The sequence below is a fragment of the Megascapheus bottae genome, chromosome 6 (genome assembly GCF_031878675.1).
Source record: "Megascapheus bottae isolate mThoBot1 chromosome 6, mThoBot2.hap1, whole genome shotgun sequence".
In the NCBI taxonomy this organism is placed as follows: domain Eukaryota; kingdom Metazoa; phylum Chordata; class Mammalia; order Rodentia; family Geomyidae; genus Megascapheus; species Megascapheus bottae.
Window position 1 is genome coordinate 25,701,944 of NC_143514.1, and position 144,179 is coordinate 25,846,122.

The 144,179-nt window shown below is 38.1% G+C and overlaps 4 protein-coding genes, 1 long non-coding RNA gene and 1 pseudogene across 13 annotated transcripts; 3 read left to right on the forward strand and 3 right to left on the reverse strand.

Moving 5' to 3' along the window:
* Nucleotides 1-4,985: 4,985 nt before the first annotated feature.
* Nucleotides 4,986-19,360, reverse strand: LOC150061575 (uncharacterized). Its single transcript, XR_016535834.1, has 2 exons — nt 19,260-19,360; nt 4,986-5,402 (listed from the first exon to the last, which is right to left on the reverse strand). It is a non-coding gene; the product is annotated as an uncharacterized LOC150061575 (long non-coding RNA).
* Nucleotides 19,361-19,541: 181 nt separating this feature from the next.
* On the forward strand, nt 19,542-35,067 carry Ctbs (chitobiase). The gene is made up of 7 exons (XM_090334517.1): nt 19,542-19,741; nt 22,814-22,952; nt 23,660-23,868; nt 27,368-27,539; nt 29,686-29,783; nt 30,347-30,508; nt 33,782-35,067. Exons 1-7 carry the CDS (start codon nt 19,619-19,621, stop codon nt 33,971-33,973), a joined length of 1,095 nt encoding a protein of 364 aa, XP_090190643.1. The 5' UTR covers nt 19,542-19,618; the 3' UTR covers nt 33,974-35,067.
* On the reverse strand, nt 26,413-74,201 carry Spata1 (spermatogenesis associated 1). Of its 8 annotated transcripts, none has more exons than XM_090334513.1 (16): nt 74,066-74,201; nt 68,924-68,998; nt 66,661-66,825; nt 64,393-64,499; nt 61,881-61,998; nt 58,985-59,038; nt 58,494-58,698; nt 55,487-55,598; nt 54,459-54,516; nt 49,175-49,286; nt 47,481-47,606; nt 45,242-45,420; nt 43,163-43,261; nt 37,920-38,007; nt 32,959-33,022; nt 26,413-27,519 (listed from the first exon to the last, which is right to left on the reverse strand). In XM_090334513.1, the coding sequence occupies exons 3-15, from the start codon at nt 66,760-66,762 to the stop codon at nt 33,000-33,002; spliced, it is 1,383 nt and encodes a 460-aa protein (XP_090190639.1). In that variant the 5' UTR covers nt 66,763-66,825; nt 68,924-68,998; nt 74,066-74,201; the 3' UTR covers nt 26,413-27,519; nt 32,959-32,999. The 8 variants fall into 8 exon arrangements, with proteins under 8 accessions (XP_090190639.1, XP_090190640.1, XP_090190634.1 ...); XM_090334514.1 differs by having other exon boundaries at nt 26,413-27,536; XM_090334508.1 differs by lacking the exon at nt 32,959-33,022.
* Nucleotides 74,202-74,266: 65 nt separating this feature from the next.
* On the forward strand, nt 74,267-78,933 carry Gng5 (G protein subunit gamma 5). The gene is made up of 3 exons (XM_090334518.1): nt 74,267-74,465; nt 75,705-75,849; nt 78,703-78,933. The coding sequence occupies exons 1-2, from the start codon at nt 74,385-74,387 to the stop codon at nt 75,828-75,830; spliced, it is 207 nt and encodes a 68-aa protein (XP_090190644.1). The 5' UTR covers nt 74,267-74,384; the 3' UTR covers nt 75,831-75,849; nt 78,703-78,933.
* A 531-nt stretch (nt 78,934-79,464) lies between these two features.
* On the reverse strand, nt 79,465-94,271 carry Rpf1 (ribosome production factor 1 homolog). Of its 2 annotated transcripts, XM_090334520.1 has the most exons (9): nt 94,003-94,266; nt 91,953-92,009; nt 88,591-88,671; nt 86,418-86,513; nt 85,725-85,878; nt 81,388-81,470; nt 80,885-81,066; nt 80,246-80,372; nt 79,465-79,740 (listed from the first exon to the last, which is right to left on the reverse strand). In XM_090334520.1, the coding sequence occupies exons 1-9, from the start codon at nt 94,231-94,233 to the stop codon at nt 79,699-79,701; spliced, it is 1,053 nt and encodes a 350-aa protein (XP_090190646.1). In that variant the 5' UTR covers nt 94,234-94,266; the 3' UTR covers nt 79,465-79,698. The 2 variants fall into 2 exon arrangements, with proteins under 2 accessions (XP_090190646.1, XP_090190647.1); XM_090334521.1 differs by lacking the exon at nt 79,465-79,740 and having other exon boundaries at nt 80,363-80,449; nt 94,003-94,271.
* Nucleotides 94,272-99,304: 5,033 nt separating this feature from the next.
* LOC150061580 (heterogeneous nuclear ribonucleoprotein A1-like 2) lies at nt 99,305-104,274 on the forward strand (annotated as a pseudogene).
* The last annotated feature ends 39,905 nt before the right edge of the window (nt 104,275-144,179 follow it).

Below are 144,179 nucleotides of genomic sequence, written 5' to 3' on the forward strand. Positions count from 1 at the left end.
TTTAAGTGCCTAACAGCTGTGTGTTTCTCCCATAGAAGCTTACACAGATCAGTCCTCGCTAGGTATTGCATACACTTCTCCTGTTTGTGGCCATTCCATTTAAATGTCATGCTGCCAAGGAAAAGAAGCATACTTACGTCATCTGTTCCCTTACACTTGACCCAAGTTGGTCAGCTAGGGTTGAAAGGGTACCATGAAGCACATCCCATGAGGGCTTTACAGAGTCCAGTTCTAGCAGGGGCCACATTCATAGGCTCACAGAGCTACCATGTGGACATTAGTTACTACCTTCAGCTTACTCCCTTCAGCGCATGCTCATGTCTTTACTGTTTAAATGCTACCATATTCCAGAGGGAGAAATCTAGTTAGGTTATTATTATTTTTGCTCTTCAGTAATAATGTCAAAGAAAGGCAATCAAAAACATTAAAAGTGGTCAATGATGTATGTGTCACAATCCCACCTGCAGGGGGTTACTTTCTAGAAGTAAACATTTGTTTTAAATATACATTCTAGGAGGATAGTGTAGCATCTGATTCTTCTAGCTTTGTATTTCTATTTTAAAATGGGTTGCTTTTTCATATTGGAAAGGAAGATTTCTTAAGATTTACTTTGAAATTAAGATGTGAAAAACAGTATATGAACCCAGATTGATCATACTTTGGTTATTTATTTGCATTAGATCTGCTAGAAATAATCTGTTTTACCTAAGGCACTTTGGTTTGACCATTCCAATTCTAAACTGATCTCTAGCACCTAAATTTCCCAGGCATTGGAGTTTCCATGTTGAAAAACCAATCCACATACAAAATGCCTAAGATTTGTTTCTCTTCCTTTTGTAGGTTATTTGCAGTGTACAAATGTGTGCTTTATCCAGCCATGATTAGATAAGCTCAGGAGCCCTCTCTTATAATCATATTTTCATGTGTATCATTATGCAAATTGGAAATGTTTGCTTTTACATGACATCTATTTTGAATTTTCAAAGGATAAAAGAGGCAATGAAATTCTTAGATAAAAATTTCCTACTCTTAAATGTTTGCAACTTTATAATGATTGGAAACTTAATGGAAAAAAATCATTTAATACCTGGGTATTTCTTGTGATTAATTTCAGCAGACAGTCCACAGTAAACTATTCACCTTGTGGTGTAATTGAAATACTGTTGTTATTTAGAAAGAATTATGTATTTTCATTTTCATTTGAGCAGGATTGATCAAAGGCCTGTGATCAGAAAACAGATTCTATGATAGCTAAGTAGGAGAGCACTCTGAAGCAGCCCTGATCGCTACTGGGGAACCATTAGAAAGCTCCTAGCCCACTAGAGGAAGTATGTAGTATGTGTGCCTGGAGCTCTGAGTTAATAGATCTTTCCGCTGTGATCGCCCTTTGTAAAAAAAAAAAAATGTATACGTATATCCTAATGTAAATGATGTTCATATTTCTAGATCGGTTTAAACCAAGTATGGACCATGGAACTAGTAAACATACCTTTTGCTATGTCTGTGTTTGCTCTTTTTCAATCCCTGGATGATCATTTACGGAGTATTTGCTATAGATTGCAGTTGGTCATGTCTTTCCAATCAATGAGTCCAAGAAGACAAGAAGCATACCCTTTGGCACTGAGTTGATGGGAAGACCAGCAAACAAAGCTAGATGTGGGGCCCACTGCACTTGCTCATATAGCATTGGTGGATGGTTCTGTTCTAGTCACATATCCAATTCATAACGGTAATGGTGCTAGGCTTTTTTTCACTTGAGTCTTGCCATTATTTCTGGCAGGACTTACTATGTAATAATAGATTATTGTTTTACAGGGTTTTGTTTGCTGGCATACAAAGTCTAAAACATCTGTTAGGAAAAACATTTGCGAAGGTGGTGGGCCACAAAAGGAAAACGAAAGTCTTTTATTCTAGGGTGTTTTTGTGTTATTTGTTTTCTCCTCCAGGCTGGATGTAAATTAGAGTGAAATGGACTACTGATTAAATTATTTGATATAAAACCCTTTCTTTGTAATTTTTCTTAAAGATTTATTTAGAAATGGTGGGCTCAGGAGAACTCAAGGAATCTTGTAATATCAATGAGTATTAATACCTAACAATATTCTTTGGCTTAAAATCCAGAAATATTTGTACCAAGTATAACACTTAGCATACCACAAGCCTGTTTGTTATGAAATATAAAACACTGTCAGAAACAGCCCATTTCTTCATTAGGATGAGTCGATTATACAATTTGGGTTCTAAACCTCTTAAGCTGGCAGAAACCTTGTTAGAATTGCTTGCTTCCTTGCAGGGTATTAGAAAAGGATTTGTCCTGCAAGGACAATTGAGTGGTGCAGTTTAATATAAGAGTTTACCTTTGTAAATTAAATCCTGTGTGTCTTGAGTGGTCAGTTCTCCATCTTCAACTATGCTTCCCAGAACACATGGCCCCAGTATTGTAAGACAAGGTAGACTGATAGATGTGGGATATAGAGGATGGATGGATGGATGGAGAGAGATAGGGACCTTGACCTCAGGGAAGATCCATCAGCTAAACACTGAACAGTGACCAGAACATTCAAGGTCAAAGTTGAAACACCAATTGTAGTTGAGGGAAACTGCAAATGGCCAGAGTGTAAGATGCAGGAAACCAGAGGGAGAGATAGTGACCAGGCAGTCTCTTGGATACGAGGGACTTTATATTTACCCAAGATTTGACAGTGCTATTGAATGATTCACAAATGTAACCCAAACTTTGATCCTCTGTCATGATAGCATGAGCATTGATTACAAATGCTGTAATGTTTTATTGTGAAATCATAATCCTAATGGAGAAATGCTGAGAGGAAAGCAAAACAAAAGAGAGGAGGCCTCAGTAATGCAAGTGAGAAGTTATTAAGAGGGTTAGGTTGATTAGTGGACTCTGATTGAATGATGGTGCTAATTGAAACCATTTAGCTCAGTTCCTGGCTCAGGAAGATAGGTATGGTATGTTTAAGAAAGAGCAACTTTGAGGAAATGTTGAACGCAATTCTGTTAACCTGGCATGGTTGTACAATACTCAAAGTACTCAGCCCTTCTAAGTACTAGCCCTTCTGTCTGAGAAATAGCCTCTTAGCATTGGCATATTCTGCTTGAATGTTTCCACATGTCTCAGGCATTGTGACTGGGTGTGTTTATTCTAACAAAGTGATTTATAGTAAAGGGCCTGTTCGTGGCCTCGTGGGCTGATGTCAGTCACAGGGGCAGGCTCTGCATATCCTACTTGACTGAGACTGAGCCTGGCTCCATGGAAACCCCAGACACCAGTGCCAGAGACTTGAGGGACTGTCTGGAGGCTGTCAGGAAAGGAAGCATTTCAAGGAAGTCAAATGTTAGGAAGATGACATGCAGCATTCAGAATTTTAACAAGTAACATGATCAGTTAATTCTGTATTTTTGTATGCTGAGACTTAGAGCTCTTTATAGAAAGGAAATACCCAGATAACCTGCTCCACTTAAGATAGCATGCTGTCTCCTAGGACAGAGTGCAGAGGGGGATACCTCTTACTGTTCAGTGTAAGCAATAGTGTTGAGTGGCCCAAGCAATCTCCTCTTTTGAAGTTAAGAAGATTTGAACTCAGGCTTGGCTTGCTTGCTCATGGCTGGTGTTCTCTTTACCACTTGAGTTGTGTATCTACCCCAACTTTTTTTTTAAGTGTTGCTATTAATGTTTTGTACAGAGGGGCAACCATTTCTTAAGTCAGATAATGAGTACATTTCATTTTTTGGACAGTGTCACCTCTATCTTTATATCCTTGCCTCCCTCCCCTCCACTTTCCCCCTCCTACCTCTGTCCACAAGTTAATAGTTCATTTTCTACATAATTGCTGAAGCACATGATTATATTTCTGCACCATCTCTTTACCCCTCCCCAGAACAAAATAATACAAAGCAAAAACAACACCACCACTAACAACAACAGAAAAAAAAATCAGATTTCCATTTCCTGGAGTTCATTTTGCTAATTTTTTTTTCTTTTGAGTTTTTGTTTTTTGTATTTTGCCAGTCCTGGGCTTGAGCTCAGGGCCTGAGCACTGTCCTTGGACTTTCTCAAGGCTAGAGCTCTACCACTTGAGCTTCGTCATCACTTCCTTTTTCCTATGTATATGGTACCAGAAACTTACACCTTAGTGTTCTTCCCCTGACTCTGTGAATGCCTAGAATTCTGTACAGGTTTTCATGTTCAGTTATATTTTAGATGTAGTGTCCACATATGAAACAGGCCTTTTGTCTCTCTGAACATGGGTCGCCTCACTTTGCATGGTTTGTTCTAAGCCCATCCATTTCCCTGCAAACCATATAATCGTGTTCTTTCCAATGGATGAAAAAAATTCCATTGTGTATATCCACTACATTTTATTACTCCATTCATTTGTTGTAGGGCATCTTAGGTGTTTCTGTAACTTGGCTATTGTGAATAGTACAGGAGTAAACGTGGGTATGCATGTGTCTTTGCCATGCCCTGTCTTACAATGATCTGGGTAGATGTCCAAGAGTGATATGGCTTGGTCATAGGGAGGTTCCATGTTTAGATTTTTTGAGGAACTCCCAAACCTTCCAGATTTGTTGAACTAGTTTACATTCCCACCAACAGTGCATAGGGTTCCCTTTTCCCCACATCCCCACCAGCATGTGTTGTATCAAGTTCTTGATACTGGCCAATCTGACTGGTGAAATTGTATCTCAGAGCTGTTTTGATTTGCATTTCCTTTTTGGCCAGGGATGCTGAGCATTTGCCATTCCGGCTTCTGAGCAGTCTCTCACCTGTCACCCCAGCTATGACAGGAAGTCTAAAATAGGCGGATCACAGTCCATGCACATGCCTGGGCAGGAAATGAGACCCTATCTCAAAAATAACTACTGCAAAAATGGTTCAGCAGTAGAGCCCCTACCTACCAAGCATAAAGCCCTGAATTCATACCCCAGGGCTACCAATTAAAAAATGGAAAAGAAGAAAAGAATAGGAACAGTAATATTTTAATCAGATTAATCCTAGATAATAGCTGAATTATCCTGGGAGAAAAATCCAGACTTGAATCTGCACTACTTCTGGGGCAGGATCCCTCGCAGCTGATGGCAATATTCAGTAAGTTCTTGGGGTAGATGAGGTCAGAAACTTCTATGGGGCAAGCTTGGTGAGGAGGCACTGGCAGCACCCAGCTGTGTGGAAACCCCACTCTGACAGGTGTAGCTTGCAGTCAGTAGTGCAAGGCAGCAGTCAAGCACAGGACAAGTTTCTGCTGACAGCTGAAGTCCATACTTGGCTTTTGACATTGTGACTCTTAGAAGGAGATGACACTGGCTACAAGTGACCCTGCAGAAGGCGAATGCTCAGAGCATCTTCATGTCTGTTGTCTCCCCTTGAGCAGATGGGTTTTCTATATGGGATACAGTATACAAATTTAGTTACCACATCTAGGTTTTCTGTTACTTTTTAAAAATTAAAACTGCAGAAAAATGTCAAGCTGAAAATGAGAAAAAATAGATGTCACTTATCTATAGAAATGAAAAACAACGAACTTGCTTATAGTAAGAATATATATGCATATATATACATGCTTAAAATGTTCCTGTGACATGCAATGCATCAGAATAATATAATGAGGTTTATGAAAATCAGGAGCATGCTGATTTTATTTCCAGGCTGTGATCTCTACCAACACGTGGATGGCAGGGCAGGGGGAGAAGGATTTGGACAGATGTAAGCAGGCAGCTGATGCTGAACTTGTGTTGAACTGTTGCTCTGTACTTCAGAATGAGCCCCTCTAGCAGGCTGGGGACCTGAAAGGGGAAAACCTGTCACAGTGTCCCCGGTGACTGTGACTTAGCCTCCACCTTGCTGTAGATGATTCGCGTTCATGCTGTGCACTGTCACCTTTCTATGAGTCAAACTGTAAAGGGGAAAATTAAACAGATGAAGTAATTTTTAGTTAGAAATTAATGTGTTTTCTTTAATTCAACATATCTAAATGTATTTACTTCACATGAAATTGTGTGTGTGTGTGTGTGTGTGTGTGTGTGTGTGTGTGTGTGTGTGTGTGTGATTGAGTTTGAGACCTCATACTTGGTAGGCAAGCACTGTTGCTGGAAGTGGTGAGAGCCCACACAGCCCTTTTGGCACAGCAGCTAGCAGAGAGCACTAGGGATGCAGCATTGTAGTAGCAGGCAGTGCCTGCCAGTGTTGCAGCTCCACTGCCAGCACTGCTGAGCCTCTGCCGCTCAGCATCCTTGGGTTCTTGTCCCAGAAATCTGAAAATGAAGTCTAGTACAGTAGAGGAGGAGTGTAAAGGCCTGTAAGTTAGAAATATTTAGCTCAAAGGCTGCTGGCCCTGCCGCTCTGTCCATTTCATCCTGGTTTCTGCATCAGTTCTTCCTCTTCATCAGGTGGCTCTCTATGTTGCCATCGTCATCATCATTGTCGTCATTGTAGTGTCTCTTTTCCTCTCCATCCCAGGGCCCCTGACGTTGAGTCACAGCATAAGACTGTGTTGACAGTCTTATACTCAGGCTGTGCTCTCATGGATGCCTTTATTGTTTTGGAAGGTAACACTTGGTTGTCCGTGCCTACAATCTTCTGATTGGTTTGGAATTCGGAGCCAGCTCCCCTCTGAAAAGTTCAGAGTGACAAGAAGATGATCCAAACTAGAAGGGGTTAGGGAGGGACAGAGTCAAGATTTCACAAACTGTATCTCTTGATTGGTCTTGGCTTGCTAGGCCAAGATGCTGTCCCTGGATCCTAAATGACTTTCATTATCACTCCTGCCAAGCTTCCTATATGGATTTTATGCTTACAGCAAACTTCAGCTCAGACCAGTCAAGTGCTTAATAGCCACATGTAACTAGTAAATTACATATTAAGCAGGATAGCTGCCATAGCTCTTAGTGGACCGAGAAATATTGTTTAAAAGGGAAAATATTCTGAGCCACACATCACTGGCCACTCAGGAGTCTGAGATCTTAGAATCACAGTTGAAAGCTAGCCTGGGCAGTAAATTCTGAGACTTTTATCTCCAATTAACTTCCAAAAAGCCAGAAGTGGAGATGTGGCTCAAGCCATGAACAAAGTAAAGGCTATTTTCTGACAGTATTTATATGGGCATTTGTTAATATTTTCTCTTGAGCATTAAAGCCCTCAATCTATAGTTCAAGCTCCACAGAAGAAAAAAGTATGAGTATTATGAACCTAACAGGCACTAAATAGGCTAGAATGATATGACTATCCTCTGTGCACACATCTAGTACCTAAGTCAAGTATCCCAGTCTTACAAATGCTTTCTGCATCCTGTAATAGCCCAGTACTTGGTTCTGAAGTGGATGAATAAACCACAGACTGTCGAGTATGCAGGTGAGAGACAACCACCTCCCTTGTTCTGAAAAACATATAAGGATGTTTATTTGAAGTGACTCATTTAATGTAAAAGCAGCTAGTAAAGTCATGTTTTGAAATTCGCTATAAAACCTCTTTCACCTCTGTTATGACATGTAAAGAGCATTGTTAAATAAAAAATAAGGAATAATGTTCTTTTCCTCTTCCTACTGAGCACTTAAGGGTCTGAGATCTTCTAGGCCTCTGTGTTCCCTGCATGGCAAGGTGGGCATGGTGTGGGAAGCAGTAATAGCTCAGTGAGGTACAGGTACCTGACTTGGCTAAGCAGTAAGGAATGAAGAAGTAGGCTGGGACAAAGGCCTTCCTGGCAGGAAACAAAGAAAGGACATCAACCTCTTTTCTTCATCTGCCTGGAGGCAGCAGATTCCAAATCTATCACAAGTGCTTAGAACAAATGCAAAAGCAGAAGGCAAGACCTTCCACTTTCCTTCTCCAGCTCTGCAATGGGAGAGTTCCAACCAGACAGGAGCTTTAGTCCAGTCGTAAAGGCCTTTGGCAATGAGGGACCATTGTTTAACAAATCAAACCAAAGATACATCCCTCTCCCCTTGCCCCTCCCAGCCCGCCAGGGACCAGATACTAGCAGGCCAAATAAATTCCTAGGACCAAAGAAGCCTTGGATTTTTTCCTCCTGAAGTGTCTAGGAAATTCCCTCCCAACTCAGAAAGGTAGATGTCAGGAGAATGGAATGCATGGCACTCTCCTCACAATTACCTTCACACGTGGTCTTCTCTTCATCTCTCCTGTCCTCCTTAGCCTTTGCCAGTCTGCATGCGACCAGAGGAGGGCAGGAAGGAGGAAGACAAAAAGGGAAGAAGAGGAGGAAGATGTTGAGAGAGGGTGGACCAGGATGCAACATGCAAACTGAGATCTGAGGACTGCGTTCAAAGCCAACCCTGTTAAGAAGTCCATAAGACTCTTTATCTCCAATGAACCACCAAAAATAATAGAAGTAGAACTGTGGATTAAGGTGGTAGAGCACCAGCCTTAAGCTGGAAAGCTTCAGGAACAGTGCCCGGGAGTTCAGGCCCCACAACCAACTACAAAATAAAATAAAATAGAATCATTTCATCATTATTATTAAGGTGTTGTACAGAAGGATTGCCATTCCATAAACAGTAATGAGTACATTTCTCTTTTGGGATACTATCACCCCTTTACTTTCCTTCTTCCCATCCTTGCCTACAAATGACACAGGCCATTTCCAGGCGGGATAGCATGATGGTGTTTGTTTCCCCCTCCTCCTTCCCTCTCTGCAACCCCCACCCTACTATCCTCTTCTACAAGAAAAATTCCACGGCAAAAAAAGCACCATAACCACCACAAACAACAATTTAAAACACAAACATGTTTCCATTTCTGAATAATATTTTAAACGGTCAGAGAAGTTACACCCTGTGTTTCCTTAAGGACATTCTCCTTTAACCTAACTGTATGTGAATGCCTAATGAATACACTATACTCAGCTAATCTGATCTCCCAAAATGCACCTATATTTAACTCATGATTCTTCTTCTGAAGTTTTATGTCTTTAAAGTCTATTCTTGCCACATATCTTGCATCATATACTCCCCTCTGTGATACACTTTTTTTTGTGCCAGTTCTGGGGCTTGAACTCAGGGCCAGAGCACTGTCCTTGGGCTTTCTCAAGGCTAGATCTCTACCACTTAAGCCACAGCACCACTTCCGGCTTTTGCTATGTATGTGGTACCGAGGAATGGAACTAGGGCCTTCGTGCATGCTAGGCAAGCACTCTACCACTAGGCCAAATTCCTAGCCATGTGATGCACTTTGATGGTTAATTTGATAAAAGTTTTGTATGGGCGCCAGTCCTAGGACTTGAACTCAGGGCCTGGGCCCTGTTCCTGAGCTCTTTTGTTCAAGGCTGGCCCACTTTTATCACTTGAGCCACAGTTTTACTTCTAACTTTTTTTAGTAACTAATTGGAGATAAGAGTCTCACAGAGCTTCCTGCCCTGGCTTGCTTTGAACTGATTCTCAAATCTCAGCCTCCTAAGTAACTAGGATTATAGGTGTAAGCTACCAGTTCCTAGCTGAAAATTATTTTCCAAGAACTGAAGACATGTCTTAAGTGGTAGACTACCTTCCTAGCAAGTTTATTTCTCTCACCAGAGAATACAGTAACTCCAGACAGGGGAGTTAAGCCAAGCCACCTTGTACAGAACTTTTATTGGTGGTGTTCATGTGAGCATGGCTTTCTGGCCACATATCTATGCTTATTCTCCAGAAGTCTGTCCTATACCTTGTGGCACAAGGCCTTTGTCATAAATCCCATTGTTGGCAGAGGCTGTGAGGTAAACAGGTGCAATCTTATCAGACATGATGCTCAAAGAAAAGATCTTGGATTCCAGGAACTAGCCAAGTACCAAATTATTCTTTGAATAACATTGGTTGCACAGAGATTCTCAGTTGTTCATGAAGTAGTTTTTTGAGAAAATGAAAGGCTTTACATAATTTACAGCAACTTGAGGTTACAATAGCACACTTACACTGGGATAAACAGAACTCCAAAGATATGTTGGAAAGCACTCAGAGCCTTAAAAAGATAGTATTGATGGACAATTAGCAAAAAAGCAGAAGAGTTGTGGTTTACATACTATACTGCCAGCCTTGAATGAAAAGGTAGAGTAAGGCTAGAGGGCCTTACTTTAAGCACTCATCCAGGCCTACATAAATAGATAAACAACCCGTTCCCCCAAAGCCCATGATAAATAAGTAAATGTATGATGCAACACAAGATTACAAGTGCTATCTAAATAAATAGGGTGAAATAAATACAATATTGCATAAAATATTAAACCTATATTGATTGATTAAGTACCATATCATTGAAAAGAATGAATATATTGATTTCCTATAAATAATGATATACAAGGGAGATGCCTAAAGGTAAAACACTTAACTACTGTACACAAATGAGTGCTGTAAAAGGAAGGAGAGCCAAAGAAATTATCAAGAAGTTTTAATCAGGATTCAACTCATTGAAATAAAACTAACATGAATGGACACCCTTCTATGATCTACCAGACCTGTACAATTAAAAACCTGCTAGTGCTGGCCCCTAGGTCTTGATGACTTAAGACAGGTTTGATTCATTGTCCACTTCTAGGCCCCAGGTTAACTTCAACTTTCATAAGCTAGGAGATGGAAAGGAGAAATTTAAAATACATTTTGAACATTATCAAATATGCGTGTGCCCATATTTCTGGGTAACCCTAAACTAGTGAAAGGAAAATGTCCTGAAGGAATGTTTATTGAACTCTGTATTTGAAGGAAAAAATAGTTTCTGGGATTCAGTTCTACTAGAGAAAAATTGCAGTGAACTCAAAGAGCTGGTATGCATAAAACTGGAATCCACACCTGTTAGAGTCTGAGCAGTAAATCAATAAACTATAGTGGTGTTACTTATCTAATTCTCAATGTACAAATGGAAAAGTATACTAACAAATGTTCAGAAACCCTGCATTATCGTCCTGCTTTAAAAAGAACCTAAGTTGGCATTGATAGTAATTCCTTAAATTATTTTTCAGTGATGGTTTTGGAGCTGGGAATTGTAATTGTTAGGCAAGTATTTTATCACTTGAGGGACTTTTTTGCTTTTGTTATTTTTCAAATAGGTTCTTGCATTTTTTTTTCCTGAATCAGCCTGGACTGCACACATCCTATTTGTATTTAAAACACATGTGGGATAAGAATCACACACCACTGTATCAAGTTTTCTATTGACTGAGATAGTCTCATGATTTTTTTGCCCAGTTAGGCCTTGAAACATGATCTCTGCTCACCGCCTTTGAATAACTAAACATACAGACCAGAAGTTCAAGGGAACCTTAAGTACAGAGTCCAATTGACTAAGCAAAAGGGCCTTACCTCAGACACATCTAGGTCCTGGGGAGACCAGCAGGTGGCATCTGGTACTCCAGGCCTCTAAGCCAATTCCAGATGCCATCCAGATGCCAACCACTGAGCATATCCATGGGCTATGCCCACACCACTGAAAATAAACCTATCTCAAGAGCCACCATGAGTTCCAGCCCCGGTGGATGCCACAGTGAGTGTGTCTACAACCTCTCACAGAGATGGATCTCTACCTGAGCTCGCCAAAGAGCTGCTACATCCATGTACCCATAGAGGGCTCCTGCTAGACCTGCCCACATCAGCAGAGAGAGAACTACTTCCCCAGAAGCAGCAGCTGAAGAGCCACAACAATGGTTGCTAGATCCCTTGCCAATTCTATTGGCCTCATGTGTTCCCTGTATAGCAGGGCCTTCCCTCCCACTTCCTCCAGTGCTGTTCTGAGCATCCTCCCCCTAAGGACTGCACGCTGTGTAGAAGCTTGTGGCTTCAGAGCAGAGTGTGGGCTTAATGTCACTGAATTATGTAACTGAAATGAATGAACAGTAAACTTTCATTAAAAATAAATTCTTAAAACTACATACAGATGAAACATGGGAAAATAACCATCAGATAATTTCCAACAGGAGAAAGAGGACTTCCCTAAGTCCAGAGCAGGAGCTCAGGAAGATCTAAGTCTCCACCTCCACACCCAAAGTTGTACTTCTGGTCCACCTCTATAACCAAAGTTGTGCTTCTGGTCTTGGACTGGAATATGAGTTAGATACATCTGTCTGCTGGACTTAAGTTGCCCTCTGCAAGAAAAGGTGGATCACTATCAGTCAAGTGTGCAAAGATTGCTAGATCTCTAGGACAGTCACAGATTGGAGGTCCATCTGTCCTAAAAATGGCAAGGGCAAATCTGAGATCTAGGGCAGTGTAGTATGTTGTGCCTCCTCAGATGTCTACCACAGGAGGAAGTGGATTTTCTTCACTTGCAGATGTCTGAGACACTTCAAAATGCCAAATTACCCGCTGTGGCTCTTCAGCTTCTTCCCCTGGTGGAATAGCATCTGTGTCAGATACCATGAACATATCCAGATAGGTTGAACCAAGTGGTGGCTCTTCTGCTTGTGATGCAGGTGCATGAGAGTCTGTCTCACATCTCATGGATGAAGAACCCTCAAGAATCAGATCAGCCCTCCCATGTGAGCTAAATAATCCTCTTTTCTTTACAGAGTTATCCTGTCTCAAGTATCTAATCATAGTCCAGAATATGGACTAACATAGTTGCCTCAAGTGATCAGTTTCAGAGAGACTGACTCATGCAACTGAATCCAGAAATGGATGCATAATCCTTAGTACTATTTTCTGTCTTTCTTCGTCTTAACAACAAATGAAGTTAAATGAATTCTCTAGGGCCAAATAGCTGATAAAAGACATAATCTTGGAGTGGAACTCAGGTCTCTTGGTTCTGTATACAATGAAAAGCGCTCTAAGACTAAAAGCAATGAAGTCAGAATTAATATACTAAGAACAAATACACTAAGGACCACAAGTCCTATTAGGGCATGTTAGCTTTCTTTATAGAAAGAGTTAATTGTATAATTAAGCATGATTAAATGGTATCACCCTTGACTTCCATTTCTGGCTGTGGAAACAGGTGACACAAATTGGAACATGATAGTACTTTTTAGGCATCATTTATACTATCTCATGCATTATACTGAAAGGCAGCTCTTAATAAAGTTGATGCCAATGTTCCCATCCCTGTGCTGGCAAGTATCACCTCAAGCTGTCATCGCAGTCTCTGTGACAATGAAGGCAAATTTCTATCCCTTTAAACCACAACACAGGAGAGTCCCACCTTGTATCTCAAGCTCCAATCCAATACACTGACATTACATGGTAGCATCATCAAGTGGATGTTATTATTAGATTGTGTCCCTACTGGTCAAGTTATACACTGAATTCCTAAACTAATATACCAAAATGTGGCCTTATTTTGATCTTGATCAAATTAACATCAGGGAGGGCTCTATTCCACAATGACTAGTGTCCATATTAAATAATGGGAAAAATCTATACATCCACCACACAAACATGAACATGACCATCTGCCATTCAGAGAAAGAAGCCCAGAGCAATTACTTTCCTACAGCACTGCCAACATCTTGGTTCTGAACATCTGGCCTCTGAACCTGGGAGACTATATGTTGTTCACATCACTGATGTGTGTCATTTTGTTGTGGCAGCCTTGGTAAATGAATACAGACATCAAAGGCAATATTATGGGTGGTGATGAAAAGTTGTAATACAGGCTCTGTAGTTGTTTTCACCAGCTTCTCAAATCAGTGAGTCTTGGCACAATGGCAGGGAGACCTGGCCACAAGACCAGCCTGGTTTAGTTTCCACTGTTTGGCAGCTGATACACGGACTCCCTTTAGTTGTCTATGGCAATACAATCCATTATAAAGTATCAGGATTACAGACCTTTTATAAACCTCTCTCATTGGAATATATGAAGATTTGTCTCAGTCATATTCAGGATCAACTAGATCAAATAAGGTACAATTTCAAGGGACAGATGTGAAGTCCTTTCTTACTTACACACATTTACTATGTGGGTTAAGGGAGAATGAGAGCTAGATGAGCAACATTTCTGATTAGACAGGCATAGCTAGGAATTTTAATTGAGTGAGAATGAAGTGCAAAGCGATATCACTGACCAGAAAGTACCAAGGCATCTCAGCTCACAGGAGCAGCAACTGTTCTTTATACTACATAGGTCAGGCCATGCTTTCCGTGGAATGTACACCATCCTCTGAGTTCATCAAAAAAGGACTGTGAAACTCTGTTAGCTCAGGAATAGTTGACGGCAATGCATGTGTTTAGTCTAGAAATATCAGAGCTGGGAAGCAGAAAAGGAGCAAATATCAGGCATCCATCTTCAAACCTGTTTGAAAAGAGATCCTGGAGTCCCTAAGAGAAATAACCAGATCCAGTAGGGGTTACTGTAGAAAAATTCCAGCTTAAGGGTAGGAAGCTATTTGTAAACCAGGTACCAGAGCCTAACACTTGTAATTCTTACCTATGCAGAAGGAAGAGATCTGAAGACTGAGGTTTGAAACTACCTGAACAGGAAATTCCATGACACTCTTGCCTCCAATTAACTATTAAAAAGACAGAAATTAGAGCTGTGGTTCATGTGGTAGAGTGTCAGCCTTGAGTATTAAAATCTAGGGGGATGGGAGTTTGGTCTAGTGGTAGAGTGCTTGCCTAACATGCTTGAAGGCCTGGGTTTGATTCCTTGATACCACATACATAGGAAAAGCCAGAAGTGGTACTGTGGCTCAAGTGGTAGAGTCTTAGATTTGAGAAAGCTCAAAGACAGTGCCCAGGTCCTGAGTTCAACTTCTAGTACACACACACACACTCACACACATGGACTCTCTCTCTCTCTCTCTCTCTCTCTCTCTCTCTCTCTCTCTCTCTCTCTCTCTCACACACACACACACACACACACACACTCACACTATTTGTAATTATTGGCTTCTGTAAAAGGGGGGGAGATATAGCCTGGGAAAAATAGCAAGATGTCCATTAAAAAATAAAAGGGACTTATACATTCAGGTGGCTGACTGGAGTACAAGGTATAAAGCGCCTTTAGATACTATTACAAAACATCCCAGTAGATGGGCTACTGCAGATATTCTTTTGGAGACAAGAGATGCCCACGAGGACTACAGAAAGGTGTGGACACTCAGAAGTCTCCTCCCAAGGCACTCGCAGGAGCCTTTCTTTCTGGATCCTGGAATGTGCTGTTTGCTTGTGAAAGAGAGGCCTCTTGTGATAATAGTTCTAGACCTCATATCTGTCTTCATACAGCCACAGTCTCCACACCTTCCTTGGCTGTCAACACCTTACACAGGGTCACAGGCTGAGCCTTGATTTAATCACTTGGGTTCAGGGATAAGGAATCTTGATAGTTTGCGGAACTTTTTAATGAGACAGCACTCTTCTGTAATGATCTGGTAAGAAGAGTCGGTCTTGTTTGACTTCAGGAATGGTGGGGCTCAGGTAAGCTGCATCAGTCATCCTCCACCCTGACCTTCAGAAGTACAAAATATCTGGCTCTACTCCAGACCTACTAAATCAAAGACCTTAAGAGCAGGACTTAGCTATCTAAGCAAGCACTGGTTGATTTTGATGCGTATTCAAGTTTGAGAGAGTTCTTGAGGCCGTAGATCTGAGACAAGGCTCATGATTGCTTAGGTAAAGGTGATGCTTCAGTGTTGGGGACCGAGTATGGGGTCAGTGACCTTGGACAATTGAGCACAGAAGGAAGTAAGCTGTTATGATTTTGGGCTGTATCAATTGCTTCTCATTTGACCTATTTGAGACTTGATCACTGTTTTGTACGAATGTAACTCCTGGCAGTGTCCTGGTTTTAAGAAAGGTATTTAAGGTTGGAACTTGAAATAAACTAGGCTACAGTCTTAAAAGCTCACGGCCTTAGGACACAGTCTTAAGCTCGTCTTAGACTGGAGTCTTGGGCTGCTGACAGGCTGTAGTCCTCCTGATCCCATCTTTTTTGTCTTCTTTTCCCAGTCTTCACCCCCAAGGTCAGGAATCCCGGTTCGCTGCCGGCTGGCTCCGGCACTTCAGGTCTGGACTTACACTTTGAAAACTATTATGGGGTGTGTGTGTGTGTGTGTGTGTGTGTGTGTGTGTGTGTGGTGTGTGGTGTGTATACTCACACCCATTCTGGGGCATGCACTCAGGATGTGAGTGCTGTCCCTGAGCTCATTTGCTCAAGGCTAGCACTCTACCACTTTGATCCAGAGTTTCACTTTCAGTTTTCTGGTGGTTAATTGAAGATAAAAATGTCACATGGAACTGGAAGCTTGGCCTAGTGGTAGAGTGCTTGTCTAGCATGCATGAAGACCCAGGCTCGATTCCTCAGTACCATATGCATAGAAAAGCCAGAAGTGGTGCTGTGGCTCAAGTGGTAGAGCACTAGCCTTGAGGAAAAGTCCAAAGACAGTGCTTGGGTCCTGACTTCAATCTTCAGGACTGGCAAAAAAAAAAAAACAACCCCAAAAACAAAAAAACAGGAATGTCATGGACTTTCCAACCCAGCAAGCCCAGAAAGTTTACTTTGAACTACAATCTTAAGATATCAGCCTCCTGAGTAGCTAGGATTACAGGCATGATCCACCAGCACCTAGTGAGAGAACCACTGTTTTATAGGCTATAAGCCTCCTCTTCTGGAGTTCAGACAGACACACGAAACAGCTAAAGGTCAGTTGTGTGGTGCTACCTAAGTACAGCAGGGGGAAAAAAGGAAAGCAAAGATGACTAAAACTATGGTAAAATGAGGAGGAGGTTGGATGAATAGGGCGCCTCATCAGTGCAGCTCAAAGGCAGGACAGGTGGTGACCACTTGGCAGACAGAAGGACAAACTGGAGGAAAGATTCACTGGCCTGGGATAGGACAGACCTTTAAGAAACTAGTGCTGGCAGATGAATTTTGACTTGAGTTCCAGCTTTTTTTAGAGCAGTAAAGTGACCAGTGAATGTCTCTGATCACTAAAGAGTCTGGATGCATGTGGAAGGGAAGAGGCAAAGATGGAAGCTTCCACTGCATGATCCTGGGGCAGCAGGCTGACAAAATCTGGAGCCAGCTTTGCCATCAGACCACCACAGGCTGAGGCGGAGACCCAGCTTCATCATGTTTAGTAACTTGTCCGTTGGGCTTTAGGCCTATGAGCTTTAGACTCATTTTCTGTACAAAAGAGATGGGGGTCATCCCTACCTTACATAGCCTCTATGATGATGTAAGGGTAAGGGCTTGGATGAGCCTCACTGCAGGTAATGGAGAAGAGAAAGTTGACTTTAGAACAACATCCTCTATGGAGCCTTGGATAATAAAGACTAGGGCACCGAGAGTCCTTCCAGATGAGGAAGTAAATCTGACATCCTATCAGAAACACTATTTCTAACTAAACACGTCCAATTTATGAAGAGTAGGAATATATCAACTTATTCTTTTTTCTAGTTGGCTAAAGTATTATCTTCTCCTGGAACAACTGGGATGAGATCTTCATTTTGAGAGTATTTTTGTTCTGGGAAGGGTATTATACTTTCAATTTTTTTATTGTTGCTTAAGGGGTTTAAAATAAATGTAGCTTCACATGCTTTAATTATTGTTTTAGTTGTTATTACTATATGAGACTGGTGCTATTCAATTTCCTTTATAGCTGTGAAGATGTTTATTCCTATTGCTGTTTAAACAGGAAGATTCCCCAAAGACATATAAAACTTTCAAAAATACTCTTTTCTTCTAGGATCTTGGTGCCAAGTAGAGTAATCCAGGCCATATGTTTGAGGATTTGGTAAACTGTTGAAATTCACATATAATGGTCCTACAGTAAACAAGGAGCGTGCCTGAAGTTATAATTTACATGCTGAAATCACTAAACTTATTTTACTCAATTTATATTTGTATATATTTTATTTTGACTGGGAAAGAACATGCACTTAACTCAATATTTGGTAATATGAAAATAATACTATCCCTTCTATTTTTACAGTTTTCAGATATCCTGTCTTAAGGCTTGAAAGAATGCCCTTAAGTGTCTACTTTAGCCAAATCCAATCAAACCTGAAGCTTAAAGAAAACAAAACAAAACAAATAAATGAACAAACAAAACCTCCCAAACCAAAAATGAGTTCTTTACATTTTACAAACAGTAAACTTATCAAGCACTTACTAAGTATTATCGAGAATACTGAGAAAGTGGTTATAGTCACTTGGGTGTTATAGGCTCTGGGAGGAGAAGATCAGTTAAGGAAAAATACCCACCTAGGTTCCTCCACTCCCTGGCCCTCCATCCAGGAGCACACTTGCCTTAAGTCTCCTTTTCTGTGCTGGGTTCTGTCCTAAGCAGTGTAACCCAATCCTCACCTAGGCAGGGAGCCTACAAAGGCAATGGAATTATGGTCTTGCTACTCAATTATCATACTAACAACACTACTTTTTTTTTTTAAATTCTGATTTGCTTTGTTAGCACTCCTAGTATGATTTCCCACCTCTGAAGTCCTCCTTTCTTTTCTCTCTCTCTCTCTCTCTCTCTCTCTCTCTCTCTCTCTCTCTCTCTCTCTCTCTCTCTCTCTCTCTCTCTCTCTCTCTCTCTCTCTCTCTCTCTTTTTTCTTGATTATGGAGTTTGGACTCTGGGCCTGGGCACTGTCCCTGAGCTCCTACCCCTTGAGCCACAACGCCACTTCTGCTTTTCCAGTGGGTAATTGGCAATAAGAGCCTCACAGATTTTAGTGCCCAGGCTCAGTCCTTGGATCTCAGCCTCCTGAGTAGCTAGAATTACAGGTGTGAGCCACTGGGTCCAGCAAAATCCTTATATCTGAGAATGGAGGGTCAGATTTTGGTCCTTGTGATGATATGGGGAAGTGTTCAATATTCAGCAGGCAACAAGTCACTTTCTCTTGGTTTAGATATTAGTAATCAAATCTCCACCAGAGATCACTATCTTCTCCAGGGAATTACGTCTTCCAACTTCAGCCTGGATGGCTGACAGGGACGTGGTGATCTAACTGTTCTCGTTTATTCTATTTGTGCTTTCTAGCTATTCACATTCTGTTGTCACCTGATGCATTTCAGTTTTTTCAGGAGTATAAACAAGCAAGAAGCAAAAGTAGTTGTTTGCACTGAAGTCATCATCTGAAGGAATATAAAAATATTTCTGGCCACTTCAACTTCATTTATCTCCCCCTTCCCAAAGACATCTACTTCTCCGTTGTGGGAATTCGCTCTACTTTCAGAGTCCACAAAGAGCGTAAGTCTAGAAGCAGAGGAGGGAGGGGATTAGGGATAAAGGGCATTTGGGAGAAATGACAGTTATGTAGGTTAACTATCTCCTCTCTGGGCGTCCAGGGAGTGGCAGCTAAGGGAGAAGCTTGCTCCCGTCCATTTTACCTTCATCCTCCTCCCTCGCTTTGGCCAAAGCACCCGGAAGGATCAGGCTCCGCCCCTCCCTCCTAAGCGCCAGGCTCTCTGCCTCCTCAGCATCCGGCTCACAGCCCTCCCTCCGAGCGCTAGGCTCCCTCCTGATTGGCAGGCTTCGCTCCGCCTCCTGAGCACCAGGCTCCGCCCCCAAGCGCTAGGCTCCGCCCTACCCTCCAGCAGCAGGTTCCACTCGCCATCTCGCCTGACGGGAGCGCGTTTCTGCCCTTTCCTGCTCCTCCCACCGCGCTTAGGCCCCACCTCCTGCTCACCAGGTAGCCGGTTCCGGCGAGGTTCGGTGGAGGCCTGGGATCGCGCCGCCCGCCGCCGACATGTCCTCTTCCCGGCTTGCTATGCTGCTGCGGCTGCTAGCGCTGCCGTTCGTGGCCTGGGCCCACTGCCCGTGCTCGGAGCCCGCGCTCTGCCGCCCGATCCGCCACCGCCCCGACTTCGAGGTCAGGCCTCTCCCCCGGTCCTCCAGGCGGGCCGAGGAGGAGTTAGGAGTGGAACCGAGGTGTGGGTGCTAACACCAACTTTAGCCCGCCCCGTGGGCCTTCCTGTTTACCGATTTCCCTCGGGTTTAATGAGGAAACTGGCGCCCCGAGGCCGAGCAACTCCTCCGGGCACCCTGGGCAGCCCGAGATGCCCACTCTCGCCTCACTCCACAGGCACGCTTCTTTCTTACCCTGCCGCACACAGCGCTTGGAAAGTCCATCAAGTGGCGCCCAAGGGAAGGGGGATTCCCTGAACCAAGCTCAGCACTCCAAAAGTATACGAAGATAGAGTGGTCTGCTTACCTTTACACTTCCATACCTGTCATCCTTTTTTGTTGTTGGTGGTGGTCCTGAGGGCCTGAGCTCTTTTGCTCAAAGTTAATGCTGCTCTACCACTTTGAGCCATGGTGCCCCTTTTTCTGTTAGGTAATTGGAGGAGACAGTCCTAAGGCCTTTCCTGCCATGGGCTGGCCTTGAACCGCGATCCTCAGATCTCAGCTTCTTGAGTAGCTAAGACTACAGATGTGAGCCACCAGAACCAGGTCATTCATACATACATACATATACAAACACGCATGCATATATATATTTATGTATATGTATATATGTCTGTATACTTTGTTTTTGAAGAAATAAAAATAATTGCTGGACTCAGGTGGCTGACACCTGTAAACATAGATAAAAGTTCCAATTAAGTACCAAAAAATGTCAGAAGTTTAGGCCCAGAGTTCAAGCTCACAGGACCAGGAGAAAAAAGAAAGGTTAAATGTTTTGGAGAATCTGCCTAGTGTCACTCTAATCAGTTTGATTAGAGTCTCAGAGAAGTCTAAAGCTTGAACAGGTTTAAGTGAAAGCCTTGTAACTTGACTGACTGTGGATAAGTGTTTGGCTTATTTGGGTACAGTCTGGTGGAAAATCCCTACTAAGCTTAATGATTCTAATTAGTAAAGCTGACATTTCACTTTGCTGTTAATCCTTGTTTGCCCTTAAAAATCCAAGCCTTTCGTGCTTTCAGCTTAATGGCCTGCCAATTCATTGTTTTGTTTGCGTGTCTGTTTTAACATTCTGGAAGATTTATTGTAGCATACTATGTTACAATATTCACTGGAGTACATAGTAGGTTATGTAGTTTTTGTGGCCACCTTGAAAATCAATTATGTAAAGAAGCATAGAATGCAAAGAAGCTGGAATTCTACCACCTGAACCAGTTCAAGTTTTTATTAGGTGGTTGCTTTAGAACTAGGAGTCCTACATACTTTCTTGTCAGAGCTGGTTTTGAACTATGATTCTCAGATTTAAGCTCTTTGAATGGATAGGTGTGAGCCACTAGCACCCGGTTTAACAAAATCAATCTTACCAGAACTAAAACTGGGTTAAGGGATAAGGCTTAATAACATATGCATCCAGTGGGCCATTCAGTTTTCCATTCTGTAATTATTTAATTGGACAGTTGCATAGCAGAAAAGTAAATTACTTTGTTAATGCTGAAAAGCAAGAACAAGGAGGGTGAGATTGAGAAAACTAAGAGATGCCTGCTTAAACTTTTATAGTGAGCCCTCACACTGCCCTATCTCCATCCAATCTTCTTATAGTGGTTCCCCCAAGTCTATTTTTTTTTTTTTTGGTCAGTCCTGGGGCTTGAACTCAGGGCTACGCACTGTCCTTGAGCTTCTTTTTGCTCAAGACTAGCACTCTACCACTTGAACCACAGTGTCATTTCCATTTTTTTCTGCTTATTTAGTACTGAGGAATTGAACCCAGTGCATGGTAGGCAAGCACTCTACCACTAAGCCACATTCCAAACCTCCAGTTCTTTTTCAATGCAAACCTCATGTCTCATTCCTGCTTATGGAGTTCCATTCATCCCAAGATAAAATTCACAAAATCCATGGTCTACTAAGTACCACTGGATCTTGTTCCATGCAACTTGTTTTATGATTCCACACACTATCAGGAATGCTGTACTTTTACCTCTCCTGCTAACCTCTATTCCCTAGCAAAATACCCCTGCAATACATAATTAATTCAAAAAGTCTTCCAAATCAATATGAATATCCTAGTATAAAAGAATTAGACATGAGCTTTTTATGTTTCTAGAATTACCTGTTGGAAAAAAAATTGCTAGAGGGACCAAGAGCATAGCCTGTGGTAGAGTGGTTGCCTAGCATGCGCGAAGCCCTGGGTTCAATTCGTCAGTACCATATACACAGAAAAAGCTGGAAGTGGTGTTGTGGCTCATGTGGCAGAGGGCTATCCTTGAGAAAGCCCAAGGATAGGGCCCAAGCCCTGAGTTCAAGCCCAGGATTGGCAAAAAAAAAATTCTACAGAAGAGTAACATCAACTGTTTTACAATTAAACTGTTTTACAATTACTCTAGCTGGAACTGATAGAAACTTGAATATTATCAAACTTTTCTCTTACCTTAGTCACAAAGCTCTGTTAATTTTACCTCCTTAGAACTTCCCTAGAGCTATTCACTTAAACTCTTACACTTCAGTTTTAGTTGAAATCATCATTGTTTCTTCCTTGGATTTATTCCACTATTCCCCTATTCTGATTCCAGTTGTGTTTCATCTTTAATCTATTTCCCACTTCAGTCAAAGGGATTTTCTAAATGCATACCTTTTCCTTTTAAAAATGATTTTCTCTCCCTTTCTTTCAGAATAAAGTACAAACATCACCAAGGCTTTTTATAACTTAATCCCTACTTACCAGTCTGGTACTTCCTTACTTCTGTATGCTTTCTGAATTCCATACTAAATAGTACATACTATTTATAAAGCTATATATCTATATCTATATATAAACCTACCACACTCTGCCTTCACACCTTGGCACTTGTCATGATTTCTTGGCCTAGCCTTCCCCATTTCCCAGGCCTGGCTAATTGTTACTAATTAAATTGAGATCCTTAAGTCTTATTCACTCTGTAGAGCTCACTATAGTGCCTGGCATATGCTGGTGGCAAATTCATTTAGATGGTTTGCAGGATATGGATTTAGGTGATGGTTCTTTGCCCTGTTGTTTTGGCAGGTCTTTGTATTTGATGTTGGAAAGAAAACTTGGAAATCTTATGACTGGTCACAGATTACAACTGTGGCAGCCTTTGGGAAATATGACTCAGAACTGATGTGCTATGCTCATTCAAAAGGTGCCAGAGTAGTGTTAAAAGGTATGCTCTTGTGAGACCCATGGATCTGCCATCTCATAAATTTACCTATATCATTTGCTATAGTCCTTGACTTGTCTTTTTTTAAAAATGCTTTTTTTTTTCCTGTAATAACTTAAAAACATTTTTTTTTTTTTTTGCCAATCTTGGGCTTGGACTCAGGGCCTGAGCACTGTCCTTGGGTTTTTTCTCAAGGCTAGAGCTCTACCACTTGAGCCACAGCATAATTTCTGGCTTTTTTTCTATGTATATGATACTGATGAGTGGAACCGGGTCTTTGTACATGTGAGGCAAGCACTCTATACCACTAGGCCAAACTCCCAACCCCTCCAGTAATAACTCTTTAATTCATTTCACAGAAATACTTATTTTATTGTTATAAAGGCTATAGACAGAATGGTTACAGTTACATAAGTCTGGGATAATTTTAAAGAATGTGTGGCTTGAACAAAATGTGACTGACGAATAGCTGTTCAGACCTTTAATTTCTGCTTCTAATTGAGAATAATTTTATATTTTTAATAATTACTTTGGGGATTTAGTCTATTGTTTGGTGTAGTATTTCTTCACTTGGAAAACTGAAATTAGAGGCTTAGTGTTGCAAAATAATGAAATGTTTTAAAGACACAATCTCTTTGGAAATGTGCTTGTGATAGAAATGGCATTAAACTAGAAAGCATGTGTTCAGAAGATATGTATTTCTTCCACAGGTGATATATCCCTAAAGGATATTGTTGATCCCAATTTTAGAGCATCCTGGATAACTCAAAAAATTAATTTGGCCAAAACTCAGTATATGGATGGAATTAATCTAGACATAGAGCAAGAAGTTAATTGTTCATCACCTGAATATGATGCATTAACAGCTTTAGTAAAGGAAACCACAGACTCTTTCCATCGTGAGATTGAGGGATCACAGGTAAGGACATTCATTTTCTTGGTTAAAACTCTATATTTTCTGTATCAAAATGTATTATGAAGGTCTGATTAATTCTAGTTTAGAGTAATAAAAGATGTATTCATTAAGCATTTTTTTGACTTTTGACGCTTATTTCAGTCATTTTATGGCTCACCTACTTGCCTTGAAGCGGGGTTATATCAGTATTAAGTAGCTGGTCATGGTGGGTGCATACCTGTAATCACAGTAGTTGGAACATAAGGTATGAGGATCCCAATCTAAGGCTAGTCTGGGCAAGACTTTGAGACCCTATCTGAAAAACAAACTAAAAATAAATGCACTTGAAGCATAGCTCAAGGGATAAAGAATACTCGTCTGGAAAGCACAAGGCTTTGAGTTTAATCCCCTGTACCATCAGAAAAAAATCAATTCTGTGTGGTGCGCGCCCCCCCCCCCCCTCATTCAAGGCTTGTGTTCTACCAGTTTGAACCACAGCTCTTCTTCTCCTGGTGGTTAATTAAAGTGTCTCACGGATTTCCCTGCCGGGGCAAGTTTTAAACCTCAGTCCTCAGATCTCAGCCTCTGGAGTAACTAGGATTACAGCCACAAGCCACCAGTGACTAATGTTGTTAACCCAATCTGAGAATCACTCAGTGTGCTTGTTTAAAATTCTGTAATGTTGACTGAGTATGTCTGGGATTGAGCCTCAACATCTGTATTTTCAGTTTCTAGTTTGTTGTTCATCATGTATTTAGAATCATAGGTAGAATAATAAACGACACAAGGACTGACATGGTTTTAGACAAGTAGAAAGGCTTGTCAGTTTGCCGCAGAGGAAGAATAGGAAATACCTGACATTCAGTGTACTGTGCTTCTCTTCTTCACTTTTTTTCCCCTTTAGTCTGGGACTGATCTCAGGGAATGAGCACTGTCCTTGGACTTTTCTCAAGGCTATAGCTCTACCACTTGAGCCATAGCACCACTTTCAGCTTTTTCTGTGTATATGATACCGAAGAATCTAACCTGGGTCTTGGTGCATGCTAGGCAAGCACTCTACTACTAGGCCATGCTCCCAGAAAATTTTCATTTGCTTTTCAGATACTTGTTACTGGTAGGCTAGGATTGGTATGTGGAAAGCAGCCTATTTGCTAGTCCCAAGGACAAGATAAAGAGCCCTTGAGTAGGAATATCTATATTAAAGACCAAGAATATCTGACTGAGTATACTCTTGTTGCTCTGTGTGTGTGTGTGTGTGTATGTGTGTGTTTTGGTGTTCACACTAGGGCTTGAACTCAGGATGTTAAGCTCTTCTTACTCTATTTTGTTACTGGCATCCCTCTACCACAATAGTAACATCTCCAATTCTGGCTTTTTGTTGGTTAAGTGGAAATCAGAATTGTATGATATTGTCTGCCTGGGCTGGCTTTGAACCACAATTCTTAGATATCAGCTTCCTGAGTAGCTAGGATTATAGACAAGAACCAGGGATACTAGGTAGGAGAGTATTCTATATGTAATGGATAATGTGGGGAGAGTAGTATGTTGAGTTGTGTAGTAGGATGTAAAGTTAGAGAAGAACAAGTAGAGGGAGAAAGGGTAAGTCAGCCATTATATTCAATTTACATTGTGTAAAAATTGAACTGTGCTTGAGGGTAGGGACAGGAAAATGGTGAAGAATGATGGATGGTGTGACATTGATGTTATGACACTGATCACGATGCACTGTGCACTTCTCATAGTGAAGCTCCTATATACAACCACATAAACAAATAAACAAGAGAGGAAGACTAGGATGTACTTATTCAACTGTCTTAGTAGAGATTTACAGTATGGACTGAGATGATTCTATAATCCCAGCACTCAACAAATGTTCAGTAAGTGTTCATTGTATGAAGTGCTTAGTAAAAAAGGGAAAGATAACTCTTAATTGACCAAAGGAAAATGTGAAGTTACATTTTATAACTTCCAAATTGTACATTTAGAGTTGGAGGGGAATCAGAACATGGTCTAATGGTCCTTAAACTGGTGACTAGAAGAAAGAAGACCAAGCTGCAGTGGGGAAATGTAATTATTTACATTGACAGAATTGTACTCATAGAAGTAAGCACTGCAAGGACTGGGCGCATGGATCATGTAGTATCTAATGTCGGGATTTGAGCAACAATGTCAGATTAAAAAAACAAAAGCTAGAAGAGCTGAAAAGTTCCTTGAGTTCTCTCTAAACTATCATTTTTATGTTCTTATCTTTATATTCATATCTACATTGAATATTTCACATACAGAACCTTCTGTGACTTAGCAGTGACATAGACCAGGTTAAAGTGGAGCCAAGGGCTGGTGGTGGCTTAAAGTGGTAGAGCATCTATCAATCAAGTGCCAGGTTTTGAGTTTAAACTACTACTACCAAATGAATTAAATGAGCATTAAAAATTAAGAGCCAAGACTTGAATTTAAGTCTTTTGATTTTTTGTCTAATATGAGATAATATGCTACTTTCATATAAGATATTCTTAGCATTCAGGAGATAATAAAGGACTAAATAGAGTTGAATGGAATAACAAAATAGAGAGTTGAAACATCTGCTTGAGGTAGTCATTTATTTTTTCTATTACTATAATACAACTTCTGTTTTATAATTGTAGACAATGGCAGAGGGGGGACAATGTGTACAAATTCCATATCATAACCTGTTTTATTATAGATCTGAGAAATATTTGTAGACTTTTTTTTAAGAATTATAAAGTTTTGAGAGCATCCTGAGTTTTGATAAGATAAACTAGCCAATACAAAAATTTTACTTAAAATGTCTCAAACTTTTATTATAATCAGCTAACAGGAATTTTGGGATTTTGAAGTATTTCTTCCGTATATTAAAATAAGGTGTATTAATATTTAGTTAAATGATAAGCAGATATTTTGAAGAGGCTTTGGCTCATTGAATGCTTGCTCATCATTCATTTGAAAGATAATATTTAAATCATTCTATAAAATAAGACTATTGTTTTCAACATTTGGAATTGAAAAACTTGTAACTGAATCATAAAACTCTACAGTTCCCTAACTGTAATATTAGACCAATCTATGAAATATGATGTGAATCAAGGACTCATAGTGCAGTCAGGTTATGTTGACTTATGTCCCATGTACTCTGCAGCTACTTCTAGTTTTATATTTGAATTTTTTAGTGTCACTGTTCTCCAATTTTCAGAAGTCTTACTATAGCGTATTGTTATTAAACCTGCTTCTTTTAATCAGTTGGACTACCAATCCAGTCTCTGAAGATACCTGAATGTAAAACTCCTATGTGTAATGTCCCATTCCTGGCAATTATACATCCAAAAATTCACACAGTGTAGGCCAGTCTGATGTAGTCAAAAATATATTTCTTAGTGTCAAATCTTACATTTATGTATTGTAAGCAGTTTTTTTTCTCTTGGTAGGATGAAGCAAGAAAATACATAATAAAAACATCTGATATTCTATGCATGTTTGATTATGTTATATGACATGTTTTCCAAAGGTAACCTTTGACGTAGCTTGGTCTCCAAAAAACATAGACAGAAGATGCTATAATTATACTGGAATTGCGGACGCTTGTGACTTTCTCTTTGTGATGTCTTATGATGAACAAAGTCAGGTCTGGTCAGACTGTGTTGCAGCAGCCAATGCTCCCTATAATCAGACATTAACTGGTAAGAATCCACAGAATGATCATTAGTTATATTAACTCCACAACTATAGACATTAAGGTATATTTTAATACTCCTAAATTATCTGTAAAGCATGCTTGAAACATTAAATAAATCATGTATTTTGAGGGCTTTAATGTTTACAGAATGTTTGAAAACTTTGAAGTTTTCACTTAATTCTTATAACAACCTTGAATAGGTATATTATCAATAATCCTCTATAATAGATATTAAAATAATTACATTCTCATGGTTACACAACTATTAAGTATTATGTAGTTGGGACTCTAGCTTTTTACGTCTAACATTTTTGCCATGCAATCACATGAGGATATTTATCTTGACTCTGACAGTATATTTTTGTTAAAATAATCTGTAAGTAGTTTAACAGAAAGGATAATTATGAGTACCAGCCACAGATTGGCTTTATCTTTTTGTTATTTTGGGGTGTGTGTGGGGGGGGGGTGGTTTTGAGACAAGTTCTAATTATGTAGCCCAGTATGGTCTCTCTTGATTCTGTTTTAACATCTCAAGTGTGAGGATAGAAATGTGTACCATCATACTCCACAATTTTATCTTAATTAATATTAGTATTTGCAACATTGTAAATTAGAATTCATAGTACCAAAGACCTGTCATTCATATGATTTGGTCTTTGTATTTTTCTCTACAAAATTTGGATTGGCTCAGGAGGAATAGGTAGGAAGTTTTCAATCTAAGGCCAATTCTGGACAAAAATGTAACTCTCTGAAAAGTAAACTAAAGCAAAAAGGACTGGGTTAGAATAACTGGTGAGAACAATGGAGTTCACACCCCAGTACTGTTTTTGAACCCACATGAAATTTCTAGGGAAGTTACTTTTGAAATTTCTTTCTTACTTAGAAGTTGAAATGTTAGACTATGGGCCTCATTTTTCATCATATCTTAATTGTTAGATATAGGAGTGTGGTCAAACATATATTAAGTTTGAAAACAGCATAACAACTTTAAATTTTATAATTCCATTAAAATTATAGTTATTATTTAATTCAGGAATCCCAACTGTGTATCACTCGATGAAAAAAGATATTGTATTCTATGAATAACAGATTAATTATCACATATGCTTGGAAATGAAGCATTCCCAATCTCTCTTTTTAAATATTTAACAGAGCAAGTAACAGTAAAGGCTGTGAAAAACAATAAACTTATTGAATTCGACATTCTGGATATTATAAGAGGAATATTTCGTAGTAGGAAAATGTGTTTTCAGCACTTGGCAGGAAAATAATTGGTAGATCTAGCATTTGCTAATTTTTCTTTTCGTTTCCTTCAACTCTACATTATTTAGCACAGAATCATTGCAAGGATATTTTTCTTTTTAATTTTTCTTTTTTTTGCCTTTCCTGGGCTTGAGCACAGGGCCTGAGCACTGTCCTTCAACTTTCTCAAGGCTAGAGCTCTACCACTTGCGCCTCAGCACCACTTCTGGCTTTTTTCTATGTATGTGGTACCAAGGAATTGAACCCGGGTCTTCGTGCATGCTAGGCAAGCACTCTACCACTGTGTCAAACTCCCGGCCCCAATTGCAAGGACATTTTTTATCTCTGTCATTAAGATGCTTATATGATATCTGTAAAATATGAGACACTTGTACTTTCAACTGGAAACTTTGAGTGCATTTCTGCCAAGAAGCTTATGGATTATAGAACTTGTTTGAAACTTTATAATCTAGTACAACCAATATATCATCTTTATAATTCATTGATGAGATCAAGATGATTTCCTGAAATATGCCATTCTTTCTAGAATTATATTTTCTGGATTTTGTTTTAGTATGATCAGAATTGCTTTGCATGTTTTATCTCACTATAAAAGAAATAGTTTTTTCATTCATTCATGTATTCATTCATTCATTTACAAGATGCTGTGGACTGAACACAGCACATAGGTGCTAAGCAAGCACATTTACCACAGAGACATATTCTCAACAGGAGTTACACTTCTTCAGTGTTGACTTTATAATATCAGAGTACACAAGCAGAAGTCGAATTTTGCATACATGTACGTGTTTTTACAAACCTAAATTTTGAATGACTGCATAGCTTGTATGAACACATTCATGGATATAGGAAGGGAAAAATTAAGTTTATTCTATCCCTCTGACTAGGATATAATGACTACATCAAGATGGGCATTAACCCTAAAAAACTTGTAATGGGTGTTCCCTGGTATGGATATGATTATACCTGCCTGAATCTATCAAAGGTAAGAAGAGGGTGTTTGTTATGTAATTTCCCACAATTATATATTTTGTTCCATTATGATTATGTAACAAATTTTTATAGAATTTTTGAAATATGAGTTGAGACTAAATATTCATTTTTAACCATTTATTCCCAAAGAAGCTTCTGAATATTACACTTTTTTTTTTCAGTTGTTCCTGGGGCTTGAACTCTAGGCCTGGGGCACTGTCTCTGAATTTTCAGCTCAGGGCTACTGCCCCGCTCCTGGAGCCACAGTGCCACCTCCAGTTTTCTAGTGGTTAATTGGAGATCAGAGTCTCACGGACTTGAGTCCCTGGGCTGGCTTTGAACCTTGATCCTCAGATCTCACCCTCCTGAGTAGCTAGGATTACAGGCATGAGCCACCAAGCCCGGCCCATTATACTTTTTTTTCAGTCAGGAATTACTTAATTTTTATTCTTTAGAGAATTTGTCTATGTGTAGCTTTTATTTAATTTCTAACAATGGACTTCAATTCTTCTGATTTGGCTATTAAGATTTGTTTGATAATCTACATTACAAACACTTGTTTTTTTGTGTTTCTAGGCGCATGTTTGTAGCATTGCAGAAGTCCCTTTCCGAGGGGCTCCTTGTAGTGATGCTGTAGGACGTCAGGTGCCTTATAAAACCATCATGAAGCAAATAAATAGTTCTGTTTCTGGAAGTCAATGGAATAAAGATCAACAGGCTCCTTATTATAACTATCAAGTAAGACTCTGACCTTGAAGATATATTGTATTGTTTTTCATAAGTGTGTGTTTTATAATTATTTGCAATTAGGAATTTCTGCCATTTTAGACCATAATATACAGACTGCTGTTAACATGAGTAAACATTTCTTTTTTTTTTTTTTTTTTTTTTTTTTTTGCCAATCCTGGGCTTGAACTCAGGGCATGAACCCTGTCCTTGGACTTTCTCAAGGCTAGAGCTCTATCACTTGAGCCTCAGCACCACTTCCGGCTTTTTTCTATGTATGTGGTACCGAGGAATTGAACCCGGGTCTTTGTGCATGCTAGGCAAGCACTCTACCACTAGGCCAAACTCTCGGCCCCATGAGTAAACATTTCTATATCAAGAACTTGTTTCCTAGGGAGCAATTCAAATTGTGCCAGTAACACAACACCCTTCTTGAACCAATTCATTTTAGATGATGCTATAAAAATATGCAACTCACAAACAAGTCTTCCTCAAGATAGTTAGTTGACAGTTAAGATGTTATCTTTTGAAGGGGCTTTAGGCCAAAATAGGTTACTAGTGCTAAATGCCTCCATTTCAAAGTAGTCTAAAGATTCTGATGAGACTCAGGGCAAAATAAAACTAAGAGATGCTTCATCATAGGCTTTTCAAATTAATTTTTTTGTTCCATTTGCTAATGTATTTATAAGAAACATATAGAAAATACATCCAAATTAAGGAAGTTATGGTTTTTGTCTTGAAGGAATATAACATAAGGAGTCATATTCAAGGAAGCAGTATATACTCAGGGAAGGGCAGGGACAGTGAAGTCAAGAAATGGACTACTAGATTCAGGACTGGCTTTCTATATGCGCATTTCCATCAGCACATCTTGTGTTGATCACTCTACAGAGGAAACAGGGAGGTTGAAATATCTTGTGCCCATAGGGAAGTCAATATCAGAGAATCTGTTGGGTTGCTGGTCCTAACTTAGAATGGACTCAACTGTGGTGACCCAGCAATTTATGACAACTGCCTGTACTTGCCACCTCTAGAGAAGTACCTTGCTATGGTGCAGATATTTAAAATAAATTTTATTAAATTATCATTAAATCAATTATATTAAAGATTAGAGACAAAAATTACAGAAGGGGGGTGGTAGAATACCAGTCATTGGAGTGAAAGCATCTGATACTGAGTTCAAGTGCTAGACTCATGGGGAAAAATATAGAAGGAAGTCTGAAGAATATAGTAAACTATCTGTGATTGTTACAGGCAATATTTGAATACTGTATTGCTATAGTGTTGAATACTAAATTACTGTACCAAGTAGGCAAAGAAATATTTGATTTTCAAAATTAATATTTAGCCTAATAAAAACATTTTCAGATCTCAAAGACTGAAGTACAAATAATCAGAGCATGTTGGATTATGTTACTTTAAAAAGAAGTCTGGAGGTGCCGGGAGTTTGGTCTAGTGGTAGAGTGCTTGCCTAGCAAGCACAAAGATCTGGGTTCAATTCTTTGGTACCACATACATAGAAAAAAAAAAGTTGGAAGTAGTGCTGAGGCTCAAGTGGTAGAGCTCTAGCCTTGAGAAAGTCCAAGGACAGTGCTCAGGCCCTGAGCTCAAACCCAGGACTGGCAAAAAAAAAAAAAAAAAAAAAAAAAAAAGTCTGGAGATGCTATAAATTAATTCTGGTAGGATTTCTAGTCTTTGTGTATGTTTGTGCCAGAATCAGGGCTTGAATTCAGGGCCTCATGTTCTCAGCTTTTTTACTCACAGATGGCATTCTACCACTTGAACCAAGCCTCCTATACTAAGTTTTTTGCTAATAACCTGGAAATAGAGTCTTATGGATTTATTTTTCCCAGCTGGTTTTTACCTGTGATCTTCAGATCTCAATCTCCTGAGTAGCTAAAAATATAGGCATAAGCCACTGGTGCTTGGTGAGTCCAGAAATTTTTGCTGGAAAATTGGAGATGGAGGCTCATAGACTTTTCTGTTCAGACTGTTTATGTATCAAGATCCTCAGATCCTCAGTATGAAGGACGGTAGGCGTGAGCCACTGACACCAAGCCAAGATTAATATTTTTGACTTAGTATTTTTGCTCAAGGCTAGCACTTTAACACTTCAGCCACAGATCCACTGAGGTTTTGGTATATCTTGATCCTTTTGGCATTGTGGTGGTTAATTACAGATAAAAGTCCTATAGACTTTCTTGCTTAGACTGGCTTCAAACCTCTCAGATCTTAGCCTTCTGAGTTGTTAGGATTGTAGGTATGAGCCACCACAGCCTGGTTGTCTTTTATCTCTTGTCTAATAACGTGAGGAGGTTTCTGAAAGAACAAGGTACTATTTTCTAGTTTATGGTTCTAAAGCAGTATGTGTTAATTACAGATGGAGTCACTTCTAATAGCTTTTTAGAATCAATTCTGAAAAACATACAAAATGAGGTTCTTTTCTCCCCCACTGGAATTACCTTTGGCTGATTCATCATAAATAAAATCATGCCTGGAGCCCCTAGCTAGGTACACTTCCAGAAACTGTAGAGAATACAAAACATTGTGTAAGCTTGTTTTAGTGGACCACAACAGTGATTTGTAACTTTGCATATCAGAATTACCTAATGGAACATATTAAAAAAACAAAATAAATGTATATCCTAGCATCAGCCTTACATTTTGATAGGTTTAATGTGGTGTGGAGCAAAGGAATCTGTACTTTTCAAAGGCCAGCAAACATTCAGATGTACATGTTGGTTGATAATCATATTAAATCAAGGAAAGAATCTTAGGCTATGAGAAGGATCTTAAATAGATCCTTAAATAGGGCTCATGTAGTAAAGTGCTGCCTTGAGTACAAAGGCTAAGAGACAATGCCCAGGTCTTGATCAGTTCAAGTACCAACATTAAAAAAATGCTTCTCCTTGGATTGTAGGAATGGCTCAGATGGTAGAATATCAGCCAGTGAGCATTGATTATTTCCTTGAATGTTTTATGTGGTGTGGGTATGTGTGAATGTGATGATTCAGGGATTTGACCTCAGGACCTGACTCAGCTTTTTCACTCAAGGCTAGTGCTCTGCTGTTTGAATCACAGCTCTAGTCTGGCTTTTTGCTAGTTAATTTTAGATAAGTCTCTTGGATTTTCTTGCCCAGGCTGGCTTTGTACCACCTCCTACTCAGGATTATAGGCCCGAGGCACTGGCATCCAGCCTTATGTACTTTCTGAATCATAGGACTTAAGAAACATCTTTCCTCTTAGTGTACTGAATAGTTTAAATTTCCATTTTAATCTGTGTAGGATCCTGCTGGCCACTTTCATCAAGTGTGGTATGATAACCCTCAGAGCATTTCTTTAAAGGCGGCATATATGCAAAGTCATGGCTTACGGGGCATTGGCATGTGGAATGCAAACTCTCTTGACTACTCAGAAGATCCTGTCGCCAAACAACAAACTGAGCAAATGTGGAAAGTCTTAAAGCCAAAGCTCTGACAGATGAATATCTTTTGTTTAACTATTAAGACTTAGAAAAATGTTCTGTATAAATAGACCTAATTTCTTAAAGAGGAAAAAATATATACCCTCTTGCCATATTGTTTTAACTAGTTATTAGTGTACTCTCCCCCCCCCCCCAAAAAAAAAGAACTACTTTGTTTGAGTTCAGAAAGTATGCCTTTTAAGTATCCAGGAAGATATGGTAAGAAATAAATCAATGTACTATATAAATATTCTGTGTTCTAACATTATAATATAATTAAGAACTTTCTAAAATTGCTATGCTAACATTTCCCTTGATATCAGACAAATCCAGGTACATATAAAAAATGTATACCTGGGCTGGAAGTTTGGTCTAGTGGTAGAGTGCTCTTACAAATCCAGGTACATATTAAAAATGTATACCTAGGCTGGATGTTTGGCCTAGTAGTAGAGTGCTTTCCTAGCATGCACAAAGACCCGGGGTTCCATTCCTCTGTTCCATACACATAGAAAAAGCTGGAAGGGGTGGTATGGCTCAAGTGGTAGAGCTCTAACCTTGAGAAAGCCCAAGGACAGTGCTCAGGCCCTGAGTACAAGCCCCAGGACTGGCAAAAAAAAAAATGTATACCTGGGGATGTCATGGAAATCATGGGGTGAATATGATCAAAGGTATAAATCAAAGGTATGATCAATGTATAAATATGACACTCATATTGTACAATTAATATATGCTTATAAATAATAGTACTATATACTAATAAAAAGGAAAGTGTATAAGTTGAAGTAGAAATTGAGAAGTAACTGTTTTGTACTCCCCCCCAATAAATTTTATATTTAAAACCTGGAATTTTATGGCTATCAGCATAGTCTAGTGGTAGAGTGCTCGCCTGCATGAAGCCCTGGATTCAATTCCTCCATACCACAGACTCAGAAAAAGCCCGAAGTGGTGCTGTGGCTCAAGTGGCAGAGCACTAGCCTTGAGCAGAAAGTGTCCAAGGCAGTGCCCAGCTGCTGAGGTCAAGCCCCAGGACTGGAAAACAAAACAAAACAAAAAAACCTGGAGTTTTATGTCTTAATATCGTCAAATAAAGTTTGGCTTTCTGATTCTTTATAGTATGTACTCATGTTCTGAGTGTGTCCTCTAGTCACTTAAAGCTCAAAACAGTGAATGAAGGGTAAAGAAATGCAAAATATCAGATTTACTTAAGAAGGTAACTTAAGTAAACTTAAGAAACTGGTGGCTCACACCTGTAATCTTAGCTACTTAGGAGGCTGAGATGAGGACTGCCGTTCAAAGCCAGCTCAAGCAAGAAAATAAGAAAGTTGGTGGGACTCTTATCTTCAATTAACCACCAGAAAACTCCAAGTGGTAGAGTTTGAGCTGAAGAGCTCAATGGCAGCGCCCAGGCCCAAAGTTCAAGATCCATGACTGACAGGGGGAAATAGATATCTTAGTAATATTGTAAATTTGTAAATTAGAACTACCTTATGTTTTTCAAGTTATGAGGTTTATATGTAAAGATTTTGGCAATAGGAAAAAGTTAAGTGTTGAAATTCATTCTTTTCATTGTTCCTTATACTGCCAATTATCCATATTCATTTATTTGTATACATCAGTTATTCCATTTCTTGGCTAGCTTTTTTTCATAGCTAAATAGTCCTTTTCTAAAGATTTGTTAATTTTTCTAAAAGAGTAATTTTATGCAATAATTTTTCCTTTTTTTCTTGTGAGTCATGGGGCTTAAACTTGTACCTGAGCTCCTCAGCTCAAGGCTACCTCCCTAACCTTGAGCCAAGCCTCACTTCCCATTTTCTAGTGGTTAATTGGAGATAAGAATCTCTGGTCCTTTTGTGCCCAGGCTGGCTTTGAAACTTGATCTTCAGATGTCAGACTCCTGAGTAGCTGGGACTATAGGCTTGAGCTACCTTGCCTGGCACAATAATTTTTTCTAAAAGTAGAAAAGTCTGTTCTCTTAAGACATAGATTAAATATATCTACAAATAAGTTGCATCCTTGCTCTCTGAATAAATCCTGTCTTCTCTGCTCCTAACCTCTTTCAAATTGGAATAAATCATGTTTCAATCATCTGTTATAAGAGCATTCTGGGGGCTGTCGAGTGCTTGCCTACCATTCACAAAGCCCTGGGTTTGATTCCTCAGTACTACATACACAGAAAAAGTGGGAAGTGGTGCTGTGGCTCAAGTAGCAGAGCGTTAGCCTTGAGCAAAGTGTGTCCAAGGACAGTGCCCAGGCCCTGAGTTCAAGCCCCAGGACTGGCCAAAAGCATTGTTTTCTGTTTATAAAGTTGTTTGTGACTGCAAAATGAACAATTTCTCTGGAATTTGAATTACCTTACACTGCTAACACAAACACTTTACATTTTTAAAACCTTTATAACATATAATAGAAATTCAATTCTATTATAGATTTATATACAATTACTTTTATTCAAAATATAGTACCAGTGGCTCACTCATGTAAAATCCTAGCTACTCAAGAGGCTTAGATATGAGGATTATGGTTCAAAGCCAGTCCACACAGGGAAGTCCATGAGTCTCTTATCTCCAATTAACTCCCCAAAAGCCAGAAGTGTAGTTGTGGCTTAAGTGATAGAGCACTAGGCATGAGCAAAATAGCTCATGGAAATCATCCAGGCTCTGAGTTCAAGCCCCAGGACTGGCACTGGCACTCATACACACACACACACACACACACACACACACACACACACACACACACACACACACACACACACACACACACACACATTGTGTTAGGTCCGACTGGAAGAAATGACTTTTTACCTTGGCTCTCTCCCCCTGCACCCTGGAAATCCCCACCCAGCACCTGTAACCCTGGGGGCTGTGGGAGGTCCCCACTGAGGCTATTTCCCTATCCTCTGAGATCATATCCACTTCTGCTGTGGCTATACCCCTCCTCCTATATAATCTCTCACTTCCTACCCTAAGCCCTCTTGTTCGCCCAACTTCATCTTGGGCGGCAGGAATCTGCTCTTTCCTCATGCAATAAACCCTCTTCTGAACTGTGTGGATTTCCTTTCTGCAGACCTTACACGTTGTACATACATATATTTCATGAATATGCAATTAAATCTATAAATTATACATGTATTCTATATAGATTATATAATTATATAGTATATAATTAATACAGATCATACTATAAAATTATATATATTACCTATATTATAATCTGTATAGATTATAGATAGCAGGTTATATTGTAATTGATATATTAAATCTACTTTTATGCAGACATACTATATTTATTAAAACTATACCTTCCTTGTAATCAGATTTTATAGCTCATACTAAAAATTACCAAAAGTACAAACAAAATACTATTATAGAACAGACAAGCTTTTTTTTTTTTTTTTTTTTTTTGCTGGTCCTGGTGCTTGAACTCAAAGCCTGGGATCTGTCCCCAAGCCTTTTTGTGCTTCAAGGTTAGTGCCCTACCACTTGAGCCACAGCTTTTTCTGTTTATGAGGTACTGAGGAATTAAACACAGAGCTTCATATATGCTAGGCAGGAACTCTACCACTGAGGCCACATTGCCAGCCCCAGTCTTGAATTAAAAAATTTTTTTTTTCAAAGATGGGTTTAAAATCAACATGTCAATTTATATGTACACTGCATTAGACTTGAAATTGTAAATAGAAAGCAACTACTATTTAGCTACATATTACATCTAATATTCCTGAAACATTCTAATACGCACATGAAAAGTAGAAAAAGATAATCATTTTACTTTATTTTTTAATTGATGCATAAAACTTCATTCATATATTAATATATTATATAACACATTATATATTATATTGACATAATATATTGATATATGTTAATATATGTAATATTATTTATATTAATATAAAGGGGCACAATGGTTAGTCTTCAAATATTTAAAAATTTAAAAAAACATGTGAAATTAACATACCTAATTGAGTATTAAAAGTTGGATTAATTTTCTTTTGGGTCAGTTCGGCTTTCAATGTTCGTATATCAGAAACTGCTTGTTTTCTCATCTGAAAAAAAATTATCTTTCAAAAGTGAACTTCATCTTACTCTTCTAAGAATATATATTGTCATTTTGTACTGCTTTGTCTTTTCTCTTTTGCTTAATTCCCATTGTCTTACAATAGCCAGTGTGTCAGTTATGATTCCTGTCTGTTGGGAATGCACAATCACATAAGGGTTAAAGTTATGTACGTCAGGTAATAAGTGCATTTCTTTTTTCTAACAGTGTCACTTCTCCTCCCGGTTTCTTGCAGTTTTTTCTATCTGGACCCTTTTCCCCCAACAAGCTGTGTAGTTCATTTTCAAAACAGTATCTGGTATCACTGCTGCTTTTGTCCCGGCAACATTTGTCCCATCATATCTTTGCTTCCCTCTATCCTCCTTCAAACCGATAAACTTATATACAATACAAAAGGAACAGAAATAAACAGTGACAAAGAACAAAAAAGAAAAAAACAAACTCGTTTCCATTTTTGAAGTTCATTTCAATAAACATCATTTTATATAATCATATGCATATAGCCATTGGGGCTTTGAAATCCTCTCCTAAGGATATCTTCCTTTGGTCTCATTGTATGAATGTTTAGAGTCCTGTTTGATTTCTCATGTCCAAGCGTAAATTTTTTTTTTGTCTTTTACTATCCGGTGAGTTTACCTGTAGATTTATAGGCAAATTCTAATGACTACAAATGAGGGAAACTGTGTTTCTTTGGGTCTGACTTATTTCATTTAATTTTTTCCACGTTTTTCCATTTCCTTATGAATGGTGCAATATCATTCTTTCTGATGGAAGTATAGAATCCCCCCTGTGTATATCACATTTTCTTGTTCCATTCATCTGCTGAGGGATTGATTCCATATCTTGGCTATGATAAATAATGAACATGGCTGTGCTGGTGGCTTCAGTGCGGCCTGGTCTGTGTTCATTTAGATAAATGCCCAGGAGTAGATTGTGGGGTCACAGTCTTTGAGGAACCTCCATTCTGCTTTCCAGAGTGGCTGAACAAGTTTACTTTCCCACCAACAAGGAAATAAGTTCTCTTTGGCCACTTCCTAACCAGCGCCTATTATTGTTAGTTTTCTTCATAATGGCCATTCTAACTTGGGTGAGGTGGAATCTCAATACTGTTTTAAGTTGCATTTCTTTTATGGCCAGAGATGTTTACCATTTCTTTGTGTGTCTATTGGCTATTCTTATTTCTTCTGAGAAGTCTCTCTTTAAGTCTTTAGTCCATTTATTAAATTGGGTTGTTGTTCCTTAGAGGCTTTGTTTTTAGGGAGTTTAATATTTTGAGCTCTAAGTATATTTTAGATGTAATGCCCTTGTCTGATGTATATCTAGTAAAAATCTCCCCTTCTGTGGGTTTTCTATTTATCCTACCAACTATGTCCTTTGCCATACAGAAACTCTTCAGTTTGATGCGACCACTGTCCTTAGGCTTTCTCAAGGCTAACACCCTTCCACTTGAGCCACAATACCACTTTCAACTTTTTCTGTGTATGTGGTACAGAGGAATTGAACCCACCTTCATGCATACTAGGCAAGCACTCTACCACTAGGTCACGCTCCCGGCCCGATTCTGGATCTTTACTTAGGAAGTTTTGACCTGAGCTTAACTGCTCTAGTATTGCCCCTACCCCTTCCTGTAATATTTTCATGGTGTCTGGTCTTACACTGAAGTCTAAGATTACTATTTAGTAGGCATAGTTATCTAACTAGATGTGCCATGAGGTAGTTTTCTTTATTAGTGTAAACAAACTCTCCTAAAAACTTTGGTGAGAAGGAATTTTATTTTTTGCTTCAACTTCACATTGTGTTTCTTTCAATGTGTAAGGGAAATATTTAGTCAAAGAAAAACTGGAATATAGAATATCTTAATTCCTATTCTTTGGAAATAATAGGCCTCATTCTGTGTCAACCACCCTGATAAGGGTATTAGCCCTATGATTTTTTTTTTTTTGCCAATCCTGGGCTTGGCAAAACTCAAGGCCTGAGCACTGTCTTGTCTCAAGGCTAGTGCTCTACCATTTGAGCACAGCACCACTTCCAGCTTTTTCTATGTATGTGGTACCGAGGAATGGAATGCAGACTTCATGCATGCTAGGCAAGCACTCTACCACGAGGCCAAACTCCTGGCCTACAAACAAGTATTAAAGAAAAAAATCTCTATATGAAATCACTGGCACATAAATTTAGCTTAGAACATAAACTTAAGCTGTCATAGATACATATTGATCTATATATCAATATATGTCTATAGAACATATATCCTATCATAGACTTATATGTCTATATAGATATATTGATATCTCTGAATTCAAGTCAATGGCTTGAAGTACCTGAATATTGAGTCATTGCTCTTGTATTGTTCAGATCTAATACCCACATATCAAGGAGACCTTGATCAAAGAAGCCTTTTGCTTCTTTGGTCTTGGCTTATCTCACTCAACATGATCTGCTCTAGTTCCATCCACTTCCCAGCGAATGCCATTATTTTATCTTTTCTGGTGGCTATGTGGAATTCCATTGTATATATGTACCATGTTTTTTTATCTATCTATAGTGGGGCATCTGGGTTGTTTCCATCGTTTGGATATTGTGAACAGTACAACGATGAACATGACTGTGCAGGTGTCCTTATCATATCCTAGGTTATGATGCTCAGGGTAACTGCCTACGAGTGGTATGGCTGGGCATAGGGAAAGTCTATATTTAGTTTGTTGATGAACCTCCAAACTGCTTTCCAGAGTGGTTATACTAGTTTACATTCCCACCAGCAGCGCAGTAGGGTTCCTCTTTCTCCACATCCCTGCCAGCACTTGTTGTCTTAGTTCAGAATATTGGCCATCCTGATTGGGGTAAGGTAGTATCTCAGGGTTTTTATTTGCATTTCCTTTATGACCATGGATGACGAGCATTTTCTCATATGTTTCTTTGGTACTTTTGCCTCTTCCCCTGATAAGTCTGTCTTTAGTTCCTTGCCCATTTATCAATTGGTTTGTTGGGTTTGGGTGGGTGGGGATCAGTTTTTTAAGTTCCCTGTAGATACTGGATATTAAGTATTTGTTTTTATAATAATTATTTAGGTTCAAAGTAAGTAATTTTAATGTTAAAATGAGCAAAAATCATAGTAAATATTTAATGTGCAAGCTTTGTAGAAGAGCATGAGGAAGTCATAATGAGAGTCCTGAGAGATTTCTTATTTCTCTTTGCTGTTCTCAACCATCAAGTGGACAAGTTTTCATTTTGGCTTTTTGTACATGTATTGAATACATATAGTTTTTTTTTTTTTTTTTTTTTTTTGCCAGTCCCGGGGCTTGAACTCAGGGCCTGAGCACTGTCCTTGGGCTTTCCTCAAGGCTAGAGCTCTACCACTTGAACCCTACTCTCTGGCTTTTTTCTATGTATGTGGTGCTGAGGAATCGAACCCAGGTCTTCATGCATGTTAGGCAAGCACTCTTCTATAAGGCCAAACTTTTGGCCACTACAGATTATAAAAAATTGAACAAATTATTTTTAGCAGTATAACATATAAAAATGTGCAATTCATATTTAGTTACAAATTGGGTGTTTGGGGTCTGGAGCCAATGACTTGTAATGCTAGCTACTCAGGAGGCTATGACCTAAGGATTGGAGTTTTCAAACAAGCCAGCCCCACTAAATTACCAATACAAAACCAGAAGCAGAGCTGTAGCTCAAGCCTTGAACAAAAGGAGCTAAGGAACAGTGACCTGGCTCTGAGTTCAAGCATGCGCACGTGCACGTGCACGCACACGCACACGCACACACACACACACACACACACTCACAAACTGACCTTTGTTTTTCTATAATTAAAAATTTAAGGGCTGGGAATTTGGCCTAGTGGTAGAGTGCTTGCCTAGCATGCATGAAGACCCGGGTTCGATTCCTCAGTACCATATACATAGAAAAAAGCCAGAAATGGTGCTGAGGCTCAAGTGGTAAAGCTCTAGCCTTGACAAAAGTCCAAGGACAGTGCTCAGGCCCTGAGCTCAAGCCCAAGACTGGCAAAAAAAAAAAAAATTAAGTTTAGCTTTTTGACTGTCAAGTAAAAGATTTAGACCTGTACTGTCCAAGGTGCCAGTTGCCCTAGTGAAATTTAAATTAAGTAAAATCAAATAAAATTGAAAATTCAGTTCTTCAGTCACTCAAGATACATTTCAAGTGTCCAGCATCCACAGGTGGTAGTGGCTAACACTACTGTTGAAAGGTAAAGTACAGAATACCCCATATTTTCCTTACAGAAAGTTCTATTGGATAGTGCTAATTGTGGGAGTGGAAATTCTGTGCTCTATCTCTGATAATTATTTAATGACAAGCATTTCTATCATTTTGATTTCATTTTCCTGTTCTGATTACATATATATATATATATACATATATATACTTGTGTGAGAACGTATACTTTTCTTGTTTTCTGTTCAATAAGGAGTTTTTAAAGACATTTAGAGGCTGGGATAGCTCAGTGGTTAAGAATTTGCCTCAAGCAGGGCTGGGAGTTTGGCCTAGGGGTAGTGCTTGCCTAGCATGCACAAAGACCTGGGTTCAATTTCTTGGTACCACATACATAGAAAAAAGCCGGAAGTGTTCCCGCCTGTAATCCTAGCTTCTCAGGAGGCTGAGATCTGAGGATCAAGGTTCAAACCAGCCTGGGCACAAAAGCACCTGAGGCTTGGCTCAAGGGTAGGGCAGTAGCCTTGAGCTGAAGAGCTCAGGTACAGTGCCCAGGCCGAGTTCAAGCCCCATGACCCACAAAGAAAAAAAGAAAGAAAAAAGCCAGAAGTGATGCTGAGGCTCAAGTGGTAGAGCACTAGCCTTGAGAAAGTCCAAGGACAGTGACCTCAAGCCCAACATTGGCAAACAAAGAAAAACAAAAAAAAAAAAATGGAATTTGCCTCATGCATGAGGCTCTAGATTCCATTTTACTTTCATTTTTTAGTGAAATCTTACTAAACTTTTAGGCTTATAACATGCATTATTTACAAACAATTATTTTTCTTCTTTTATTAATACTCTTGTTAAAGTAACAATTTTAGGAAGTTAATCATGAGTATCCTTACACTAGTGACACATATATTTTGGTTAAAATACCAAAACATTAAAAAGATGAACAGGATCTGAATAGGAGAAATATGAATTACCTTAACTTCTATTATGAGTTTCATTTTATCAGTATCCAATTTTCTCTTTAGTTGGTCAATTGCATGCTGTACCTCAGTGATCTGGATTATAAGATTATTCTGTGTGATATATAAAGAGATTTGTTTATTTAATATCCATACTTTTAGAATAAATTGCTTTGTGAGCATTAATTGAAGTGATAAATGTCAAATGAGAAAATCATGAAAGTAATCTATTCCATAAAATAAATACTGCTTTGACATGTATTTTATGATTTTCTGTTGATTTCTTATACTTTAGGGACTTTTTTGTCCTACTATTGTTCACTTATTATTGTCATTAAATTAGTCCTATGAAAATCAGTAACTACTACTATGAATGGAATAAGCCAGGTTTAAGATAATGGCAAGATATCAGAAACTGCCACGATGATTTATTATCTGAGCCAGATTAATCGTTTTTAAATATTTAGAAAGGAAAATATATTTTAAGAAAATCTACTCAAAATAAGGAACCTTTTGGTTTCTTTTATTTAGAGAAGTTTATGAGTTACAGTAGTCTTCACTGAGTAAGTTACTTCAGAATAGTAAGCTTCCACTGGGCTACTGGCTTATATCTGAAATCATAGCTACTTAGAAGGCAGAGAATTTTTTTTTTTTCTGCCAGTCCTGGGCTTGAGCTCAGGGCCTGGGCACTGTCCTTGGACTTTCTCAAGGATAGAGCTCTACCACTTGAGCCTCAGCACCACTTCCGGCTTTTTTGTATGTATGTGGTACCGAGGAATCGAACCCGGGTCTTCATGCATGCTAGGCAAGCACTTTAACCACTAGGCCAAACTCCCGGCCCGGCAGAGAATTTTTTTGTGTGTGGGGGGGTCATGGGGCTTGAACTAGGCCTGGGCAGCTGTCCCTGAGCTCTTCAGCTCAAGGCTACCACTCTATCCTTGAGCCAAGCCCCACTTCTCATTTTCTAGAGTTTATCTGGAGAAAAGAGACTCAGGTCTTTTTGTGCCTGGGCTGACTTTGAACCTTGATCCTCAGATCTCAGCCTCCTGAGTAGCTAGGATTACAGGTTTGAGCTACCTCGCCCAGCTTAGAAGGCAGAGATTTGAAGATCAAAGTTTGATGCCACTCAGTCTGTGAGACTTTTATCTTCAATTTACTATTAAAAATGCTGGCAGTGGAGCTGTGGCTCTAGAGGTAGCACCCTGGCTTTGAGCACAAAACCTCAGGGACAACACATAGGCCTCGAGTTCAAGCCCCAGGACTTACAGACAAAAAATAAATTGTAAACATATTGTAGTGAGCACTGTTAGGACCCCTGCTCTACTACTTCATCAGGTACTTTTCTTTTTGTTAGGAAATGTAGCTCTCATCCCTATAAATAGAACATATGCTATTTAATCTAAGGCATAACAATATGTAAGTGCATTCTCCGGCAATAATTACTGATCTGCTAGTCTAGTTGATCTTCCACCAGGAAAAAGTGAAAGATATGTGCAACTTCATGATTCATGGAGAAGTCTCTCTTTTGTTTTGGAGATATGTGATCCTAATTACAACTGGCAATTCTACTTCTCTTATTAAACACAACCAGGCTGGAATCTGTGGCTCATGCCTGTAATCCTAGCTACTTAGGAGGCTGAGAACTGAGGATCACAGTTCAAAGCCAGTCTGGGCATGAAAGTCCATGAGACTCTGATCTCCAATTAACCACCAGAAAACAGAAGTGGTGCAGTGGCTCAAGTGGTAGAGCACGCCAACCTTTAACTGAAAAAGCTCAGGGATAGCACCCACGCCTAGAGTGTTCAAGCCCCAAGACCAACAACAACAAAAACAACAATAACAAAGACAACCAGAATAAGCCAAAACTTAACAGGGAAGAGATAGCAAAAGCACTTGAGACATCATTACTCTGCTGTTAGCCTCTCAGCAACCTTCCACCCATAACATGGTTCAAGAATTTTGTTACTCTGTAAGAAAGCTTAAGTCAAAGTTTTGTTATGCAGTCTGAAGCATCCTAAATCCCATTAAATCAACAATTGTAAAGCATGTTTTCTGAAGAGAACATTTCTAGTAGAAGGAGAGCACATGTAGTACCTTAGAGTCTGAGATATTTGCCAGATTCTTTGGTCTCATCTTGATCTCCCTGGCTTCAAGTTGCATGAGCAATTTTTTATAGTAGAGTTCCAAATCTTCTCGAAGTTTTGTTAAAACCTCTTCTAATGATGCTGTGACTTTCTTTGTTTCAAAGTATTTTTTCTTCCAGTTATCACAGGCTATAAGAGCAAAACAAAACAAAATCAAAGGCTAAATGAACTCTAGGAAATTTGTGCAAGAGTTCTTTTTCTTTTTTGCCTTATCTGTCATTGGGTGGTAAGGGGGGTACAGAAATTGAAGGACAATGGATGAACAAATGCAGTAGTGGTACTCTATAGACATTGTTTTGAAAAGGAACTATATAACTTGTGGGTAGGGAACGGAGGAGAAAAACTGTAAGGGAAGGGATGACACTGTCCAAAAAGAAATATACTCATTATCTGACGTGTGTGTGTGTGTGTGTGTGTGTGTGTGTGTGTGTGTGTGTGTGTGTGTGTACCAGATCTTAAACTCAAGGTATCTTGCTCTCAACTCAGCTTTTTCCCTCTTGGCTAGTGCTCTACCACTTGAGTCAAGCCTCCTGTCAATCTTTTCTGCCAGAATTACCTAAATTTTAAGGGACAAGAAAGGAGCATCCATTATAGGATACCAAGTGTTAACTCTAATTTTTCTATCTATGAAACCAATACTTCAAGTCCTACCTCTTGTGCTATCTGTGCATTCCAGTTAACCCACAAACAAAATTGGCCAATTGGGGGCTCACTTCAGTAGCCCATGGACTAAAAGTGGCCAGGTGGGCAGTATGTGTGGCCTCAAATTCTTTTTTGGACCAACATCAAGAACTTGGTATCCAAGGGCCTCCATCTTATAAACTCCCCTCCCTGAAGCATCACCAGTCTCCAATCCAGATATACTAGCATCAAAACAATTATGCCGCAAATTGAGAATCCTACAATCTGTTAATTCTACCTATTTTTATTTTTTATAATCCCCAGCTACAACTTATGCAGGTCTTTCAAATGAACATCTCTCAAAGTATGGACCTACATCTTCTTCACTCTGGTTTATCTTTATTTCTACCACTTTAAATGATACTGCTTATAATTCTATTGCAAAAACTCTCCCTTATTTTTTTCATATTAGCAAGGCAGAGGGACAAACACAATTAAACACATAGAGATCTTATAATTCAGGGGCAACTTCTAAAGTTAGTGATATCTAAGCTGATCTCAAATGATTTACAGGAGATAATCAGACGAACTGGGAAGAAGAGAGTAGGAGCAAGTAGGAAAAAAGAAATATATGGCAGATGGAAAAGCACGGTATTAAATAAATTTCCCACCATTTCCTGGAAACCTCTCTAATTTACCTAATTCAGGCATTCTTCCTTTGTATTTCTATTCATAGAACAATGTAGTTCCTTTACAATATCAATAGGTGGAATATATCATTAATGCTTAATTTAGTTATTAATTCCTCACTGGACCATAAAACTTACAATGTCAGGGACATGATTGTATCTGCCTATTAGTATCATTTTAGCCTCTAGAACTAGATTCAATAGACTTTTAATATTTTTAAATAAACTAATGGAAGAATTAAGTAAAATAAATTTCAGTTATAAACATTTGATTTTGATTAACAAATGTTACATGAAGTATTATATAAAAGTTGAATAATGATATTGTTTCCTATATTGCATCTCTTTAATCAGGTATTTTTTTAATAATTTTTTATTGTAATTAATAAAAGGGTTACATGATATTTGCCAGATAGAAGGTGCATTAATTCACATACATTGATACCCTTTCACATGTCTTGGTACCCATCACCCTCCCCTCCCCACCCACCACCTACCCCCCGTATTGGTTTTCCCCCCTTCCCTATAATATTTCAAATAACCAAATACCAATAAATTCAATATATCAGATAACAAAGTGAGATACTGCAACAATATATAATAGTAATAAAATAATAATTATCATTATTAGAGTACTGGGCATTAAGGCCTCATACATGCTGGGCAAACTCTCTACCACTTGAGCTGTGCTGTCAGCTCCATTATTTATGTTTAATTTGGAGATCTCAGTAACTTTTCCAGGTCTGGCCTCTGACTCTCACAATCCCTCTGCCTAGGAGGAGCTAGCTAGAACTATAAAATAACTTTTTTTAATCTTCAAAGTATTCTGTAACACCTAAGTGTTTTTACAGTGATAAAAATCTATGTAATAAACTTTACCTTGGTATCGTTTCAATTTGCTTTGTTCAAAAAGCTTTTCAACTTTTTTATTTAGTTCTTCTTTAACATTTTCCAGATATTTTCTTTCTTCCCTTACTTGTTTCATTTGTTCAATAATCTTCTGTCCTAAAGAAATTATAATCCATACTAATTCATGCTGAAAGCCTAAAAGATGGTTGATATCCTAAAAGTATAATAATTAAATGTGTCTACAAAACAAGATTAAAAAGCCAGGAAACAGCATGCATGAAGACCCAGGTTCAATTCCTCAGTATCGCATACATAGAGAAAAACTGGAAGTGGTCCTGTTGCTCAAGTGGTTGAGCATTAGCCTTAAGAAAGCTCAAGGACAGTGCCCAGGCCCTGAGTTCAAGCCCCAGGACTGGCAAAAAAAAAATTAAGAAAAAATCTCTAAGATTCAAGACTTTCTCAAGAAAAAAGTGAATTATTAAATTTTCATGATATCAATAATCTTATTTTTTGTAGGTTCCATAATGCCCCACCGCCTTAAAGACATATTGTAGTGAGCACTGTTAGTCCAAGGACAGTGCTCAGACCCTGAGTTCAAGCCCCATGACTGGCAAAAAAAAAAAAAAAAAAGCCAGGCGAGGTGGCTCATGTCTGTAATCCTAGCTACTCAAGAGGCTGAGATCTGAGGACTGGGCTCAAAGCCATCCTGGGCACTAAAGAATATGAGACCCTTTTCTCCAATTAACCACTGGAAAACTGGAAGTGGTGCTGTAACTCAAGGGGTAGGGCAGTAGTCTTGAGCTGAAGAGCTCAGGGACAACGCCCAAGCCCAGGGGTAGGACAGTAGCCTTAAGCTGAAGAGCTCAGGGACAGCACCTAGGCCCAGGGTTCAACCCCCATGGCCCACAAAAAACAAAACAATAAATTTTACCAAAAACTCTTCTTCTATAAAACAGGATGTATCTCTTACATCTACATATATGTAAAAACATAGATATTAATTTTTGCTGATTATGTTTTGGTAAATTTGCCTTGGGCAGTTATTAATATCTTATACTGAAAAATATACATTTCAGACAAATAGTCTTAGTGACTATATATGCAATAAATAGTATGTGTAATAAACAAACAATTATATAATTTACGTTTTATTATAGGAAAGTATACAAAACAAAATTAACTATTTTAATCTGTCTTTTTTCATAGCCAGTCCTGAGGCTTGAACTAAAGGCCTGAGTGCTCTCTCTGAGCTTTTGTGCTCAAGTCTAGCTCTCTACCACTTGAGCCACAGCTCCACTTTTTAGCTTTTTTGGTAGTTAATTGGACATAAGAGGCTCACAGGCTTCCCTGTCAGGCTAGTTTTGAACCATGATCCTCAAATCTCAGTCACTTGAGTAGCTGGGATTATAGGTGTGAGCACAGGAAGGTGGCTATTTTTTTTTTTTTTTAGGGATGGGATAACAAATGTTCAACAAGAAATGTATATACTACCTTATGTATGTAACTGTAGCCCTTCTGTATATCACCTTGACAATTAAATTAAAAAGAATATATAGTTCAGTTAGTTATATTAAGTATATACATATTACACAGTCAGCCCTACCCTTTTTTCCAGAATACCTTTTCTTTTCCTAAACTTCCTAGGAACTTTATTATGACCTTTAAATAACTCCTTATTCACATATTTACCTCACAGCACCGTTTTCCAGTGTCATAATACTTACTCTCTATTCTTAATAAAGAGCCATCAGTTATTGCTGAAGGAAGAACAGGTTGAAAAGGAAATGAAGGAAAATCTATAAGGTCTGGTAGGGTGTTATATTCTTTTTCATCCAGCTGTAAGAAAACAAAATTCAATTGGATCTAGTAGGGCAACACATTCCTTTTGCATTTGTCAAAAGGTATTTGTCAGTGCATACCAGCAATGCGTTTACTTACATGCTGATGGCTCTTGATTGATTCTGTATTTATAGCTACAGATTCTCCTTCATATTCCTATTTTATGATTATAAATTATATATACTACAAAATTAAAAAAATTAATAAATACATTTCTTTTATTCTTTTTTTGGTTAGTCCTGGGGACTGAATTTAGGGCTTTGTTGTTGTAAGGTAGGTTGTCTACCTCTGTGCCATGAAGCAAGTCCCACTTTGGTTTGGTTATTTTCAAGGTAGGAACTTCCTTTATGCTTGGCTGGAATAAGCTTAATAGCATAGCTTTTTAGTTTTCTAAAAACGTTTTTTATCATCCAAAATCATTTTTTGCATAGTTTTACATTTTATGTGAATATGTGTTAATTTATATATTTATATTTGGTGGTATTAGGTTTGAACTCAGGGCTTTGTAATCACTTAGACTTGCTTGCTCTGCTGGTATTCTACCACTTGAGCCACCCCTCCCTCCAGCCTTTTATTTTATTGTTTTAAAAAAAATTTAACTTTTTTTTTTGTCTTTTCTGTTTTGGCACTGGGGATCAAACCCAGGACATTGCATTGCTAGGCAAGCACTTTGCCACTGAGCTACATTCTTATATGCTTTATTACCATATCTGTGTTTTCCTTACATTTATATCTTTTTTTAATAATTATGTATAGAGCAGTTACAGTTATATTCACCGGATAGTAGACACATTACTTCTCACACATTGATACCCCTTTCTCATGTTTCCCCCTTTCCCTTCCCCATCCCCTCCCAATCATCTTGTTTTCCCTCCTTCCCTTTCCTATTTTTTATCTTCATGTTTCAACCTTTTTTGGTTTTGTTTTTTGTTTTATTAAAGAATTTATTAACGATTTTTACATCATATTTTAAATGACAAGTTTAACAAACAAGTGTTCAAGAAGGGAATCTTTATTCTTTCTACTTTTAAAGAAGATTTTATTAACACTGATTTTTACATCATATTTCAAATGTCATGTTTAACAAACAAGTATTTTAGAAGGGAATCATCCTTAAAATGATTTTTACATTTTAAAAGACACTGAGAATAGTGCTTAGGTCAATAAACGCTATAATCACTGACACATAGACTTTAGAACATAACTAAGGGTTTGCATGTCATACATACATATTAATCTATAAAATAGAACATTATGTCTATAGAGTATATAGCCCCTCATCATTTTTATGTCTATGTAGTTATGTTTATATCTCTAAGACCATGTCTATAACCTTGGGTAACCAAGTATTTGCTCTTGTACTGTTTGGATCTAATATCCACATATTAAGGATACCATGTGCATGTTTCTACCTTTTGATAAACTACCTCAAGCCTCATCATGTTAATGTTTTGCTCATACTATTTTATAGATCTTAAATTGTTTTCAATTCTGGTATGTTTCTACTTCCATAACATTAGTTTCTACTTTTAATTAATCAAGTTCCTACTCTTATTCTGGTATTCTTTTTCTAGTCTATTTTATTAAATTATAAAATCATTTTTCCATGAGGTAATGGAATCTACCTCAATTAGAAAAAGCTCTCTGATAGAGCTTAAGAGCTCAGGGACAACACCCAGGCCCAGAGAATTCAAGCCCCATGACAACCCCCGCCATCCCCCTCCCCCCAAAAAAGAAAAAGCTCTCCACAAGGAGAGAAGATAAAATCACAGAACTTATGCTTATAGCCTAACCAGAACAAAGAACATATTCAATTTACATTTCAATTTAGGAAATATGACCCGTAACCAGAGTATAGCCAGCAGTTTACCACTTAGCAGAAAGATAGGGAGTAGTCATAACTACTCACAGAAAACAGAATTTTGGAACCACTGTTCGGGCACCCCCCCCCCCCCCCCCCCCCCCCGTGTGAGAGCAAGGTTAGAGTCTAGCACGGTAGAGTATTTTCTTTGAGAAGACTTGAAAAATGTAGGTTGGGGGCGGGGCAGGATTATAGGCATGAGACACTAGAGTCCACTTTTTTTAGAATATTGTACAAAACAATAACAAAAGAAACAGCAATAACAGCATAACATCAAACAACGATACAGCATTTATTGACATGAGCATTATTCTAAGTGTCTTGTAAAATGTAAAAATCATTTTAAGGATGAAGACTTACTAAGTAGACTAGAGGTCTTACACTTGTTTGTCCTAGAAAAGGTTTTAAACACTGGGTGCCAGTGGCTCATGCCACTTAGTAGCCACTTAGTAGCCACTTAGCTACTAAGGAGGCTGAGATGTGAGGATTGTGGTTCAAAGCAAGAAAATCCATGAGACCCTTATCTCCCCCAATTAACCACCAGAAAACCAGAAGTAGCACTGTGGCTCAAGTGTTATAGAGTGCTAGCCTTGAGTTGAAGAGCTCAGGGACAGCGCTCAGGCCCAGAGTTCAAGTCCTACAACCAACCAAAAAGGAAAAAAAAAAGGTTTTAAGCATACAGAAAACTAATAGAATAGTAGATTCAGGAGCTTTTCCTCCTGTGTTCTAACCAAGAGATGATTAAACCATTTTCTGTAAAAGAAAATGGCAGCTCCATGCCAAATATATTTAATTAAAGAGCTGAGATCCAAATAAAGGTAAGAGGTTAGGATTATAAAAATAGTACAGGAATGTTATTTAATTTTTTTTGCCAGTCCTGGACTGTGAACTCAGGGCCTGGGCACTGTCCTTGGGCTTTCTCAAGGATAGAGATCTCTACCACTTGAGCCACAGTACCACTTTCAGCTTGTTTTTATTATGTGGTACCCAGAATCGAGCTGGGGTCTTTGTGCAGGGTAGGCAAGCACTCTAACACTAGGCCAAACTCCCAGCCCAGGAATGTCATTTTTAAGGGAGAAATAACACAACTAGAAATAAGTGAGTAGGAAAAGAAAGGGAAAATGTAAAAGCAGACTATTTTAGAGGAAAAAAAATCTAAAGAAAATAAATTTTAAAAGAGCGCTTAAAAACAAGGGTCAAGACTACTAGCATAACTTTATTATAAATATTGGATAGAACAAAGTCTCAAACCTTCCAGAAAAGTAAGAACAACTGAAAAAAATTACATGGTATCAGACTTACATAACATAAAATTATGAAAAACCTGAGGCCAAAAGTATCAATTCTTTTAATAATGTACATAGACAGTACATTTACTAAACAGAAGGGCTTTTAGAAGAGTCAAAGTAAAATATAATTCTAGGCTGTAGGTGGGAGATATAAATACTTAAAACAATGATTAAGACAGGCTAAAAATACCCAGGAACATCAGGATTTTACCAAATAAATACAAAATTTTAAAAAGCAGAATATGTTGATATATAAAAAATAAAATAACCTAGACCCCTCCAGACCTCCCAATTACATGAGTAACTCATATAGTTATTCAAAGTAGATCTTTATTTGCTAAGACTAAAATTAATTTTTGGTGACTCAGACCAAGAACTTATTGGTGTGCTTATCTATTTCAGTCCGAAGAACATAAAACTATAAGGTCTTACTCTTATAAATACCTTGGCAATAAACTATTCCCTAGGACTTCAGAATCAAACATACTTAGGATTACTTTGGTATAACCTTTAACTGTATTACAGTAAAATGCTATATATTGAATTTTGCCACGTAGATCCTGTTATCATAAGGAAGCCAGGGAATATATTCTTGTCTGCATTCTAGGCTGTACAAAAGACACTGCAGGGTTTTTCATTTCTGTGTTTCAATTCAATATATTCTTCAGTGGCTAACGGAATAAATGGTATGTGATAAATCCTTTTCCTTTTTATCTCCTGAAATAGTTGGCTTTCTTGCTTTATTTATTTTTGGTCATGGGACTTGAACTCTGGCCTGGGTGTTATCCCAGAGCTCTTCAGCTCAAGGCTACTGCCCTACCCTTGAGCCATAGCCCCACTTCCTGTTTTCTAGTGATTAATTCGAGATAAGAGTCTCTCAGCTTAGAAGGCTTTGTATTGCCCGGATGGCTTTGAACCATGATCCTTAGATCTCAGCCTCCTGAGTAAGGAGGATTACAGGATTACAGGCCAGAGCCACTGCCTCGCTCTTGCTCTCGGTTTTAGAATGTCAGAGACTTTTGGCATTCTAAATTTAGTCAGCCTAAGTTCTATATTGCAGGTTCTTGTCAATTCAGAGAATAGTGCTCAGGTCAATAAATGCTGCAGCATTGCTTGTTATGCTGTTATTGCTGTTTCTTTTGTTATGTTGCAGTACTGGAGGTTGAAAACAGGGCCTCATGCCCTACCACTAAATTATATTGTCATCTCTTCAAAACATTTGTTTTTGAGACAATGGTCTTGCTAAGTTGCCTAGGTCTGGCATCAAACGAAGAGGTTCAGATCCTTTTGTCTCAGGCTTCTGAATAGCTAAGATAACTAGAAAGGACCATCATATTTGGCTCATTATTATTATTTAATAACACCAAAATTGTTATGGTTAAAAGCATGGGGCCCTCAAGCTAGTCTAGACTACTTAAGATCCAATCCCAGCTTTAATATCTCCTACTAATTTGTTCATTGTTGACAATTATTCAAACTAGAATTGACAGTATTCTTAAGGATATCCTAAATTCTTCTCACAAATATTTGCAAAATCTTCAATCTCCCCACAATTTCTGGAGAATAGGTTATTTGAAAAGTAGTTACTACTTCTTTTAAGCTGTTGGTATTCAAATTAGATAATATGTCCAATGTCCCACTGCTAGTAGCACCTGACAACAATTTATGCACTAGTATACTATTTCCTCTCACATACTACAGAAATGTGTCCTAATGACCGGAGTGAAGTGGCAATAATAATGTGTTAAATTAAAATTAGCTGCTACAGGTTACATTTAAGATTAGTGCTCCTCTAAAAATAATAATAGCATTTGTGGATATGATCCCAATAGGTCCTATGGATAATTTTTTTCTCACTCTCATTTTGGCATATTGTTTAGTCACAAAAAGCAGAAACAAAAATCAGATTACTATTAATACTGATATTAGAGCAACTTACTTCTGCTATCAAAACCAGAAAATTTTAATTTCTGAAAAAATATTGTGTCAACAGTACACTTAAAATTTTTAATATCATACCTGATTGGTCTGTCTTCTATTGATAGTTATATCATCTTTGTTTTTCCACAGTAATTGACTTTAAAGAAAAATGACAGGTTAGAAAGTCACAATGAAACCTGATTTTAATATTTCTTTTATATTCCTACATGAATACTTTAGACCTTTTTTTCAATGTACTACAAATACAGGTACAACACTAAAAATGTTTACTGTTTGCCTGAAAACGAAGTGGGGTATCAGACACCTGTAGTCCCAGCTACTCAGGAGGCTGAGGCAGGAGGATCACTTGAGAACAGAATGATGGATCAGTCTAAATAACATTAATGACCCTGACTCTTGAAAAAAAAAAAATCAGCCAGAGGCTATTATCATTTTTCCTTTAAAGTTCATTAGTGATCAGTATGAACTACAATTAGTATGAACAATAAAATCATATTACAATTAAATTCCAAAAACAGTTCAATATCTGTGACAAATAGGAATGATAAAAGTATTCTTTTTTTCTTTATTTTTTGCCAGTCCTGGGACTTGAACTCAGGGCCTAAGCATTGTCCTTGGGGTTTTTCAAGGCTAGAACTCTACCACTTGAGCCACAGCACCATTTTTCTATGTATGTGGTACCAAGGAATTGAACCCAGGTCTTCATGCATGCTAGGCAAGCACTCTATCCCTAGGCCAAACTCAAAGCCCAGTCAAAGTAATTTTAATTACAGGTATCACTAATTGCACTCATGCTCTTGTTCTAATTAGAAGTCCTTCTAAGGGATAGGCTTAGTGGCATGCTCCTGTAATCCCAGAGGGAACACAAATATCTCAGTTGGAGACCCGATAGAACAACTGGATGAAATCCTACCTGAAAAACAAGCTAAAATGTCTGTGGCATGGCTTAAGTCATAGAATGCTTGCCTATCCAAATGCAAGAGTCTGAGTGTAACCTATAGCACTTCCTCTCCCCCTCAAAAGTCTTTATAATAATATCCTAGATATCACATTTTTTTTTCCTGGTCTAAATGATGATATATAAAACCAGTATCTATGTGAATTACCCTTGTTCATTGCTGTAGTTACCACTTGATTCTTCCAAAGATCCTGGTACTTCAAAATTTCCAATGTGATTTTTTGCAGTCTGATTTTTTTTTGGAGTGACTCTTTCCTCAGCTGATGTGATGTTTATGAACAGCAAACAACAGAATATTAAGAAAATACCAAAATAAAATTTATTTCTAGATTTATACATTATAATCTTGTCCTATGTGTCAAAATCCTCATGAAATGTACTATAAACATATAAAGCAACAATTTCCAAAGTGAATATTATGACATATAAATTTATATAAACAGAAAATTCTTAGGTGAATTTAGTTTGGTAAGCATTGTATTAAGCAATACTAAGGAACAAGCACCTACACACATTCACACACAGACACACACTTATAGGATTTCTTTGATTATTTGCAACATAAATCTGCACAAGGGACTAAATTGGGAAACTGTCTTCAGAGATGTTTTTCCAACAGTATCTTTTGAAATAATGTTCTAAGGAAACTTAAACAGTGTAAATATCATTTATTATTTCACATACATTTTTATTTATAAAATCTTTCATGTTAGCAGTATTTTTCATAGGAGAAATCTTTACACCATTGAAACACCAAACTAATGTTCTACATGATCAATACATTTGAAAAGATCCATAAACCTAGCAGTGTTAATGAAGATTTCCCTTGTAGGAATCATTCAGTAGCCTTCTTGTACACCAACAATACACAAACAGAAGGCCAAATCAAGAAAATGATCCCATTCGCAATAGCCCCCAAAAGAATAAAATACTTAGGAATTAACTTAACCAAAGATGTAAAGGAACTATTTAATGAAAACTATAAAAGCCTAACAAAAGAAATTAAAGAGGACACTAGGAAATGGAAAGACATCCCATGCTCATGGCTAGGGAGAACCAACATAGTGAAAATGGCTACACTGCCAAAACTGATATACAAATTCAATACAATCCCCATCAAAATCCCAAAGACATTCTTTACTGAAATAGAAGATATAATCCAAAGGTTCATACGGAACAAGAAAAGACATAGAATAGCCAAAACAATTCTAGGCAAAAAGAGCAATGCTGGTGGTATTACAATACCAGACTTCAAATTCTACTATAGAGCCATAATAACAAAAACCATTTGGTATTGGCACAAAAACAGACCAGAAAATCAGTGGAACAGAATAGAAGACCCAGAAATAGATCCACATACCTACAGTCAACTTGTATTTGATAAAGGAGTCAAAGATATACAGTGGAACAAAGACAGTCTATACAATTATTGGTGCTGGCAAAACTGGGCAGCCACATGCAGTAAACTAAAAATTGACCCTAGTCTTTCACCATGCACAAGCATTAACTCAAAATGGACCTAAGATCTCAATGTCAGTCAGGAAACCATGAAACTGCTACATGGTAAGAGTAGGAGAGACACTGGAACTCATAGGCACAGGCAAAAGATTCCTGAATAGAATCCCAGGGTCACAACAGATTGGAGAGAGACTGGATAAATGGGACTACCTAAAAATAAAAAGTTTCTGCACAGATAAAAGCATAGTCACAAAAGTAGAGAGACAGCCAACCAACTGAGAAAAGATATTTACCAATAATATATCTGACAGGTGCTTAATATCCAGTATCTTCAAGGAACTCAAGAAATCCCCCCCAAACCCAACAAACCATTCACTAAATGGGCAAGGGAACTAAAGAGAGACTTATCAGAAGAAGAGATTAAAATGGCAGAAAAGCATATGAGAAAATGTTAATTATCCATGGTCATAAAGGAAATGCAAATAAAAACAACCCTAAGATACCACCTTACCCCAACAAGAATGGCCAAGATTTTGAACTCAGACAATGGCAGTTGCTGGTAGGGTTGTGGAGAAAAAGGAACCCTACTACACTGCTGGTGGGATTGTAAACTAGTTCAGCCACTCTGGAAAGCAGTGTGGAGGTTTCTTAAAGAACTGAAAATTGACCTTCCCTACGATCCCACCATACCACTTCTGGGCATTTATCCTGAACATCATAACCCAAGATATGATAAGGACACCTGCTCAGCTATGTTTATCTCTCCACTATTCACAATATCCAGGTGATGGAAACAATCCAGATGCCCTACTGCAGATGAATGGATACAGGAAATGTGTATATATATACACATATATACACACAATGGAATTCTACATAGCCAACAGACAAGATAAAATAATGGCATTTGCAGGGAAGTGGATGAATCTAGAGTGTATCATGTTGAGTGAGACAAATCAAGAAAAAGGAACAGAAGGCGCATGGTATCCTTAATATGTGGCTATTAGATCCAAACAGTACAAGAGTGAGGACTCAATATTTGCATACCCAATGCTATGGACATGGAAATATAAACACAACTACATAGACATAAAAATCTATGACTCTATAGATCTAATGTTTTATTTCATAAATTATGAAATACAAACCCTTAGCCTAATTTTGATTATGTTCTAAAAACTAAGTGCCAGTGATTGTATATAGAGCTTCCCTTCTTGAACACTTGTTTGTTAAACATGTCATTTGAAATATGATGTAAAAATCAATGTTAATAAATTCTTTAATAAAAAAAAAAGTAAAGTGGGGGACTGGAAGTGTAGCCTAGTGCATGTATGAAATCCTGGGTTTGAATCCTTGGTATCACATACACAGAAAAAGCCAGGAGTGGTGCTGTGGCTCAAGAGGTAGAATGCTAGCCCTGAGAAAGCTCAAGGACAGTGACCTGGCTCTGAGTTCAAGCCCCAGGACTAAAAAAAAAAAAAAAGTGAAGTGGTAGAAGTGTTGTGACTACTGTGATTCTGTTTTCATCTCTACATAATCCTTTGTTTTTTCTCTTCCACCTAACAAATTGTTTGAAATTTCCCAACTGCAAACCTAAATTTGAATTGTAGCTTTTATCTTGCCTAATGTAAAGCTAAGTTTTCCCACAATTTGCTCATAGATTTGATTGCTGTCCTTTCAGTTTTAATTGAACTCACCTTCTTCCGGATAATCGTTAAGGAAACTGGGATCTCCTCCAGGTTCATCCATTGACAAAATTACTTTAACGGGTCTGTGGATTGTTTTATCAGCCTCAGCAGTATCATTAATCTGTTGTTCCTCTAAAGTAACTGCTGATGGCTCTGAATAGACATTTCCCAAGTGATCCATTACAGGAAGCAGATACAATTCTGATTGAAAAGCCTAAAACACACCAGAAATTACAAGAAAATAATTACAATTAAAAATTTTTTTTTCACAGTCATGGGGCTTGAACTCAGGGCCTGGGCAATGTCCTTGAGCTTTCTCAAGGATAACATTTTATCATTTGAGCCACAATACCACTTCCAGCTTTTTCTGTGTATGTGACACTGAGGAATCGAACCCAGAGCTTTGGGCATGGTAGGCAAGCACTCTACTTCTAGGCCACACTCCTGGCCCCAAAAACCAGAATAAGTTTTAAAATCAGCATAAATTTAAAATGTCATACGTAAGGAGAAGCAAATGATTTCAGTTTCAGTTCTGATTCCTGCTTTTCTTTTACCTAGAAATAAATAAGAAAAATTAAATCTTTTGTGTTATTCACTACTGATTTTTAAATTTTTCTCTGCAGAAGGCACATTTACATCTCTGTATCTCTATGTCTGTCTTGTCTGTCTAACTAGCATATACATTAAATTAAAAGCTAGAACCATGACTACACTCTACAAAGTGCAGAATATAACCCTATTTCTATCTACTGTAGCAAACATAATAGAAATTCTATTTTATGATAATTTTTAAAGGAATTTGCTATGTGTTTGGCATTATTCTATATATATTACATAAATTAGCTGACTTAATCCTCAATATATCCTATTAATAACACTAATATATTGTTTATAGATAAGGAAAAGCATCAAAGAAAAGTTAAACGACTTGCCCAATCTGTTATAATAAGGATTTCCCAGATGGTAACTCAGAATCAAGGAATTGGACTGATCGAACTCAAGTTCATTTGTATGCTTAATGTCCTGCTTATTAATACTTAGAGTTCATTTACTATTTATTTATAATTTTATTTTTAATTTAAATTTTGTTTTCTTTTGTGTTTGAGGTAGGGCTCCCTAACTTGTAGCCTAGAACTTGGGATCTTCCTGCCCTTGCCTCCAATGCAGCTAGAATTATGGCCATAGGCCACAACATTCAATATAAGTATGAAAAATCTTAAATAAAGAAATAAACTTTATATAGATGTGAGAGAATCAAAACTAAAATTCTATGTTGTTTTGTTGTTTATAACTTAAATATGTTCACCCAAGTAAAAAACAAACTCAATGAAAACAGAGACTTTGCCTTAATTTTTGGTATGTTCTCACAAAATAGAAACTCTCAATACAACATCCTTAATAAAACATCCTTGTTAAAATAAATAGGCTGGGTACCAGTGCCTCATATCTCTCTTTCTCTACAGATATATGCATATGTATATATATACATACATATACATGTTATATACACATTAATTATACCTACTAATATATATCTATATAATATGTATCTAATATATACATATCTAATATACATCTATATTATATCTATATTATATACAACATGGACATATAATATAGCATATTATATATTACAATTATGTCACATAAATGTATATTACTATAGTATATTCATAGACATTATTAAATACAAATATTAGGCTACCTGTTATAATATAGATGTATCTATACTATATCGATATATATATACACACCAATATTTATTAGATATATTAGAACAGTAATGACAAGATTTATTCAAATCTAGCTTCTGATTCAAGAATCCTACACTGCAAATTATAACAGTACTTGAGTAGTCATTGTTAATTCATAATTTATTTGAGTATAAATCAATGGTGAATAAAACAGTCTATCCCCAAAGTACTAAAATATGTGGTGAATTAGATGCTAGATGGGAGGGAGAGAACAAGAAAGAAAGAAAGGGTACAACTGATACCCTAGCAAAGGGAAGAAATGCACACCCTATCTGGAAGAAACTGTTTTATTGTCCATGTTTGAAGAGTTAAACTTTTTTTTTCTATGTAAGACTAGAGGTTTTTGTACAAATTTTGTAAACTAGAAGGATGCTTAGTATTATGAAAGTAAAAAAGTGATTGAGAATTTAGCTAAGTATAACTATGCCATAGAACTGTAAGATATATGCAACTACTTAATTTCAATAAAGAAATTTTTGGAGAAAAAAGTAGATAGTAAATAATCACTCATGTGACCATTTGATAATAGTGTTAATGAACCATTGCATTTTAAAATTTTATTTTATTGTAAGAGTGATGCAGAGGGATTACAGTTACATAAGCAAGGTAATGAGTACATTTTTTTTTTAATATTGTTACCCCTTCTCTCACTCTCTCCCAGTTTTTCCCTCCTGGTTACCACCACAAGTTGTATAGTTCACTTTCAACATAGTGTTGAGTGAGTACCACTGCTGAGTTTGTTCATCCTTTTCTCTTCATTTCTGCACCCTCACTTATCCCTCCCCAAAGATAGATAAGTGAATAAGCAAGACAAAGAAAAAACAACTTTCTGGAGCTCACTTCAATAGGAACATAGAATGTCAGAGTAAAGATACAAGGGCTTGTTAGATTGGGAATTTCAACTAACAATATTCTCAACTTAGGAGAATTCTGTAGTAAATCATTGAAAATCACTAACAGTAGTTTCTGACACTAAATAAAGCCAGCTGTGGCCCAAGTGAATAAGACCACCATTTTTTTTCCTCTAGAACACAAAAATTTGTATGAATTATTTTTTAAAACTACTCTCCAAGTTAAAAAAATCTAGGACCAGGAATTGTGGTTCATGTCTGTAATCCCAACTACTCAGAAGATTAGTATAACCACAGTTAAAGGCTACCTGGGCAAAAAAAAAAAAAAAGTTAGACTTCCATCTCAACCAGTAAGTAAAGTAAACATTTTTAATGCTAGCTATGCAGGTAGCATGGGTAGGAGAACTGTGGTTTGAGGCTAGCCTTGGCAAAAATGTGAAACTCCATCTGGAAAACTACCTAAAGCAAAAAGGGCTGAAAGTATGAATCAAACAGTAGAGCACCTGCCCAGGAAGTACATGTTTTCCAGTTTTGCTCAGACATTGATTAATTTAAAATACATTATCCTTAGAATCACATTTTAAATTTGTTCCTTTCATTCTCCAAGAATTATATGCATAAAAATCCCATTATTTCAATACCTGATATTAATGAACTTCATCTTTTGTAATCTATATGCAAGTGATATTTGCATTTCATTATGATTTCATATCTCATAATGTGTTTTAGGGGGCATTTAAGAAATTCAATTTGATAAGGCTTGCTTTCCTTTAATTAGAAGGAAAACTTACCACAGCTAAATGGTTTCCAACGCATTTCAGAAATAAAAATTTTTCTGCAACAGCATCTTCACCAAGAAATTCACCAAGGCGCTCCCTCAGGCCTTGTAAGGTAAGTTGAGGAGATACTCTGAAATATCATGAAATGCCCTTATAACATCAAAGTAAATGGATTTTCATGTATTAATTATTAAAGAGCTTTAATTGACTGTCACAATGATAATGTGCCAGATGTATCTTAATGTAGCATGTTTATACAGAACCTGTCCCTAAATCTGCAGTAACTACTTTTCAAATAAATGATTAAAAAGGTCTGTTTAAATGAGGAAAATAAGTTGGAGGCATGGGTCAAGTAGCAGAGCACTTGCCCAACAAGCTTTGTATTCAAACCCCAGTTCAACAAAAATCCTTTTTATACTGAAAAATGATTACTGTGCTAATTTACTTCCATTTTTTTTAATTTATTTTTTTGCCAGTCCTGGGCTTGGTCTCAGGGCTTGAGCACTGGTCCTTGGACTTACTCAAGGCTAGCATTTGAGCCTCAGCACCACTTCCGGCTTTTTGCTATGTATGTGGTACCAAGGAATCGAACCCGGGTCTTTGTGCATGCTAGGCAAGCACTCTACTACTAGGCCAAACTCCCAGCCCATTTCCATGTTTTTTAATTAGAACAAAACTCTGTCAAGGAATTTATATGCTTTTCTACTCCACATATTCAATGAGTTAGTCAGAGACATTTATTATGGAAGTTTAGTAGAAGCTTATCCTGAGAAAGTCTTCAATGATAAAATGCCACAGTGTATTGCTTTGCTCATTAGGGACACTTTCCTCAGTGTCTAGGAGGTAGAGCTATCATTTCTGATTTCTTTTCCTATGCTCTTGTTTTTCTAGGATCTTGTGGAAAACATGAGAGAATTTGTTCATTGAAACACTGTTGAAGTAACAAACATTTATCAACCATCTATCATATGTTAAACATTGTTCCAAAGGAGCTAGTCAAAAATTCCTACCCTCATAGACTACAAGCTCAGAGTGGAAGAGAAAAGTTAGCAGAAATAAAACAAAAATTCAGAATATAAATAGTAATATAAAAATTAAACTGGAAAGTAAAAAGGTGACTATATTACTTGAAATGCAGAAACCAAAAGAGCAGAATACAAAAGAGCAGAATACAAAAGAGCAATATTTGAGTAAAGTCCTGAAGGAGCTAACAAAACTATGGTAAGCACAGAAAATGCATGTTAGACAAAAAGAATAGAAAGTACCAAGGGTCCTGAGGTAGGATTGGATCAGCTGTGTCCTACATTACAAGGTGGGTGTGGTTGAGGAATGTGATGGATAAGTTTAGAAAACTATAGTGATGCTGGGCATGGTGGTACTAGCTACTAGAAAAGTGGAGACTGCAGGATAAATGAGATTCTACAGGGTATGGGAGGCACCCACCTGCAGCTAAGCTACCCAGGAGGCAGTAAGAGGATCAGGGCCTGAGAATGGTTGTGCAAAGTAAGTATGAGATCTCACCTGGTTAAAAAAAAACAAAACTAAACTAAAAGCAAAAGACTTGAGTGGTAGTGTTTGACTAGTAAGTGGGAGGCTCTGAGTTCAATTCCTTGTACTGTGAGAGGAATAGAACCTAAATATGCTTGCAAATGTTTTTTTTTGTTGTTTTGTTTTGTTTTTGCTGGTCATGGGGCTTGGAGTCTGGGCCTGTGTGCTGTCCCTGAGCTTTTCAGCTCAAGGCTACTGCTGCCCTACTCTTGAGCCAAGCCCCATTTCCTGTTTTCTAAAGGTTAATTGGAGATAAGAGTCCCAGGTCCTTTTGTGCCCAGGCTGGCTTTGAACCTTGATCCTCAAATCTCAGTCTCCTGAGTAGCTAGGATTATAGGTATGAACCATCATACCTGGCCAAATGTAGTTTTTAACTCAATACAAAGTCTTAAAAGGTATTTTTTAATTTTTTTTTTGCCAGTCCTGGGGCTTGAACTCAAGGCTTGAACACTATCCTTGAGCTTTCTCAAGGCTAGCACTCTACTAACTTGTGCCACTGGACCACTTCTGGCCTTTTCTGTGTATATGGTACTGAAGAAGTGAACCCAAGGCTTTGTGCATTCTAGGCAAACACTCTACCAGGGCCTCACTATATAGCTGACAATGACCTCGAGCTAATAATCCTCCTGCCTCTCAAGTCTCACTACTGCTGGGTTAAGAGGTATGTACCCCTGTGCCCATCGAACTTTTCTCTAAAGTCCTTTAGTGTATAATGCTTGTAATGTATAAGCTATACATTTTAGGTGGCAGTATTATGGCTAAGTGACAACTGTTGCTACAACGTTTGGCTTAACTGTTACATAGTGCTATTTATTTCTAGTGTTTATTAAATTAAATGTGGATTTATCACATGGACAAAACATTTTTCACTTATAATCTAAAAAATTTTTTCACTTATAATTGTCAGATAACATACATCTTTTCAGAAAAAAACCCCAATACTAGGTATCTTATTACATGGCCACAAAACACTTACCTTAAAAATCCAGCAGAAACAAATTCATTAATAACTTCCAGTGAAATAGTATTTAACTTATAGCTCCATGATCCTTCAGGGACATAAAAAACATGAAGTTCCACCAACTAAATGAAAAAAAATCAGTTAAAATATTTCTAAAGTAAAATAAAATGTCTGATAGGAATTTGAATTTACTAAACACAATTGAAAAAAATAAGAATCATCTATTTCTCCTTAAACAAACAAAAAGAGAAAATGACACTCTCCCCGGCTCCCTCCTTGGCACTCTGGTACAGTTCTCTTAGAAACCATGTCATAGATAAAGAATGGCACCTATATCAGCCAGACCTTTGATAAGTGGTATTCTTTTTGTAGCCTCCAGTAGAAACACTACCCAGTCCAAGGCCAGTTTTCTTCTTACTAACCTTCTTCCCCTACATTCTCAATTCCATTGGCATGGTCTTGTGGAATTCTACCCTTTGTTCATTGTCTCCCACTACAGTTGGGAGTGATGTAGACTCCCAATGACTGCCAAATGTGGGAAGACTTTTGTACTCCAGAATTTCACAAAGTACCTGTATCTATTAACAGGGTATATCTTTAAGCATATACTGTCGGTTTTTTTTTTAAGCTACTTACTTTACTTTTATTTAATGTTCTGTAATAATGGTTTCCTATTTATGGTCATGACAGTAATAATGACTGCAAATAAAACCTCATCTTTTAGTCTAAAGAAGTTTGATATTCAGTGTCCATTAAAACTAGGACTTAAATGATCATACTGTATGTGAAACATTCAGTATCTGATAAAACTTAAGAAGATTAAATAGGACCTACTATTAAAACTTATAATTTTATGATAAGGCTTTTTCTTGAACTGCTAGTTTTGCTTGTTGTTTATACCAAATAAGTCACTTTGGTGACAAAATATTAACCAACACTTTACTTGTCATATGCTGCATGTTGAGCAGCAGAGCATTTAAATGATTAGTTTTTCACTATACTATTAAATAATTAATAGTAACATATTTGAGGACTGAAGCATGTTTAAAGTGGCAGAGAGTCTATTTTAAGCCATAGCACCTCCAAAAGAAAGAAAAAGAAAATTGACTTTATGTAAATGTATTAGTACATTACATGAGGCAGTATTTCTTGACTAAACCCCTAGGATCAGCATACCCACAAAAAACAACCAAGCTTGACTCTAAAGCATCTGATCTGAGATATTAATAAGATAGATTTGTCATTGTCTGAAAATGGAAAAGTCACAAAGAGAGTGACAGATAATACACATTCTGGGAAAGGAAAAAATTCCAATTTCAAATTAAGTTTGAGAAGTTTATTGATCATCTAAATGGAGATATTAAATATTAGTTGAAAAATTATATGTAATGTATCTGGAGTTTGTGAAAAAGAATTGAGATTGGGATAAAAGACTTGTATAAGATCCCGAGGAATGAGTGAGGAGAGAAAACACAAAGCTGAACCCCGAGATAATCCAATGTTGAGGTTAGGAAGATGAGGATTCAGCAAAAAAGACTGAGAATGAATACAAAAGGAAATATGCAAAGAAATTCAAGACAATGTGCACGCCCAAGGCAAAGTAAAGGGCATATCAAAAAAAATTTGATTGTGTTAACTGTGGTGAACAGATATCTCAAGTATGGTTAGGGTAAGAATTAACCAACAGTATTAGTAATGAAGAGGTGAGTTTAAGAACAGTATAGTTTTATGAAATATGAAAGCTTGATTGGGAATAGTTTCAGACAGAATTGGAAGAGGATATTGGGAGTTCCAGAAGGTAAGAAATACTTGTGTAGGAAAGGGAAATGTGGCAAATGTGCAAATGTGGCAGCTAATATGATTGCCCAACAAAGATTTTGCTTGAGAATGATAATAATGAATTTAAAATGAGAACAGTCTTTATGCTAAAATCTTTTTCTTCAGCTGTAGGAGAATGAATACAAGGAGGAATGAATTAACCAATGTTGCTGTTTTAAAGAGGGGTACATGGAGCAAGAGAGGATAAGAGCAAAGGAATGACTGACTTAACCTAAGTCAAGAGAGCGTAGTCAGTTGATCAACAGTTTTTTGTTTTTTCAAAGCGACAGGATCAGTTTCTTTGCTTCAATACTGTAAGTAAAGCTCTAATGCAAGAGATACAATTAGTGTATAGTCAGGTAATGGGATAAAGAAGGTGAAGACCATGGTGGAACCAACACCTAACATTCTACAGTGTTAACACTTACCAAAATGTTTCAAAACCACTAAAATATTTTTTCTTACCTCTGATGAGGAAGGTCGACTTGGATTGAGTAACATTCTTCCCAGTGTCTGAATGGGATAATTACCAATTGGAATTTTGGTTGTTTTTCTCTCTCTCTTCATTTAAGTGGTATTAAATGTTTTAACAGATTTTTGACTTAAGATAGCATTCTCCTTATTCCTGTCCTGTAATTTGTTGAAGAAACATATAAAAGCTTTAAAAGAGACTCAAAATGAAAACTCTGGAATGTACAGAATCTTATAAGACTGAAATAAAAGAAATAACTTGGGTGAGTAGGCTGGTGATTGAAATAAAATAATTACTTAAGCAGGTAATCCTCAACTTGTGATAGTGTGAAAACAATACCATGCTTCACTTTTACTTTTCCTGGGCTAGAAATATGCGTTCTGATAAACCTTGCAATGCTTGGGAACAACAGTGGCCATGGCTTTCAGTGACCTAAGTATAGAGCTGATATTCCACATTGTACTGTGCTACTACGCTTCATGATTCAGTAAGTTAGGTCACCAGCCTGTGGGCAGGGACCTCCCACATTAAGCACTTCCCTGCCCCCCTTAATTAATGTTCCCTGGAAACAGTCTTACAGACATAGCCTGAGATGTGTCTAATCTAATCTCCTGGTGTTTCTGAATCCAATTAGGTTGACAATACAAAATTACCCACAGACTCCAAGGCCACATTTGGCTTAAGTAAAAAAAAAAAAAATACAGAAATGGTCATAATGAACTTGCAGGGTTTGGTAAGACATGTTTTGAGTGTCAGTAGCAGAGCTAAAAATCAAATTGAAGAATATTTTGAGCTGAGCATCAATGACTCATGCTTGTAATCCTAATTACTCAGGAAAATAAGATCTGAGGATTGTGGTTCAAAGCCAGCTCCTGTAGGAAAGTGAGATTCTTATCTTCAACTAACCATCAAAAAAAGTCAGAAGTGGAGCTATGGTCCATGTGGTAGAGCACTGAGCAAAAAAACTCAGGGACAGGACCCAGGCCCTGAGTTCAAGCCCCAGGAACAGCAACCAACAGGAGAAAAAAAAAAGAGTATTTGATATGTTTGGTTTTTTAAAAATAAAAATTCTGGTAATTTAGTTCCTGTTTTATTTGTTAATAGAGCATATGATGAGATAAACTTTAGAAATCCTAAAAAATTATTTCAAGTGGGGATTTGACATTGTACTTAAACATACAAATATTATAGAATCTCACACATAGTAATCATATGGTTTGGGAACCAGAAAAGCAGATTTCTAGTTCTACATATCCTAAAAAAAGTCATTGACTGGTCTACTAAGATTCAATTTCTTTTCTTTCTTACTTTCTTTTAAAGCACAATTAAACAATTTAGGTGCTTAAAATGAATACAAAGGGAAATAAAGACCAAAAAATTATAGATACGACAGTGTGTCATATATTAGTACAAATGAAACCACCAAGATGGTGTTAACTAAAAAGAAAAAGCTAAAAGTACAAAATGCAGCACAGCTGTGCTTGCTGCTTTAACACATCACACTTTTATACAGACCTAAAAGGTGTCAAAATCAGTAGCTGTAAAGGCAGTTCTTGTGTGTGATTTTTTTTTTTACCTTAAAAGATTCCAGAACCGTACTAAGATTCAATTTCTTTGTCAAGAAAACAACTTTGACTCTAACATATTTTACAGCTCTAAACCTGTTTACTTGATTGGGGAGGGAATGGAAAAATAGTAACTGATAAGGATCATTTGAGAAATAAGAAATTAGGACAGTCAACTTGATAGCAGATGATAGTAGATCTTAACATAACCATTTTTCAACTATATGTTGTTTTTGGTACTGAAGATCTAACTCAGAAGGTTGCATTTGTAAGTAAAGCACTTTGCCACTGAGCTGCATCCTAGCTCATAATCCTGACTCATAAACTGTCAAAGGTCTGATCAGATAAATGGTTAGCTACAGCTTGAAAAATTTGTCTACTTTGTGGTTAATCTGTAAGTAAAGCTCCAATCCATGTAGAGGTTTGTTTTAATGAATAGGTTTAAATGCTGTGGGCACTTCAGAGTACATATATTTGGCTCTTCAGTCTTGTAGGACCAATTGAAGAAATAAGCCTATTTTTCATACAGATCCCAGTGTGGACAAAAAAGGCATATTTATCTTGAAACAAGTCTAACTGTAGATAAAAAATTGAATGCTTGAGGTTAGGATTTTCTCAAGATATAAAGAGACATTTTAGATAAAAGAGTATCTCATTGAGAGTAACACAAAGATACAAAATTAGAACTTACGTTAGAAAGGAACTACAGAATTTTTTTTTCTGTATATGCCATCAAGACCTCTGACTAAGAAGGCTTTTCATACTCCTAAAATAGTGAGAGAATATTTTTGGTAAATTTCTGTTCACCTAAATACAAAAAAAAGTTATTTGTTTTTAAAGAGGTAGAAGCTTCTTGCTCCAAATAAAACCTGTTTTATCCTGTGAGACCCTCTTTCATCTAAAATGCCCTCATATACATACCCTGAGGAAACCTACACACACGTTAAAATGCTTTGATTCCTAAATGGTATTTGAATGCCTAGTTACAGGAAAGTCTCAAAATGTGTATTCCAAAAATGAAAAAAGTTTAATATTGAAAATCAGCTTCAGGAAGTGGTACTGTGGCTAGGAGTCATAAGAGTGTTAACCGTGAGCAAAAAGAGTTCTAGGACAGGCCATGAGTTCAAGTCCTGTAACCAACAACAAAAATAGGAAAAGGAAAGAAAATCAGCTTCAGGGATAAAGTTGAATACAGAAAAACAAACCTTATCTTATTCTTCTATTGACTGAAACAGAAAAAACATATTTCCTTATGAAGGAATATGCTTTTTGAAGCATACCCATGTTCAGTGACTCACTTTTGATCTCTTCATGTACTTTCTGGCAAGTCTTTTGAAAGAGCTTACAGAATTATAACTACTGAGCTGAGTTAATCTGTTTTCTTTATGACAAGGTATCTGAGATAACTGACTCATAAGATGATCTATTTAGATTGGTTGTTCGGTCAGTAGTGACAGGGTATTTCTTGAGTAGTGACTTAGCCCGGCTGTGTTGGGTCAGTGGTGGCACAGTATTCCTTGAGTTGTGCAAATAAGAGGAAGTAATCACCTCAGGCAGGTAGGAAATGAAAGAGGAGGGGGCACTTTCACTTTCAAACATAATCATAGGCTGCCAACCATGTCTTTAGCATATATGCCTTTGGAGAATATAGTAAAACAGTAAGTTTTAGTGTAAGGGTATTTAATAATACCTTATTACCTGAAAATAGGTTATAACACCCACAGATACTGAGATAAATTCAATGAAGCTGTATGACCTATAGTATTATTGCATATCCTAAGACTTTTTAATTGTCAGCATAATGTCTTAAGACTTTTTGCTGCAGCTTCTCACCAGATTTCCTGATGGTACTACATTCAGATGTGAAAACTATTATTCTAATATATGAGCAGTGACATGGAAAGAACATCGCTTGTATGTCATAGGATAAAAGTTAAGAGATCTAAGTTCTAGTTCAGTTTCATTTCTGCCACAACTAGCTGATAGCCATAAACAAGTCATTCATTCTTTTCAAACCTCAATTTCCTTAGCAACTGTAAAAACAAAAACAAAAGTTCATTATTTGAGAAAGGAGTCACTCTGGTGAAATTCTGGTTTTAATTTTCTGTAATTCTGGTTTTTAGTTAAATGACAAAGTAAGGCATATATATAGTATTAAATACTAATCTCAGTATTAGTCAAATACTGATCTCAGACCTTATGAACTATGGATTGCCAGAGTACTAATTGAGTAAGGTGAAGATCCCAAGCAAATTTAAATTGAAACTGACAAAAAAATAAACTGACAGATTTTTTTATTGCTATCTATTATTTTATATCCTCTTGCTATCAAACTGTCTAAAGACAGCAGGGTCTTTTTTAAAAAAAAATGATAATATAAATTTTTATTTTTAAATGTTTCCAGCTCTCCAAGACACATAAATTTAACAAGATACATAAATTTAACATTTTATTTAAATACTACAGAACACAAAACATCAAAGGAAAATAAGAGTAGGAAAAGGAAACGTATTCAAAATGAAAGTGAATACATTAGTAAACAAAATAATTAGTAAAAAGGTCTGAAAACTGGCTGATTGTAAACACAAATAAAACATAAATCTCTAGAAAAATCTTTTTTAAGGGAAAAAATGTACAAGTCTAAAAATATGGCTCGATGATTCACACTTGTAATCCTAGCTACCGAGGAGGCTGAGATCTAAGGATCAAAGTTCAAAGCCAGCCCAGGCAAAAAATGAGAAGTTGGGCTTGGCTCAAGGGTAGGTCGGTAGCCTTTAGCTGAAGAGCTGAGGTGATATGAGGCACCTTAGAGTCAAAAATGAGTAACCTGAAAAAGTGTGTTAGGGTGTTTGAAGATGACTTTTATTTTCTGTGTCAAAGACAAATCTATGCCCACATGCAAGAGGCTGGTGTCTGCTCTACAAAGTGACTTACTGGGCAGTGTCTTCTTAAGGGATTCCTTTCCTAATTCCTATGTCAACCTGCATCACACAGGCGAGGTTCCAGCCCAGACTGCTCTAAGTTGCAGACCTCTAGCCTAATTCCACTAGCCAACTTCAGCAGAATGTCTCATGGGGAATTCAACGCAGGAGTCAAAAACAAAGCTTATTTTTTCTCGAAAGCCATCCTTCATCCTAAAGAAAAGCAAACCAAAGTGCAGGGTAGTTGCTCACAGAAATGGCCATAGGTATAAACTCTGAACTTTGGTATAATCAGAATCCTTCAGGATTCTTTCTTATATCTGCAACTGTAAAAATAACACCCAGATTGTGGAGATGATATAGTGATTATATGAAACAGTAGATGGAGAAGTACAGTGCAAAATATGTGGTCACTACAGTACTGATATTTTATGAAGTAATGAACTGGGTGTGGCAAAACACATCTAAAACCTGGGAGATAGAGGATGTAGCAATACAAATTAGGACTAGCCTAGGGCTACATAACTAGATATTGTATACAAAAATAAACATATAAGTAAAAGATAAAACCTATCCCAAAACATCAAAAACAAAAACCCAAATTCAACGCCCCCCCACCAAAAAAAAAAAAGAAAGAAAAAATCAAGGCTGAAGGTTTGGGATTCATCTGTAAGTATTTTTGTTACTTTGTTTTGTATATCTAAATGGTATCTACAATTCTGGCTCCATCCTTTTCTCTTCTGGTTCAAGTGAAAACCCCCACTTGATCTGAGTGATTGTCTAGTTAGTGTTTTACCAGCTGTGCCCATAGGTGTGCTGCCTCCCATCCCAGCACTTCACAGGCACGATGGCTGGGCAGCCTTGGGACCTCCTCCAGCCACTGTTTCACCTACTAAACCCCTCTCTGCTCTTTGAGCATTCCATGCAGTGTATTCCCCATGCTTTCATACCCAAGGCTCTATCATTAAGAAATGTCCTGCTCTTGATGAGCTGTAGACTAACTAGTTCCTCCTGTCAGCCTCCTTTTTTGAATTGAGTGTTCCTCTCTTCTTCATTCTGAGCAAAGGAAGCAGCACAGCATTTAAGGGAACTAGACTTTTGCAAGTTATGCCCCAATCACTGCCCTTTCATTACAAAAGCTGACAATATGGGGGCCGGGGAAGGGGCTGTGTCCTTACTTGTGGCCATAACTCAGAGATGATGGTGGCTACTTGTGACAGAGGCTAGAGCAGGGTCTGTTTTTAACCTTAACTCATGCAAGGCCCTGAACTCCTTTAAGGTCTCTGAACTCTGGTAGGGCCTTGGGAATGCTTGAAATCATTGTGGAAGTCAAAGAACCAAACTTACTTATTTAGGAAATAAGCAGTATGTGCTGCTAAGCATTTCAGATGCAATTGAAATTAAAGAGGCTCTTGTTTCAAGCATCTCTTTATGTGTTTATTAGACATTTGTATTTTTTCTTGATGACTATCCAATTAGTTGTTTTATTGACGGCATTAACTGTACCAAGATCCTTGTATATTTTGGATATGATTCCAAAATTATTACTGATTTTATAACTGGCAGATTTATCTCCTATTATGTAGACTTTCTTTACTATTTAAGCTTCATCCTTCATAAGACACACAGTATAAAAGTGAAAATATATGGTATTTAAGACAGCAATATATTACATAAATCTTTAAAAAAAATTTAAAACACTGTCTGGGACTATTTAAGCCTAAGACAAAATTTTAAGCCTAAAAAACTATTTTTTCCTCCCAAAAGGTGGAGGTAAAAGGTTGGGCCAACTCTTTTCTAGCTTTGATATTTCAGGTTCATACCCTAAGGGTTTAGGAGTATATTGTACAGGAGTATATTGTACAACTACTATAGAATAATCTTTTAGTAATGTCACTTGTGTTTAATCTTACAAATTATGTGTAAATTACAAAAAATATGATAAACTATTGTAAGTAGTCAACTAGCACTGACAAAGGAGCTAATTCAAATTACTACTGGGGGAAAAAGTAAATATCTACTGAGGTTTCCTTCATATTCTTTACACCTAGAATTTCACTTCATTCTCAAAAACAATTTCAGAAAGTTAAAAGAATTTATTTTGAAATGAGGAAATAGATGCTTAACAGTTTAAAGAGCTTTGTTCAAGGCCATCCAAGGAGATGAGTAGAACCAGAAATCAATCCCTGGTTTCTAATCCCAGATGTTACACCCACTTTATGAATTAGTAAAGTCAGACTCCGCATTATTTGTAAATCTCTCTCACACAGTTCTGCAAGTCGGTAGGATTTGCAAAGGACCCGATTTTCCCCACCACACAAGTATTTTAAAATGCAATTTTTTTTTTCTTGAAATGATGTACGACGAAACGATTCATGCTCGTGGACAAGTCCGCGATTCGAGGCACGTGAGCAGGGCCGACGTTGTTTCCGATTAAAGCGTACACCCACCTTTGGGATACCCGCACAAGCCGGAGAACCATCGAGGACCGACACGCACACACACACGCAGGTTTCCGGAAAGCGCAGCGAGGGCTCAGGCCGCGTAGGGCGCGGAGCCGCCGTCGGCCCGCACCGCGCCCCGCATAGCGTCTCCGGGAAAACCCATTCGGGAGGTCCGAGGCGGCCGGGGCGCAGACCCGAGGAGACCTGACGAGACCCCCGCCGTCCCCGCCTCCGGCCGGTCCGTTACCGCCACTCCGCGCCCCGCCCGCAAGGACGCCGGTTGGTCCCTACTTGCGGGGGGCGGGGGGCTCTCCCCGCGCCCGCGGCCGGCCCACCCACGCGGGAACCGGGATCTCCCTAGACCTCCGTCACCTAGGTCTAGCGCCCTCTGGCATCTCGTTTCCTTTCGAGGTCTCCCTTCAAAGCCTCTGCGGGCGCCGACGGGCGGACGCCGGGCTCCGTCCTTACCTGTCCCAAACCAGCATCTCACCGGGACGTAGGACCGGACCGGCGAGCGGCCGCACACGCCCACCGCCGCGGCCGCCGCCGGCTCCACCCCTTCTCCCTCTTCCTCCTCCTCCTTCTCTCGGAGCCCGCGTTCCCGCTGGGGGGCGGGGCGCGCGCTGGAGCGGCGCGCATGCGCACAGAGGGTGGAGTCCCGCCACAGAACCGGAAACTTAGAGACAAAGTTGGGAGCCCCGCCCCCCGCTCCCCGCCACGCGCGCTGCCCCGTCGTCCGGCCCCGCCGCCCCTCGCTCCGTCGCGTCGGTCCCGGCTCCCGTGCGCCATGTCTGGCTCCTCAAGCGTCGCCGCGATGAAGAAGGTGGTTCAGCAGCTCCGGATGGAAGCCGGGCTCAACCGCGTGAAGGTGGGTGGGAGGGGAGACGACAGGATCCGGCCGGCGGCCCGGGGTCCGTAGTCCGTGGCCTTGGCTCCTCGGGAGGGCGCCGCCCCGGAGTCGTCGGCTTTGACTTCGTGGCCGCGCGGAGGGCGGCGAGGTCTTGGGGAAGAGGGGGGGCGCAGCTTCCGCGCCAGGGCCTCCGGGGTTCTCCCCGCAGGCGGGCGGCGGGGCCCTGATGAGGCCCTGTCGGGTCTCCCCGTCCGCCCCCGTCCGCCCCCGCCGGCCGCGCCCGGGCCGGGCACGCCCTTCCCCTCCGCCCCGCCCGCGGCCTCCACCTCCCCGAGGCCCGGCACCGACCGCCCGGGTGAGCTCCAAACTTCTCCCTGTCCCTCCACCGTCCCCACGCCTGCCCCCGCGCCTAGATCCCTCCGTTCCTGGGCGCCTCCGAACCCTTGGGGTTTCCACGAGCGAGAAGCTGGTTTGTTTGTGTAAAGTTCTGGGCTCCTCCCCGGGCCCAGTGAAGACCAGAACGAAACCAGAGTTTTCACACCACGGCTAAGCACTAGCTGCTTGGAAATCCATTTTACACGTTCGAGAAAGGGATTGGGGTTGGCCAGTTGTTGGTCCTATTTTGGCGTTTGGTTAAGCTTGGCCTTACCTTGGGGTATTTACTTTGGGGGAAAAAGCCGTTTGTGGGTGTTCGTTCATATATGACAACCAGACAAGTGCTATTCCAAGTGATTGGATTTATCTTTTAAAGTCTGTTTAGGATTGACTTTCTGATGCAATAGGGTCAGGTTACAAGTGAAAGAAAGGAAACTGTGAATCACCTGTCTTGCTTCAAGCAGCCAAGTTCCAAGATGATCTTGATTTTACCTTCACCAGGCTAGTCTTTATTCTTTTGAGGAGCAAGAACACCTATTATATTGTAATTTTTTTTTGTAATGAAAGGGCTGTGATTGAGACATAACTTGCAAAAGTCCAGCAATATTTGAAGACAAAGTTTATTAGAATTTAATACTTTTTGTTTAACCTCTAATACCATGTACTGCTTTTAATGAAAAACAAGATGTTACATACTGTCCCTGAACAGCCTATATTACTAAGCAAGATATTTACTATATGCTGTATAGATAAATGTAATAATACTTCATACTGAGTAACATGATGGCTCCTAATAAGAAAACATAACCCACTCTTATTTCAAATATTTTTGGAAAACCACTAAAGCTTTACCAGCTGGTATTTCCCTTCTCTTATGTATAGGTTTCTCAGGCAGCTGCAGACTTGAAACAATTCTGTCTGCAGAATGCTCAACATGATCCACTGCTGACTGGAGTGTCCTCAAGTACAAATCCTTTCAGACCCCAGAAAGTCTGCTCCTTTTTGTAATCTAGTAAATCTTTCAGAGGTAAGTTGTCTTAAAACAAAACACAGTCCTTTATAGTATGAATAAGTTTTTTTATTTGCAGCCTTATGATCAAACCATGTAATTTTGTTTGGCTCCATTAAGTTATTATGAAGCCATTGTGTCATTAGCCATGTGTTTTTTGTTTGTTTTTTTTCCCATAGCTTTGGCCAGATTCCTGTTGTATTCTCTTTACAAAGTGACTTATTCTTTTTATATAAAATATGGTTAAATGGCCTGAGCATGCTTTGCTCAAATATCTTAAGTATGACTTGGATAAGAGTCCGTATTTCATAATGGAAACTGTTTCTCAGCCATGTAAGAAACAACTTTGTGGATATAATTTATAGCAACTTAGAATAGGAAAGGCTATCTGGTTGCATAAGCACTACTTAAGAACTCAAACACATTTACAAATTAACTTCTTATAATGAATATTACAATATAGATATCTGTGCTGAGGCTCTGGAACATGCATTTCTTATAAGCGTTTAAAGTATAGATGCTAATATTCCTCGTCTTACCCTGAGTATGAACTTATATTGAGCTCTATATACTTTTTAAAAATCCTGTGGTTCTTTGGATAGGTAATTTACTAGTAAGCAGTACAGGAATCTTTCCTTGACCACAGGACACCTAGAATTTGTAAACAGATTATTTCTTCTAAAGAGGAAAGATTTTTATGTGTGCTGGTACTAGCATTTGAACTCAGAGCCTCCCACTTTCTCTTAGCATTTTTGCTTGAGGCTGGACCACAGCTCCACTCCCAGCTTTTTGCTGGTTAATTGGAGAAAAGTCTCACAGGCTTTTCTGCCTCAGATTTCAGCCTCCTAAGTAGCTAGGATTGCAGCATGAGCCACCAGTATGCAGTTAAGGATTTTTACTTTTTACATTTAAATATCAAGCAGTTTTATATTCTGCCTTTAAAAAACACTAATGAGCTGTGCATCAGTGGTTCACACTTGTACTCATAGCTGAGATCCAGATGGCAGTAGTTTAAAGCCATCTATCTCCAAAATAAAAAGCCAGCTGGAGGTATATCTTAAGTGGTATGTCAGTGGAACAAACCTGAGACCCTGAGTACAAATTTCAGTACTGTCCTCCCTTCCAAAAAAAATCATTAATTTTTCTGTGTTCTTTATAAATAAGTTGCTCTATAATTGTGCACTTAATATTTAGGTTTCCAAATTTCAGGTTACAGTGAGGCAAACATGTTTGTGACTTATTACTTATTAAGATAAATTTCTAGAACTAAAATCAGTCAACAAGTAATAGACATTGAAAAGTTTGATATTTGAAAACCACTGTCAACTTACTTTTATTATTCAGGAACATGAATGAGTGCTTTCTTTGCTGAACTCTTGCCAAACACATTTTAGCATCTTTTTGCTGTTCTTTTCAGTGAATATTTTTCATATTTTTTAATATATTTTTTATTGTAATTAATAGAAGGGTTACATGATATTTGCCAGATAAATGGTGCCTTAATCATATTTCTTTTTTACTATAAGATTACTTTTGTTTATACTTCCTGCAAATTTGTGGTGAAATGCCTCAAATTTTTGAATACAAAGATAGACTGCCTGCTGTTCTGAATTTAAATGCTTTACCTTGTTACTTTTTCAAAATAAAATTGACTAGTATACCATTTTTCTTTTTTACCTTTTCATTACTAATTAATGCTGCAGTCAGTATGTGGGTTTTGGCTTTGTGTTTTTCCTTTTAATTTGTACTGCACCGCATGTAAGTTTTAAAATACTTTTGAGACTTGTATAGTTCATTTATATAAATTAACATGCAAATGTTTATCCACTTTACTGTTGAGTTACTTTAAGGCTATTTATATTTTTATGCTGTAGAAGCATTACTTATCGTCAGTAACCTTGAACATTTCCTGTGTGAAGGTTTAGTAAACAGATGTGTGATTACATCCTCTCTAAATACTGCCAAACTTTTCCTTTTTCAAGAGATGCCCAGATTTTTCTTGGTAATCTTTCATTAACCTTTATTCTGATAGTGTGTTTTAGCTATAGTTTTATTAAGTTACTAAGTTTTAAGTATTAAAAATGTTAGGAAGTTTAGAGTGGTTGTGAAAGTGGAAAAGTACTGGATTCACTCCTCACTGCATTACAGCTTTTCCTATCCTCTTTCTCATTCTTCAGAATCTTGTCATACTGGTTTAAAAAAATTTCAGATAAGGAAACAAGCCTATTAGACTTGATGTAATTGAAAGCTCTCTATATGCTGACTTTGAGGTGAGTCCTCAGAGTAACAGATGATCCTTGACTTGTTAAAGGATTATGAATGCATTTACTATCCCTAACTTAAGAACACATTGGCTTGTGTGGGATATTAGTTGTTTGCCCCTTTACCTCCCCCAGACCCCCCCTTTGGTTGGTTGTGGCACTTGAATTCATCCCTGAGCATTTTGCTCAACTTCCAGTGGTTAATCGGAGATAAGAATCTCAGGGACTTTCCTGTCTAGGATGGCTTCAATCCATGATCCTCAGATCTCAGCCTCCTGCTTAGCTAGATTTCAAGCGTGAGCCATGCATGCATTGCTGACTGGGAGCTGTGGCATGCTGTTGCCATCAGCCAACTGGAGAGAATACCATAGTATCTCTAGCCCAGGACCAGGTCACAGTCAAAGTTTGAAGTCATTTCTAATGATTGTGTATAAAGCTTTTACTATTGGAAATTTTGGAAATATAGTCCAGTCAAGAACCTTACATTGTAAATTTATAGAGCTGTGATATACATAATGACAAGGATATTTAGTGTGTGTATATATATATATATATATAAAATTTTTTTCTTTGATACTTTACCCTAATTCACCTTTATTTCCCCTTTCAGGATCTCCAGACCATTTCCCATGAATCAGTCAGTGAATATTCAAGAGAGATAAAAGTCGAAGCCTGTACAGAAGCTTCTGTATAACACATGTGCCATAATATACCAACTATACCAACTTCTACTTTTGTCAGTCCTTAACATCTACCTCTCTGAATTTTCATGAATTTCTATTTCACAAAGTTAACTTTTATATACACTGGCACTGGCATACAATAAAGTACTTAATGTAAAGGTTTTTTGTTTTGTCATTAGTATGAAATACAGAGAACATTCTGTTTTCAATGAGGAAGGGGTTTTTCATATACCAGTTAAAATTGTTTGGAAGCAGTACTGGGGTCTGAACTTGGGGCCTTAGATTGTTAAGCAGGTGCTCTACCACTGGAGCCACATTCTACTCCTGTACCTCATTCCTCTTCTTTTTGTAGAGGTATTACCAGTTACTTCATTAAGAGATGATATCATTTAACAAAGTAATGGAGGAACCAAAGGATAGCTTCAGTAGTTTTGTAACTTCAAGTCACAGAAAATCAATTGTGCTTTTAAATTTTATCTTTGATGAAAGGTGTTTAGGAAACGAATTACCTTAGAAATTTGACCTCCATTTTAATATAGACTTAGCTGCCTGACACTTGAGACCCAAAATTTGTCAGGAATTACATGGTATCTATCTATAAATTCTTACTTGCAAGTTCTTTTGATTAAGCAAATGGAAAAACTAAACTGAATCTTGATCTCAATTTAAACTATTCAGTTATCCAAAGTAGAGACTTACATATTAGTTAATGTAATTACAACCTCTAAACCCATACCAAAAATACTTTTATTTGTTCTTGCTAAGTAAACATACAATAGAACTTAGGGCATTGCTATTTGTTTTGACATGAGTGGTGTATGAAACCAGGAAAGACAATTTGAAAAGGATGGTGTATCAAAAAATTGATCCAACTTCAAGATATAGACTTTTACGGCAAAATCTAGTGCTGTCCCTCCAGTACATTATAAATGGAACTTTCTTCGACTGGTATCCATTTCCCGTGGCTGAAAATTAGAAAAAAAGTACAGTAATTTAGGATAAGGATCTTAAAACTAGCACTGAAAAACTGAGATAACTGAATTCTCATCCTAGATCTGACATAAAGATGTTGCACATTAATTGTCCCACATCTGTAATTTTTAAGTAAAAATAGAATGCAATACTATTTACCAGACAGAACGTTTATAAAATGTGACATCTGCATTTCTGATTTAGGATGATGGTAAATATTGTCTCCAAAGATATACTGTATCACAAGTTTAAAAACAGTACTGGGCTCTGTTTCCTATGTCTAGTACATCTGGGACCCAAGAATTTCCACTCCTACAGTAATATTGCTGGCCCCATTTGAGGCCACTGACCTTTAGGTTGTTTAAATTAGTAATTAATAAGATACCACATCAGATTGTTTTAGTCCATGTGGAAGAAATTCAAAAACACATAAAGGTTAAGGCATATTTTTTCTTGTTTTGAATTATGTAAATGAGTTTTTAAACGGTGAGTACGTACCTTGTGGACCCATTCATACTCTCCGTATTTAGAATCAAAGGTTCCTTTCTGTAGCGATCTTAGTTTTAAGGTAAAACGTGGCCCAAGTTCCTGGATTCCCACTTTCTTTTCACTCTTGAATATGTATCTTCAAAAACACACGGAGTTAATATTAAGTAACAGATGGAACCAGGTGCAATGGCTCAGACCTGTAATCATATCTACCTAGAAGGAAACTGATTCAAAGTCAGAGGCAAAAACGTTGCCAAACCCTCTTTTTTAAATCATGTATTGACTGGTATGTGCCTGACATCACAACTATGATGAGAAGGATAATATAGGAGTATCATAGTCCAGGTGCATGCCTAGGGAAGAAGTGAGACCTGATCTGAAAATAACCAATATGAGAAAGGGCTGGAAGCCTGGTTCAATAGTAGAGCACCTGCCTAGCAAAACAAAGCCCCGAGTTAAAAAAAAACACAAAACAAACCCTAAGTACTGCCACATGGGGGAAAACAGTTGGGTTCACAAAACTATTTTTGACAGAGCTTATTGCATTAAGGACATCCTAATACATTACAAGGTAAGTTTATATTGAAAATATTTCAATTAATATGTGATTAACACTAAGGTCCAAGAAGTTAAAGATACATGCCTCACCTGTGAAATCTGAAGAAAATATAATCTCGCTGATTGTGGAATGTGGCAACTTGCCTCCCAATAAATTGAGGATTATGGGGGAAGAGAGAAGCAAACATACGTCCAATTGAATGACCCAGCCGTGTAGTAAAATTATTCAGAATTATTTCAGGTACGTGTTCAGTGGGGTCTTTCCCTCTTCTCTAGAAGAAATTAAAAAATCACAACCAGTTCAGCTAAAAAAGTGCATCTAAATGCAATTAAAATCAGATTTTTTAAAGTGACATAGCATGTAACTTATCAAACCCACAAAGGCATTATCTAATATTTCAACATGCAGTGAACACATCAGAAAGAAAGCCCTACTATAAATCAACATGCTTCACAGTTATGAGCCATAACTCAACACCATAAGAATAGTCAGTAGATAATCATGCTTTAATCAGAACAAATATTACTAAACAAATACAAATAGATTATCTTTTAGAAATCTAGTAAGTTAATCAAGGAGGACAAAAACTTACCTTGATTTCTTTTCTAAGCCGAACACTGCTCATTTTAAAATGAGCAGTTGGACCATTTGGCAAATGACTCAAAATGAGTCCATCTGTTCATAAAAGTTAAGAAAACAAATCAAACTGTAATTTCAAATCTAAATTCTTTAAATACCTAGTGCCTGTGTCCAAAGATTCCTAAAATCAGTCGATGGATACATTTAATCTTGTGGGTTTAGTGAACTTTTACTGAAAGCTCAAATATTTCAAAACAAAACAGCACAACAAAAAAATGTAACCGAGAATAGTTCCCCCTTCCCTTCCTTTGTTTCTGTCCTTTTTGCCTCTCCTTTCATCTTTAGTTGTTACATAGCTCAGACTGGCACGGACCTCAGGATCCTTTTACCTCTGCCTATTGAGTGCCTTACTTAAGTTTTTTCTTTTTATAAAATGATAAATACCTAGTCATCACCATCAACTAAAGTGTGGGGGGGGAGGGTAGCTATTTATACTATATAAGCAGGAAGAAAGCAAGATATAATTCTAGAATGCAGCAGTATAAATATATTAATTTATCTTCATCTTCAGAAGACTTAACCACTTTGTTTATGTAGTTATGTTATACTACCACTTTTGATACTACCCCACAAGAGTAAAAAGTGCTCTTGTTGAAATCGACATTATTAATATCTTAAGAGATAAGCTCTTTTAGGATTTCTGAACTACAAATCATATCACTAACCAATTATTACCATCTGACTGTCTACCATGAACAGAAAATTAGGTTAGACATTCTTAACTACCAATGCAATATAAGATAATTATCTACAATCAGCAAAATAGCAGCCCAAGCACTAAGCATAAATGAGGATAAAACATTCAAATCTTTGTAGCACAACTTGAATTTAACCTCTCCTTCACTTTTCATTGAGTTAAGTTTTGGCCATTGTCTAACATCTGTCAGAACAGTTGCCAATGGCCTAGGCTTTCTATTTATGGGATTTTTTTAGATTAAGAAAAAAAATATTAAATGATCATTTCATCTGATTTAAGACCATTTCAAGTTTGCATATAATATTTAATCTAAAAACCAGATCCTGCTTATGTTATCTTCAACTTCTCCCATCCCATTAAATCCTACTCTTTTACCTTACAAGTTGCCACTTCTACAACTATCTCTCCATCCTGACTTTTACTGTCACAGCTGAGATACTTTGAGATTTTTCTACCTAGACTATTAAAATAGGCAAATTATCTAGGTTTAGGCCTTGGTTCTCTTAATAATCTAAGACTTGGAACTATTCTACTTTTTATACCACAGCTTCTAACATGCTAAGTGAAGAACTAGATACCTTCGTAGTCTCAACAACTGTACTTAATTCCTTATTATTGTCATTACTGACTCATCTATGTTGTAAAGACATCTGTCTGCCTATCTGTATGTCTAACAAAAACTATTCATAATGCTACAAACTGCCTTTTTAAATTTCCCTTGTTCCCCAATAACTTGTTCCTTTACTAGTAGGAATCACAGTCATGTATTTTTGCTCACAGTATTTTAACCACCTTCCATATGTTACTCATTGATTAAAAGCCCATTCCAAATCCCACTTTTCCCACTCTGGTACTAGGGCCTGAACTTAGAGCCCTGTGATTTAACACTTGGGCCACATCTCCACTCTATTTGCTGGTTAATTCTGAAATGAGTCTCAAGAACTTTGCTCTCTGGACTGGCCTTGAACTTTTTGATTCTTCTACTTTGTCTCCTGAGTAGCTAGTACTATAGGCAAAAGCCACTAGAGGCTAGCTCAGATCCCTTTTTCTTTTCATAAAATTAAGTTCTAATTCTTAACATATTTCTTTGATCTTGTTATAGCACTGGTCACTTGAAGTTAAGAGTCATGAAAATGCCTTTATTCACAACTCTTGGAATTAATCTATTTCATGTATTAATTGGGGTCAACTATACTGCAGATTATTAGCAAGGAAGTGAATTCTTTTTAAAGATTCAACTTTATAGGTTAGGAGTTTGGCCTAGTGGTAGAGTGGTTGCCTAGCATGCACGAAGATCTGGGTTTGATTCCTTCGTACCATATACACAGAAAAAGCCAGAAGTGATACTGTGACTCCAGTGCAGAGTACTAGCCTTGAGAAAGCCCAAGGACAGTGCCCAGGCCCTGAGTTTAAGCCCCAGGACAGGCAAAAAAAAAAAGAAAAAGATTCAACTCCATGAAATACAGCCAAGCATTTCTGTATGAACTGTACATTGAAAAAACTCACAAAAATGAAAGTCGCTACATGTAAAAGTAGTTTATTTTGATCCAAACAAAGACTTGAAAAATTTTTTTTTTTAAACCAGTCCTGGGGCTTGAACTTTAGGTTTGGGCACTGTCCTTGAGCTTTTTTCCCTCAAGGCTAGTGCTCTACTGCTTGAGCCACAGCACCACTTCTGTTTTTTTCTGTGTATGTGGTACCAAAGAATTGAATCCAGGCCTTCATGAATGCTAGGCAACATTTTACTACTAGGCCACATTCTCAGCCCTGAATCTTTTCTACAATATTACTATGTTCTGGTTTGTGTACAAAAATCTAACTTTATCAGTTCCTAAGCCATATGCTTTCCTGACATATAATACACAAGATGCTCTCTGTTACTGCCTATTCCAGAGACAAATAATGCAAACCAGGAGTCATTATGCCTATTTCAGTAATAAGGAAAGGTGGTTGACAGCTTGCCCAATAGGCTTTCTAATATAATATGCATGGCAAAGCAAAACAGCTGGATACATTTTAGGTAAAAAATACAATTTTACAAAGAAAACACTATAGGCTTTTGGAAGGCTACAGATTGTCTAAGTGAAAATTCTGTGCCTTTAGAAAATATCTGTTAAACAAGGAGAAGTTTACTGAGTTGATAAATGCCGGCTCTTTAGTTATCAGCATCCCTGAAATGTCTTTTTTTTGTTGTTTTGGTTTTTTTTCCAGTCCTGGGCTTGAGCTCAGGGCTTGAGCATTGTCCTTGGACTTTTTCAAGGGAAGAGCTTTACCACTTGAGCCTCAGCACCACTTCTGGCTTTTTTCTATGTATGTTGTACTGAGGAATCGAACCCGGGTCTTCAACATGCTAGGCAAGCACTCAACCACTAGGCCAAACTCCCGGCCCTGAAATGATGTTTTTAACTGCAAAAAATAAAAGAGAAATAAGCTGGGCACTGGTGGCTCATGGCTGTAATCCTAGTTACTACTCAGGAGGCTGAGATCTGAGAACTGCAGTTCAAAGCCAGCCCAGGCAGGAAAGTCTGTAAGACTCTTATCCCAGTTAACCACCAGAAAACCAAAGTGGAACTGTGGCTAAAGTGGTAGAGGTCTAGCCTTGAGCAGAATAGCTCAGACAGTCCCCAAACTCTGAGTTTATGCCTCCTTGAACCAATGGAAAAACAAATCACAACAACAACAAAAAAACAACTAAAAAGACTTCCGTTACGAAAAGGATAGTAACTACCTTAATAGATTATTTTTGCTGAAAAAGTAAGGTGTTTATAAAAGATTTCAGTTTAGTGTATTAATCTTGCCAATCCAAATCATAATACAGCAGCAAAACATATGAACAAGTCGTGCTGCTTTAGTTTCTGGAAAAATAAAAAAGTCATGTGGCTGGGAGTTTGGCCTAGTGGTAGAGTGCCTAGCATTGAACCCAGGGTTCAATTCCTTGGTACCACATACATAAAAAAAGCTGGAAGTGGTGCTGTGGGCTCAAGTGGTAAAACGCTAGTTTTGAGGAAAGTCCAAGGACAATGCTAAAGCTCTGAGTTCAAGCCCCACAACTGGCAAAAATAAATAAAAGACAAAAGGCATAAAAATTTTACATTTTTAAAAATATGGCTTTTTAAACACTGATTTAAAATCATTAGTCTTCACTGTTATAAACACAACGTGTAATTCTATTAGTTGGGTAAAGTCCTCTTGTTATCTCTCATAATTCCTCTATTTCAAATTAATTCTGACTTATTTAATTGGTCATTGTAGCTACTGAATTCACAGGCACCATTCAGTAACTACGTAAAATAAGAATAAAAACAAACCTAGATATCTTTTATATGATCCCATCTCAAAACAGAAATGTGATTTATTTCTGACACTATTACTTCAAATCTGAAGCTCAACTCTTGTGTGTTTGCCTATAATCCCAACTTCCTAGGAGGCAGAAATCAGCTCTTGGTTGAAGGCCAGCCTAGGCAAAATGTGAAACCCTATCTGAAAAAAATAACTAAAGACAACAAGGCCTGGGGTCTTGGCCAAGGTACGCCTAGTAAATGCAAAGCCCTAAAGTCAAATCCCAGTATAGCCAAAACAAAAAAGTAGGATACTTGGTATTTTACGATCTTCATTGATAACAATCAGATCTGTGAAGTCTCTTGAGATACACTGTGGAATAATTTTCTTCAATGCCAGTCCTCTTCTATAATAAACATGTGAATCTGGTATAACTGTAGACAGTTGTTCACAAAGTCGCACTGTTCTCTATAAAATAAAGTAACAAACATTCTCAAAAGTAAAGTTATATGGCATAAACTCATAGGAAAGGAATAATTACTATATTATTATCACTAGAGAAAAAAATCTGGGGAAGAATCAAATTAGATAACATCTTTTAATAAAGGCTGATTGTCAAAATCAATGATTTTCAATAACAGATGACTTTGTTCCACCAAAAAATATTGACAACGTCTAGAGACATTTTCATGGTAAAGGGGAAAAAAGAGGTAGCAGTTGCTATTAGTATTTAACTGACAGAAGATGGCAATGCTGTTACTACCATCCTATAATGAAGACAGTATGTTATAATAAAGAATTACCCAACCCAAATTATTAATAGCACTGAGGTTGTAAAACACCATCCTGAAGTCATGCTTAGTGCTTCTACATCATATCACCAGTTACTTTGACTTATATTATCATGGGCATTATCTAGTCAATTAACTAATTCTTCTGAACCAAACACTTTAAATCACAGAATACAAGAAAATTAACTCAAGAAGTGAAATTATGAACATTTTTACCCCATGAGGTCTATCTGAGGTGGTTATGAGAATTTTGGGAGAAGTTTGTCTGTTGAAGTAAGAAGAAAATTCATCTGTAGCTTCATCATAAGCAACCTGAGAACAGAGGAAAAAATGAATTTTATAGAATTGTCCAACCCCGCTGATAAGACTTAAAGAACCAGAAATGAATGAATGATGCAAATGGCAATGTGAAGAGGTTGAATGATATCCTTCTTGCAAGCATACATTAAAATTAATAAAACTGGGGGCCCGGGAGTTTGGCCTAGTGGTAGAGTGCTTGCCTAGCATGCACGAAGACCCGGGTTCAATTCCTCGGTACCACATACATAGAAAAAAGCTGGAAGTGGTGCTGAGGCTCAAGTGGTAGAGTGCTAAGCCTTGAGAAAGTCCAAGGACAGTGCTCAGGCCCTGAGCCCAAGCCCAGGACTGGCAAAAAAAAAAAAAATAAAATTAGTAAAACTGTCAAAAATCATTTCAAGGCACAAACTAAGACATGTTCCTTTTTGATAAATGGTTAAGAATAGTTAGAATCTTCCTATGCTACTGCCATTTCCTTTATTAGCTTGGTTGTTACAAACAACCAACTTGAAATGTAACAGTAAGAATTAACAATCTTAGGGGCCAGGAGTTTGGCCTACTGGTATAGTGCTTGCCTACCATGCATGAAGACCTGGGTTTAATTCCTTGGTACCACATACATAGAAAAAGCTGGAAGTGGTGCTGTGGCTCAAGTGGTAGGGTTCTAGCCTTGAGAAAACCCAAGGACAGTGCTCTGGCCCTAAGCTCAAGCCCAAGACTGGCCAAAAAAAAAAAAAAAAAGAATTAGCAATCTTAGATTCACAGATGAGTCAAAGAGCAGCGAGAGTAAATGGTGACATGAAAGTGAAAACACACAAAGCCAGGACTGCAAATTAAGTTCAGGGAAAACACACAAAGCCAGGGCTGCAAATCAAGTTCAGGGCAAAGGCCAGCAAGAAACTTAAAGAGGTACTGGAAATGAAAGAGCTATAGAGGGGCTGAGATATTTTCTTCCCAAATTGGTGACCAACACCAACCTTACACATAAACTGGAGAAGACCTGAGAATCTACTGAATGTGAAAGGCCAGCTAAACTTGAAAATGGTCTGCAACTCTGAAGGCATTCCTAACCTACCCAGTCAGGCGGGAAAAGATGTGTATGTCTTAGGGGTTTACAGTATTTCAACAAACTCTGCCTAATCACTGGCTGACCATTAAGCCATCCAAACACAGAAGCAATTCCTAGGGAGGAACATTAAAAATAAGAAAAATTAGCTGGGTACTAGTGGTTCATGCCTGTAATACTCGCTACTCAGGAGGCTGAGATCTGAGGATCTTGGTTCCAGCCTAGCCCAGGCAGGGAAGGCTATGAGATTCTTATCTCCAATTAACCACCAAAAAACCAGAAGTGGAACTGTGGCTCCAAGTGGTAGAGTGCTAGGTTTGAACAGACAAGCTTAGAGACAGTACCCAGACCCTCAGATCAAGCCTCATGACCACCACCAACAACAAAACAAAAACAACAAAAGAGTAATTATTAAAAACAAGGGTTTGAAGCATGATTCAAGTAGGTAGAATGCTTGCCTAGCAAGGCCCTGAATTCAAATGCTAATATTGCTTTAAAAAAAAAAAAAGAAAGAATGAATCCCAAAGGAAAAACTGATCAAAGAAATAGTGCTATCATACAAGAAGCACATCCCATACCTAAGGGCCAGGCAAACTACAGAAACAACAGCAGAACATAAAAATAAAACCCAGAGATACTCAGTACATTTTCTAAAATGTCTACTTTTCACTTAGAAAATGAAAATGGCTAAAGCATTAGAGCATGTCCCAAACAAGCCAAAGCCCCTGAGTTCAAACACCAGTATTACAGGGGAAAACAAAAACAAAAAAAAAGTGTGTGGGTGTTCTCATATACGTGCATATTAAGCTACTAAAGTATTTATCAAAAGATAAATGAGAAAATTACCTAGGCTAAAAACCCAATACATTTGTAGAAAACTCTTATTACATTTTCCCATAACATTATTAGGACAGTCACTTATGAAACAATCTGTATTAAATGAGATAATAAGCCAACATTATAGCAGGATCAGTACATTATATGACTTCACTAGTCCACAGTTTCACTTAAGACTTCTAACATTACCTCTTCATCATTCGGGTCTACAGTGGTTTCATCATAAACTCGTTGGTTGTCAATGGTCTTGGGTATAGGTTTTGGTGGAGCCTAAATGAAAGAAATGATTAAGCTATATAATAATCAATTTACATTAAATTTACAAACATACTTATTTTTCATTTAGAATTACAAATAACCCCAAGACACAATCTATTCTTTATTTCAACCCATTACAACTACTACTATAGCTATATCCATCTCAATAAAAAAAAACAATTAGTATTAATACTGCTTCCCAGCAATCTAAGCAGACATATATACATGACAGGAAGGATGGTTAATATTAAACAAAATGGCTTAAAACTAGGCAGAAGCTGGGTGTCTGTCAGTGGCTCAAGCCTAGAATCCTAGCTACTCAGGAACCTGGTTCCAATCCAGGAAATCCATAAGACTCTCAATTCCAATTAACCACCTCCGCCCCCCGCCCCCCTAAAAAACTGGAAGTGGAGATGTGCCTCAAGTGGTAAAACACTAGCCTTGAGCAAAAAAGCTGAGGCAGAAATAGCAGAGATATGTAAGGATCACAATAATTATTCACCACTAAGAAAAATACTAAGCAGTAAAAAAGCAAATATAGAACCAAAAAAAGCCACAAAAATATGGAACATGTGACTTTGTTTCAGTGGTTTCAGAAAACTATCAGGATATATAATCAAAATTGGTTCAGTGACCTACTAATTCGACTTTAGGGACTTTATTGCAAGAAATCAAAATAGGAGTCATTTTTATAAGGGCCCAGTATTATTTCCAGTGGAAATATAGCAAATTTCAGATAAGAGGGTAATGACTACACACTATAGCAGATTAGCTTGATGGTATAATGTTAAATCAGCAATTCTGCATCCCCAGGTTAGTGTAAGAAAGAACTGGCAAAGAATAGGATCAACTTGTAAGAATATAGTGACTGGAGCTAATTTAATATACATTGTGCAGGACTCAGAGATAAGAAAATATGAACTGATAAACCAGGACTTCCTTTGTTGTACTATGAAACAAACCTATAGTAAATTTTAAAGCATTCTGCATTGAGCTACATCCTTAGCCTAAGAATATTTTCAAATGGTGATTAGCATATTCATTTGTTGCAATTAACTAATATTGAAGAATTGTAAAGATATTAACATTGCTTGATATGATGTTAGCATTATACAGGTTAAAATAGCACATTATTGGCAATTTCATGATTTAGGCGAATATTATTAGAATGAATGCAAAAGCAGTTTGTATATATTAGTTTGCATATATTCTTTATATATTTATATATAGAATATATATTTAATGTAACATGTAATATATATTTAGTATATAATATATATTAAATTATATTCTTATGCTTAATATTTACCTCTTCCTTAAAAACCTTCCTTCTTACTTTGTACCTAATAGAAATATATGTTTTAATTTTTTTTTTTTTTTTTGCCAGTTCTGGGCTTGAGCTCAGGGCCTGAGCACTGTCCTTGGACTTTCTCAAGGCTAGAGCTCTACCACTTGAGCCTCAGCACCACTTCCAGCTTTTTTCTATGTATGTGGTACCGAAGAATCGAACCCAGGTCTTCATGCATGCTAGGCAAGCACTCTACTACTAGGCCAAACTCCCGGCCCCAATAAGCCATATAATGAATGATTGTTGTTCTTAAAGTACTATGTTATCTCTCATCTCCTTTGCTGTTCCTGGGTTATCTCATATTGTTACAGTATCTCACTTTGTTACCTGATATATCGGATATATTTGTATTTGGTTATTGAAATTGGATAGGGAACCGGGGAAAACAAGATGAGGGGTAGGGGTGGGGGGGAGGGTAATGGGCATCAAGACATGTGAAAGGGTATCAATGTATGGGAATTAATGCACCATCTATTTGGCAAATATCATGTAATCCTTCTATTAATTACAATAAAAAATATATGAAAAAAAAAAGAATTTTTTTTGTGAGTCATGGGGCTTGAACTTGGCCTGGGTGCTGTTCCTGAGCTCTTAGGCTGAAGGCTATGCCCTACCCTTGAGCCAAGCTCCACTTCCCATTTTCTAGCTAGAGGTTAATTAGAGATAAGAGTCTAAGGTCCTTTTGTGCTGGGGCTGGCTTTGAATCTTGATCCTCAGATCTCAGCCTCCTGAGTGGCTAGGATGACAGGCGTGTGCCACTGTGCCTGGCTGTTTTAAGATTCTATAAGTCATAATTTAAAGTATAAGAATGAGGATCAAGGTTCAAAGCCAGCTCAGGCACAAAAGGAAGTGAAAACTAAATAAAAATAGCTTTGTTCTGCAACAATGAGATAGTACTTTATAGTTCTTTTTTTGTGTGTTTGCTTTTAGGTTTTAGTGCTGATCCAGGGGCTTGAACTTTGCTTTATCACTTGAGGTACAGCTCCATCTCTGACTTTTTGGTGGATGGTTGAGATAAGATTCCACGGACTTTCTTACCCAGACTGGCTCAGAATCATAATCTTCAGATCTCAGCCTCTTGAGTAGCTGGGATTACAGATTCCAGCCACCGGTGCCCAGTCTTGTTAATATTTCAACAGAAACATTCCCGTTATTCACATCACAAAAATAGTCTAATTCTTTCTTGACCCATTCTCTGGATTGTTTGCCATAATCCATCACCCTACTCCTATTCTTACCTTTTTTTTTGGGGGGGGGGGGTGTCATGGGGCTTGAACTCCAGGCTTGGGGGCTGTCTTTGAGCTATTCAGTGCAAGACTACTGCCTGATTCCTGGGCCTTGCCCTAAGCTCTTCAGCCCTGCCGAGCCACATCCCCAATTTCTGTTTTCTAGTAATTAATTGGAGATAAGAGTCTCATGTTTAGTGCCCAGGCTGGCTCTGAACCATGATCCTCAGATCTCAGCCTGCTGAGTAGCTAGGATTACAGTTGTGAGCTACTGTGCCCAGTCCTACTCCTATTCTTTACCAGTTTGTATTTTCTGCATCAGATTCATTCTTATATAATTATACTACAAAAGAGGTTCTTTGCTTTAAGTCATAGGAGCTAAAGCTGAATAGGTCTCCCGTTTGGAAGTAAGGGAGAGCTTTCTTCCCTTGTCAAACATATAAAGTGACATGCAGAACACCATCACTGTGCTTACTGTTTAGCTATATAGAGCTACATAGTAAAAGCATAATGAAGGACATGGAAATATAATCAGTTTCCTATACCTGGTCTTTGGAGGGGAAAGCAATCAGAAGGAAGCAGGCTAGTAGCTTCCAATATTATTTGTTGGGTGAAAGAGAGAAAAGAGATTGTGTTACTTTTATACATCTAAAATATTTTATAAGCATTGCAGGTAATCCATGTAATATCAAGAAACATTATTTAATCTTTTTATTTACCTTATCACCAAGAGCATCTCTCTCTTTTTTAAGCTTCTTCTTAGCTGCTAACTTTTCCTAAAGGGTTATAAACAAAAGAAGGATATTAAGAAACCACCACTTTTATCACAACCATGTACTGAAGCTACAAATTACTCATGAATATTTTGACTGGGAAAGTTCTATAATCTATTAAAATAAGTATCCAGATATATTTTAATTTCACCTTATTTTTTTCTTGCCACTCCTGGGACTTGAACTCAGGGCCTGAGTGTTGTCACTGGGCTCCCCCACTCCCAAGGCTAGAGCTCTACCGTTTGAGCCACAGCACCATTTCTGGCTTTTTCTATGTATGTGGTACTGAGGAATCGAACCCAGGTCTTTGAGTATGCTAGGCAAGTACTCTACCACTAGGCCAAACTCCTGGCCCCACTTTATTATTTTTTTTAATTTTATTTTATTTATTTATTTTTTGCCAGTCCTAGGCTTGAGCTCAGGGCCTGAGCACTGTCTTTGGACTTTCTCAAGGCTAGAGTTCTACCACTTGAGCCTCGGCACCACTTCCGGCTTTTTTCTATATGTGGTACCGAGGATTCGAACCCGGATCTTCATGCATGCTAGGCAAGCACTTTAATCACTAGGCCAAACTCCCGGCCCCTATTATTATTATTTTTGAAATGTAGTCCAAAATAGTGCAAATTCTCTACCTTCTGCCTTCCCAGTGCTGTAATTATAGGCATGTACCACCAAAACTACCCAGGAATAAATATGTATAGCTAAGTTACTATAAGGCAAATGAAGTAAGGTTAATACTTAGCAAATATCTTTATCTAGTTTGAACTTTCTCCGGCTTTAACTTTTCTACAAAGCTTCAAATCAAATTCAAATACAAAATGTGTTCCAGCAAATATCTTGCTCCTTCAAAAGCATATAATTTATCTAGTTTGAACTTTCTCTGGCTTTAACTTTTCTACAAAGCTTCAAATCAAATTCAAATACAAAATGTGTTCCAGACAAATTTAAAAGTTTGCTTTTCCTTAATGTTTACATCCTAACGATGATGATGATTATGAGGACTGCTTCTCTTGTAGTACAGTAAAAATAAACAGAAAAGGAAACATGAGTTTTTAAGTTGTTTGCAATAAAATCACCACTAGGTCATTTTCATACTTTATCATCAAAATATGCTCTTACAACTTGAAAGGTTTGATTAGGATTATTTGCTACAAATCTCTGTCTTTTGAATTGGAGACAGAATACTTGATTCACATTAGAACATTTTGTTTTTCACAGTGCCCACTAACTCAATCTATCGGGTTTCGGGTGAGAAATAGTGGTCCTATAAAGTCATAGAGGACACACACGAGAACGGGTCACTTGTCCCTCCGAGGTACTCCAGTAGTAGCTGGACATAGAAGATTTAGTTTCAAGGCTTCTAATGTGCGGAAATAAGAAGAATACAAACGACATTAAGTATATGCTTTCACGACTTCAAAAACAAAAACAAAAACAAAAAAACACACACTCAGACAGGTTCTCCCAATTGCCATTTGCTCACAAAGGAGCACAGTGACTTTTTGGCAAGTCGGCCTTAAAGCATTTCCACATCTCAGTGTAGGCCTCCTTTTCCCAGAACAGTGTGAACATAAACGCTGTAAGCAGCCAATACTAATTGCGTAGAAACTTCACGGACTCAGGCAAGTTTCTGTGGGGCTCAGAGACACGATTTCCAACGCGGACCCAAAAAGTTCTGCGTTGGGGAGATTCACCAAAACTGGGTAGGCTGAGTCCAAACAAGAGACTTTAAGATCTGCTGTCAGGTCAGGGTGGAGGAGTGGTTTGCACCGGAAGAGCAGGACTTGGGGCTTTTCTGTGACCTCAGGACACAGGGAGAAGCTGGCAAGGAAAGGAGCCCTGAACCCAAACGCGTTGAGCGCGCAAGCCAAGCGCACAGCACCCACCGGGCCCCCGGCCGCCGCTGCTGCTGCCGCTGCCGCCGCCGCCGCCGCCGCCGCCGCGCTCCCAGTGCGGGGAGACGGCGCATGCGTCGGGCCGCCGTCGGCGCGCCTACCTTCCGCTGCTGCTGTTTCCACCGCGTGAACATCAAGTGTCGCCGCTGTTTGTTCTTAATCTCCGAAATGCTGAAGCCCGGGGGAAAGGCAGCTGCCTTCGGAGGCGGCGCCCCATTTTCTGCCGCCGCATCTCCGGCGACGACCGCAGCCTCCTGAAGTTCTTCGGCAGCGGCTTTCCTTTTCAGGTTTTTCTTTCCGCCGCCGACACTCTTCCCGCCGGTCTTCGCCATGTTGTGTCGGTTCTCAGGCCGCGGTCCGGAAACGGAAGTGCCTTTGGTCTGGGACCTGGGCGTTGTACTTCCGGGGTCGCGAAGTTTCTGCGGGAGTCGGTGTCGGGTGAGCGTGCTGGACCTGCCGGGGGGAAGTGCTGACGTCGAGGCTCAGCAAAGTCCAGCGGGAGAAGTGAAACGCAGATGCGTGCCCGGAGCATTCGCGACGCGCGTTCTGCAGAATAATGGAGCAAAAAGCCATCCCGGCGCACAGGGAGCTCCCAAGATGTGTGCTTAACTTTGAAGTACCGGGACTTTCATTCCTCCTCGCCTGGTGTGAGACACACTACCGCTAGGGTCCACGCCTCCAGCCCTTTTAACTTTATTTCACTCCGAACAGTCTTAACAGTTATTGTAACTGTGAAGAGTTCAATACACTGCATCTTTGAAATACTTGGCTCTCTAAGTGGTGCTTCTGAAGTCGGTGGTACCTTTACCGCAGGGTAGAGGAAGGTTTAGGGAGTGGGGTCTCTTATGGACGCAAATTGCCAAAGCTATCTTTCAGGCTGGGATATCTCTTACCTTGTTTCATCAGTGAATCTTAAAAAAAAAAAAAAAAAAGGCTTACTTTCTACTGCTGTCATTAAGGATAATCTTATAAAATTTTCATATAGGCTGAGAGTCTATTTATGAAATCAGTATGAGTGCTTTGAGATTCCCTCTTCCTACTCAATTTTGCACTATGCAAAGCGCACTTCACCATATGATAGGTTCTAATGGAGAAACTAAAGTTTATACCATTTATTACATATAATTAAGGATTTCCCCTTTAATAACCCAGGGCAGAAAATGTATTTTACAACCTTTGAGGTAATCAATGACTACTTTAAATTTTGTCCTGAAGTTTGTTGTTTCTCGTTATAGCAAAGAAATGAAATAGATAAAGTCTCTTTATCCTTTTTTTTCTTTTGTGGATGAAAAGGGATGTTAGATAATGCTGGTTTGGCTCCATAGAACATTGAAAGTTAAGCTTCATTTAGGTAGAAAAATAAAATTCATAGCTTTCCTGCTGCTATTGCTATCATGAAAAAATTGGGAGGGGCTTCTGAAGAGGGAAAGGTAAAGAAATGAGAACTGCATGAGGAACTGAAGATGTGTTTATGAAATCATCATTAAAAGTGGTGATATGGCAAACTGGATTACTCTCTTACCTTCCCTGTTTCCCTTGGTATGTCACTGCTACTTATTAGACTACCACTGGACTGAACAAATAGGGATTAGTGATAAATTCTCAGTTTCAGCTACAGAAAGACTTCATTGGTTGTGCTTGCCTAAAATGATTCCCTTTTCTAAATACCATAGTTCAAGATAGAAAGCAGTATGTCACAATACCTGCCCTGTCAATTGCATCTGTTTGTGACTAAAATATGCTAGGAAGTTCAGAGCTCTGTAGATACTAGACCAAACTGGGTTTTTCCAAAACCTTTCAAAAGGCCTCTGAATAATAATTACTTAAATAATAAACAATAAACTATGGGGGGCACAAATGGATGCTTAGTAGAAATATAGAATCTCAGGATGCTACCACAGACCAACAGAAAGACCCCTAGTTAAACACACTGTCCAAGCACTGAAGATAATGTGTGTTTATAGTCCTCACATAGCTCAATAACTATTCATCAATTAGAGACTTTTTTGGAGGCCAGAACTATTGTGATTGGTTTTAAACAGTATTTTGTGGTTATTAAAAACATTGTTATTATTATCATTATTATTATTTTGCATGTGTCAGTATTGGGTCTTGAATGCAGGGCCTGGGTGCTGTCCCTGAGCTTCTTGGTGTTTAAGGCTAGGGCTCTATTGAGCCACAGCTCCACTTTTGATTTTTTGGTGGTTAATTGGAGATAAGGGCCTCACAGTCCTTCCTACCTGGGCAATCTTCAAACCTCAGTCCTCACATTTCAGCCTCCTGAAGTAGCTAAGATTACAGGCATGAATTACCAGCACACAGCTTTGATTTACTATTTTTAGAAGTGATTTACTGCCTGAAAGTAAGACAAACTGGTAAAAGTGCAGCATTATGAGAAATGGACTTGTTTCTCTTTGCACATAATTGAAGTAAGTCTTAACAGATCCCTTACCCCTTGTCTGACCAGTAGGCAATAAATTAATATTAGGGATAGAACAATATTACAATTAAACAAACCGTGCAAAAAAGGCCTTATTTTTCTTTTAGTCAAGTAAATATTCCTAAAGAATATCTAAGGGAAGAGCTAAAGCAGCGTTCAAGCCCCAGACGGGCAAAAATATGTATTTATGACAAAGTAAGATGTTAATGATAGGAGAAACTTCCGAAGGGTATACAGAGATTGCCTGTTTTTTGTTTTGTTTTGTTTTGTTTTTTGCCAGTCCTGGGCTTGCGCTCAGGGCCTGAGCACTGTCCTTGGAGTTTCTCAAGGCTAGAGCTCTGCCACTGGAGGCACAGCACCACTTCCGGCTTTTTTCTACGTATGTGGTACTGAGGAATCAAACCCAGATCTTCATGCATGCTAGGCAAGCACTCTACCACTAGGCCAAACTCCCGGACCTTCCCAGTGTGTGTGTAGTTTTTTTTTTTAATAATATTTTTGTACATTTAAAACTATTCTCAAACAAAATATTTCCTTACAAAATACTTCTCTATGGTGCTACACTTAACAAAGCTTTTCAAGTATTAACAGGTCAAACAAATGGAAGGACTGCTCTCACCAACTCAGTCTGCCTGTGCATAGCTAGAATAACAATTTTAATTTGTTTTGTTAATGCCCACAAAGCTACTGCAAACTATAAACCACATTTGCTAAATTATATAGTATAGACAACTAAAATAGGAATGTGCTTCCTTTACTCTGTATTCGTTGAACTTTTATATATAGCATTTCTACACAAGCACTTTGCACTTGGTGATATATTGTTTTAATAATAATCCTTAAATTATTTCATGGGTGACTGTTCCCATCCTCCCCCGCCCTCCTCCAGAGCACTTAAGGCAGAGGGCTGCAGGAAGTAGGCATTCACAGAGCTCAGATCTCTGACTAACTGATTGACTCAATGTGCTACCTGTAATTAAATTTTAAAATTTAAATTAGGGCAGTTCTAGGAATTCAAGAAGATAAAGTCAAAATCAACTATTCAAGTTAGGTTTGCATAAATTGTCTAGAGTGAATAGACTTCATCAAAACTTGTCAAAATGCAGAGTTTGTCAGTAGAAATCAGAATATCTAAAAATTCAAATAATCCACATGAAATACATAAGACTGAAGGTGAATAGTTCGTGCTGAAGTTAATATTTCTAGAGTCAGTTTTGGGCTGAGCACTGTTACTAGTCTTACACTTTTAATATTGTTTGCTCTGTTTATTTTAAATAATCAAGATGTATAGCATTATCTTGATATGATTGTTGCTATGTCTTCAAATATTTTGAGAAAGAAAGCTTGTAATAGAACCATTTCTCTCTCTGATCCCCTCTGATCCCCTTCAATATTACCAGAAACTATGTCTCACATGAAAGACTTTTAGGTGTTTCTGACTTATTGTCTTAGTCCTTCTAAAATAGATACAAGGCAGGAATTATTTTTCTAATGGGAAAATTGAAATTCAAGATTATGACAATAGCATAAACTTGAATACACTATTGATTAAAGTAGAAATTGTAATTCTTTTTTTTTTAAGGTCTTGGATCTTGAACTCTGAGCCTAGGCACTGTCCCTGAATTCTTCAGCTCAAAGCTACAACTATCCCTTGAGCCACAGCACCATTTCCTCCCAGTTTTCTGGTCCTTAATTGGAGATAAGAGTCTCATGAACTTTCATACCTCGATTGTCTTGGAACTGTGATCCTCAGATCTCAGCCTCCTGAGTAGCTAGGATTACAGGCTTGAGCCACTGGCACCAGCCAGTTTTGTAATTCTTAAGTCATTGATTACTGTTCTTTTAACTAATCCTTAGCAGCTCTCAGGATCATATTACTTAGGATAAATGGTCAGAGCAACACAATTTCTTTTCTTTATTATTACTTTTTTGTGGGTCATGTGACTTGAACTCTGGGCCTGGGCTCTTCAGCTCAAGGCTACAGCTACCACCCTACCCCTGGACCTGGGCATTGTCTCTAAGCTCTTCAGCTCTACCCCTTGAGCCACAGCCTCACTTCCCTTTTTCTGTTTTCTAGTGGTTAATTGGAGATAAGAGGCTCATGTTCTTTAGTTCCCTGGCTGGCTTTGAACCACAATCCTCAGATCTCAGCCCTCTGGGTAGCTAGGATTACAGACATGAGCTTCCTTGCCCAGCACAATTTCTTTTTTTTGACTCTGCAATGTGTGTATGTGTGTGTGTGTGTGTGTGTGTGTGTGTGTGTGTGTACTTAAACAACATGATAAAGTGCAGTGAATGTAAAAGCAGTTTTCTGTTTTTGATTTAACCATTAAAACTCATATAATCTATTGCTTATAGGGGAGAGTTTGATAAAATTAATTTGAGAAAAACGTGATGTATTTGATGTATCATTTTCTGTTTTTATAAGTAAACCAAGGAGACATCTTATTTCTAGTTATAGAAAAGTGGAGAAAATATATTTTATGATTTTATTAGGTGAAGTAATAAATTTAATATTATTTTGTTGATAAAATTAAAAAAATCATTAGTCAGAGGCTGAGAGAATTACTGATTTTACTTTTGGATTTTTTTCAGAAATAATGAGTAAGATTTTACGTTTATGTAGATGAATAGGTAGAAGAAAAATGTGAACAAATACAATCATATTCAGTGTAAAAAAGATTATATTCAAAGGGCTCACAGAGATGTTTACTGTATGGATGAACCCAAGTAGGTCTATCATGCAACTATCCAGAAAACTATCTTTGAGATTCTGTAAAATGTTATGCTTGGCATACTTCACATATCAGATAAAAGGTATATTTCAAATCTAATATAAGCATTTCTGCATTTGTTGCAAAAGTAACATAGAGAGGTCATATAGTTTATTCTCATGAGGTACAGTGTGCAATGTCTTCCTAAGGCATATTGTACTGTCATACTGTCACATTGAAATAGTGGACATGGAATTGATCCACAGAGGTATTTCTATTTAAGGACTTGGTTACCTTTTCAACACATGAAATGTATTTAGTTAACATAGCATGTTCCATCCATATACTACTAAATAAGATCAATTCAGTAATCATTTATACCTTCCCCAAAATATTTCTGACTACTCACAAATAGTTTCTGTGAGGAAGCTGAGAAATCACAAGACAACATGGAGTTTCTTAGCACAGAATTTAAAATCTGGGCCTGGACCATGGCCTAATGATACAGTGCTTGCCTAGCATGCACAAAGCCCTACATTTGATTCCTTGGTACCACATACACAGAAAAAGCCAGAAGTGGTGCTGTGGGCTCGTGTTGTAGAGTTCTAGCCTTGAGAAAAAGCTCAAGTATAGTGCCCAGGACTGGTAAAAAAAAAAAAATTAAAATCTGATTCAGAAGCAAAACACTTATAAAATTATTATCTCAATCAGGTGTTGAAATAGCACTGGTCCATTTCTACTGAAGACTGTATTAACCAATAAATTATTCTGTAATTACTGTGATATTAAGGAAAGAGATATATCCTGTGCTCGGGAAGCAATGCATTATGTTCAGAGCATAGGGATTTTAGTTAATCTGATCTAGATTCAAGTATCAGTTCACCCCAGTTAACTGTGTAATTTCAAACATTCCCTTAACATCATTAGGCCCCTGTTTCTTTCTTCTGTTAAAAAAAAAGTAGAATCTAAAGTTGGGTGCCCATGGCTCACAACTATAATCCTAGCTACTCAGGAGGCTGAGATCTGAGGATTGCAATTCAAAGCCAGCCTGGGCACTAAAGTCCCTGAGATTCTTATCTCCAGCTAACCACCAGAAAACTGGAGTGGCACTGTGGCTTAAGAGGTAGAACACTAGCCTTGAGCTGAAGAGCTCAGATACAGAGCCCAGGCCCAGGGTTAAGCCCCATGTCTGACACAAAGAAAAAAAAAGTAGAAACTAGTTTATGGGATTTGGGATTTTGAGGGGTGATTTGATGATGTATGAAACAGCTCTTGGCTCCATCTATCTAGCAGTCAGTATGTTTTAATGAAAAAAACTCTTTTTTATTAATATAATCAGAAGATATTCAAAAGAAGTCAAGAACCCTGGTAGACTTGCTCAGAGTTTAGGGGGCATACAAATTCTACCTCATTTACTGTTGATACTAAAGATATCAGTGTGCTTCAGATACGTTAAGGCTTTCAGTAACTTCACTTATTTATGCACTATTCATTAGTTTATATATCTAATATTTCTTGTTTGCCTTCTCACTGCTGGCTACTGCAGTAGTAACCAAGAATACAAAGAGAAGTTAAGAACACTCAGGTTCTTCTTAAAGACTAGTAGAGAAAACATTTAACCATTATGTAACTTATCATAATGGATGTTTTGAAGACAGTATGCTGTCTTCAAATGTGTGTAACAAGGGGACAACCTGTCAAGTTCAGGAAATATTTTCCTGTGGAAGTAGCTTACCTAGTTAAAAGCTGAACTCTAATAGACTTGAAAGTGGAAAGGATAGAAAGAGCATGTGGGCAGCATAGAGGCTGAACTTTGTGTGCATTATGCTCAGTGAAATCCGTGTGGAAAGAAATCAGAAAGAAGGAAGCGAGGTCCATAAATTATGAGAGCATTTTGAGTCATTGGTAAAGAATACACAGCTTCATTCTAGGTATATTAAGAGTAAAGCCATTAAAGAGTCTAAATAGGGGCATGGTGTGATCCAATAGTCCTCTGGTTATAGTTTGTGTGGAGGGAGGGAGGTTCTGAGAGCAAAGATTTGGATATCTCTGTAGTTGAGTGTGAAATTGAGTGATTGAGGGAATTAAAGGCAGTGAGATGCCAGTAGAAAAGAATGGACTTTTGCTCCTGATCGCTGCCTTCAAGTGTGCTGATACATTTTTCCCTTCAATTTCTGTAAAGTTCTCAACAGATTGTCATAGCTTTCAGGTGAATTTCTGCTATTAAAAAGTACTGTGTATCCAGGTGCTAGTGACTCATGACTGTAATCATAGCTACTCAAGAGGCAGAGATCAGACGGATGTTTCCAAGGTGGCCCAGACAAAAGGTTTGAGACTTCTTCTCAACCTATAGCTGGGCACAGTAATGTATATGTGATCCCAGGTGGAAGAGTATAGTTACAGAATAGCTGGGGCAAAAGAAATATTCCCCAACCCCCATCTCAATAGAAAAACCTGGGTATTATGGTATGTATTTGTCGACTCAGCTACAGTGGGGAGCATAAATAGAAGTATCATGGTCTTGACTGGCCTAAACAAAAAAACAAGACTGTGTCTACAAAATAATCACAACAAAAAGCCCCAGAGATATGGCTCAAGCAGTAGAGCACCTTCTTAGCAAATGTGTAGTCCTCAGTTCAAACCATGGTACTACCAAAAAAAAAAAAAAACCAGAACAAAAAAGCAAGGTCCAATTGGGTTTATTCTTAGTCTTAATCCAAACCTCCTTCTGTCACTCCATGCTCTCTGTCCAATCATACCTTGAGAAATGAGAGACATCCCTGGAAGAGACACTTCTCACTCAGCTCTGTAATAGGTTTTTCTGGTTTTCTTGGCCTATGGAGCCTGCGTGAAGAATCAGGGAGAATCCACAAACGTCCTTCTGATATATGATGGTAGGCATACTCCTAACAGCTCTGCCTATGATGTAATCTTCAAGAAGCCATGCAAAGATTTTTACAGATTTCTCTAATGTGTGGAAGAAGCCACGGACTCTGATATCTTCTGTAACAATTTGCCTCAGTTTCTTAGTGTGGGATCCCCTTCTTAGCCAACAATTCACTCTAAGTTTGGCTTTGTTGCCTTTTGGGAAGTTCAAGCATCTTGTTATCCCAAATTGTATCATGTCCCTTTTGTTGCAATTCTTGCTTTTTTCCAGCTTAAGTTAGTGTAGAGAGCAGATCAACTGATTCTATTCACTATATAGATGCTCAACTCACCATCAAGAGACATATACCTCCTTCAGATAACCATTGCTTGTCTTTAATTTGACCTGATTTGTTTGAGAGGGCAAGAGTAGTGTCAGTTTCCCCTAGGGACTTCTTCATGTCCCCTCCAATCCTTAAATAATGTATAATATAGATAATACAGAGGGGAGAAGATGCTAGTGGGCAGATACTTAGAGGAGCACAGGTTATTCTGATGCCTCTCAGTGACTCACTGGCTCTCTGTAGGTGATGGTGGTTTCTCAGTGCTTATTGTCTTCTGCTTTGTAGTGTTGACATGAGAAAACAGTTGCCTTTTTGAAATACTAAAATGAGAGGCAAAGGAGAAGATAGTCAAAGGCATATCTCCAATTCTGATCTAGGAAACCATCGAACATGAACAGGAAAAACAACAACAAAAAAAACCCAAGATGAGCATGGAATTAGGATATTGGGGAAGCCCTGTGTCTAGTTTTGCACATTTAAAGTGTGAGCCATCTTAAGAACATATAAATTGGAAGTAATAGGCACTTGTACAAATAGCCTGGAACTCAAAGAAGTTTGACGTAGAAGTATAACTTTTTGTATTAGATAGAAGCTAAGGACAATGGTATGCATGTAACTGCCCATAAGGGATGTAGAAAACAAGGAACAGGAGATCTAGGACTGATCTTTAAAGAGCTCCAACAGTGGAAAGCTGAATAGAGGATAATCTGGCAAAAGAGACTTGAATTAAAATGATGGAAAGAAAATAAAAAGTATGATATAGAAAGGAGTCTAAAAGAAACGGGGTTTTATAAAGGAAGAAGTCAACAGCATGCTGATACTCCTAAAAAATCACACTAGCTGAAGACCAAAATATCTATTAGATTTTACAACCCAGAGATGATTTGGTGATCTTAGGGATAGTTATTTTAGGATAGCAAACATGGTAGATGGATCAAGTTAAAGAAGTAATTATCAAGAAAAAGAAGAATATAGACAATATAGTTGTGGAGGTTAAACATAGAGTGGTAGTGAGAAGAGGAAGGAAGTTTGAGGGTAAAGAGGGGATCCAGTACAGAGAGAGTTAGAGATGGAACACAGCAGAGAGAAGAAGGTCTTTGAGAGAAGAGAGAAGGACGGAAGCGAGTCTGAGGAGCCATTCTGAGCAATAGGGAACCCTCACCGACTGCGTGGTAAAGAGAGATTCAAACACCAAGCGTTCCAGGGGCTTTGGATTTGCAACTTATGCCACTGTGGAGGAAATAGACGTAGCTATGAATGCAAGACCACACAAAGTGGATGGAAGGGTCGTGGAACCAATAAGAGCCGTCTCCAGAGAAGATGCTCAGAGATTTGCTTAACTGTGAAAAAGATTTCTGTCGGTGGCATGAAAGAAGACACCTGCGAGATGATTTTGAACACTATGGGAAAATTGAAGTGATGGAAATCAGGACTGATCGAGGCAGTGGAAAGAAGAGGGGCTGTGCTTTTCTAACCTTTGACGACCCTGACTCAGTGGACAAGATTGTCATTCAGAAATACCAGACTGTGAATGACCACAGCTGTGAAGTAAGGAAAACTTCATCCAAGCAAGAGATGGCTAGTGCTTTGTCCAGCCAAAGAGGCCGAAGTGGTTCTGGAAACTTTGGTGGCAATGACAATTTTGGTCGTGGAGGAAACTTCAGTGGTCGAGGTGGCTTTGGTGGCAGCCCAGGTGGTGGTTGATATGGTGGCAGTGGGGATGGTTACAATGGATTTGGTAATGATGGTAGCAATTTTGGAGGTGGTGGAAGCTACAATGATTTTGGCAGTTACAACAATCAGGCTTCAAATTTTGGACCCATGAGGGGAGGAAACTTAGGAGGAAGAAGCTCTGTCCCCTACGGTGGTGGAGGCCAATACTTCGCCAAACCACGATACCAAGGTGGCTATGGCAGTTCCAGCAGCAGCAGTAGCTGTGGCAGTGGCAGAAGGTTTTTAAATTATTGCCAGGAAACAAAGCTTAGCAGGAGAGGAGAGCCAGAGAAGTGACAGGGAAGCTACAGGTTATACCAGATTTGTGAACTCAGCCAAGCACAGTGGTGGCAGGGCCTAGCTGCTACAGAGAAGACATGTTTTAGACAATACTCATGTGTATGGGCCAAAAAACCCCAAAAACCTCGAGGACGGTATTTGTGACTAATTGTATAACAGGTTATTTTAGTTTCTGCTCTGTGGAAAGTGTAAAGCATTTCAACAAAAGGGATTTCAATGTAGACTTGTTTTTCATTTTTTGCACCCATGCTGTTGATTGCTAAATGTAATAGTCTGATCATGACACTGAATAAATGTGCCTTTTAAAAGAAAAAAAGAAGGAGGTAATTGGGCGACATGCAGAACACAGAAAAAGAAATCAATCTCAAAAAAAAAAAAAAGAAATTCAGAAGGGATGAGTACATTTTTGTTCCGGTTTCTGGAAATCCAGTTTTGGACATTTATATCATAAAACATGAGGTTTAAGGGGGGTATTTTAATTGAATCAAAACCAGAGCATTCATTATTAGTCTTTACTATTGTCTTATAATCCTTTTAGGTTTTAAATTCCATTCGACCTAAGACTCTTTCCAAGGAAACATGTCTCTCTCCTACTCTAAAACATCCCCACATTTTGTCCCAAATATGCTCAAAGAGAAATTAATTTTTTATAGGTAGTAATTTTAGTTTGCTCATGAATGCACTTTCAAAATAAGGGTAAATGATGTATAATAAAACTATAGAAATAAGTGAGTTTGTAAGCATCTTCCCAGAGAAATAAAATGATGATTTGGAAATTCTTGAATAATCTTCAATTATGTAACTATTACTGGTGGACCAGAATGCTTTAAAAACAGGAAAAAATTTCATATGTCGCCAACTTCATATGAATTTATAAGTCTACTGGTGAGAGGATAAAGGATTTAAATTCCCTTAACACTAATCTGTTTCTGAATAAATGAATGGGAATTCTGATATATGACTAATTAGTAAACTTAATAGCTGTCTTCCAAGGAAATAAGACTGACTGAAAAGCTGAACTACTGATTCATGAATTAATTGGGTTCATGAATTAGTTCTCTAGGGTAGATGAGGAAAAAGTTTAATTTTATTCACAAATATAAAGATTTTTCCACTGCTGTTTTTCTGTCAGTTAAAAGGTAGATCCTTTTCTTGTCTTGGTGCTTCAGATTAGGTAACCTCTTGCCTTAAGCACTATTAGCTGCTGTAGTGGTTTTGAATTATTTACATCCCCCAAATTACTTGACCAAATATCCTGGATCTTACTCTGATGTAAGCAAATACTTATATTCTATTACTATACTTCTCACTTAGTGTATTATTGTAATGACTCAAATTTATGTGTAATACAGTAGGTAGTATTAGTATATTACTGCAATTTATGGAATTACGTGCATTTTATTATTATAATAATAGCAGCAAATAATGGTATTTTTAATAAGTCATACATGTTCAAAGTGCTTTGCATTTATGACTCATTTAATCCTTTTAATAACCAGTGCACTTGAGTACTATTATGGGCCTCCTTTTTTTAGAGTATATATGTGAGGCACAAGGAAGTTAAATATTTGGCCCAGAGTTACCTGACCAGAGCCAGATCCACAATCAAGAGCTCACATTCTTAGGGGTTAAGCTGTGATATGATTTTCTATGTAAAGCCAAGTTCTCATTAGTAATCAAACATATATATGTACACACATAGGACAAGGAAGGCAAATAAAAGGCACAGCATGCTTTTAAGAAGGTCTAAGTATTAAGAAGATGAATAAATGTTTCCAATATTCAATAAAAAAAACCTTTGTACTACCTCCACTATGTATCCTTCTACATGCCCTGGTAGAGCTCTTCTGCTTTAGTAAACATTCTACACATCTCTCAAGACAGGAGGCAACCCAAGTAGAGTAGTCCTTGCAGAATGTCAGTCTCATTTAACAAGTGTTTGTTTTTTGTTTTTTGCAAATATAATCAGCCCCAAGGTTCATAGATCTGTAGGGGAGATAAACATGTAAATAAATAATTATAATACAGTAAAATAAAAGGATGTGTTGGGAAAATGTGCTAGAAATGCAGTGGGGATAATGAAATGAAGAAGGATAGTAGGAAGGAGAGGTGACCTGGAATGAATCTTTGGAAAGGAAGGGCTTGCATGGGAAAGCTTATTTGCCAGACTCACTGCAGGCAAAGGCAGTTTCCTGAAAATGAAATAGGATCATATGTTCAAAGAACACATTAATATTATGAAGACCTGGGTGCAGGGAAGGAAAGGAATTGAAGATGAATCTGGATGGGACTGGAAGACTATAAAGTAATCAGGGGCTTTATTGGAGGATATGATGAGTTATTAAACAGTTGTAAACAAGGAAATGACATGATGAATTTAGTATCTGCCAGGGCCAACCGGCAGCAAACCAGGGTTCGCAGATTGGGGTTCCTGAAATAGGGGACAAGGACTAGGAAGAAAAAGAAGAGAGACAGACACACCGGGTCCGGGATGTCCGCAGTCCAGGCAAAGACTGCCGAGACTGCCGCGTTTATTTTCCACTCCCCCTTCTTCCCTCCTCCTCTCCCAGGGAACCTCCAGGTGTTACATTCATATGGTAATTCTCAGGTCATTTACATAGAATAGGGCCAGAAAGCAATAAGACAATATAGCCATCATCTGATGCAAGTCAAGGTACAGTTTGATTCCACTCTGGCTCCCAACAAGTATCCACACAAATTGAAGTCTTCTTCTAATTTATTATTACATATGAATTACATGAAATTTTGTTATTTAAAATGTGGCTCTGAGCACATAGTTTTTGTCTGCCCCCCCTTTCTAAAATAAATAAATAAATAAATACACTTACAAAATTTTACTTGGTTGGTTAATGGCCCCTAATTTTTCTCTGTTGGATTACCCTTAGCCCCAATGCCCACACTTTTCTACATCTGTCAGATTGTCTTACTGAAAGAAATTTGTGCAAAATATCTGAACAAGGATCTTCCTACTACTGTAGGAATTTGTTTTGTGAGGAGTGACTTAGAATGGGAAAAGATTGGAAATGATCCAACTGGTTTTAACACTTAGAAAAGACAATCTGGTACTTCCCGTTATCAAGTTATTGGAGTTATGTATCTTACTCTTATCTTTTCTGAAGCTAGTGCTCCTAGATTGCCTTTGTGTTTCTAAACTTTCTCCTCAAACGCCGGTATAGTCCTAAATGTAAGGATTATTTTGCTTCCTAGAACACAGTTGGCAGCCCTTTTCTTTACAGATCCTGCTGCTAGAAGAAAATTAGCTCTGGTTGGCTTTGCTCTCACAACTTGCAGAGATCTTTCTCACAGTCATCCTCTCCACACAGCCACCTGCCCAAAACAGAAGGCATATGCATTTGTCAAAGTCTTTTTCATTTTACTTCTGGCCAAGGCATGTTCAATTTTTTGCATGGAAACTCACTCCCTTCTTAAAACACCTATTATATTTGTGTCTGTCTATCTATCTATCTATCTATCTATCTATCTATCTATCTATCTATCTAACTATCTATCTAGAAAGACATTTTTTTTGCCAGTTGTGGGACTTGAACTCAGGGCCTGAGCACTGTCCTTGGACTTTTCTCAAGGCTAGAGCACTACCCTTGAGCTAAAGCAACACTTCCAGCTTTTTTTTTTTCTACGTATGTGGTACAGAGGAATTGAACCCAGGTCTTCATGCATGCTAGGCAAGCACTCTACCACTAGGCCAAACTCCCAGCCCTATGTATCTATCTATCTATCTATCTATCTATCTATCTATCTATCTATCTATCTATCTATCTATCTCTGTGTGTGTGTGTGTGTGTGTGTGTGTGTGTGTATACAAGGGTGTCCATGTTTATGTATGTGTTTGTGTCTTTTAGGCTACTTTCCATAGATAAGTGGAAAATCGTTCCTCCTTCCTTTGCCACAGAAACTTGGAGCCTTACAGTACACAGAGTGATGCAAAAAGGAAGAGAAAAGTGACTAAAAGAGGGAAAGCTAACATAAAGAGCTGTAGAGAAGACAACTACACAAGTTGTGTAGTTGATTTTCAACATATTGCCTCATGAGAACCTCTGCTACATTTGTTCACCCTTTGTCTCTCCACTTTTATGACCCCTGCTCTTACGCTATTAAGGACAGATAAATGAACAAACAAGACAAAAATAAAAGAAAACAAGAGTAGCAAAGGAAAATTCCTCTTGCCTCTTGCTTCCATTTTGAAGAGTTCTTTAGATAAATCTTATTTTTGATGCTCAGAGGCACATAGGCATTGTAACTTTGTGTTCTTCCCTTCAGAGTATCCTCCTTTGGTCTTACTGCATGTGAATGCCTAGAGACCTGCATATTTATCATGTCTCGGTGTACGGTAGATCTAGCTTCCACATACAAGAGAAAATATGTGTCTTCTGTCTCTCTGAGTTTGGCTTACCTCACTTAACATGATTTGTTATAGGTTCCTCCATTTTCCCTGCAAATGACATGATATATTTTTCTCTATGTAAAATTCCATTGTATATAGGTACCACGTTTCAGATTTTCTTTCTAAGAAAATGATAGTACCATGAAGGTACTATCATTTATGCTGGAAAATATTTTTGCTGTTTTTTTTTCTTTTCTCCAAATTCTCTCCCCTCCTTCCCTCCCTCTCTCCCATCCTTCTTCCCTCCCTCTCTCCTTCCTTCCTTCCTTCCTTCCTTCCTTCCTTCCTTCCTTCCTTCCTTCCTTCCTTTCCTTTCCTTTCTTCCTTCCTTCCTTTCCTTTCTTCCTTCCTCCTTTTGTGTTTTTTTTTCTTCTTGGTATAATAATAATCCCTTTTCTTTTAGCTAACCATCTTAACAAGGGAAGCATGCAAAGTGACTTCATCCAAGGACAGCATTTCCTTCCATACAGACTTGATTTCATAATTGCCCAGGCTTTGATGTTTGTTTCCATATTTGCTACCATCCTCGATGCTATAGTTGGTTTCCCTCATTAGGTTTTCCCTTGTAACTCGACTTCACAGAGGTAATGTACCTAACTGCATTACGAAACACTTGGGTTTGTCTGACACACCTCTCCACAGTTGCACCAACCAGGATAAAGTTGTCCTGACTGGAGGTCATCAGTGCTGTGCTGGGTTCTGATGAACTAAAACCAACATGAAAGCCAACAGATCAGGCTCTACACGATCGTCTTTGAAGCTCCTTGAAGTAAGTTCTCAGCCAGATTGCTATTACTTTAATTGTGCTGGCTTTTGTCATGCCACTTCATTGAGCCTTCAAAAATCTGATGATTACTATGGAAAGATGAAGTTTGCAGATGTAGGACTTCACTGGATTAAGGCTCTCACTTCTTTTCTCCCTGTGAGAATTTCTTTTTTCTTTTGTTATTTTATACTCTGTGCCATGGGAGATAAACTTTCTACAAGTTATCTCCACTTTATTTTGTGATGGGCTGGCCAAAAAGAAAAAGAAGACTTAAAAGGGAATGGGGCAAAAATCCTAGGCTTAATGAATGATATCTAGACGTTTTTTGTCTTAGGTTTCACAAGTCTCACAGCCTATCTTTATAAGTTGATCTGATTCTCATAGATTACAACGTATTGTCATTCAAACATTTATTAAACAATGAGCATTTTGAAAAGAGAGAGACAGAGAGTTTTCAACTAGAAATCTGCTCTTTGAGCAGAGGAATTTTATATAGTTTCATTCACTGCTATATCCTCAGCATGACAGGAGATGCCAGGAACAGACATGATAGTCAATAAATATTTGCAGATGACTGACTGAATTAATAACTCAGTGTCAGTGTGATTAAAAGATAAATTCATCTTAGAGCAAGAGATATATTATATACACTGGAAATGGAATTGTGACTTTAGGACTCTTACAGTTCCCAAGGGTCAAAGGACATTGCTCCTTTATGTGTGGAATGGCAACCTATTTTATGGCTATTTTAACTGGAAGGAGGCATGTGGTTCATTTCTCCTTTCTCATTTTTACCTTAATTTAGAAAGCAAAAAAAGGACTCCAATCTATAAAAACAATATATTAGTTCAATTTCTTAGTAGTTTTTTTTCCCCATATCCATTAAATCCTGTCTCTGAGGAACCTCAAGATATAGCCACACAGTTGCATCAAACCCCAGAGTTCAGCCTGGAGATCGTGAGATTTGCGATTCAGCATAATACATCGTTCTTCTTCAGAGCTCCTTGGACAGTGACAAGCAGACTTTCACTAATCTCCATTTGTGAATTTGATGTTTATTCTCTCTCTAGTCTCTCTCTCTCTCTCTGAGAGGTGTTAATGGAGGAGTTGGCTGGCACTTCTGTGCTACCTTCTTTCTTGTCTGCTCAGCTCAGAACATGGTTTTCCTCCTTTGTTTTTCCAGCAGTAAAGCTAATGTAGGTATGAAGTACAGGTTTGGCTGAGTGCCCTCCCAAGGTGTTGCCCTCCCACTTCCTTTATGTAGTCTCAGTAGCCTTGATTCAGAGTGACTTTTTGAAGGCTATGCTGTGTCTATGACAGTGAGACCACAAGTTCCGTCTGAGGCTCCTGCTCATATTATACTGTGCTATAAAAAGTACATATTTCAGTCTAGCTCTTTTATGTTGTACTTCAAATGTATGGGATTTCATTTTATAAGAACTTAAATTCAACACATAAATCTCCTTTAGGTTAGCTATGCTTTGTGGTTTTGAAAATTTTTATGATTAAAATTCTCTCATAACTTACTGAGTTCATTCAAGGTAAGCATTTCCAAACTAGCCAATTAGAAAAGACAATATGGTATATTGGGAAGAGTACACGATTACAAATCAGGATGCAAGTTTAGATTAGACTTTCTCCCTAACCACATGCCTTTTCTATCCAGAATAAATCAAGACTCACTGTCTCATAGTTTTTGGCTTGTGAATGAAGGAAATTTCGTAAAATGGACTTAACATAGTCATGAGCTCTTATGGTTGATTTAGGCTACAAACATTCGTTGCTTTCTTTCTTCCTTTATAAATGATCAAAAATACAAATGTTTGTTAAATCTAAATGAAATTGAGGTTAGCCAATTTTATAGAAGACAAAACTAAAGTGCAATAGAAAAGTCAAAGTACTTGCCTAATTCACTCAAATAATTAATGGCAGAACATTTTACTGATATTTTTATTATCGGTCATGAGAGTTTATTTTAATGGAAAAAATCCCTTATAACCTTTTGATGGTGGTGATAGGTAGAGAGAAAGCAGCATTTTCACAAAAAGGTGAAATTCTTTTTTTCTTTCTGGCACTGCCTGTGGTGATTGTTTCTTCTTAACTTGTCACAAAATGAACAGAGATGTGGTGAAAGTGCTGTAGACTTAGACATAGATCAGAAACTCTTAGGAGAAAGATCACTCTTTTCTTTAAGAAACAAACTCCCTTCTCTATCTCTTTTCTGATTTTACTTGTTTTTTTTTTTTTTTTTTTTTTTTTACATGTAGATTGCTCAAATAACATGTTAGGAGGTCAGGAGAAAAAAAAAATCTGCTTAAGAAACAAGTAACTGGGGGCCGGGAGTTTGGCCTAGTGGTTAAAGTGCTTGTCTAGCATGCATGAAGACCCGGGTTCGATTCCTCGGTACCACATACACAGAAAAAAAAAAGCCAGAAGTGGTGCTGAGGCTCAAGTGGTAGAGCTCTAGCCTTGAGAAAGTCCAAGGACAGTGCTCAGGCCCTGAGCCCAAGCCCAGGACTGGCAAAAAAAAAAAAAACCATCAACAAGTAACTGGAATTCCCGATCACAGTTGGTGTTGACTCTGGAGAATGTGACACTGTTCAAAGAAATAGGGAAGCTAGGAGTCTCCAGCCTCCAGGAGGAAGCAGAAAAAACAATACATGCTTTAACTACAGTGGAGAAGTAGTTGCGTTGTTTTCATTATAAAAATAGTACACTTTTCAGGGAACAGGTAAATTTTATCCTCACCAAAAACTAAAGAAAAGAATTTTCTATGTCTCTTTACAAATCATAATTAACATTTTCCCAGTTGCTTTATAAAGCAACTTGAATTTCATTTATTCCTTGGGTGTTCCTCTGAGGCAGGTTCTATTACTGTCCTCATTTTCTTTCCATAGCTAAGGAAGCAAAGCAGGAAGGAACCTACATAACTTAAAGGACACAATTAATACATGGGCAGCTAGCTTCACTACTCCAATGTCTACCTCTCTGGCTATCAAACATGTTTCTGAGTAATATGGATCCTTGGATTGCTTTTTAACATTTTTTGACAGTATTGGAATTTTGAACTCAATGATCTACCACTTGAGTCATGTCCCTCAAGCCTATTATTTATTTATTTATATATAGTTTATTTTTCAGATAAGGTTTTAGATTTTTGCCTTTAGCCAGCCTTGAATTATAATTCCATCTTTTACATAATAATTACCAGGATGTACAATGATTCATTCTTTCAGTTTTAAAAGTTTACATACTGGGGTCGGGAGTTTGGCCTAGTGGTAGAGTGCTTGCCTAGCATGCACAAAGACCCGGGTTCGATTCCTTGGTACCACATACATAGCAAAAAGCCAGAAGTGGTGCTGTGGCTCAAGTGGTAGAGCCTTAGCCTTGAGAAAATCCAGGGACAGTGCTTACACCCTGAGCCCAAGCCCAGGATTGGCAAAAAAAAAAAAAAGTTTACATGCAGAACAAAAAATGTATCAGGTCTCCTTTTAAGTTATCGTTTCCTTGTCTTTGTTATTTGTCAAGACCACATGATTAAGCTTTCCTATTCATGAGTAATAGACAAAATATTATATTTGGCTCCAACAGATTTCGTATTATCCTGAGCTTTCTATTTAAAATTATCCTGTTTTTACTTGGAACACTTGTTCCTATAATCCTAATCTAATAAATCTGTGTGGTTTACTTTTCATTACGTTGCTTTAGCAACTCCCCCTCCCCTGATTTTTCTCCATATCTGATCAGTTTCTTCATCATCCGCCGTTCTCTAAGTAATGGGTCACTTTTAGCAAGAGTTCTACTATGTTCATTTAGCTAGAACTGATTTAAGCCCCCAGATATTTCTTCTTAGTTATTTTCCATCCACTGACTCCCTACCCTGATACTTTGATTATGTATTTCCACTTGTCTGTGCCATATTTAGAGTTGCCCCCAATCTCCCCCTCCTTCCTCTGTTGCAGTGATCTATTTACCTGTCATGATGGTCATGGAATAGTTTTTATCATACTTTAATAGCACTTTAGCAAGTATCACCGGGCATATATATATATATATATATATATATATTTTAACAAGGGGAGAGTCAAAAAGTAGTTGCATGCAACAATTTGAGGGTACTGTTTGTATTTACCTCTAAAAATTAAGATGAAGCTCTATCCATACCCAGTTTTTCTCCAGAACCAATTTACAACAGAACTGTAAGTACTTTGGTCACTCAGGTTCCTAGGTTAGGATTTAGGAGTAGGCTGAAAAAAACATGATGTGTCTTCAAATTCATGTACAGCTCCTTTAGTGGTCAGTTTGGGGCATTATAGGAAGTAGACCACAATGTCGGTTATTCAGAACTTTGAGCAAGTAGCTAGCTAATTTGGCTTAGGGTTGCATCGCATCCTTGTGCTATGGAAGATTTCTCCTCTTAATAATGACTTGTGCTAGGCACATGACATGTTAAAGGACTTCATTTTGAAAATCACCCACTACCTAAAAGTAGACTGGGTCTGGGAGAAGGTTGAGAGCGAGAGAAAGTCAGCCTGGCATTAACATTTCATGTGGAAAATCTTTCTAGTAGTAATCCACATAGGGAATAATTGAAAGTTGATTTTGTAAGGAAAACTCATTCCTTCAGTTGCCTTGTGGCTTTGTTGAGCTGTAGCCCTAATCTCCATGGCATAACTATCAGTACACTCTCATCTCAAAGAGTTAATAAGATACTGATACTGCTGCCAAAGCTCTGGATACCTCTAGACTCCATTTAAATGAATAAAAGCCTGAATTCCTGCAGAAACAAATTTAATCATTCAGAAGATGTAGAATTTAAACAGATAAGAAAGCAGCTACATTTTACATTTAAATTTACCTTCATAACGGCTTTCATAAGAGAAAATCTTATGGAAATTCCCATGGAAGATGAGCTCCTTATCCAAAACAAGATTACAGTGTCTAATTATTCAAACTGAGAACTTCCCAGTGTGGGGTTAAAAATATATTGGGGTTGTATTTCTCTAAACATGGACTTGTGCCTAGAGGATAATGGGTTTTGGAAAAGTTGAACCAGTACTCATACCGAAAAACTAGGTTGGTCCTCTGAGAGTGGTTTTGGGTGGATGATAATGATTCATATCTGTAACTAAGAAGAGGAAGTAAATTCTTCGTGTTTTTCCCCCCAATCAACAGTGTCTCCTTGTGTAGAGAGACATGTTTTATTCCATTTAGTGCACACGTACACACACACACATCCCTTTGAATTTAGCGTTTTCAGCCACCTAAACCAAATAGCATGTCATGGAAACAAATCTCTTTGCCACCCACATTTGATGATTTTCATATTTCATGACGAGATCAACTTCTGTTTTCAGGAACTGTATGCCCAATTTGATATCTATGATTTTTGGGCTTATTGTTAGTCCTTTTTCATCATGTCTTTAAATTGGTAGGAATAGAGAAGAAAGGCTACAAAACAAGGCACTCTATTTGCTACTTACTACATCATTTTGAAAGGTTCTTGTGGGCTGCATACGACTTTTGTTAAATGGAAACAATCCAACCATAAGAACAACTTATTGATACAGATATTTTATTTTTATGAGAAGTAGTTTGTACGAAGTAGAATTTTTTTTTGGTATGGGTCTTGAACTCAGGGTGTGGGCACTGTCCCTAAACTTATTTTGCTCAAGGATTGCACTCTACCACTTCATGGTTAATTGGAGGTAAGACTTTTCTGCCCAGGTTGGCTTCAAGCCATGATCCTGAGATCTTAGCCTCAAGTTGCTGGCAACTGACCCAAGTGGCAACATTTAATTTAAATGTGTTTTATATCTTTCTGTTTATTTTTGTTTTCACAACTTGGTGCTTTTTGGTTTCACTTTATTCATTAAGTACATATGTGCATCTATTTGGTCCCAGAAACTCTTTTGGTGGTCAGAAAGAGATTCTGTGAGGAACAAAACAAAACTGTGTCTGCTCTCACAGTCCTTAGTTTCTAGTGTGTGTGGGAATACTGACACTAGAGAAATATGGATTATCTTAGAGAGAAATGTTAAGGAGAAAATGAATGGACCAGAGAAATGGAATAATAGTGATTAAAATAAAGAAAAATAGTGAAATGTGAGATAGCTGGCCAGGGAAGGACTTACTGAGGAGGTAGCTTATTTTAGTGAAGTAGTAAAGGTGCAGAGACAGAAAAAGCATGACGATCCTGCATAGGAAGCATGGCTTATTTCCAGCAGCAAGGACATCAGTGTGAGTTGGCCAGCTGGGTACTGGTGGCTCACATTTGCAATTCTAGGTTCTAGGATTACAAAGCCAGCCAAGGCAGGAAAGTCTGTGAAATCCTTAATTCCATTTAAGTAGCAAAAGCCGAAGCTGGAGGTACAGCTCAAGTAGTAAGAGCAAAAAGAGTTGAGTAGGATTGTGAGGTCCTGAGTTCAAGCCCCAGTACCAGTACACACACACACACACACACACACACACACACACACACACACACACACACACACACACACACCAAAGGCCAGTGATTGGAGCAGAATTACATGAGATTGGCTCAACAAGAGACTCTAAGAAGGTTGAGTAGTATAAGAAATATGTAGATTTGAGTAGAACAGAGCATTCTGAGATTTAAAAAATTGAAATATTAAAAACAAATTGGAAGTGAAAATAGAGTTGATGGTTAGGTTGGATTATGATTTTTGTATTCACCCTATCACCTATTCTAGCGTATGTGTGGTTTCATAAACTGAGAATTCGTTATTATGTACAAGGGTGTTTGTCTCAACTAACATTTGTCATTAACAAGCTATGTAGTAAAAATGGGTAATGCATGCAGGGAATTCTTAGGACATTAAACTATATCTCAACAATACCCTTCAAGGAGATGGTTCAAAAATAAACAATCAGAATTGGGAATAGAAATGCAAACATGGTTGTCATGAATACTTTGTAGTGGAAGAAATCATATTTTCCCCAGTTGTGACTTATGTAGAAATACTTAACACATTTAAGAGTAGTTTGCCCTCAGAGAGCAGCCTCTCCCCAACTATATTAACCTAGGCTCACAAGATTTCAACTAGGAAGAGCTTTTGATGAAAAACAACACACATTCTGTTTTCTTTCACATATAGAAACACCAGCCATACTTTCCAATCAAGTCTTTATTTACATTGCATTATTTGTATTTTCCTGGAGCAATGCTGAATCATAGCATACTGAATTTATTTTATTTTTATAATTAACATTTGGAAAAACATTAGCATTATTACTACCCTCCAAAATACTTTAGTTTTTATGTACACTGCTATGCACAGGGGCTGAGCATGGTTTTAGGTTTGCAGAGATTCTTTACAGCCTCTTTCCATGAAGAAATCAATAATTTAAGAAATCAAGTCTGCAATGGTGTTGCAGGTAGTCCACTAAAACAAATTAGGAGTTCTAAGGAAGCTCCCGTCACCTCACTGAAGATGGCACATCATTTGCTAGTGAAGAGGAAAGCCTTTGATGTTCCCATGGTTTAACACCACAGGAGTGTGTCGTTTCATTCAATATGAACAAATGTATTGTTGAACCCCTCCCATGTGCATGCTGGTATGGAAGGACAGTTATTCAAGTCTCCATAGCCTAGCAAATGTGTGAATTTCTTTTAGTGTATGCTTTTCTAATAACAACTTCACCCCTCCTGTAGCATTATTACTTACATGAAGATGAATCTTAGCTCCACAAAATATTCTAAAGATAGAACCTTATATTTTCTATTATGATCTTGAACTTTTGGGAGGGGGCATTATCAAAAACAAGTTTTTGTGCTTTTTTTCCTTTACTTCTGAGGGATACTTGGGCTCCTGTTTTTATTTTTTTTTATTTTTATTTTTGGCAGGTCATGGGGCTTGAACACTGTCTGGGCGCTGTCCCTGAGCTCTTCAGCTCAAGGCTACCACTGTACCCTTGAGCCAAACCCTATTTCCCCATTTTCTAGAGGTTAATTAGAGATAAGAGTGTCAGGTTCTTTTGTGCCCAGGCTGACTTTGAACCTTGATCCACAGATTCAGCCTCCTGAGTAGCGAGGATTACAGGTGTGAGCCACTGCGCCCAGCCTGCCCATTTTCATAAGCAGTTTTAATGGTCTGCTTTTCTCCTTCTTGTTTTCTTCCACTGCTAATATTTTTCCTATTATTATTATTATTATTATTATTATTATTATTATTATTATTGCTACAAGAGAGCTTGTCTCCTTATCTTCCTACCCCTCCCAACACGTATTCCCACGATCTGGCCCACTTTCTAGACTTTTGAGGTGGGGAGAATAAGGGACAGGAAGAAAACAGGGCTTGAGTATCAGGCGCTAGTGCAGAGCCTGGACCAGAGGAAAAATTCCAGTTTTCCTAAAGGGTACAAGGGTGTATGCAACATTGCTCTTCACTCGTCCATCCTTTCCCATACTTGTTTAACAGCTTACCAAAATCTCATTCTCACCCTCAGTCACACAGTGGGCATCTGCAGCAGAAATAAAATTCATACTGGATTTAGAAAGGAGGAATGGGATGCTTACTCAACTAGGATCCCATGGTCACACCCATGGGGGGGGTTGATTTTCAAATCTCTATAATCCTCAAAAGCTTTTCCCTTCAGGGTTGGTGATGGAGAAAGGAATTGAGTATGTGATAGTAATCAAACTCCCCAGCATAGACACCAGATGGCAGCAGCCATTACATCTGGCTCCCTGGGAAGAGAGCAGGGCTGTTGGTCATGGATTTGAATATTACTGCCTTCTCTATGGTGGAATGGACCTATGTTCATTTAGCCCTTCCCAAAGTTCTGAAACATGTATCTTATCTTGTCTGGTTATAGATGCTTATTCCTACCAATTAGCCAAGCATATTTATTTTACATAAGCCCAGTTTTCAACACTTGGAGGATTATCTTTCAGTTCTAGGAAGGATTATACCTTGGGTTCCCTTAATTATGTTTCCTTGGATACCAGACATAATTTAAATCGAATTTAAGACAGGTTTTAGCTACTATGAAAGTCTTCTAAGCTCCAAATAGCCTTGTTCAAGGGCCTTCTCCCTTACAGACCCTTAGTCTAATGTCCCCTCCCCTATTATCCTTTGCATTCTCTTTAGCATACTTGGAATCACTTGATGGGTCTCCTTTCTTCCTATGGAGCTCGGGCTTCTCCCAGCCACATTTCTTCCTTCAGCCCTCAGCTGAGAATATTTTAGGACAGATTTTTTTTTTAAATTAAGAGATTCTTATGACTCTCTCTTTAATCAAAGCAAATGGTAGCATTCCATTTTTAGGGTAGCTACTCATTGAAGTATACACATAATATGCTTTTTCTAGACTAAGTTAGAAAGAACCTTAGAGCTTATATGTATTTGTTAATCAGCATGATCTTTGCTGAAAATAAACTGTAATTGGAAATCCCATCTTAAAACAAGTAAGAGTAGAGATGTGCTAGTTGCAGATCTAAGGGTTCCCTATAGCCCTCCAACTTCTCACACCCCCCCACCCCACCCCCACCCTCTGTGGGCTTGTGGGCTCCTAGAACCTTGGAGGCAACATGGGATTATCAGCCCATAAACAACCTCTAGAAACTGCCTTTTTTGTTTGATGAAGATTGTCAATTTCACATTGTAGGTCCCCCTATACCTTTGAAACTATGACCAAGCTGCCCTCTTCCCTGCCTATTTGAGGCAGGAGGTGCCAGCCCCCTGGTGGTCACAGGCTTAGCAACACACTTTAGCAGTATCATAAGCCTAGTTGTAATTGACGAGAGTTCTGGAAAATATTACCAAGACGTAATACATAAGTGCTAACGTTTCTCTCATTACAACCTAACAGTCTTAAAAAAAAAGAGACTTGTGAAAATATTCTTCTTTCCCATGACTGTAGTGAGAAAGCACTTCCCTGTGAGTTTGTAGAACATTTCTCATTCTCACTTCATATTTTGGCCAGTAAAATTCAGTTGTGTGTTTCTCTTTGTACCAATTGTCTCTTTCCTCAGAGAACTCTAAATTCATTTTAAAAAATTCTTTTGCAATTGGAGGGAGGTATGTTTTGTTCACATAGTTGCAAATGAAGCTTTCCATTTAACATGTCATTTTGTGTGCACTCTGCATTCTGACCAGAGCAACCCCTTAGATCCCCCTACCTCCCCCATCTATTCCATTCCTCTGCTCTCCAGTTTCTCAGTTTAGATTTCACTTGTGTACAGTGAGTATTATGACTGCATTCACCCACCATTCCTGTTTTTATTCATCTGCCCTCTCCTTTTTCTCCTAAATCAAAGTATGTCACAGCTTCTAAGTATTCACGTTGTTGAGCTGTCAGCTAATTGTCCAAAGAGGTTATGCAGGTGAACTCTCTCCTAGGTATAGTATAAATATGTACCTACTGTGCTTATGTATATGGCCCTTTATGTGTTTTTAAGTATATTTGTAATTTTGGTCTATATTCCCTTTGTCTCTCTTTTTATTGTTATGTATAGAGGAGTTATAGTTACATTTGTCAAGTAGTGGATGCCTTACTTCTTGAACATTGATACCCATTCTCATGTTTTTGTCCCCCTTTCCTTTCCTCCGCTCCTCCCAATCATCTCCCCCCCTTCCCTTTCCTATTTCAAATAAATAAATAAATAAATGTGTATACAATGCATCAGGTAACAAAGTCAGATACAATAATCACATGAGATTAACCATAACGGGGAAAAAGAGAAAAGAAGTAACCGCACAGCCAGGTGTGGTGGCTCACACCTGTAATCCTAGCCATTCAGGAAGCTGAGGTCTGAGGATCTTGGGGTTCAAAGCCAGTCTGTACACTAAAGACCATGAGACTCTTATCTCCAATTAACCACTAGAAAACTGGAAATGGCACTGTGGCTTATGGGCTTCGGCAATAGTCTTGAGCTGAAGAGCTCAGGGACAGCACCCAGGCCCAGAATCCAAGTCCCATGATCAACAACAACAACAAAAAAAGAAAGAAAAAAGAAATAGTACATTGAGAACAACAATCACAAAGATAAACCTTTTTTTCCATATCCTAGAGTTCAGTTTGTTGTCTCATCCTATATGACCATATGTAGATAGCTTTTGAGCTATAATGATCCTCTGTTGGGACAGTCTTAAATTTGTACTAATTATTACTAATGAGGGAAAACATGGAGCCTATGTTCTTTTGGGTCTGGCATACTTCACTTAATAGGATTTTTTCCAAATATTTGCATTTCTTTACAAATGGAGTGATATTCTTTCTAATGTCAGCATAGACATCCGTATGTATAAGTACCACATCTTCTTGATCCATTCATCTATTGAGGGGCATCTAGGTTGGTTCCATATCTTAGCTATGGTAAATAGTGCTGCAATGAACATCGTTGTGCTGGTGGCTTTAGTATGGCCTTATTTTTGGGCATTTGGGTAAATGCCAAGGAGTGGGATTGCAGAGTCATAAGGAAGGTCTATGTTTAGTCTTTTGAGGAATTGCTCCCTTTGTCTCTTAAAACCTGTCTTCATGCATAATTTTTTCAGGTCATACACTTTCCTGCAATGAAAAAATTTTTTTCTTGATATATAGCATTACATACATACACACACATGCACATGCACACATACATGCATATATCACATTTTTTGAATGATTTTTTGAATGAATGTCAGGCATTTGAGCTGTTTCTATTACTTGGCTATCAAGAATAGTGCCTGCAATGAACATGAATGTTCATTGTGTCACTGCTTCATCTTTTTTTAAATTTTTTATTATAATTAATTGAAGGGTTATATTATACTCACCACTGCTTCATCTTTATAGTAATCTTGTCTAACCTTTAAGTTTATCTTCTTATGTTCCATGGGAGTTTTGCATCAAGATCTAATTTCACTATGACTCCAGAGTCTCTTTCACTGCAAACTGCAGGCCAAGAATTGCTCCTTCCAGAGGTCTTTAATCCTCAGAGTTCTTTCTAGCCTCAGCCTTTGTCCTTTAACCTCCCTTTCCCAGGTTACTTTCCCACTAAATTAGTTTTTATACTCCTTGAGGTGTGTGCTAGTAGTCCCAGGGCTTGGACACAAGGCCTAGACACTGTACCTGAGCTTTTTTGCTCAAGGCTAATGATTTGTCATTTGAGCCACAGTTACACTTCTGAAATGTTTATTCTGTTACTATCACTTTCTCATGTATCATTTAAACTATCATTAAGATTGAATCTTTCAGCACCGGTACAGAAATCTTCTCGAGGTTACTAGGACCTATTGAACAATGAAATGAATGGCTCTTATTCTTATTGATTTCTCGGCATGTTTCAATACTATAAACTTCCCTTGTGAAATTCTCTTCTTTTGCTTCTTGATCGTTCCTTAGTTCCCTTCCCAAATCTCTATGGATTCTGATTCAGTATCCATGAACAGCTCTTTCTGTTCCTATTTGAAAAGTGTGATGGTGCCATGTTGTACCTGATTTTTCTCAGTTGATTTTTTTTAATTTGGGAAGACCTGATGGGGATGGGTGGTTTGTCAATAGGCTCAGCAGCAGCTGTACACAGCACAGCACCACCACAGGTCCATCTCAGCACAGACCCTGCACACAGCATGAGCTTTATTTCGTTTGCAGGTTCACATTCTGTCCACCAGAAGCCTCTCCTGTAAAACTTCATCTCTTAATTTCCTATTCACTCTTGAGCAATAGTGCCTGCATATACATTCCCACTAGGTGAAAGTGGCATTTGGCCAAAGAAGGCCACACAGGGCCATGCACATTTGCCCACAGGTACAGTTTTCCAAAGGAGCTCACGTATACCTGACTTAACAGTAAATGAATCTGCAGAGCCGGCTGAATTCTAGCCCTTGGGATGTGCAGCTCAAAGCCCTTCAGAAATAATGGAGAGAAAACTTGACTAACTCCATTTTACTCCGCATTTCCCCAGTTTCCATGTTCAGTCCTTTTCATTTTCTTACATTCTTTCTTAGTATTATCTCATGCATATTCATAATTTCAATTCTGACATGTTGACTGATATCTGTAATTTAATTCCCTGCGTCTCTCTGGCTATCTACTCCCTGAAGGTAGCTATCTGGGTAAGATGTTGGTACGTTATCATCTGACCACACCACCTCTGACATGTCTTAGCTTTAATATTAATATCCAGAAATTCCCATGGCTAAATAACCAAGATCTCTCTGGGATTTTCTGTCTCCTTAATTATGAGTAGGTAGCAGTTAGTAAAAATCATCATAAAGTGCTTAGAATTAATATAAGCACTTTCCTGCCCTGGGCCATTTTGAAAATTCAAATAGCATCAAAAATGCTAAATTGAGCAATGGAGAAAAGTATTAATCACCAGGTTCACCCTGAGTTAAAAAGAGATAGTTAAAAATGGAATAGTACCAATAGTGAGACAACTAGCCAGACTTTTCCTCCTGTCTTATCATATTTAACAAGAAAAAAATTTTCCAATATAGTTAATGTCCTCGGGGCATTATTTTGCAGGTAGGCACCAAAGCTGTTTGCTAAAGATATCTAATTGCCTTTAGATATCTAAAGGCCAATTAAAGATACCAGGCATGGTGGTGATGGATGATTGTTTAATTCAAGCTCTCTATCTATAGATTCAACAGTAGCAGCAGCAGCTGCTATTTTGGGAGCAAAACCAAACCAAAAGAAAATGCAAAAAAGTAAATACAAAAGAAAGAAAGGAAAGGAAGGAAGGAAGAGAGAAAGAAGAAGGAAAAAGAGAGAAAAGGAAGGAAGGAAGAGAGAAAGAAGAAAGAAAAAGAGAGAGGGAAGGAAGGAAGGAAGGAAAGAAGGAAGGAAGGAAGGAAGGAAGGAAAAAGAAAAGAAAGAAAGAACAATGAGAAAGATAAAGAAAGCACTTGGGCTTCTCAGGCAGCAGGGGGAGCACTGCTTCTTTGCTCTGGGAAAAATTTCACCAAAGCAATAAACTATCTTTTTAACACAGCCCACATCCTAGCAACAAGGAAAAAATAACGATATGATCAATACATTTTGCTCCCTTGTGGTTGCAATTTTTAAAAATAGCTTTCTTTCACCTTCATAATTGAAAAGTGTTTGCTTAGGATGGGGTTATCAGCTGTCTTCTCTCTCTCTCTTTATTTCCTGCCCTTCCTGTCAGTCACTTTCTAATTAGAGAGAGGTGTTTAATTCAGGATGTAGGGTCTAAAGTGGGTCATGGAAGGCCGATGTCAGAGCACTCCATCAGTATTTAGACTGCATGTACCTAACATTAAAAACAAAGACACTGATTTGTTCATTTTGTTTAAACTGGTCAATACAGTGAGAGAAATCAGTCAAACTAGATTTCTTTCTGAAGTGACCTTTTGTTTGAGCAAATTGACTCAAGGTGATGGAAATGGGGACATGATGTCCTTCCTTCTCAAACTCAATTGGAATGAAGCCTATCAAGAAAAAGCAAAGCACCTACCTCGCCTCTCTCCTGGATTCTGTTCTGTGCTTTCGAACAAGATATTCAACTTTACTGGGCACAGTGATTTTTTTTTTCTTATAGGCATCACCTTTTTTTCTTATGAAGGAAAAATGTTAAAGTGGACCTGAAAATTTTGAGAAACCAGGAAACATCTATGTAGCAATCTACAAAGACATGGATCTTGGCACATACATATCTTTACATTAATGAGCATATACTACACGTATACCCTATGTGTATGTATGAATACACAGGACTGTGTGTATAGCTACAATACATTTATATCTCTTTAGGAGACATATGGGTAAGTATAAATGAGAGTAATCTATATGCATACAGGAGGTATAAAAATGGAGACAATTCTTTCTGAAATAATTGCATTGTTTACAATAATTACTCACCAAGAATAATAACAGCTATCAGGCAGAAGTAATAAAGGACTGTAGGGGAAATATTTCACTTTCTAACATTTTTACTTATTTTTTAATAAGGAAGTAATTTTATAAGGAAATATAGCGAATTTACAAGGAAAGCATATTTTATAAGTAAATAAGTAGAGATGATATCTTAACTGAAGCTTATAATACACTCTCATTCTTACCTAATAAAAGGCCTGATCAGATGTCCTGCTGGTTCCCTTTCCCCTCTCTCGTTTATGCTCTGCGTAGGAACATGGCATCAAAGTATTTCATAAGTGTTTCAAGAGAGAATAAATAAGGGAAATCTAGTTTGAAATGAGAAAGGCATGCATTTTATTCACTGGATTTCTAAAGGGGTTATTTTTCCTCTAGTCGATCTCTCTTTTTCCAAATGTCAAAAATAATTTAACATGAGATACTAGGACTTTCATTTTTATAAATAATGAATTCTAAAGACCAAAAATGAGAAAGCATTTGTTTTTTTAAACGTACTCTTCCATTCTAAAGTGTAATTTGATCTTGGCCAGTTAGCTCAGACATGCAAAGGGAGGTGCTAATGAATTCAAAGTAATAAATTTAATTCCTGTGAGGTTCAGGTTCATTTATTACTATGGCCCCAGACATATCTTCAATCATAAGGAATCATTTATCTTACAAATTGTTATTGATGCTCAAATACAAGATGAAGCAATGAAAATGTCATCTAAACATGATAAAACAGAATACTCAACCAGAGGAATCCAGATCCCAAGTCCTTCTGCCAATATTTTCTGAATCATCTTGGGATAGCTCATCCATAATTATATTTAATATTTATGCAGCACTTGGCTTGGAGTGTTTGCTGGAAAATTCCAGGTATTTCCATTAAATCTTACAGGAAACCTGCTATCATGCAAACAAAAGCTGAAGTACAATGAAAACTATCCTGACAACTAGACACATTTTCATTGTACCCTAATTCCTACTTCCTGGTTTTGAACACACAGACATGCCCACTTAACTTTTCCTGGTCTTGATTCCTTCATTCAAGAGAAGTATGTGGGAAAATGCTTATCTTCCAGTTTATTTCAGATACTAAATGAGTAAAAATATGTAAAATATTAAGAGTGCTTGATACTTAGTATAGTGAGTTCTTAGTAAATAGTAGCTGTCTTTATCTTCCTTGCCATTATTATAATTCCTATGCTAAAGCATAGGAATGTATGAACTAAATGAATATTAAATGTGAATTTATTTTGGAAGATATTTTTTATACCATTAAGCTTTACATTCATGTAACATAAATTCTCACTCAGAGATAATTTTATTATTCATTAAAATGCACATGGTAAATTATTTTTATATATTATGCAGATTAGATGGATATCCCAAGAGATCTTTAAATGTAGAAGTATGAGGTTTCCACTTCCAGGTAAGATATAATAGTCTGTGGGAGTCCAAACTCCAGTGTAATCAAGAGGATAACCTGCTTAAAAAATTATGTTTTAAAGGCAGAACATTTCTGTTGAAGTGATGAAGACAGAATCCTGGGTAGAATTCTTTCTGAAGACAGTTGACGTTATGACTTCTTTATCCTATTTGGTTTGCTAATGCTAAGTGTGTGTTGAAGGGGTAAAGTACTATCCTTAAGAAAAAAGGCTCAAAATTAGCACCTAGACTTTGAGTTCAAGCCAAAATCTGAAAAAATAAAAATAAATAACAAACGCAATAAAAGGTAATATGATAACCAAACAGGAGGAGACATAAATTTTCCCTAGAGCAATTTGTTAAATTCAAGCTCTGCACAGGAGGCCATGGGAACTATGGCAAAACACTTCTAGAAGACAGAGAGACATTTGTCTTGCATAGTTTTGCTATCTTAGTGAAAGTGAAATCCAGGTCTAAGATACTTCAATTTCTCATACAATTGAAATCACTATATCCTTAATCTCTTTACTTCACATAGGAAAGGAGGTACCCTTTTTGATAGTAAGCAACTTTTAGAGTCTTTGCAATTTTTTTTTACATTCAACTTTTATTGGTTGAGAGGAAGGTCTCACAGTCTTTTTCCGCTGATTGGCTTCAAACTGCACGCCTCTTAACCTCAGCTTCCCAAGTAGCCAGAATTACTGGTGTGAGCCATTGTGCTCAACTTCCTGACATTTTAAAAATACGATTTCAGCTGCAGAAATAGGCATGTGTCAGTGCAATAAAATATAGCCAATAATCAAGGAAAATGCGCAGATGACAAGCAGTCCCACAGGTGATCTAGATAGTTAATAAAGTCAGAAGACAAAAATCTTACAATTATTAAGAGCATGGAGTAGAGGCCAACCAAGGAATCAATAATGGTCAGGTAGAGTCAAAATTACTTATGATTGAGAGAAGGTTTGTAGGAGAGTGTTCTCAATGAGGGTATATGCTCCATTTTTCTCCTTTTTATTATGTAGAAGAAAGACATGCTAAGAGTAATTGAAAGAGATTTTTGGATAGAACCCCAGGACAGAGACCTAATGTGCTAATGTTCTTAAGTTCTAGAACAGTGGTAGTAAGGGAATTTGGGAACTTTAGATTACCAAATTCAAAACAAAGGGGCCAAGGAGCAGAGACAAAGTTCAGGAGTCAAAGAGAACTAGTATGAAAAGGTGAAGTCTATAAAACATTCTTTGATCTACAGGTCAGATAAAATAACAGAAGGCAGACAGGGAGGGGGAAAGATTTGAGAGAGATTGACAAGACAGAACCAAGAGGTGGTGGTGAATGTTTGAAGGAACAAAGGATGAAAAGGGAAGAATCTTTGTCTCCACATATATGTTATTGGATGGAAATCAGGGAAAATTGAGAAGGGGAAGGTTTGGCAGGCAGAAAGAAGGCACAGATATTGGCTCATTTTCAGTACAATGCAAGAGGAACTGTTCACGGAACTATTTTACACTCATATGTACACGTACGTACATACTCACATGAGTGAGAATTTTGTTAGAAATATAGCTATGAGCCTGGGAGTGTAGCCTCTTGGTCGAGTGCTTGCCTAGCATGCATGAAGTCTAGGGTTCAGTTCCTCAGTACAACATACACAGAAAAAGCTGGAAGTGGTGTTGTGGCCCAGGTAGTAGAGTGCTAACTTTGAGAAAGCTCAAGGACAGTGACCAGGTCTAGAGTTCAAGCCCCAGGACTAGCAGGAAAAAAAAAATAAAGATTTGTTGGAATCAAAGCAATAGTAAGAGAAGGAGAATATTTTAAATGAGGGAAAATTCAGAACAAAACACTCAGAAGTGTTGATGGAAGAAGACCCTGGCTGGAGAAGGATAGAAAAGAAACAAGGCAAAATAGTATTATATGAAACTAGAGGAAAAGATGGCTTCAAAAGTGAGAACATCGGATGTATAAAAGCCAAAATTAAACCTTATTTGAAAAGCTTTGGGAATTAGTAAGAGAAGATGCAATGGAGAGGTCGCCATGAAACTAGAAGATTCATTAAAAATATGCTTGTGAAGGGAGGGATTGTGAAGGCGGGTGTTGGGAGAAGATTATGTGTCCTAGATCCCAGAGGTTTGTGTTTGTTTGCTTGTTTTATTTTCAGGGTGGGAGACTTCGGAGAAAGACTTAGTAGAGAGCTAGAAAGTAAATACACCGAGCAGGTAAACTATGGATGGCATCAGGCCCTGGAAGAGATTGGAAGATATGGAATTTATCATAATCAGTGAGGGCATTTGATTTAAAAAAAAAAAAAAAGAAAAACCAGGTTTGGTGGCTCACGCCTGTAATCCTAGCTTCTCAGGAGGCTGAGATCTGAGGATCGCAGTTCAAAGCCAGCCCAGGCACTAAAGAACATGAGACTCCTAAGTTTAATTAATCACTTGAAAATGGGAAAGTGGGGCTGTGGCTCAAGGGGTGGGCGGTAGCCTTGAGCTGAATTGCTCAGGGACAGTGCACAGGCCCAGAGTTCAAGCCCCAGAACAAAAACAAAACAAAACAAAACAAAAAGACATACATGAGCTGAGCATTGATGGCTCAAACCTGTAATCCTAGCTACTTAAGAAGCTGAGATTGAAGAATCATGGTTTGAAGCCAGCCTAGGCAGAAAAGTCTATGAGACTCTTATTTCCAATGAACCACCATAAAAACTGGAGGTAGAGCTGTGTTCAAATTATAAAGTGAGCCTTGAACAAAAGAAGCTCAGGGACAGTGCCCATGCCTTGAGTTCAAATTTCAGTACTGGCTCTTCGTGTGCTTGCATGTGCGTGTGTACATGCACGCACACACATGCATGCGTGTACGCACACAAGCACACACAAGACATGTGAGTGCATATGCTTATGTATCAGAAAAATATACAGGGAAAACCAATTTTATCTGGACTGGATTTTAATATTGAATCTACCTAATATTTAAGTGGAGCCCATATTAAATAGCCAGTGTATAATGTGATATAAACTTCCATGCTAATTTAAAATTTCTGTGTTGGAAAGTGATTCTTCTAAAATGCTTTACATTGTACTTTGCCTTTTTAAACCAAACGTTCTGTGTACAACTTGACCTATTCTTGATGACTCACTTTGGACATCAATCTTTGTCCGACACTAGCATCTGGCTGTGCCCTCAGGAATGCCAGAGGTCTATAGGGCTGTAGACCAATGCTAAATGGCTCCAGACAGCTGTGGTTTGGGAATTCTAGTTTTTCATTCTGTCCTTTTTACTTCTCTGCTATTGTTGTGCATCTCATGTGTTATCTAACAGTGTCTCCAATGTGTCTATAGACAAAGACCCAGGGACAACTTGTTCAGTCACAGGGTCCTTTCCTGTTGGGTTTCAACCTAAACCTCAAGCCTTCCTGACTGCAGGCTCTCAAGGGGGCCAAGGAGAGACCTGAGGTACAGCAGCAAATCTGACTTTTGCATGGATGAACAGATGCAGTAAAGCTCTATAGCTTAGAGCAACCTGTCCTTAATTACCAAGCACACTTCCTCCTGGCAGAGACCTGTATACTGGATCTTCACCATCTTATCTGAAGGAGGTCCTGAGCTACTGGGAACAGCTATGAATGAGTCATAAAATCCAGGAGTTTTTGTTATGGTTTGTTTTTCTGTTGGACCAAATTATTTTGTCCCTAGCAACATTGGCCGGCTCTTTATAGCTTTTATTCCTGCACTCTAGGAACTGGCTACCCAGAGGCAGATTACCACATTGTTAAACTCTGTCTAACTTCTTTAGGCTGAACAGCCAGCTACACACACCTGTGCACATGTACTCGTAGGACCAGAGGCTGGAGCCATGTAGTTAACAGTGCTGCTTGCAAGGCTTGCCAGGCCTTTAGCTGGAAACCATATCAACAGCAGAACTAGTTTTGATTTTATATTCTGTGTGTCCTTCCTTATGCCTTAAGGTCTTGAACAGGAAAGAGAAAACTATTCATCAGGGATTCAGAATTATAAACTCCAGAAAATGACAGCATGGCCATTGAAAGAAGTTCTGTACTCTTCTCCTTTCATGGAAAGTATTCAAATGCAGAAAGTTGTATCCCAGGTCCAAAAAATGAAACAAAAACAAAGCAAGGGTGGAGTTACGTTGTCAGAGACAGATACGTGGAAACCACAGCAGGAGTTTCTTAGCCATCAGTTGCCATTAAAATATGCATGGCAAATATTGAGATAACACCTTTACATAGTGAAGCCTGATGAAGCATGCAATAGGTGTTAAATTGTCAATAATAAGAACCTAGAAGCTGTGACAGTTAATGTAACTTCCTGTTTCTCCTCAAAGCAATTTTCCCACTTGGGTATTATGACATAAGTTTTGTGTCTTTACGGTAAAATTTACTTTCATATAGGAGACTAGAACATTGAAATAGGTAACAAATCAGTTACCTGTTTAATAAAAATCACTTTTTGTATAAACAAATATGTGTGTAAATAAATAAGAAAAATAGCTTGGCACAGTGGCTCATGCCTATAATCCTAGCTACTCAGGAGGCTCAGATCTAAGGATCAAGGTTCAAAGCCAGTTCGGGCACAAAAGGACCTGAGACTCTTATCTCCAATTAACCTCTAGAAAACAGGAAGTGGGGCTTGGCTCAAGGGTGAGGGGGTAGCCTTGAGCTGAAGAGCTGAGACAATGCTCAGGCCCGGAGTCCAAGCCCCATGACCGACAAAAAAAAAATAAAAAATTGAAAGTATGTGCCTAACAGTCTTATGTGCATGTTTTGTTTAGATGGTGATATAAATGTTGAACGTAATTAATTAACCTCATACAGATAAAATTCACACACAATAAAACATGTCCATTTAAAGAAAACAATTTGGTAAAAATTGATAATGCATAGTATAGATTGATGACAATTATTTCCTATCTATCTACCTATCTATCTATCTATCTATCTATCTATCTATCTATCTATCTATCTATCTCATCAGGTAAAAAATCAATGCAGCCCCGACCACTGATGTACTTTTTTTAAACTTTGGTGCCATTCCTAGGGTTTGAACTCAAGACCTGAGCAATGTCTCTGGGCTTTTTTGTTCAAGACTAGCATTCTGCCACTTGAGCTATAGTGTTACTTTTAGCTATTTGGTTGTTAACTGGAAATAAGAGTCTCACTGCATTCCTGCCTTGGCTGGCTTTGAACCACAGTTCTCAGATCTCAGCCTCCTGAGTAGCTAGGATTACAAATGCGAGGCTTCCCTCAGTTGACTATTGGATCAAGAAGATATGGTATTTATTCACAATGGAATTCTATGCTGCTGTCAGAAAGAACAACATTGCATCATTTGTAAGGAAATGGAAAGACTTGGAAAAAATCATATTAAGTGAAGTAAGCCTGACCCAAAGGAACATAGGCTCAATGGTTTCTCTCATTTGTAATAATTAGTACACATCTAGAACTCTCCTAGCAGAGGATTATAATAGCACAAAACCTAGATACATAAGGCCATATAGAATGAGGCCAAATTAATGGACCTCCAGGACATGGAAACAAGAGCTTAATTATAAGTGACTGCTATTCTTTATGTATTATGTTTTTCTCTCTTCTCTGTATTGCCCTTTGGTTAATCTCATATTGTTACAGTATCCCATTTTGTTACCCGGTATATTATATAGATGTTTACTTGTTCATTTGAAATAGGAAGGGAAAGATGAGGGAAGGGGCTGGGGGGAGGGAAATGAGAAGGGGTATTGACGTGTGAGAAGTAATGCACCTTCTATCTGGTGAATAGAACTGTAACCCCTCTCTACACTGAAATAAAAAAAAATAAAAAAAAAACAAATGTGAGGCCCCAGTGCCTAACCTGATCTGCCTTTTTAAAATTTTGCCTTTAAAAAATGACATGAGAAAGGGAATCAACGTTTGTGAAAAATACAATCTGGTGAATATAATGTAACCCTTCTATTAATTACAATAAAGAATATATGGAAAATGATATGAACTTTTTACTTGTGTTTGGTTGTATGTTGTGATAAATATTGTGATATATATTTCTTTTTCAACAAAAGTTATTTAAAAGATTTTTGCTAAAATAGGAAAGAAATGCAAAACAGTTCCACTATGAAATTATTTTTCATTAATGAATTAATGCATTTCTTCCCCATTACACATACACATGGGTAGGGTTTTCATTTTCCTGTTTCTCTCCCTGACTGAGTATTCTGCCCCAACACACACCCTGCCTTCAAGGTCAACAGTGCACCTCCTCCATTTCAAGTCAGTGGCTTCCAAGTATTATAACAAACTTCTCACCCAACACCCCAAGAGACAGAATCTTTATCAGGAGATTATAGATATGGATACCGGTTTATTATTATTTAAGTTACTCTTCTTCCTTCCATTCTGTTCTAAACACCTTGTCATCATACAGCAATACTTGGATATAATAGAAGATTGATATAGTCCAAATATAACAAAATTTGGCTTCCTGCAGAGAGCTGCTGTCCCGCCAACCACTGGAAACTTCCTGGTACTACAGGAAATGAAGAGAACAGGTGAATGAAAGAGATAGGATTCTGGGATTAGAATGGGTGCTGGGACCAAGAATACTGGTAGCTTCCCTATTTACAAAGGTTATGAAGACAAATTCCAGACCAGGTTCTGGGTACCCAAAGTACTTGTACTAAAGCCAAAACAAATGATCAAATATTTGTTAAACACAACTTCCCTGCTTATTGTCTAGATACAAAGGCCTCCTTTGTACCAAACACAATGTGCACTTCAGTGATGCAGCTTTGAAATGTTGATTATAACCCACAATTTTATTTAATTAATATTGTACCAAGAGGGGATTTCATATATATATATATATATTCTGTATATCTTGTATCCTTTCTTTCTTTCTTTCTTTCTTTCTTTCTTTCTTTCTTTCTTTCTTTCTTTCTTTCTTTCTTTTTGTCTGTCTGGGGCTTGAACTCAGGGCTTATGTGCTATCCCTCAGCTATTTTGCTCAAGATTAGCATTCTTGCCTCAGTTCCACTTTAGTTTTTTTGGTGGTTAATTGGAGATAAGAGTCTCATGGGGACTTTCCTGCCTGGGCTGGCTTTGAACCTCCATTCTCAGATTTCTGCCTCCTGAGTAGCTAGGATTATAGGCGTGAGCCATCAGTGAAACTTTTTCATGTATTCTGACAGATGTTTTGTTCATATAACTGGAGATTACATTTGCTTTTTTTTCAGCCAATCATTTTGCTTAGTAATTTTTATTTTTGAGACAGCATTTTACTGCATAACCCTGCTCTTTGCAAACTGACCTTCCTGTCTCTGCCTCCCAAGTGCTAGGATTATAGGCATGTACCACTATGTCTGGCTTCTATATATTCTTTTTTTTTTTTTTGCCAGCCCTGAGCTTATACTCAGGGCCTGAGCACTGTCCTTGGACTTTCTCAAGGCTAGAGCTCTACCATTCGAGCCTCAGCACCACTTCTGGCTTTTTTCTATGTATGTGGTACCGAGGAATCGAACCCGGGTCTTCATGCATGCGAGGCAAGCACTCAACCACTAGGCCAAACTCCTGGCCCTATATATTCTTTACTTACCTTGTATAAGAATTTTACATGTACTATTTTCCTTACTTTTCTTTGTTTTACAGATGAAGAAATTAAGGCTTAGAGAACTTAGGTAACTCATCTGAAGCTATGTGGCTGGAAAGTGGTAGAACTGGAATTGAAGCGTCCAGAGCCTGCACTCAGGGCCATATGCCTGTTTGTTCTGTAAATAATTGCAGCAGTGCCCTTTAGTCTGCTTGTTAATTTGGTGTCAGGAACAGAAACGTGTGCAGAATGCACTCAGAAAGAACTTTCATGGATGTTTGTAAGACTTAAGTATGTGTCTTAAACTTCTCTGAGAATGTCTTCCATTAATTTTCTCTTGATTCTGCAAGTATTAGATACAGCTAAAATGGCTTTTATTCATTTGCTTGTTATTAGAAAACCATGGAGAAAAGGAAAAATTGGAATAGTATTTGCAGTTTCTTTATATCCATCTATTAGACAGATTTCTTCATGAAACTGAATGATAAGAATGTGATGTACACAGAGCACTTGCTTTCCCTCAACCTCTAAATTAATACGATTAATTGGTCTAGTTAATAGTGATCATTGTTCTGGCCATTTAAAATGGAAGGCAGAAGAAAGTTGTTTAATCGCTAAGGACCGAAATATTTTTGCATGATTATTTCATTCCTGTTATTAACATTCTTGCATTTTTGGTTTAGAAACTGGCTTAGAGAGGTTAAGTAATTTGTTCAAGGTCACACAACTGGTAATTGCTCGAGGTCATGATGCCAAGTTCTCTATCAAGGCCATGTGATTCCAGAGCTGTTATTGTCTACTATGTTCTCTCCTAAATTCAACTAAGATCTCATGGGATGACATACTTAATTGGTTCAAATTACATGGATATATTTAACATTTCCTTCAAAGAGCTTTGCAAAAGTTGCAAGAAGTCAACAACAAAAAAGTATGCTGGAAAAAAGCAATGTTGGAAAAAATTAGGGCACATAGAAAAAGAAGAAAAGAAAGATAGTTAAGGAAGAGTGAAGTAAGGCGAGGGGTACCTAGATCTCTTACCAGGACTGTCTAAGTCAGGGGGTTGTATTAATACTCTAACAGAGATTTTGCAGTAATCTTTCAGTAGAAAACGTTTTCTAAAAAGAAGTGTCAGGAGTGATGGAAAGAGGGAAGATGGAGGATGAACCTTTGACTAAATGGAAAGGCTTACATTCGTTTGACTATATTTATTTTCAGAGTGATTGATTGGAGAGCACTATATTCATTTAAGTGCTGGTAAGATGGATACAAAATCATTTTAATGCTCTTACAGAGATGCCTTATACAGGCCTGGTCTGGTTACATCTACTCCAAACAAATGGTTTAACAAAACATAAATCTAATAAGGTTCAATCATATAGGGCAGAGAGGTGATCTGCTTATAACCAAGAACAGATTTTCTACCTACCAGTAATCAGCCAGTGCCTTTGTGATACTGATGACAAAGGAATCTGAAAGGGTTGAAAATCTGTAGTATTTCAAACACCAATACTTTGTTCAAAAACATATATTTTATTATATGTAAAAAATGTATTGAGTACCTACTCTATGTTGAATTCCTATTATGGAAGTGACTACAGCTATTATTTATTTGGATATGAAATCTGGACAAGTTTTTTAAAAATCTTTGTTTTTACTTATTACTATTTTAAGCCAGGACCTCATTATCTCATATTAGGATTGTTATAAGTGCCTCCTAAAATGAAATAAAATAGAAAAGAATTAACCATTGTAAAGATGAAGGATTATGGGTTAATTCAAACTAGTTACAAATTTCAGACAGATCCAGTCAGAGATTAACTTCCTTAAATTATTGCCTGAATCTTCTCTAACTTTGAGAACACTCAGTGTTTGCCCATTGAGTTTAATCTTTGCTTAGCTTCAAAGTCTCATCTTTCATCACAGCATCTAACTTTATGAAGCAAACATTATTAGATTGAAAGGTAAAGAAGGGCTTCAATATAGTAAGAATAGGAGACTTTAACACTCCATTCTAAATAATGGACAGTTTGTGACAAACATTATTTAGTAGTGAGGGATGATGGGAAGTACTAATGAAGTACGGGTGGAAAAGAAACAGTTAGATACACACATCTGGGGAAAAGTTTTCTAGAAAATAGGAAAAACAAGTGCACAATTTGAGATGCTGTGGTTAAATTTGGTGAGTTGGAGGGCAGTGTACTGTAGTAAATTGTGAGAGAGTCGTAGGCAACACAGAGGGAGCGTCCAGGATAGTTTTGTAGAGCTCATAGCCACCACAGGTTTTTAGATAACTAAACTGAGTTTGAGCTGAATGGGTTCAATTTTCTACTCCTTTGTAAAACCATAGTCTATAGAGTCTATTATGTTATGGTGTGTGTGTGTGTGTGTGTGTGTGTGTGTGTGTGTGTGTGTGTGTGTGTGTTTGTGAAATGTATGTGTGCATGTGCTAGTTCTGGGGCTTGAACTCAGGCTGGGTTCAAGCCTTTGAGCTTTTCTGCTCAAAGATAGTGCTCTACCACTTGAGCCACTGCTCCAGTTCTGGCTTTTATTAAGTATTTGGTAGTTACCTAGAGATAAGAGTCTCATGGACTTTCTTACTTGGGCTGGTTTTGAATCTTGATCATTAAGCTCTCAACTGGCACCCATTTTTCTTTTTTTTTTTTTTTGCCAGTCTTGGCACTTGAACTCAGGGCCTGGGCACTGTCCTTGGGCTCTTTCTCAAGGCTAGCATTCTTCCACTTGAGCCACAGCGTCAATTTAGGCTTTTATGTGAATGTGGTACTGAGGAATTGAACCCAGGGCTTTGTGCATGCTAGGCCAGCATTCTAACACTAGGCCATGCTCCCAGTCTCTAGTTGGTTTTTAATTTAAAAAATGTATTTGAACATACATATCCTGTTCCTAAGGGGGTTATTCCGAAACATTTCATGTTTGTCTACTAATCTTCCTACCATTTCCATAGCTGTTATCATTCTAATTTCTTCTACACTTTCCCCATTCTTTCTATACTTCTTACAAAAGTAACACATACAGCAACATTGAATAGCTAGAGAGGTCTATATCCTCACTCATTTTGTCATACATTTTGTTCATACAACTGGAGATTGTAGTCATTTCTTTTTTTTCTCCAGCCAATCACTTTGCTTAGTTATGTTGAATTTCTGCCAAAACCTCTGAATCATAATTTACAGTATCTGCTGCTAAATCACATTTCCCTTTGGCCTATACTTCTGTGGTGACTGTTGTGTTTTGTTTCATTTTGATTAAAGAGAAGAATCTTTCATCTATCTTTATATTTGTCATTATTTGATTTAACCCATTTACAAGCCTTTCAAGATCTCCTAGGAAGCCAATATCATAATCTCTTTTGGGCCTGCTATTCTTTTGCCTATTTTATTATGCACAAATTCAATAAGTGTGTTTTAAAAATGTTCACCAAAGTCATTGTATCAATTTCCCATCACTACAATAAATATCTGATATAATCAACTTATAGAGACAAAAGGTTGATCCTGGCTCACAGTTTTGGAGGTTGCTGTCCATTTCATTGCTTTTGGGCCTGTACTGTGGCAACATCATGGCAGGAGCACATACAGAGTAAAATTGCTCACCTCGTGGACAGGAAATGAAGATAATAGAAGGAGAAGCAGACTGGATCCTATAAACCTATCTTTGTAGGTACATTTCCAAAGACCTAGAGACCTCCCACTGAGTTCTACCTCTTACAGGTTCCATAACCTCCCAGCCAAGCTGCTCTGGGGACAAACCTTTAACATATAGACATTTAGAGGACATTAAAGATTTAAATTATGTGACTTAATAGTATTTTAGAAGCCGGGCACTGGCTCATGCCTGTAATCCTAGTTACTCAGGAGGCTGAAATCTGAGGCTTGCAGTTGGAAGCCAGCCAGGGCACTAAACTCTCTAAGACTCTGATCTCTAATTAATCACCAGAAAATTGAAAGGGGCATTGTGGCTGAAGGGGTAACATGCTAGCCTTGAGCTGAAGAACTCAGGGACAGATCCCAGACCCACAGTTCAAGCCCCAGGACTGACCAAAAAAATAAAACAAAGTGTTTTAGAAAGGCAAAAGGAGAGAATGAAGTGTAAGGGCAAAGGCTGCCTGTTTTGTTGATGGGTCCATTAGCTCTTTAGAGAAGGTGGGACAGATTAAGTTTAATGAACAGCAACAATATTCTTTCAAATTGGCATCCTTTGAATATTCTTTCCTTCTACAGTCAGTATTCTGTATTCTTGAAAAATAGGGACATTAAATAACTTTCTAGCATAATTTTTCCTTCTTCAAGGGATGAAGTGGTCTGGCCATTTCCCATCTTCATTCAGTAAAAGCCCTACTCTTCACGGACAACTCCAGTGGGCTGTTCTGCATATTGTCATATTCCTGTACCTTCATTTTATAGAATCTGACAGTTTTTCACTTTTCTGTTCTTAGGTTCTTTTGGTGAGTTTGGTGTATAGTCTCTTGTAGAAGATTTGGACATGACTTTAGGGAAAAGAGGCTCTAACCTATTATAGAGCTTTAGTCCAACAGAATTTGTTCACTTCAGATTTGTTTTTACTTCTCATTCATGCTTCTTCATACTGTAGAATTAAGTTTGATTCTTTACCTTTAAAGTTGGTTTCATGAACATTTTGTTATTTTTTCTAACAATCTTAATTTGGGGTAATTATACATGAATGCTTTCTGAGAGGGTAAAGCAATTATTATTATTGTTATTATTATTTGCTGCTTGTATGTAAATTACCTAAATAGTGTACAAGATGCTCATCACTCATACTTGTTTCTGATCAGAAGATAAATCTCTTTATCTCTGATTGTTATCAGACCATCAGGTCCATGCTTTTTGGTTGGTATTGAGATCTGAAGTTAGGCATTTTCTTTTCTTGTGTGTGGGAGTTATGGGGCTTGCACTCGGCCTAGGCACTGTCCCTGAACCCTTCAGCTCAAGGTTACCGCCCTACCATTGAGCCAAGCCCCACTTTCCTTTTTCTAGAGGTTAATTGGAGATAAGAGTCTCTGGTTCTTTTGTGCCTGGGCTGGCTTTGAACCTTGATCTTCAGCTCTCAGTCTCCTGAGTAGGTAGGATTACAGGCATGAGCCACTGTTTCCAGCAGACATTTCTTATATTTCTTTATTTCCTTTGAGTTTTTTTCTTGGAACAGAAATTAAGGTCATAGGTTCAGAAGTCAAATATACCTCTCAATGTCAGATAGATTACTGAATTTCTGTAAGCCTCCACTTTTTTTGTCAGTAAGATTGGGATGAAGATATTTTACACTAGACAGAATTGTCTTGAATACTAAGTATAAAAAGTATGGGTGAAATGTTCATGACATAGTGAATGCTCAGTAAGTACATCTGAGATAATATCACTTGATTACTTTCATATTGTAAGCTTTCTGAACTTGAGACTTACATCCCAAACTTTATTTAGCAATCAGTTCTCACAAGTTTATTAGTATTAGTAGTAACTAACTAGCTATGAATAGTAAAACTATTGCTGATAGCTATGTTTAGGGATAACAATGCTGACTGAAGTTAAATTTCTTAGATTTGATTTGACTTTTATATGTTACATTTATTTTCCTTAGATCATTGCTCACTTCCCTTTTTTCTTAAGCTAACTTTAAACATTTTTAATATTATTAGTTTCTAAAACATATTTCTGTCTTTTTTTGCTAGGTAGGTTTTGGTCCCATTTTTTTTTCATATAAGAAGGTGAATTTATTGGGGAAGTAGCTGGTGAACTGACCAGGGACACAGTGCACACTCGGGAGCTGACACTGTGACCCCAAGCGGCTCTCATGCAGGGTTTTTAAGGGCAAAACCCATGAGGGCGAACCTGGCCACACAGGTGGCCAATGGGATAGTCACATACACAGAGGGACCATTACCAGCTCTGGCCACACGCAGGTAGCCAATAGGGTTACAGCCCAGTGTTTGAATTTACTTATCACCTTAGTTGGAGTTGGCGCAGAATTGGGCAGGTCTCCACATAAAGCAGGCCCACCCCCACCCAAGCGGATATCCCTCCTCATGGGGGGTAGGGAGAAGGTCAAGATTGCCCCTCCCTAGAAGGGCAAAGGTGGCTGGGCTGTACCATTGTCGACCTTCCACAATGGGGCGGGGAACTCTTAGGTATTCTGGATGGCGGCAGTCCCTCCTCCCCTTAACACTCCTTGCTCCCCTTAACACTCCCCACTTTTCTTCTAGCCTAGTCAAATCCTTGACTAGTTTACCTTAGTATAAACGGGGTTATACTGGGTGTGTAGGATCATCAGTTTTATAACTGTGATCCTTTTTTTACTAAAGCACATTTCATTAATCACATATGGGCCAATCAACAGTAACATTAAAATAATCACCAGTGGGCCAATAATGGCTGAGATTAGGGAAGTTACCCAGGGGGACCAGTTGTACAATTTCTCATACCATCCTTGGGACCCCCGTCTCTCCCTTTCTCTCTCATCTAGTCGCCTCTTTACAGCCAGGCTATCTTTTATTACTCCAATGTCGTTCACCCAAAAGCAACATTCTCCTCCCAGGACGACACTCAGTCCTCTAGGAACAATATATCTAGTCCTCTTCTGTTCTGGAGGAAAACTTTAGCTAGGAACCTCAGTGAGTTCACTGGGAGTCTGAAAGTCCAGGATCCTCACACGCTGTCTTCACCTAAGAGTGATGAACCCAGTAGCTCGTTCCTGCTACCTTCACAGTGGTTGGAGTGCTGGGAATCACAGCATAGGTTCACTTGAGTGCCAGGGTACTGGAAACCAGACGATGAACATGTCCTCAAATCAACTTGTAAGGCCTGTAAGGACTGGATTGAATCGTGGTTAACAATGCCAGCTGAGATAACACATGACTTGGGGGGCCAACAATTGTTATCAGACTTGGGCAGACAGCATTCTTTGGTTTGGAGGGGCACATAGCGTGCCCTCCCAGTTCTGCACCGAAGAAAAAGCTCTCACAACTGGGAAGCATGCTTAACAATCCCTCAGGTGGGCACAAAGAATAGTTCCACATCAGTGTACCAATCCTGACACAGCTTGCATCATGGCTAACTCAATTACATACCTACCAATTCTACTTGTAATCTCCATTCCTAAGATAATGCTCATACCATCTACTACATACAGGAACTTTCTAGGATTTGTCTTTCTCCCTTTTTGTATAACAAATATAAGACAATTCTTTTCAGATCCTCCCTTATCCATAAACTATTCTTCTGTTTCCTCAATTCCTTTCCAAAGGTTTTCTTTACTAAACTTTTTCTCTTCTTTACCTGACTATAGCCCTCATTCACATTTAGCACCTCTCACGTCTAAGCTGTTCAGAACTGGATGGAAAATTCCCTTCACCCATCCAGAGTCACCATAATGGCTGCAAAAACCTAGGGGACTAGGTTTAGTTCCAGTCCTCTCAGGAAGCAGCTGCAGGGTGGTGGTGGAATCAGGCAGGACAGCTCAGCAGCTCCAGTGGAATGTCACACCTCCTGCTGGGTCGCCTGCAAATTTAACCTAAGGTGATTTTTCCCAATGCTTTCCTGGTTGCTTTACCTGAGCACACTCATTTTTTTTTTCAGGCTGGCACCCCATTAGTTTTTCCAAAGGAATACCAGGGTGACAACTTTTAGTAACCAGATTTCCTTTAAATGAGGCTAGGATTTTCTAGGCAGGCATAGAAGACTTGAACCCATAACCATTTTTCACAAGTGCAATTTCCACTCTTTCCAATACCTCTAATTTATCCTGTCTCACTTTCCAAAAATGACTCTGGTCCCTTCATCTAAAGGGAATTGATGGGAAGAGATTCAGGTTCTGTAACTTCTTCAAGCTGACTCAGGGGCGTTGTCTCTATCCTTAGCTAGGGACCCTAAAAAGCTTAGACTATTTTATCAAGGGGTTGCCAGGATTACATTTCTGGAGCAATATTTTACTCCAAACTGGAGATCATGTAAAACATTTAACAACTGCACAAACCTTCTTTGGCTACAATAGTGTAGCTTACATAGCACCCATTTTTTTAAATATATTTTTTATTGTAATTAATATGGTTACATGATATTTGCCAGATAAATTGTGCCTTAATTCCCACACATTGATACCCTTTCACATGTCATGGTCCCCATTTCCCTTCCCCCTCCCCCACCCCTCATCTTGTCCCCCCCCCACCCCGTTCCCTATCCAATTTCAGATAACCAAATACAATTATATCCGATATATCAGATAACAAAGTGAGATACTGTAACAATATGAGATAACCAAGGGACAGTAGAAGTGATGAGAGATAACATAGTACCTTAAGAACAACAATCATTAATTATATGGCTTATGTTTACATCATATTTTAAATGACAAATTTAACAAACAATTGTTCAAGGAGGAAATCTCTAATTACATTCTCTGGGACTTAGTCTTTAGAACTTAATCAAAATTAGGCTAACGGTTTGTATGTCATAGAAACACATCAGTTTATGAAAAAAACATTATGATTATAGAGTCATAGGTTTTTTTGTCTATATAGTTATGTTTGTATTTCCATTACCATGTCCATAGCTTTGGGTATGCAGTTATTGGGTCCTCGCTCTTGTATACTTTGGATTTAATAACCGCATATTAAGGATACCATGCGCCTTTTGTTCCTTAGGTCTTGACTTGTCTCACTCAGCATGATTCACTCTAGATTCATCCACTTCCCTGCGAATGCCATTATTTTTTCTTGTCTGTTGGCTATGTAGAATTCCATTGTGTAGATATACCACATTTTCTGTATCCATTCATCAGCAGTAGGGCATCTGGGTTGTTTCCATCGCCTGGCTATTGTGAATAGTGCAGAGATGAACATAGCTGAGCAGGTGTCTTTATAATATCCTGGGTCATGCTGTTCAGGATAGATGCCCAGAAGTGGTATGGCGGGATCATAGCATAGCACCCATTTGCAAAGGCATTTTCTTGATTGTCTGGGGAACTTAACCCCTGCCTCCCCAACAATGCCTCAGTTACCTATGTAGGCCTATACACAGATCAATGGGCACACAAGCCTCAGATGCACAAACTTTCCTAAATTTGTGGCTGGTGTCAAATCAAAATTCGCTCAGTTAGGACTTTAAAGTACCCACTATCACAGATGATTTACAAGTTCCTGCCCAGTTATGAAAGGCACAGGCATTAGTAAGGCATGCTTACAAACTATTCTATGACCTCCCGGCTCTGATTAATTTTGAATGGCCAAGCACAAGTGACTCTAGGATCTGACACCGTCTCTGCCATCCAAGCAGTGGCTTACTGCATCTGGATGCTTCATTGCTTTCGTCCCAGTAGTATCTCCCCACACAGGGATAAACATCCCATTGGCATTTCACTTTGTTGGTTGCTGGACTTGAACTCAGGGTCTGGGCGCTGTCTCTCAGCTCTCTAGCTCAAGGCTAGCACTCTGCCACTTCGAGCTCCAAAGCAACTGTGCCCCAGCATTCTGCTGGCAGATTAGACACCACAGTCTCAAAGGGATTTTGCTTTGCCGGGGCTGGCTCAGAACTGCAGTTTTCAGATCAATGAGTCCTACAAAAGGCCACGATACTCCAATTAAAGCAACAAGTGGTCAACACAGAAATAGTCTCTAAGCATGATCTTACCTGGAACTTGGTAAGAGCCAAAGTTACATCTGAATAAGGATTGCTGTCCTTCTCCATGGGCCTGTGGGAAATTGCTATAAAGTAACTTACAAGAGCAAGCTGAAATAGCAATTAAGCAATCATTTTGGTAGTCCTAAATTTCCTTTTTTCTCTTTCTTCAAACAAACATTTAGGACAACTTCACTTTCAAATTTTGTTCAGAAACCCATTTCTAATGTTCTTTAAAACTTTTACTGATATTTGCTTAAACACTAAATACTTTAGTCTTTATTTGCATTTGAAAAACCTTTAAGGGCTCAAGGAACTCCCTTTGCCTCCAGGCCCCCTAGGGCTCAAGGCACTCCCTTTGCCTTTTAGAAGAGCCTTTTTTTTCCCCTGCAGTTTAGATTACTGCCTAGAACTCCAACAGTTTAAACTCAAATAAGTTTTTCCTTAATGCAAGAACTACAAATATCATCAGTGCACCAAAAGTCCAAGTCTGGACTTAGTTTCCTTCTTTTTCTAAAATACATCCAATTGCAAAGTAGCATGAAACCAAATCATAAGGAGATAAACCTTTAAACATTCCTTTAAAATACGAATCACATTACCCACATTTTACCATCAGATTTTCAGTGTCAGTCTGCAAGGACAAAGGACAAAGATGATCCACTCAGTCCATCTGACCAGGTTTAGTGAACAGCCTTCATGCCAGATTATTTTCTTTCAACAGCGTGGACCCTCCTTTAGGGCCTTTTCCACCATGGGAACCCAGAGGTACACTTTTGCCAGTTCACTTCTCACCCCCGAAGATGGTCACACAGGACTATCCTAAGTTTTCCCGTCCTTTCTCTTGGCATTTGATTACCTAAACAGTTTTAAAAGACAGGCAAATTTTCTGACATTGATAAACAAATTCACATTTAAATCTCTAATACATGTCTCCAAACTTTAATTTAAGGAAATAAATTCCAAATCCCTAATGTCTCTGGGCTAAACAGGATACAATGTTTGCAATGTAAACAGCTCTATGCATTACAATACCAGATTTTTAAAATGCAGATTTCAGGCTCTTTAGAAAAATACTTTTTACCAGTTTCTCTTTAAAACAATGCAGTAATCCTTTGAGACATTAGAAGCATTCAAACTTAATACTTTTCTTGAAGTTTAAACTTAGATTCACCCAATTGCCTTTGTGTTTCAAGTATAAATTAATCCGTTGTTTTATATAGCAT

What these genes read in the sequence shown, in the direction of transcription:
- Ctbs (XM_090334517.1), top strand. Translation starts at nt 19,619, where the DNA reads ATGTCCTCTTCCCGGCTTGCTATGCTGCTGCGGCTGCTAGCGCTGCCG. An exon ending in TGCCAGAGTAGTGTTAAAAG is followed by an intron (nt 22,953 to 23,659) that starts GTATGCTCTTGT and finishes TTTCTTCCACAG; the next exon opens with GTGATATATCCCTAAAGGAT. An exon ending in GTGAGATTGAGGGATCACAG is followed by an intron (nt 23,869 to 27,367) that starts GTAAGGACATTC and finishes TGTTTTCCAAAG; the next exon opens with GTAACCTTTGACGTAGCTTG.
- Spata1 (XM_090334511.1), bottom strand. Translation starts at nt 66,762, where the DNA reads ATGAAGAGAGAGAGAAAAACAACCAAAATTCCAATTGGTAATTATCCC. An exon ending in AACTACAGCAATGAACAAGG is followed by an intron (nt 54,517 to 55,486) that starts GTAATTCACATA and finishes TTTTCTTTAAAG; the next exon opens with TCAATTACTGTGGAAAAACA. An exon ending in CAAATATCTCAGACTCTAAG is followed by an intron (nt 43,262 to 45,241) that starts GTACTACATGTG and finishes TATATCACACAG; the next exon opens with AATAATCTTATAATCCAGAT.
- Gng5 (XM_090334518.1), top strand. Translation starts at nt 74,385, where the DNA reads ATGTCTGGCTCCTCAAGCGTCGCCGCGATGAAGAAGGTGGTTCAGCAG. An exon ending in CCGGGCTCAACCGCGTGAAG is followed by an intron (nt 74,466 to 75,704) that starts GTGGGTGGGAGG and finishes TCTTATGTATAG; the next exon opens with GTTTCTCAGGCAGCTGCAGA.
- Rpf1 (XM_090334520.1), bottom strand. Translation starts at nt 94,233, where the DNA reads ATGGCGAAGACCGGCGGGAAGAGTGTCGGCGGCGGAAAGAAAAACCTG. An exon ending in TAGACCCGAATGATGAAGAG is followed by an intron (nt 86,514 to 88,590) that starts GTAATGTTAGAA and finishes CTCTGTTCTCAG; the next exon opens with GTTGCTTATGATGAAGCTAC. An exon ending in TGAAGATCGTAAAATACCAA is followed by an intron (nt 81,471 to 85,724) that starts GTATCCTACTTT and finishes TTTTATGAACAG; the next exon opens with ATGGACTCATTTTGAGTCAT.